The sequence below is a fragment of the Fundulus heteroclitus genome, chromosome 10 (genome assembly GCF_011125445.2).
Source record: "Fundulus heteroclitus isolate FHET01 chromosome 10, MU-UCD_Fhet_4.1, whole genome shotgun sequence".
Lineage (NCBI taxonomy): Eukaryota > Metazoa > Chordata > Actinopteri > Cyprinodontiformes > Fundulidae > Fundulus > Fundulus heteroclitus.
In genome coordinates, this window is record NC_046370.1 from 2,259,504 (window position 1) to 2,403,005 (window position 143,502).

The window sequence follows — 143,502 nt, forward strand, 5'->3', positions numbered from 1 at the left end:
GTCATAGTTTCTATTGAAAGAAATGTGATAGTATGTAAAAAGGGACATATTTATAAAAATATGCAGTTTATTTTCAGATTTTTATGTTACGTAATTAAACAAGACCGCAAAACCTGTAAACGCAAACATTATTCCCACTTTTATCCAGCTTTTTAAATATTATAATATGGAATTGTAAAACCAAAGAGACAATTATGGGCCAGCCCCGAAAGCGTTAATCTCAGCTTCCCCGATGAGCTCATTCGTCGCGTCCGCCGCTGTGATTAAAGATGACGCATGCCGCTTACGTCCCGATGACGTCACGCGGCAGGCGGAGAAATCGCGAGAGGACGCGGATGCCGCACGGTGCTCTAAATGCGGGCATCATAATAAACACAGATCGTCTGGCGAGCTGATGCGTTTCAGGCTCCGGACTGATTCCTGCTGCGCGGTGGAAAACGCGGCGGCGGCGGCAACGCGGCGGCGGCGGCGGCGGCAACGCGGCGGCGGCGGCGCGGTCTGCGGGCGGATGCTGTGATGCGGACTCCCAGCATCCTCCGCCCCGGCCGGGAGTGACCGTGGAGGAGCCGCGGCCGACAGGGAGGGGTCCTTTCATTCCGGGGCTTTTTCCTGCCGGATGGAGCCCGGCTATGCGCAGGCAGCGATGGCTGTGGGAGATGTGTCCCAGAGAGTGTGGGCTCGCAACGTAGCGGTGGAGAGGAAAAACCTCCTGACTGTCTGCAGGTCAGTCCTGGTTCTGGTTCTGGTTCTGGTTCTGGTTTTGGTCAGGGATGCTGCGTCCTGTCTGAGGTGGGACTTTAAAAGCTTAATACTCTCTACATTTTCTTGTAGAGATTATATTCTCTATTGCAACAAGGCTGGTTTCCTTATGACTTTACAACAAATATATATATATATATATATATATATATATATATATATATATATATATATATATATATATATATATATAAAAAACCAAACTTGCCTAATTAATTTAAATCTACATTATTGTAGCAGCTGTGGGCCTGGATAAAGTCTGTTTCACAACATTCTGGTAATAATGTTAAATTTCTACATCTGGTCAAGAGAAACTGTGAATGCCTTCATAATAATTTATTTTGTGAACTCTCATGCTGTGGTTGCCATGATGACAGGCTTCCTGGAGCCAGGACGGGCTGGCACCCCTAGGGACTGAGAGGAGGGGAGGCATAATGAGGCCTGCATGCACACAGTCCTTACTGGACTCCATGAGACAACATTTAGGCACCACGGATAAATGTTTGTACATTATGCATGTTTGCTGTTCTATGTCCTCTGCTGGGGCTCCGATCTGTGTTTTCATATGTTGCAACACAAGAGATAGTTGGTTGGTACAGTGTGAGGGTTGTTAAGGGGAATTGGCTGGAGGTGGGCAGGTCCAAAGTGGATTACTACTCCAACCTCATGAACATTTTAGCAGCAAATGCTATTTTATTGACTTTTTAAAAGGTCATAACGTTTGTCTTTCATTGTGTTTTTACAGAGAAGGCTATAATTACTGAGGTTAGAGGCGGTGCGCCGCCAATAATCTTCCTGGGTGAAACACGTGCCAAGAATGAAGCATGTGAGATGTTTCCGGTCAGAGTAACTGTCTAACAGAAAAGGAAGTGTTTTTAAATATATATATATATATAGATAGAAAGAAGAGGCTAGTTTACACAGCCTTACTTTTTTGTTAGGAAGTTATACTGGTTGTGTTTTTAGTGTCCAACTTTATTTATAAAGCCCTTTAAACACACAGGGACCAAAGCCTGGTACAAAAAAAACCCACAAATATAAACAGCATAAAATTCAGTGCGTGTTTCACACAGGATATTAACTGATCGCCTCCTACTTTTATTTACCATGTAAATAATGAAGGTCATCTCTGTAAATAAGGTTCAAATATAAACATGACAACATTTTCCCCACGTTAAAAATCGTTCTGAGGTTTTTCAGATTAGAGTTGGTTTAAAGTGGTTGAAGGCGACCTAGCTGTCTTGAACTAGCTGGAGGCTAGCTGTTAGCTTTAGCCTCCAGGAACAACCAAATCTGAGTTTATACTGCAGAGACACCCCTGTAAAAAAAAAAAAAAAAAAGTACTGAATTGCAGCAATGATTGCAACATCACTGTGTGCAACTTTCGTTGGGCCATATCATTTCGAGTACTTGGATGTCAGTAATATATGTGGCCCCTCCAAATGCATTGGATGCCCTCACCTGATGTATGTATCTTACCTGAGATGCTAAATCTCACAGACTGGTGGGGACATTGTGAGAAATCAAAACAATTCATTAATTCATTTTATTTGTTCTTTTCATGGTAATGTATTTAAATTCTGATTACAGAAAACAAAGTCTCAGTTGTGTAAGAACAGGAGCAGGTTGAAGAACACGCCGTATGAACCCTACACCCTTCTCGGTTCATAATAAATAAAAAATAGCACATCATGCCCTGAGCATGGGTTGGACAAATATAATAATACATTCTAGATGCTTTTACATTCCATTTCATACACTTTCATATTGTTTTTTTTTCTTAAACTTAAATTTAAATAGTGAAATGCTTGAGCAGTCTTTAAGGTCATGTTCCTGTAAGTTCCACTGTTTTACTCCAGTGACAGAAATTTGTTTTTATGTGTGGTTCTGGCAGACGGATATTTAAAATCTAATCGTCTTCTTGCTACTATCCTCATTCAAAGGAAACAGACTAACTTATAATGTTTTGCCTTATGCATAAATAAAGGAGTTTGGAATTTAACAAAATCCTTTATTTTTAAAAGTCCATACTTGGAATAACAGTTCAGAGATGTGTTCTCTTGGGCCAGCTCTATTTATAATCCTTATAGCTCTTTTTTATTAATACAATCAATGGCATTAGGTTGTTGGTATCTGAATTACCCCATACTTCTAAACAATAAAGAAAATATTGTCATGGTTGAAGGAAACAGAAACTTTACACTGGATAAACTTTACAAAAGCAGCAGCAAGAAAACAAACAAACAAACAAACAAACAAAAACTTATTATTAAATAAATAATATTATCTGTTGAGATGTTAACATTTTTAAAAGTGGCACATTTTAGAGGAGATAAATAAACCCCACAGGTGAATCTGAATCACTTTGCATGCAAGCTAATGTTAACAATGGAGCACAGCTTGCTGATACAGCAAGTTAGAAAAGTATCAGTTTTAAATGTTGCATATTTATTCATAGCGATTGTGTCATGATGCCTGTGTTCGTAGTAGGACAAAAGTGCAGACATGAGATGGGCATTATGAGGATTTCATGATAGTAATAGAAATCGTACAACTGGAACACAAGGAGAACGGGACATGAAAGCACAGGCAGTCACACGCAGGAGAACAGGGAGAGCGAGGGGAAACAATGTAAAGTCTAGCAGGAGGATCCAGTACAGAACAAAGGCCAACAGTGAACATAAATAAAAGTGTGGAGGTGTGAAGGGAGATAAATTACCGCAGAGAGAGCTGAACTAACACCCAATAAAACACTTAACCAAGAGGGAAAGACAAATATTGACTAAAGAGAAATCATATAGAATATGCAGGGAACAGAACACGAGACATAAGTAAGCAACTAAACCGAAAGCAATTAGGTAAGTATGGCAAGACCATATAGTACATAATAAACCACAGGAAAATTGTGAAAACAAAGACACAGAGGAAAACCAAAACATCCAAGGAAAACAACAATTGCTTCATAATTTGTGGAGATCATCCATCCCTCCATTCATCCATCCATCTATCCATCCATCCATCCATCCATCCATCCATCCTCTATAACCATTTAATCCTTTCCAGGGTCACATGAAAGTTCGAGCCTATACCAAGAAAAGTTTGTTTTCTGCATGCCTGGCAAGCATTTAAACTTCTTTATAACTGTTTCAAACAACAAATGTTCCCTTTAACTAGAGAAAACCATCCCTACCATGGCGTTAGGCCATAGCAATATACTATAAAGACTTCTGAAAATGGAGATGTTCGTTGGTTGCACTATTAGCTTTGTAATCAATTTTGTTTTGTCAGGTTGGGTGTAGCAAGTAATGTTTTCACTTATTAGATTTCATTTGTTAGCTCTCATTTCCTCACTTTGATTTTTTTAAATTTTATTCATAAAAAGCATTCTTAGCAGCAGTACTTGGTAGTAGAGGGACTTTGGTCCACCTAGTTTTACTAGTCACCCAGAGTGCTGTACAAGTAACAGAGGTTACAACAGGTAGACTTATGAGTGCAAAAGATTGTTTGCAGCACAAGTAGAGTAGATAATAAATTTTGTTTTCAAATGTCCTGTAATAGTCAACCAGATTGCGATCATCAGATAGTGATGTTTTCCTACTAATTTAGTATAACCATAAACATAATCCAAAAGACATACCAAACAGATTAAATCTTGTGGTGTGAAAAAACAAATGACATTAAGCTTCACAAAGACACATTTGTTCAAGCAGAAAACCTTACCCAAAGCTCTCAGTGTGGGGTCATTATCTACCTCTAAGACACTTGTGGACAAAATCCTTAATACCAGGAGAATTAAAGTTGCCTCAGCAGACATAAAAGCGAAAGGAAGGTAGATATTTCTTGATGTCACAGTGTCGTCAGAAGCTGTATGACGGTTAAGGATCTGATCTAAGAAGACATCCACACACTTTAGTGAAAAGTCCCTTTTTAGTAAAATTGTGAACTCATCTTTAGATCTCTGCTCTCAGTTAGTTTTGACAACAACCCGGTTCTGCCATGCCGGCCTGCTAATGAGAACGTGATGCCATTGTGGTCACTTTAAGGACAGTCGGCCAGTTCTGTCCAGTCCAACCTGAATGAGACATTGTTGTCTTTGGAACAATGGAGAGTGAAACTGCTTCAGTGTCTTCTGTTAAGATAAGCATTGTCTTATAGATGTGTGCAAACCATTTAAACAGGCAGACTCTGTGTTTTAAAGTCAATATATTTATGGACGAAAACAAATCAATTTTACTACAATTTATCACATCTTCAGCCGCCGCCTGTTTACCAAGACAATATCTCTCATAAGCATTAGAGATAGACCCTCTGAAATTTTTACTGCCAGAAAAAGCTTGTGGGTGGACATTTTTAGAGAAAATCTTTCTCAATCATCAACCCATAAAGGTGCCATGACATCATTTTATGAACCATTGCATGTAGTTGATATTGCTGCATATGTAAATTCTCCAAAGAATTTCATAAAAAAAATAAAAATAATGTCAATTTGTTGTTTTGTTGGGCCAAATGTCTCTCCTCAATAAAAGGGTTGTTCGCAGTAATGATATGCAGCTACTACCATATTTGGAAAACCGATCAAACGTGCCCCGCCACACTTTGTGTTGTTTGTTGGACAGGGAAGCAAGTTTTTTTTTTTTAAATCTATTTGCTCAAAAACCACGACTTGAATTCCCCCACAGGAAACGGTCTTTAGTAAAGTCCCCAGAGACAAACTTGTGAGTGTAAACTTTATGCATCTTAGACCACCCTCGGACATATCAGCTCTTTTTAGTAGTCGCTGTGAAGTTAGTTTGAGGTTGAATATGGGATATTCGCGCTCCATGGCTTCAGTGGTGACTGTCTCCTGTTCTGGCCGATACAGGGAGGCTGATCTGGGGCTCCCGTCTGATCACTGAATTACGTAGAAATACAACCTACCTAGAAAGACAACCCATTTTCTGATCCAATCGTTTTTGAGCAAAGCAACAAAGCTGACCGCCCCTGAGCAGGTGCTTTGGTATTCACTTTTGACATTAACATGGCGTCATCCGTGCATTAAGACCATTATACCCCCACGACCTCAGAAAAATTCATCTTGTTGTCATGACCCTTTTTTAAAAGCTGTGCAGATGTCATAGAAACATTTGAGTCACATCTCATCACAGCCAAAAAAGCTCTTAAGTACACCGGGTTGTCTGAGCTTCCTGAAAGTCTGCATGACCAGGTACTCTTCACAGTAAGTGGATGACATCAGGCCTCATTACAGAAAGGAAGATCCATCCACACAGCTCTAACAGTGATACTCTAAGTAATCACTGGGGTGTGTCATAACAATCTGTAGTATGATATCATTTTTTCTAAAGTCGTTGTATTAATAATAAAAAAAAAGTCCAGGCAGAGACAAATGCAGTTTCTAAATATCAAGAAGAAATTTTAAAAATTTACAGGACTGTCTCAGAAAATTTGAATATTGTGATCAAGTTCTTTATTTTCTGTAATGCAATTAAAAAACATGAAATGTCATACATTCTGGATTCATTACATATCAACTGAAATATTGCAAGCCTTTTATTGTTTTAATATCGCTGATTATGGCGTACAGCTGAAGAAAACTCAAAAATCCTATCTTAAAATATTAGAATATTTCCTCAGACCAAGTAAAAAAAAAATTATAACAGCAAAACAAAATCAAACATTTGAAAACGTCCATTAATGCACTCAGTACTTGGTTGGGAATCCTTTTGCACAGATTACTGCATGAATGCGGCGTGGCATGGAGGCAATCAGCCTGTGGCATTGCTGAGGTGTTATGGAGGCCCAGGATGCTTCAATAGCGGCCTTTAGCTCATTTGCATTGTTGGCTCTGGTGTCTTTCAGCTTCTTCTTCACAATACCCCACAAATTCTCTATGGGGTTCAGGTCAGGGGAATTGGCAGGCCAATCAAGGACAGTAATGCCATGGTCAGTACACCAGTTACTGTGAGAATCTTATGTCGTCTCTTAACCACTACCATACTTGTGATTTCTTCTGACTTTTGACTATTGAGCCGATGGGACAAGTGAATTTCTCCACTGTGAGATCAATAAAGCTTATCTTATCTTAGTTTACTGAACCAAGCTGAGTGTTTTTCAAGGCTCAGGAAACCCTGCAGTGTTTCCAGTTAATTAGACGATTCAAGTGATTAGTTGAATAGCCTACTAGTATACTTTTTCACGATACTCTAATATTTTGAGATAGGATATTTGGGTTTCTTATGCTGTAAGCCATAATCAGCGATATTAAAACAATAAAAGGCTTGCAATATTTCATTTGATTTGTATTGAATCCAGAATGTATGACATTTCATGTTTTTTAATTGCATTACAGAAAATAAAGAACTTCATCACAATATTCTAATTTTCTGAGACAGTCCTGTAGAATGTGATCTGCACCTCTTCGTTCCACCACCAAGTCTCCTTCGCTACTTTCTTTCCAGAAGAAATACCACGTACCCTCCTACCTGTCCCCCTGGTAGCCTTAGCTGTAGTTGTCCAGTCGTCTGGAAGCACCTCCTGGCCACCCAGAGCCTGTCTCAACTCTTCGCTGAAAGCCACACAACTTTCTGCCTTTCTCTTCTCAAGCACCATAGTTTACTTGAAACTTTGCCCATTCCTCCTGACAGATTCAGCCTCCTTTCTCACCCACACATTGGTAATCTTATCAATTAGTTGTCCCACATGCCAATCATTCTGACGCGCTTTCGTAACGTCAATGTGCGTGCTCGTTAGGGCTGAACGATTTTGTAAAATAATCTAATTGCAATTTTTTTCCTTAATATTGTAATTTTATACGATTTTTTTTCCAGTTTAATTTATCATGTGTTTCAAAACATATACAAACAACAAATCATTTTGTTTCCTCGTCATGTGGATTAGTTGCTAAAAGACCCACAGCATCTAAACTCAGATCAGAAATGATTGCGTTCTGCCTACAATATATTTCAATCAAAATTGCAATTTTGACTTTTCTCTGCATTAACCACAAGCAACAATAATGGCCTCTAAATAAAGATGTTTGTAAACAAGGACTATTTTAAATATGAACTTTTAATGTTTTTATTGATCAGAATATTATTCAAGAGAACAGCTTTTAATTTAATTGGACATCAATCCTTGTTGAACATAAAGTGCAACCAACAAGCAAGTCTATGTATTAAACTGATTGACCAGAACTTAATGCTATATATGATTATACAAACTCTAAAACGAGTAATAAAATTAGATTATCTCACTGCTGCAACTGTCTTCCCTTCCATGTGGAGGCAAACCCACTTTAAACATTTTACCAACACCTAATGGACGCGTCTAATTCCCTAATTGTTACATAGCCAAAAATTGCAGACCTCTGCGATTTGGAAATTACGTTATTTTAAATCACGATTATATTGAAAATGCGATTAATTGTTCAGCCCTAGTGCTCGTTCCTTGTTAGTTTCTGCTTGCTGGCTGCTGATGCGCACTTGTAGGGTTTAAGTATCTGGTTAGCTTAGCGGTTAGCTTAGCAGTTAGCTTCAGTGTTAGCCGTTCATTGTAGCTCCGCTGCTCTCACTGTATACTTTGAACATGGCTGAGAGTTGCAAGAAACAAACCGCGTACATGTTTATGAGAAGAAGAAGAAAAAGGCCTCAGTAGAAAGAGATGAGACCAGCGTGAATTTTGGAGATTTTTTTTAACGTGATTCACTCTGACGATGGGAAGAGCAGGTAAGATAGCCATCCGCATGCACAGTTATTCAAAAAGTGACTTGGGGAAACTTCTGGAAAAATCGCAGACTCTACCTTTAAGTAACTTTGTAACACATTTGACAGCATGCTTAGGGTTACCTGCTGTCCCCATTCTTCACAGTTGGCATAGTTTTCTTCTGCTTCCTGCAAATGTTACAATGGTTTAGTCTCATCAGACTGCAGAACAGCTCTTAACAAATTAAGGTGTTTTTACCCGAGTGCTTTTGCCCGCTGATATCTGGAGTATAATGCGTGTTCTTCGCTTTTATGTTGGTACAAAACCCTTTTACCGGCTTTAGGTCGCATCTTCACAAGATCTTATGGTTCTGTTCAGGCAATTGATAGATGCATCAAAAACCAAAAATACGTTTGTCTCCGGGACACAAAACCAGACTACTTTTTGGTAGCTTGATAGCTGGTATTTTCCATGGTGTTAATATTTGCAATTTGCATCTCTAGGTTGTAACCAGTGACAAACCAGACTAGTAGAAGTTCACAATTCCCTTTCTGATATCTTGGCTGATTGCTTTAGATTTTTTCCATGAAGTCCAACAGGGAAACGTTTTTTTTTTTTTTTTTTTTTTTTTTTTAATACGGTGTTTTCTTTAAATACAGACAGACAAGTGTGGCTCCATCTACCTCAGGTGTTCAGATGTTACAAAGCTATGAAACTACCCTCTGGGCTTTCACAATTGTTTAAACACTTAGTAATCTTTATTTAGGCAAACGGCTGACTCTGAAGATAGAATTACACAAATATTTCTCATCATTATATTATTCTTATTAATAATAATAATATTAACGAGTACAAATATTTTTAGGGTTAAGCAAAAACAGGCTAGTTTAGTCTGATTTAATGTCAGACAGTGAGGAAAAAGGAAACATGTTTTTTTCATGCAGTGTATGTTAAATATCTGGTTTCAGCTGGAAAGTGGTTGCAACATTTACGATTGAAAGGAAAAATAGTAGCAAGAAAATGTGAGCTGGCTGCATTTAAACATCCTTCCCCAGTACAGTACAGTCATATTTTGATCATCTGTTAAGTTTCCTGCTGGGAAATCAATTTCCACTTCAACCGTATTCTCTGTTTTGTTTTTATTTCTTCCGCCTGCAGGTTTTCCGTTAAGACCCTGTTAGAGAAATACACAGCCGAGCCCATCGACGACTCATCTGAAGAGTTCATCAATTTTGCAGCAGTCCTCGAACACATCGTTAGTCATCGTTTTAAAGGTAAGACGCCAGTGTGTCCGACCTCAACTTTAGCTTGAAGAACCAAAGTTAGACAAAATATGCGAGATACTGGCTGTCAGGATTCGGTGCCACACATCTAACTGGTTCAGGGATCTACCGTCTTAAAATAAATGTGTTTATTTTCCAGGCTCTAGTAGCTGGTTTGACGGCCAGAGGAGTTACTGGGACTATATCCGCTTGGCATGCGCTAAAGTCCCTAACAGCTGCATCAGCAGCATTGAGAGCATGGAAAACATCAACACATCTCGAGCAAAGGTGAGCCATGTCATGACAACGTAGCTGTTTTTAAATCCCACAACTTGATATTAATAAGCACTGCTGTAACTGCTTAATCTCATTGGTATGGTAACATGGGTTTGTATCTGAAAAGAATAAAATAGTTGCACAAATGATACAAAATATATGGGAGACTTTCAGATCTGCTATCAGGCATTCAGACAAACCTCCTGAGTCATAAAGTTGTTTTTTATTTGTTGTTGTTGTTTAGATACGAGGAAGGCATTAAATTTCCTTTTGACTAAATCTGCAGCGCTACGAGTCCAATTCGAGGGACCTGTAGGAAGAGTTATGTAGCTTAAAGTTCACACCCGAGCTTGGTATGTGCTCCTTTAAAATAAAGTGTTGGTAGCTTATTTACGTTTGAGGTTGCCTTTCAGGGTCGAGCCTGGATGAGAGTTGCCCTCATGGAGAAGAGGCTGTCTGAGTACATCGCCACTGCACTGCGGGACAGCAGGACAACCAGGTCAGAAACTCCACACCCGCCCCACCCTGACAACATCCTTCCTCTGTATCCTGAAATGAAATGTGTTTCTTCATAGCTGCTGCTGTTGTTGTTGTGCTTCAGGAGGTTCTATTCAGAAGGAGCCATAATGCTGAGAGAAGAGTCCACAGTGCTAACTGGGATGCTCATAGGTCTAGGAGCCATAGATTTTAGGTAAGGAGGGTCTGGTTAATCTTCAGAGAGACTGGATTTTTTTTTAAATATGTAATTTATTGTATTAATCTTGAGTGGGTTTCTTCCTGCAGTTTCTGCCTCAAAGGAGAGGCCCTGGATGGGAAATCTCCAGCCGTGATTGATTACACTCCATACTTGAAATTTACACAAAGGTAACTACGGTAACAGAGCAAATCAACCAGATTTTGACACACAGGGAATGTTTAATGTTTCTCTCTGGTACTTCATCTTTAAGATGAGAAACTCTCTCTATGCTTCAGCCCCCCCCCCCCCCCATTCCCTTTAAAACAGGAAAACACAGATAGGAAAGGTCTGCAATGTATGGATCCATCCATCCACCCATCCATCCATCTATCCATCCATTCATCCATCCATCCATTCATTGGTGTATCCATCCATCCATCCATCCATCCATCCATCCATCCATCCATCCATCCATCCATCCATTCATTGGTGTATCCATCCATCCATTCATTGGTGTTTCCATCAATCAATCCATCCATCCATCCATCCATTCATCCATTCATTCATCCATCCATTCATTGGTGTATCCATCCAACCATTCATTGGTGTTTCCATCCATCCATCCATCCATCCATCCATCCATTCATCGATCCATTCATCTATCCATCCATCCATCCATTAATTGGTGTTTCCATCCATCCATTAATTGGTGTTTCCATCCATCCATTCACCCATCCATCCATCCATTCATCCATCCATCCATTTATCCATCCATCAATCCATCTATTGGTGTTTCCATCCATCCATCCAACCATTCATTGGTGTTTCCATCCATCCATCCATTGGTGTTTTCATCCATCCATCCATCCATCCATTGGTGTTTCCATCCATCCATCCATCCATCCATCCATCCATTGGTGTTTCCATCCATCCATTCATTGGTGTTTCCATCCATCCATCAATCCATCTATTGGTGTTTCCATCTATCCATTCATTGGTGTTTCCATCCATCCATCCATCCATCCATTCATCAATCCATCTATTGGTGTTTCCATCCATCCATCCATCCATCCATCCATCCATCCATCCATCCATCCATCCATTCATTGGTGTATCCATCCATCCATTCATTGGTGTTTCCATTAATCAATCAATCCATCCATCCATCCATTCATTCATCCATTCATTCATCCATCCATTCGTGTATCCATCCAACCATTCATTGGTGTTTCCATCCATCCATCCATTCATCCATCCATCCATCCATCCATCCATTCATCTATCCATCCATCCATCCATTAATTGGTGTTTCCATCCATCCATTAATTGGTGTTTCCATCCATCCATTCACCCATCCATCCATCCATTCATCCATCCATCCATTTATCCATCCATCAATCCATCTATTGGTGTTTCCATCCATCCATCCAACCATTCATTGGTGTTTCCATCCATCCATCCATTGGTGTTTTCATCCATCCATCCATCCATTGGTGTTTCCATCCATCCATCCATCCATCCATCCATCCATTGGTGTTTCCATCCATCCATTCATTGGTGTTTCCATCCATCCATCAATCCATCTATTGGTGTTTCCATCTATCCATTCATTGGTGTTTCCATCCATCCATCCATCCATCCATCCATTCATCAATCCATCTATTGGTGTTTCCATCCATCCAACCATTCATTGGTGTTTCCATCCATCCATCCATCCATCCATCCATCCATCCATCCATCCATCCATCCATCCATCCATCCATCCATCCATCCATCCATCCATCCATCTACCAGACCACTGTTGGAATATCTCCTATGTGTTTATTTTGATTTGTTTGGGCTCAAAAGGAAAATTCATATGTAGTGTTCATGTGTTCATGTGTGTTTTCTATACTGCGGACTGTGTTTGATTTTTATTTCTGCCTCGTTGTTATTGTATTATTGTATAAGTAACCACATGTTGAGCATTGTACAACCCAGAGTCAAATTCCTCATATGGAGACACAACCCTGGCAAATAAAGCTGATTCTGAATGAGTAGGAACCTTGTGTAGAGTAATAAAATACTGTGGCTCTCTATTCAGCTATGAATACTTGAGTGATGATGATGATGATCGACGGAGTGTGGACAGCAGCACCAGCGACGACAGCGTCCCCGAACACCCGTACGTCCCCCTGGTCACCGACGAGGAGAGCTGGAGCACCAAGTGCCGCAAAATGGAGCAGCGGTTTAAGATCGTCAACGCCCAGAAGGTGTTCAGACATTTCTAAGAGTTGGATCACAAAAGAAAAATACCTTTTTAAAGTATATTGTCAAGTACTTTTTGTAAAAAAACAAAAAAAGACATTTGGAAATGCCTTTTTCAGGGGTACCTGGAGGAGCTTGTGCGCTTGCGTGAGTCTCAGCTGAAGAACGTGGAGACAGAAAACAAGAAGCTGAAGGCCCAGCTGGAGGAGGCACAGAACCAGAGCCAACAGGAAAAGAAAGAGCTGGAGGCGGTTATCCTGGAGCTCCAGGAGCAACTGTGAGTGTGTCATACATAAAGCCTTAATCAGCGTTGAATAATGTTTTTCACAGCAGAACACTTAAGTACGGAGCCCTAGAGGGGTAATCGCAAAATGTTTTGCATGTTGAGAGAATATGCGCTCGTTTTACTACATTGTGCGCACGTTTAACTAAATTGTGCACTCGTTTTACTAAATCATGTGCACAATTTACTATATCTTGCTCTCGTTTTACTATAGTGTGAGCTCATTTAAAGCACAGTAAAACGAGGGCACAATTTATTAAACGAGAGCACAATAGTGAACATGGTTATAGAACATTGTGTGCACGATCTACTTAAACATAGCCACAATATGTAAAACGTGCACTCAATATTGTCTTGACACATGTAAACATGAGCACGTTATAGTATATTCGAGATCTCGATCTACCAAAACGCACCCACCAATAATTAAAACGTGTGCTCGAATAAGTTTTATTAATTCGAGTGCTCAATTAAATGAAAACGTGCTCACAAATTATCACGACCTGAAAAAAAATATCACTTAAAGTGAGCTCTCTCAGGCTCCCAACATAAGAGCAGGTGGTGGGGAAAAGAGCTGTAGCGCCTCACGTGGTGACTGAAGAATATAGCAGCTTAATTTATTTTACATTTAAAAATAAATTTCTTTCAGATATTTCATAACGTAGCAGACTATTTTTTTTTATTTATTTTTTTGCAACTGAGAAATTAAGAAGAATCTTTCATTTTTATTAAGTTCCTCTTTTTTGGACAATCACACTTTACGTTTTCCCCCATATTGGCTTTTGCAAGGATAATAAAACTGCACATTTAGGTCATGTTTTACCCACTTGTGTTTTAGGACAAGCTTGATTCCTTGTGATTCTAACCACCTGGCCAAAAACCTGCCGATCCCCCTCATCAACCAGTGGCCGACCCTCGAGCCGTACAACATCCAGGAAGACATGAAACTGTTCCGCAGGTTTGACTCACTGCCTCGCGGTAACGCTCGACCCAAATGCAACTATGTGAATTTATTTTTGTGTCATAAGACCAAAAAAATCTTCTTCTTTTTTCCCCTCAGAGATCTGAAAACACATTAATTTTTGCACAATATAATAAAATGTGTGCAGTAAGAAATATTAGGAAACATTAAATAATACAGATGTTGTATTAGCTCTTTGAAATTACCAGAGGGTAAAATATACAATTTAGATTTACTTGGGTTAAAATACATTACGTAATCAAAAAGATTCTAATAATTACTTGCTGTGTTTTTGAGGACGACTAACTAAAGATGTCATGTTAAACTAAGTGGGCTCACCCTGACATTAATTTAAGTTGAATTTTGCATTATTATATACTCTTACAGTGCGATATGTACAATATGTGCAAAAGCTTTTAAAACAGTTTATTCCAGTGACACCTGTCTCACTTAAATATCGTATTCTCTTGTTTTTCCAATGTTGAAGAGTGGCTAACAATAACAGGGGTTTGTATTGTTTTTTTTTTTTTTTTTTTTTTTTTTTTACAGTTTTTCTGTCTTTTTCACTCTTATTTGGTAATTATTTTATTTTTTGTCATGTTAGAATGTGTTCCAGGGATACAGGAAGTCAAGGATTATAATTTAAACACTTCTTAACACTATGCTAAATAAAAAGAATAGCTAAAATAAAAAGTAAAGAGTACATTACAACAATTCTTTGGCAAAGACTTTTTCATTATAGGAATTGTTAGTGGTATCCATTAATTGGCAGTGGTATTTTTCTAAGAAAAACAATATTTTTTCACATTGTTTTTTTACCCTCACAGCTGGAGAAATGTATACTAAATAATAAAAGTACTCAAAGTAAAAGTTCGATTCTGCCGTTTGAGTTAAGGATGATTTTACAGCCTTTTACACGTCATTACCAAGGGGTGCCATTAAATGTAGACACAATCTAATAATAATAATATCCACTGGCGCACGCCGACAAAAGAAGCAGAACACAACAGGTTTATTGAGTGCTTTCAATTTGTCGGTCAATTAATTTCAAGTGAATGTGATTTCCAGGCGTGCCTGGAGGCCTGCTGCTGAATGTCATCCTCTCCTGTCTTCTTGTTGACCTGCAGGAGGAGTTTCCCCAGCACAGAGCTGCTGTCAGTGGAGGTCAGCCTGGAGTCGGACTCCCAAAGGACCCGGGGCAAACAGAACGGAGGAGCCTGGTGCTCAGGTGACGCCTCAGCCGCGTTCGCTGCACCCCAAGGGTTCGCTTTTTTTAAACTGTTGATGAATGATTAGCCTAAAGATTTAAAATCACCGTTCTTGTGTGTGTGTGTCTTGTGTCGTTCCAGAGAAGGACTACACCCCCTCCATGATGGGCCTGTGTGGGTCTCTGGCTTCTTTCCCGAGCACCAAATCTCTGGCTAGTCTCAAATCAAGCGAGTGCCTGGTCAACATCAGCACAGAGAACAGCCCCGCTCTCTCCCCCAGCTAGGGGACGCCAAAGACACACGGGGAAAAGCAGACGACTCGACTTCAAAAACAAAGCGCCTGCTCCTGACTGACGTGTGCGCTCATCAGACCCTTTACCTTCACTCTCTGAGCCTGTACCCTCTCTCAAATCAAGCTTGTGTGAAGGAGGAACCCCCCGCCTGTCCTGCACTTTCCAGGAATTGCTGCTGTACTGCCTCCGTCCTCAGCTCCCACCGTACTGCAGAGCCGCTTCCAGCTTCACGTCTCTTGCGTCGCGACGCCACACTCTGCGCAGATAAAGTCCCGTATCATCATCAGTCATCGCCGTATGTTCCTGTCCGTTGAGTCCACCGAGTCTGTGTCTTTATCAGCCCGTCTGCGTATTCTCTCTGTCGCCTAACACGGGCGGATTGGCTCAGCTGTTGTAACTTTTTTAGGATATATAAGCAGCCTTTTACCATAGCAAAATTCACTATTATAAGAGATTGGAGCGAGGTTTGAGACAAGTGGTCTGTGGCGGAAGATATAACAGAGAAAGTCTGTCATCTTCCTGTAGGAGAATAGTAAGCAAACTGTTGTAAACGACGGCAAAGTGTTTTGGGACTATGCAGGATTAATGTTAATGTGTTTTTCTACCCGCTCCATGAAATGATTCGAGTAGATGAAAAGTAGTGAATGTGCCATGTCTGTGTGTTTTTCTTTGCTTTCCCCATATAGTCGTCTTTGTTTTAATTTTCTGACTAGTTTCATGGTGAGTGGCGGCCTCCATGCTTATTGACAAGCCCTGGTAAAGATGTGTAAAAAAACTAACAAACAAAAAAAAGGTGTATAAATGCGTCTTTCACTGCAGCAGCATAGTCCATCCATCCATGGTCTCTATCCTGGACAACCATCCACACACACTCGTATATAAGGGCAGTTTAGAGAGACCAATTGTAGCATAACCGCACAGTAAAAATTAGAGAACAATCTAACTTTTAATCTGAGAACATTGATTTAATAAGGAATTCACTAAGTTTCACCTCTGCCTCTGATAATCAGTTTGAACCACTTTTTAGCTCAAGCACTTTCACCGTTTCACAAGGTTGGAGAATACGTTGAGAGAGATCCTTGACTTCTTTGCACTCCTCCAGAGTCCCGGGTCATCTCTTCTGCTCTCTTCTCATCAGCTCTCATCATAGTTTTTCTACAGGATTTAGGTCTGGGGGGGGCAGAGAAGAAGGTTCATTTTTGCTGAACCTTTTCTGTGTTCAATTGGCCGTGTGTTTTTGACCAATATCCAGCTAAAATATCCAATTATGACCCATTTTAGTGTGCTGGTGGTATTTCAAAGAGTTCCTCTTAATAAGATCTCCAGGACCTTGGGGAGAGAAACAGGCCCAGAGCATCACAGATCCGTCGTCATGCCTAAAAGTGAAAGATCCTTTCCATCGTAAAGCATAGAGGAGGATCAATGATGCTGCATATTTATCTTTTCTTTTTTTCTTATAAGATCAAGCCTACCTGGATTGTTGTTCGCTAAAAAGTACAATCTTTGACTCATCCGATCAAACTGCACCTTTCCAAGTTGCTTTTAACAAACTCCACGTGTTCATATTAGTAATAATTGGACATAAAATGATTTTTCCAGCCCGGATTTCTTTACAAACCATTTGGCATTTAAAAAGTGCCAAAGAGACTTAATGAACCCAAGGTGGCCCTTTCAGGTGCCGTTCTTTAGCAGCCACTTTTTTATCACAATTTCACGTCTTTTAATTATGTAGTGGCTAAAAGAAACTGGCATCTGTTGCATGTTATATTTGTACCCCTGGGGGGTAAAAAAGAAAAACAGAAAATTGGCCTGTTATTGGGAACTTTTCTAGAGACTCTAATCAATTTCAAAAGTAAATTATATTAGCAAAACCAAAATTTTGAAACCACTAATGTGCTACTTGTCTTCATTAAATACTGTAATGTCCTGTTTTTCTTCCTTTCAAATAATTGCACTCAAATTAAAGGTTATTTTTCTAATATTTCCAGTGTGAGATTATGCTGCTGCAATAAAAGCTGAATTTATTTTTAACTTTTTACACATCTTTAACATTACTTTCAGTAAAAATGGAGGATTCTGTTTTTTTTTTTATCAACATATTTCAATCTAATGCAGTGGGATTGAAAGCTGGAAATCATTGCATTACTCAAAACTGCAATAAAACTGCCTTTTTTTTTTTGGAAACAGTAACAGCTGTTGTGTACTTGTTATTTCTCAAAATTAGCATTGCCAAGTTCTAACGCTGTAGTATTGATTGGAGATAAGTGTCTAGCCACTGATAAAAACGAGAAGATGAACACTCAGTGCTTTGTCAGCTTTTTGAAGCTTCTTTGGTATCACCGCCCAGCCAAAGTTGTATTTTGGAGGGCAGAATTTCAATATCTGCTGAAATACCAGAAAGAAAATTTAAGGTTTCTTGATTTTGCATAAAAAAACAACAACCTCACAGCGCATTTGCGAGGTTAAACACAGATGTTGTATTAGAGGCCTAACTCACACACTGCAAAAACAGAACTAAAAACAAGTTAAATTTTCTTAAAATAAGTGTATTTGTCCTTGATTTGAGCAGGTAAATGAGACTATTTGCCAATGGAATAAGATTTTTCCTTTTAAAATAGGAACAATTCATCTCCATCATCTTATTTCAAGTGCAGGATGTCTAATTATCTTATATTAGGGGTAAAGATACTCATTCCATTGGTGGATAATCTTATTTACTGGCTCAAATCGAGGACAAATAGACTAACTTTAAGAACATTTTACTTGTTTTTAGATCCGTTTTTGCAGTGCAATCTCTAGTCTGATTCATCCTAAAAGCGTTTTATCGGGTTGCGTCAGGACGGCCATGTTCTTCCACAACACATATTGTCATGTTGGAACAGGAAGAGATCATTCCTAAACTCCTCCAACAAAGTTGCTAAGCATGAAATTATGATTTTGATGCAGTACCCGAGAAGCTGATTGATTGCAACACCTGAATGACTTGAAATGTTGAGCAAATTCATCTGGAAATATGTTGTTTAACATACAGTGTCTTTGAAAACTAGTTGAATGATGTTGTGACTGCCATAATGACTAAAAGGAGTTTTTAAATTTGCCCTGCGATAGACTGGCGACCTGTCCAGGGTGTACCCCGCCTCTCACCCATTGACAGCTGGAGATAGGCACCACACTGCAAAAACAGAACTAAAATAAGTTAAAATCTTCTTGAAATTAATGTATTTGTCCTTTATTTGAGCAGGTTAATAAGATAATCTGCCAATGGAATAAGATTTTTGCACTTAAAATGGGAAGAACTCATCTCCATCATCTTATTTCAAGTGCATTATATCTAATTATCATATTTTAGGGGTAAAATTACTATTTCCATTGGCAGATAATGTTATTTACCTGCTCAAATCAAGGACAAATGCACTAATTTCAAGATAATTTTACTTATTTTTAGGTTTGTTTTTGCAGTGCAGCACCCCTCGTGACCCCACAAGGGATAGACGTGTTAGAAAATGGATGGATGGATGAACTATTTGCAGTTTTTTTCATTCTTGGTGTGATTGTGAAGCAGTGTTGTTGTTTTTAAAAGCATTACATGAATACGTTTTACGCTGACACTCACTTACTGCAAATCTTAACTGTTTGGATGATGTCGGTCGCCGGCCTAGATTGCAAAACACACTCTGGTGTTCATTTGCATCTAGATTACAAACTGCTTTCACATTCGACTTCCTTTTCATAAAAAAAAAAAAAAAATCCACAACGTCATGTTGATTTAACAGCAGAAGAAAGTCGCACGCTGGGGATTGGTGTGAAGCCACAGCACAGAGTCTGCTAACTTCAGTGTCAGTTTACTGTAAAACACACCAAGCCCACCCCCCTCCCAGTCCCACTTTCTTTTCAAGCCATTCCTTTACAAATTAACTTCGTCTTGCATGACATTTTCTCTCTTCGAATGAGTTTGAAATAGCACATAGGAGGTCTGAGGTCAGGCTCATTTATCCATTGCCTCGGTCAAATAGACAGAGCTAAGCAAACATTAGCTGATGGTCCTTTAGTTAATGTTAGAAATGCTTTATGCAGGGCATACATTCCCGATTGACATACTGTCCAGTTAGCGCCCTGGCTGTGAACGAATGGATGCCAGTGGGTTTGTGATAAGTTTGACTTTAGTTATCGAGCTTTGTCTCAGTTTCTTTCAGGGTGTGACATCAATTCTCGGGTGCAGTTAGTGTGGAGACGGATGAACGTGCTGCTGAACACATGGCTTGGCTTCTCCATCCCTGCGTGACAAAGCACTTTGTCTCTCGTTCTGCTGTGCCAGAGCTACGTGCGCACGTGTTATCTCCGCATTAGGGGGCACGAGCCCATTTTCGTGCAGGGTACATTTTTGGATGTGTGCGGTTTTGACGAGGGGAAGCTTTGAGGCTTTTTCGCTGCTCTGGGATCGGCCTGAGAAAGCGGTGTCACGTTATCTTTTGCCCTCTTCCCCTGTCCCCACCGCTGGCACTCCCTTTCACACAGAGGCAGGACATTTATCTCACACAAAGCACGCTGTCTCACTAATACGCGCTCACACCACCCAAAGCAGCCTTGCAGTCCACCCAGATGGTGCGCACACATCACACACCCACCCAGCTGGGAGGTATTGGTCGAGAAAAGAGGAATAAATGACTAAAAATGATGAATTTTGGTTTTAATTTTAAAGTTTTATATAGACAGGCCTGTCCTGTGTTTTTTTTTGTTATACACTGCAAAAAGGGATATAAAAATAAGTAAAAAATTTCTTGAAATTAGTGTATTTTTCCTTGATTTGAGCAGGTAGATAAGACTATTTGCCAATAGAATGAGATTTTTGCAGTTAAAATAGGAACAATTCATCTCTAACATAACATAATTAGTTATCCTGCACTTGAAATAAGACAATGGAGATGAATTGTTCCTATTTTAAGTGCAAACGTCTTATTCCACTGGCAAATAGTCTTATTTGCCTGCTCTAATCAAGAAAAATTACAATGATTTAAAGACAATTTCACTTACTTTTAGTTCTGTTTTTGCAGTGTAATAAATGGCCACTCAATGAACTATCTCCATCTTGGCTGACATTTTGAACTGTGCAAAAGCACCTTGACTTGCGCGACAGTGTGAGAACCGTGGTGCTGCAGACTTTGCTCTCTGGGAATATTCTAAGGCATTAATAAATCCTGGTTCAGAATTTCTCCCGCGGCATTCAACAACTCGCCCCATAATCACAGTGGTAGATCAAAAGAGTGCCTTTAATTGTTACTCGCAAGCCGCAAGTCAGTGTGCTGTCTGTATATGTTTACGTGCACAAAGACTGCAGAGGCAGTTAGTAAAGCTGGTAATCATATTCTGGGAGCGTAACAGAATGAAGTCGGATAAACTATGTATAGCCATTGAAATTACTGTTTATGTTGAGCCTCCCTAGTCAGTGTGTTGTATGCTGGCGCAGCAATTCACTATTATTGATAAACAACATTAATAGTTTGTTTGTGGAAATAAGGCAGGCTGACCTTGCTTGCCTTTAAATATGAAATCTGGACTATGAGGATTTTTGTGAGGAGTCCTGCAAATTAGTTTTTTTTTTTTTTTTTTTTTTTACTTTTCCTTCAATGTGTTTGAAGAACCAGAAATTGCAATTGAAAATAACATAAAAGCTACAGTCGTGCCATCTTCTGGATCTCCTAACGACCAAAGTCAGTCTTTACTGGTTAAACAACTCACCCTCGTTGGCACAGGGTATCCTCAAGGTTTGGTGCTTGCTTGGCTCCTAGCTTTCCTCACTGTTAACACATGACTCTGCATCCAAACACCAGGAAATGTGATAAATAAATTTGCGGATGACGCCACGGTAGCAGGACTCATTGCTGGGATTTTTGTTGCAGTTTGGTAGAGGGCTCTGCAGAAGAGAGTGACGGGCGCTGATCAGAGACTCCTCAGGTCCCCCTCATGAACTTATTGATACGCTGCAATCAGCCAAAAGCAATACTGCAACATTAAAGGCACAACTTTTAAAATAAGCTGTTAAAATGCTAAGCTGCTGTTAAGATTGTGTTCTTTGTACTAATCAACTTTTTTACAGATGCGTTTATGTATTTTACATTTTTTTATATCTTGCTTTTTATCTATTTTATAATTTTTCATTTCACGTCATGTCATGTGGCGCTATGCTTTGGCAGATAAGGAACTGACAATAAACAAAAAAAGAAAATATGTAAAACAAAATGGAATTTCGGTGTGACAAAATGTTAAAGGAGCAGTTTACTACTGGTCAAAACTCTTTCAAAATTTGAGCCATCCTGTCCGCAGGGTTTTCTGCCTGGCGAACTTCACTTTAGATGATGGGAACAAGTAAGGCGGCTCACATTTGATTAGTCTGGCAAGAAATTTCCACCACTCATTGTGACAGAAAATTACGCTGGTAAAAACCTCCAATTATGTTTGCTGGTAACATGTTCAAGCACAACAAATAATTTTTCAGATTTCAGGTTCCATGAACCATGTGAGACGTCTGATTTAAAGCAGCACCGTGTATTTTTCGCCACTAGGGGCGCTAGACCTCTAACTTCCAGGTTTAGTGCCCCTGGAGGCCACTGGCAGCACTGCACTGTTGCAAAAGTCTCCCTCCTCGTTTTGGAATATGATAGCAGGCCACTTTGGACCAGGAGATTGAGAAATCATCGGGTTACTTATAAAGACAAGGCAACATTCACCCCCCACTAGATTAAAGGTGCATAATGTGAGTTTTGAAGTTAAATATTATTTATTTTCATTCCCATGTATGCTCTTACAATTACCCAACATGTAAAATGAGTTATCCTCTATTTGCAGCAGTTCCCCCATAGGCTGCATTGATCAGTTCATGAGAGGGATTCGGGCCACATCCTCAGGGCGGGATATTGGTGTAATTGATGCATTAGCAAGAGAACATGGGCTAACTTCAATATTTGTGGCTTTCTTACCTCAGAAGACATCCCACCTCTAAAGAAAGCACCTGTGCAGTCCCAGCAGCAGATGCTTTACCTTTTCTCCCATGCACATTCACAACACCAGTGTCATTTCAACTTGCAGCCAGAGGGAGCAGACGTCTACAAATATCCTGTAATTTAAGCTATGCTCCTTTAAATCCTACATCAGAGAAACAAAAATGTGTCTGATCAGGTACGCGTCATACCTGTTTTCTCGTTACAGCAGCCTGAACTCAGACTGACCCAACCTAGAATGGGCCGCGTGACCTAGAGCGGCGCTCAAGATTAGCATCGATAAGCTCCAAGTGCTGTGTTATCACCTGAAATCTAATTTGATATGTCTCAAATTAAGCCAATACTCAGGTCAAATTTATACGGTGCTGCTTTACTGACATACAAACTGTCAGAACATTGAATTGTTGTAGCCATATATTTTTGTTAATGAGCTAATTTAATGTGAAATCAAGGAGCTCCTTAAACACATTTTATTATACTGTACAATTACACAATGCAGTGACAATAAAGGCATTCTAGTCTATTTAATTCTAATCGTTTATTCATCTAAATTTCACAGTGTTTTAAATGCAACAGTCATGTTAGATGTGACTTTTGGAGTGGGTTTCGTGAATCAGAAGGGATTGTTGTTGTATTTTCAACCAAAACCTGTTCAAATACAACTTCTAGGTTGTGTCATTTTAAAAATGTCAATATCTATAACAAAGCATAAAAAATATGTTTACTTTACATAAAGTTAAGGGAACTCTTCTTGTTCAAAGGTCAGTACTGGTAGCCCACCAATAAAGTAGCTCTTGGTTTCGAAAAGGTTGGTGACCCCTTGAAAGTTTATTTGCATGGCAGATTTGATCTTAAGTAGCGTTTTACACAAAATACAGGAACAATGTCCATAATATGGTGCTCTGCTGATGACAAACTACATCTAAAGTGTGTTTGGTTGGTTTAATAGTTCTATAAAAGCTTTAGATTCATGCAGAAGTGATCGTTATAATCATCACACAATGTTATGGGTATAAGTAAAACTCAGAATTACCAACCTAAGGACGCTGCATTCGGGATTTATGAGTATTTTGAACGCAGTAAATCAGTTAATGTGACGTATGAGCCGGGGGCGGGGACAGCAACTTTTATTGTCTGGTGGTTTGACAGATTGATGGGGGTTCGACCAATAGGGTTCAAGAACGGGGTCCCCAGCAGCCAATCAGGAGTTAGAGCCGAGTCTCGCTTTGGCATAATTAAATCCACTCCAGCGTGGTTGTGGTGGAAGAGTGTTTAGAGTTTGCCATTAGGTCTTGAAGCGGGGCAAAGGAACCACGTCTACTTTCGCAGCTTTCAAGGCCGTCAAAGCACACCTCAGCCTGACAAAAAACATAATGAAACAGGCCACTACATGAGCTTTGAAGACGGAGGAGTTGACGTTAGAGTGACTTTCTTTTTTTTTTTTTTTTTTGGAAGCTCGAGCTGCTTCCTCGTTCGGCAGAGAGGCGAAATAGCTCAACATCCTCACAAAGAAACTTTGCTTCGCTAGGCTGCTAACTCGCAAAACGACCCAGGCAACAGCAGCAAAAAAAAGTATCACCGGCGACGGCGTTCGCACAATAAAACGTCCGCCTGTCGAGTCGAGCGGGGTAAAAAAAAAAAAAAAAAGCTTTTAATTCGCCTGAAAGTGCTCATGGCTCCGGAGAGAAGTTTGTAACGGTTCCGAGTAATCATCATCATCACCACAGGAGGAAGAGCTGCAAGCCGGGGCCCTTCCAGCTGCTGGAGCCGGGCTGCTAGTTTTTTTTTTTTTTAAGCTAGTTCGTTCAAAGTTGCCCCGGTTCGGTTGAAGGCAGACATGTCCGGCCGAAGTGGAGGTGGACATCCCCGGCCTGGCTCCCTGGGTCCGCAGCCCCTCAAGGCGACTGTTCCCTTCAGGCTGGCCAGCAAACCGCGACCCAACCGGAAGGATGGGAAGTCAGGTATGGACTCCAGCACCTGTTGGACAGGTGTCATTAAAGGGCTTCAGGCTAAATATAATCAGCAACCTGGGCTGTGAATTAGTGCTGTTATGAAAGAAAATGTCAGTCCTTAACTTTTTATAGTGAAACTTGTTGCTGTAAAAGTGATGTTTTGTGTTTTTATCCAAAATATTTTAATATTTTGTGCTTTAGGAATGATTTGGATGCAGTTTACTCCTGATTAACTGATGCTTTAAATCGTTTTCTAACCTTTTTTATATGTTCTTTTAGAAAATAATTTGATTGACCTTCTTAATTTAGCTACTTATTTAGCTCTTATCTGGACACGTACTTCAATTCTAGATCTGTTTTTATCCAAAATACTTTGTATCTTGTTTGTGATTGCACTCCCCCAGTGTAATAATAGTTTACAATTAGTGCTTTAAATCGTTTTCTAACCCTTTTTGTGTTCTTAAAAAAAAGAAAAAAAAGTAAATATAAATAAATTTAGCCACTTGAAATCTTGACATGATCTGTAATTCAGCATGTTGATGTTGGGATGGTGGAGTGGTTTAAAACCCTTTGTTTAGACTGAAAGGGGAAAAATAAGGTTGTATCAATTTACATTACACTAATGGGCTTCTAGCAGGACAATGTGAGAGAAATTAGGTATAATAACTGCTGTGATGTCACAGGTGTTCATAAACACAACTTTTTATGGTCTCTGTGATGTTTTTTTTTTTAATTTTGGGCATATAAAATAAAATAAAATATTAAGTGTGTGCATTTAGGAAGTAAACACATGTGAGTACCAAGAGTCCAGATGTCACTTTTATTAATCAACAATAGTTTATTTTTAAATACTCACTTGCCTTCTCGTATGTAAAATAAATACTTAATTTGTTCTCTAAACTGGAAACGATCTTTTTTTTTGCTCCTCAAAGTGGTCGATACCAAGGTAGAGTTAGAGTTTACTGCAGATTCACGAGACCTTTTGCTGACTTTTTAAAAGCGTGATTGTGATGTAAAAACAGGATTTCATATACATTTCGGTTTTTACCCAATATGACCAAGGCGGGGCTTAAATAGAAAACCCACACGCTTCCAATATACAATATTTACACCAAAACTTTAGAATAATAACTTGTATTTATAATAGGAAAGCAATAATTGGATATTGTATACAATAATATGCCATGTTAGTTGAAACGCTGCCTATAATGTTGATTTATGGTGGTTTTAAGAGCTTTATTGTAATATTCTGACTGTTTATAAACTGAAATTAGATGGGTAATTAGTCAGTGCATCCTCTGGTAGAAATCAGTCAGCAGCATGACTGTTTCCACTAATATCCTGCCAACTGTAATTTAACTAAAAAAAAAAAAAATGGTGTCAACTTAACATCACTGGGTGGGGTTTCTGTCGTTTGTCACACCATGACTGTCTGTTTTTATCACGACAGGCATCGTTTTTAGACATTTATAGTAGTTGTTTTTGTTTTTTTACCGAAAGATTTTTAAATTTTCTTTTTTTTTGTCCCCTCAGGGAGACAAACTAATGCAATACACTGCAAAAACACAACTAGAAATAAGAAAATTTTTCCTAAAATGAGTGTATTTGTCCTTGATTTGAGCAGGTAAATAAGATAATTTGCCAATGGAATAAGATTTTTGCACTTAAAATGGGAACAATTCATCTCAATCATCTTATTTCAAGTGCAGGATGTCTAATTATCTTATTTTAGGGGTAAAAATACTCATTCCATTGGCAGATAATCTTTACCTACTCAAATCAAGGATAAATACACTAACTTTAAGAACATTTAACTTATTTCTAGATCCATTTTTGCAGTGTAACTTTGGGTTTTTTACACCTCTGGTCCTCGGTATTCTTGCGCTTTAGGCGTCCCGCTTGCTGCCACACACCTGAATTAAATAACGGATGATTAAGAGGCCTCTGCAGCACTTGATGGCTGCAGAGCAGGTTCATGCGATCACTTCACTCAGGTGAGCTGGAACAGAGACTAGAGTCTAAAACATGCTGGACAGGGTTTCCTGGGGACTACACTGCAAAAACAAAACTAAAACTAAGTCAATTTTTCTGGAAATTAGTGTATTTGTCCTTGATTTAAGCACGTAAATAAGATGGTTTGCCAATGGAATGAGATTTTTGCGCTTAAAATAGGAACAACTCATCTCTATTATCTTATTTCAGGTGCTGTATATCTAATTATCTTAGTTTAGGGGTCAAAATACTTACTCCATTGGCAGATAATCTTATTTACCTGCTCAAATCAAAGACAAATACACTAATTTCAAGAATATTTATATATATCATTTTAGTTCCGTTTTTGCAGTCTAAACCACTGGTTTAGAAAAAAAAAAAGAGTTCTTAGCCCAAGCTGTCGTGTTTATTAAAAAGAAATTCTCAATTTGTCTGCCTTTTATTGTGTTTTTCGTAGCTGGAAAGACCAAACCGCACCAGCTGAGCTCGGGCATGAGACGGACGATGTCCCTGGACGCCATCATCGGGCCCTACTTGCAGGGCCACTGGCCGAAAGAGCCCGAAGCCCACTGCGGTCCGTCCTGCAAGGACAAATCAACCCAGGTCAGCTCCGGATGGAGAAATGTGGAAAATAACGAATGGAATGCGGCCGTTTGTCACCGTTCCATTTTTTTAAGTTTATTTGATTAATGCTCGCTGTGGAAATGTTATTGCTGGAAAGGACAGATGAGCTGAAGTCATGATGTGTATTTATTACCATGCATTTTTTTTGCAAGGCAAGAAGTTGCTCAAAGACGGTGGGTGGGTGGAAGGAAGGGGGGGGGGGGAGTGTCCGGTGTTAGCGCCGCTATTACATGGTGCGAACCACAGCCATGAGAACGGTGACTGAAGTCAGCTGATGAGGCCGTTCTGGCTGCACCCATCCTCTCTGCTCTGTGTGTGCAGGCACTTGGCTCTGCTCCTCGGTTGCCCACATCCTCCTCCCTCTCTGCTTTTTCAGTTTCTACGGCTCTTTTTTTTGCTCTTCTCGAAGTGTGACTAGAGTGTCTGTAGGTGTCAACTGTTCGAATGTGAGGTGTGGATTTGAAATAAAAGCGTGGTAATAAAGGCTAGAGGTTTTTGATGTAACGTATGATCTATTCTTGTCGTTCAAGAGCTTTATTATTATTATTATTTTTTGGCCAGAACCTAAATGTATGTGTAAATGACATGTGGTTTTGTTTCCATCGTCTGTAGACCCCAGACTCATGGGGGGAGAAGTCCCAGAGAAGGCGAGGCGGCAGCAGCGGCCACAGACGGTCAGCGTCTTGGGGCAGCACTGAGCATCTGCGAGAGGTATGGTCCTGCCTTTTATTGCTTAAAACAGTTTGCAACTGCCACATTGGGTAAACTCGGATTACTTTTTTCATTCTTGTGGCCAACCACACCGCCGCCTTCTTTACTTTACTGAGCAGTGATCTCATCTGCTGCTAGGAAACTTCCTGTTTGTCTGATTTTTCATTTATGCCTCAGATCTCGCCAAATACGAACCCCCACACACATAAATGCAAATAAAAGCTTCGTTTTTTTTTTTTAATGCATAATCAAAGTTTATTAATGCAGAAATCTGATTGCCGGTAACTTGTGTTATTTTGCAGATCACGAAACTAAAACAACAGCTGCAGCAGGGGAGCAAGCCTGCAGCGTCTGGGGCGCACGACAGAGATCGTCAGTGTTATCCTGATGGGAGCTGTAGCCTAGGAGCCACTCAGGTACTTTACCGGCATCACCAAACAAACACGGAGGCCCATAGAGGCTTCGTAATCTGCTGCTGTGGCAGTCGGCCTGCGGGGCGTGCATCGACCGGCGGCACAATGAATACGTTGGCCGTGCAACTGTTTACAGGAAGTGAATGAAATAAAACCCTAAAGCAACAGGAAGATCACTAGCATCACATGTGCTTCTGCTTCTCAAGAAGAAAAGCATAGTTCTGCTTTTTTATCGCAGCTTGTCATTTTTCTCGTGTAGTGAAGCTGCACGCTTCATTTGGTTTTTGAGGTTTGTAACCACAGTGGTTTAAAAAAAAAAAAAAAAAAACACAACAAAAAAAAGCTTCTTAGTGAAGGCCAGCAGCAAGTCTAGACTGAAATCTGAACCAGATAGCAGGTCCTTCCAAATCCATTTCCACACTCTTTATTTATTATTTTTGGGGCATACAGAGAGGAAAGCCCCAGACCCATCATATGACTACTGTCATTTAAGAGCTTAGCGCTTAGTTTATGACTGAGAAATACTATTTCTGTCTGCACAAGATTATGTGGAGCCACAAAGAAACAACGAAAGGAGCTAAATTATCAACAAATCAAATTGAAACAGAGGAAACAAGCCAACATTAGCCTAGCGCCTCAACAGACACCTTCATGTGCAAAGATCCTCAGTAGAGTTAGATGCTGGTTTACCGTATCTGCTAATCAGTTAGAAAGATTAAGTGACATGACTTTTAGGGCAAATGTAGCTTGAACTTTATAATTGCTTTCTCAAATCCAGTGCTCTTGGTGAATTTTACTTTTATCTACTTTTTTTTTTTTGTCACTAGCTCCTTTCAGATCATAGTTTTCCAATAAGCGCGCAGCAACACTAGTTACTGATCACATTTTTCTTTCTCATCATCCAAGGCAATCACGATTAAGGGTTGTGTGAGCCCTCGGTTACGTCTCTGAGATTGTGGAATCAAAAGGGTGTGGCTTAAAGCTTCAGCATTCACCTTCAGGGGATTTCCTTGGGTTTCGGGCTCTGTGTCGCGATCCTCACGCATGCTATCTAAAAACATTCACTGCTTTAAATACAAGAAAAAAAGCTGTCGTGCCCTATTTTCTGCATATTATTCATCAGATTCTGCTGATCAGCAGATTTCTCGGCGCAGAAGAACACTGGCGGGTCGTTTGACGTCTCCACCACTGAGCTATATTATACACTGGAGTGCTAATCGCCCGCTGTTAGAACGAGTCGCTGTGAAGCCACCAGCCGCCATATTGGTACTCCCTATTTTCCCCCAGTAACTAGTGAATATGTGCGCTACAGCATCGAATAACGAGGGTTTTCTCATGTTCAGGGGGGGGGGGATTAAAACTTTTAAAATGTCCAATACCATATACTTTTATGTCATGTTCTAAAACTATCAAGTACTGACAAAGTCATGTGCTGAAATATTTTGCATTTTATTCATTTAAATATATATGTATAACATTTATAAATATATAAATAACAATATACAAAAACATATATTTACATATATGTATACATATATATACATGTACAAATATTTATATATACATATATGTATATTTAATATGAATAACGTGTAAAATATTTTAGCACCTAATTTCCTAGTAGTTGATAGTGTTAGTACATCCACTGACTGTAAAATTACCTGTGAAACGTTTTCACTCAGCCAGAAAACTGCTTGTTGTTGCAACCAAATCCTATGGGATTCTGTGAGAGTAGGGAGGAGCAAGATGGCGGCCAGTGACTTCAGTTTTTCGGCAAAATCAGCACTCCAGTGTATTATATAGCTCAGTGGTGTTAGAGCTACCGCACCCTGGTGGCGGTGAAACACCCCAGTGGTCCCGGTCCGTTTTACCCTTCAGACGACCGCCACTTAACTATACTGGAGACGTAAGACTCTCGAAACAGTAAAGTATATTTCTATTATTTAATTCCCACAAGGTCAGAGAAATGGTTACAAAGTCATCAGCGCTGATGGGCTCTTGATCGGCAAGACGCGCCGACTGCTCATCACATATACATTATATAGAGATCTAGGTACACACCCACGCAAGGGCTGTACGCTTCCTGACTGTGTCATCAGTAGGGAAAATGTGTCACCACCAGGGTGCTATCTGACAGATATGTGCCAATCTTTGTGTTAGTGCTATCTAAGTGTGCCCTGTGGCTCCCAGTCAGGCTGTCTCCACCACTGATCCAAGGATATCCTTACAGACCCCCCCATGATGTGCCTAAATGACACATCATTAAGGAAGATCATCCGGACCCGGATCAGTGGTAGGACCGCCCGCAGGCTGTCCCTCTGCAAGAACAATCACATCCCCTTGTTACCCCGTAAACCTATATGTAATCAGGAGGTTCCATCCGGCTAGCACGTGGATCCCTGCCCTCCCCCCAAGGGTGGGAACGCCATTTCTCCGGTAACCTTCTGCGTAGTGTAGTGTAGTGTAGTGTAGTGAGCTAGCCCAAATCATTCTATATGTGCTTGATTAAGGAAAGAGAGAGAGAATAAACACTGCCCCTAAGCACAGCTTTAAAATCTGACTAAGCATCATGTGAATCAGTTAATGTAGACCCTAACAGTCGTCCTCTTTTCCACCTCTGTATGCTCCTTCTGTCTTCCAACCAGGCGTGGTCCTCCTCTGGAGAAGGAATGGTTATACACAGTATACAATTTGACATTCAAGCATGGCTCTAATATGGGAGGACACAAATCATTCTTTAGCCATGCCTTTCTTGCATAACACATTTAGACCTTGCGGAAATAACTTAAGTGATTTTTCTGTATATATAAATTGTTTAAAAAATCCTTCAAATTAGTGGCGTCCTTATCTCAATGTGATCAGACCAGAACCTCTTGTCTGAATGCGTTTGACCCTCTTTCTGCTCACTAATTACAGCTCTGACTTAAAATCATTAACATTTCTAGGTTTTAAAAAAATTTTGATTGGTTTTATGCTACAGAGGAGGATCCGGTTAACTCGCTTCATTTCACCTTGTGTGTCCTCCCCCATAATATTCATAATCATTTACTTCACACTGTATCTGTTCCGATTCTATTCTTAATCATGTTGACCACTGTTTAAAATAAAATAAAAAAAATCGAAGCATAAAGGATATTAGGAGAGAAGGTTTTCTCCCCTCTTAGTTCAGACATCGTTGTCTGTGGGGCTTAAAAGCCGGATCACAGTCTCCCCCTCATCGGCTCCTTTGTGCAAAGGAGCCGATGACTGAATCATCGACATCTGGTAGGCAAGAGGAGCGGCCCACCCTCTCGCAGCCTGGGCTCCCAAAGCCTTGTCCACGCACCTGAAAAACAGTGCCCGTATGCACGGCACACAACAGCAGGCACAGACAGCAAACATTGCAACAACAATGACAGAAGAAGAGAATATACTCACGAAAAAACTTCCCCACTTTCCAAACCATTTTTCCATCACCGCTGTGAATTTGTTTTCTATTCCAGAGTCAGCGTTTAGCTCCTTTGACAAAGACTGCAGGCCTCTTATTGCTTTTGTTAGGGATCCATCAGGAGCTGTGTTATTTGGGATAAAAGAACAACATGCATCGCCGATTATACTACACGCCCCTCCCACCTTTGCCAGGACCATGTCCAAAGCCAATCTATTTTGATAGGCGACTAAGGATGTGGCAGAAAGCTGTCCATGAACCGCCTCAAACCCATCTCGAGTAAGGTTCGAAAGCCTTTGTACATTATAATGTATATAATTAATTCGATCAACATTTTTGTTTGGGGTGATCCATATAAATATAGATTCAAACCCCGCTGCAACCTGATTGGCCAATTTATACTCATCGGGCACCCCACGCGGGATCCCGATTGCATCAATCCACACAGGTGAATCTTTAAACAGATCTACAGATCGTCTCCTGACATGGTTACGGGTAACATCCCCCAAGGATGCTGACCAGTCCGCTTCGGACACGACCTGGATAGGTGACAGCAGGGAAACTAAAGCACATCGGCCCCTCCAATTCACAGGCAGCCAACCCCGCAAGGTGTCACCACCGCAATACCACCACACGTCAGCCCTGTTCACCAGTAACTGTCCAGCAGTTCTAACCCCTGTCAGGTCGTAAGTAATCACACAGTATTTAGGTGACAGGCGACCAACACTAAAGTGCCCGTCTGCAGCGTTCCCATTATTAAAGCAGGTCACCTTCGTTAACATTGTCGGTTGGAAGATGGGAGGCGTAGTGTTTTGCGGGGCCACTGGAAAAATGGCATCCCATCCAGCACATCTCGAGTTCAGATTATCATTGGACATAACCTGAAGTAGGCAGTTGATATCACTTGAATTTGTCGCTGGGCTGGAACCATTGGTTGTGTATTCAAAAGCGGTTTCAGTAAGAATCAGATTTGGTCTGGCCTGTGCACATACAATGCAATTTCCCTTCTGGGCTTTGTGCGCCGCGTCCTGAATCAACAGGAGCCAGGTGTTTTTCTGGGAGTACCCTGTAGCTAATTGCAGCTGTTGTGAGTATGAAATCTTAGTGCTATCAAAAGCCCGCACACGGGCTGTCTGTACTGGGTCCTTAGCTTGATAGTTAGGGTGTTGTGAGCCCAACAGATTAAAACGTATGAGCCCTTTAGTATCTACGCCTGTGGCTTCCACCCCCAAAATAAGGTAAAACCCTTTATCCCCCTGTTTCTGACAGTTATTGAGCTGGTGTTTGCCGCAGTAATACACGTTCTTCCTAAGGTCCGTCACACTCAGTAGCAATGGATTTAACCCCATGTCTTCCCCCCCCATGGAGGTCGTGGTCAGTTGCCCCCTCATCAGGCCAATTTTCTTTTCCTGTAGTTCTTTCAAGTCACCTGATTGTGGTGCTACATACCCCCCTGGGCCAGTGTTCCAGCCCACATAACTCCATCGGGGACACCATGTGCCCCCAACAGGTGCGCCATACAGGAAGTGACACATGTAAACGTCATAACCCCTCCAAGATGTAGGGTCCTCCCCACAGTCAATGACGTCACAGAGATCGAATTGGAAAGTTACTGAGCTACCCAGAGTATAGTTTAACTCTAAGCCACCGTAATATTTGATGCAGGGATCCGACGATCTTTTCCAGACCGGCGCATCGCGCTTGGCCCTGTGCACAAACGATCTAGAATCGATCATGCGGGAGGTTGTGGTATCAAAATGAGTTTGTTCAGCATAGATTAAACCAGAAACAAAGAAAAATAAAATCAAACTAGACTGTCCTCCCCCCGATACTTTGCTGCAGCACAGCAACATTCTTACTCCTCAATGTTTTCTCCAATATCCCTCAGGTGCTTTCTGATTTCTCTGAGGTTCCTCTCTGTGGAAGGTGTGCCCTTTCTGCAGTGTGATTTGTGCCAAGATCTGCTTACCTTGGTTTCAGCTTCGTCGAGCCAAACCTTCAAACTGTAAGTGGTTGAGCTTACCACCTTAAAAGGTCCAATCCACCTGGGGTCTTTCCACGTTCTGTGGAACACTTTTCTGTATATCCACTCCCCAGGTGCAATTTGCTCCGGAGTCTCTCCCTTTGGTTCTCCAGTCAGGGCTTCCTGTGTGTTGTGAGACAAAAACTTCACAGCAGACTGCAACTGTTGGACATAATGCGTTAGCTCCTCTTGTTGTAGTTCCAAACTGGGTTCACAGCCCTGTTGGAGAGAGGAAGTGAAAGGACAGGGCATCGTCCTTCCTGTCAAAAGTTCATGGGGAGACAACCCCATGCGATCAGTGGGTGATGATCTAATTGAGAACATCACCAATGGCAGCGCAGTCAGCCATGTCATCCCAGTATCAGCACAAACTTTAGCCAACTGCTCTTTGATTGTGCGATTTGTTCTCTCCACAAGCCCCTGTGAGGCCGGATGATATGCTGACCCAAACTTCTGCTTGATCCCAAAATACTCCTCGACTTGTTTTAAGGAGTCTGAGGTGAAGTGTGTTCCGTTATCCGAACGGATGCTAAGTGGAACACCATAGCGTGGGATCAGGTCATTAATTAGCCAATTAATGACCTCTCGTGCAGATTCTGTTTTGGTGGGCGTGGCTTCAACCCACCTGGTGAAAGTATCAACACAAACAAGCAAATATCTACATCCTTTCACCCTTTTTTCTTTTCCCATGTCCACAAAATCAATAACAACCTCCTGCCAAGGTTTGCTGGGAACAGGGAATGCTCCCATTCCAACCTTCAATGTTCGTTTTGGGTTGTAATGGCAGCAAATGGAGCAAGTATTTACAAAATATTTACAAACATCTTTGATGAAAGGGTGCCACCACTTTTGGCTAATTAGCCTTAGCATTTTTTCACTGGACTGGTGGCCCCTGTGGTGCGCTTCTTCACAAAGAAGCAACAGAAGTGCAGAGGAGGCCACAAGTCTCCCATTATGTGACCTCCATACACCCGTCTGTTCATCCTGTTTTGCCCCTTTTTCAACCCATGCCTGTTTTTCCTGGGGTGCTGCAGCTTTTTGCATGTCAATGACTTCCACCAGCCCCGTGTCCCGTGCAACAACGGGGGACTGAACCATCTGTGCTTTTGCTTTTACAGTTCTTTTATAAACAGCTACTGCTTTTGCGGCCGCATCAGCAGCGTTATTCCCCATTACTATCTTTGAGGCCCCCGATTGATGACCCGCGCATTTAATGACCGCCACGCATTCAGGTTTCGTCAAGGCTTCTTTCAAGCGCAGCATGTGATCAATGTGTTTGACAGGTTTACCGGCTGTGGTTAAAAAATCAGTTCTCAACCAGTGTTTTAGGTCGACATGGACTGTTCTAACTGCGTAGGCCGAATCAGTGTAGATGTTTAATTTTTTACCTTCATGCAGTTCGCAAGCGCGGATCACAGCGATTATTTCTGCTAGCTGGGCCGACGCCGGAGGCGGGATGACCTTAGCTTCCACGGTGTGCCATGTGCCCCTTGAAAAAAGGTTGAGATCAACAGCATTGCAGATAACAGCATAGGAGGCCACGATCCCCCCTGTTGGGGTAGCGTGGCTGTGACCATCTGTAAAAACGTCAATGACACCTGGAATGGGTTCTGTTAAAACAGAAGGGAAGACATTCATTTCATCTCTCACCAGAGCTTCGCAAACGTGGGGTGAGTGGTCCGATGTGGGAGCTGCCATGTTAGATTCGGTCCCTATGTAGAAAACATTGGGTTGGAGTAGGATGTCCTGGAGCTTGCCCGTTCGCTGCCTTCCTAGTGTGAATCTGCTGCTCGAAATGTAGCTTGCTACAGTGTGATTAGTGTGAACCCTGACATCTCGTCCACGAGTGACGTAGGATGTTCCTTTTAACGCTTTAGCGATTGCACACAGAGCCCTGGTGCATGTTGGATGTCCCATCTCCACTGGTTCCAGCTTCGTACTATAGTAACACAACACTCTCCTGCCCATAGTACCAGGTTGCCACAAAACTGATGAAACAAAACCATTTTCTTCCTTCACATCTAGCTCAAACATTTTCGTTAGATCAGGGGATGCTAGTTCCGCAGCCTCATTCAGGTGTTGTTTTAAAAGAACAAGTGCCTGCTCTGCCTCACTTGTCCACACTAATGGTGCTTTCAGATGACCGTGCCCTGCCTCTGTGAGAAGTTTGCGCATGGGAGCTACAAGTGCAGTGAAGTCCGGAACATAGTTCTTGCTGTAGTTTGCTAAGCCCAAAAAGGACATCATTTCACGTACCGTGTGTGGTTTTGGGTGGGCAAGGATGCTCTGCTTGTGACTGTCTGTGATCCCCACTCCTGCTGCTGTGATAATTCTCCCCAGAAAAACGACCCTGGCACGACAGCACTGCATCTTCTCCTTGGAGACCTTGAACCCTTTAGAGTTTAACCAGGTCAAAAAATCTGCACTCAGCTGACTGATCTCTTGTTCCGTGGGGCCTGCCAAAAGGATGTCATCCATGTACTGCAGGATGCTGCACCTATCCAGCAAGGGATGGTCAAAATCCTGCATCAGCCTCTGCAACACATGATTGAAAAGCGAGGGGCTGTCCGTCAAACCCTGCGGCAGCCTGGTATAGGTATACTGCTGACCCTCAAAGGTAAAAGCAAACAGCTTCTGGCAGTCTGGATGGATCGGAACACAGAAAAAAGCGTTAGAGAGATCCATAACAGTGAACCATTTGAAGTCCCGCTCAAGGTTTGAAAGCATTGTGTAGGGGTTGGGCGTATCATAATGAGTCGATTTTAGTCCAGAGTTTATCTTCCTCAGGTCATGCACCAAGCGATAGGTTTGTTTACCATGCTTTGCAACAGGTGTGATCGGGGTGTTGTAGGGAGAGTCACAGGGAACCAAGACACCAGACGACAACAAACCGGAGATAGTACCTCTGATGCCGTCAACCTTCTCAGGCGAAAGCGGGTACTGCGGTTGGTTCACAACCTCAGCCGTGGCCATCTGTAAATGGATGGGTGAAACATCACAGCACAGGCCAACATCAAATGGTCCTCTGGACCAAACAGTGTCTGGAACAGATTTCAAAAGCTGCAATGCAATTTCAGAATCTGTGTTTTCCCTTCCGTGACTTCTGCTCCTTTTCACTCTCTCCAACTTCACACATACCTTCCCCTCATAAATGAGTTTGTAGGTGTTGCAATTTGGGCTGTATTCCATGTGAGGACTGCCCTCCACCTTCTGCCAATCTGTCGCTTCGACTGCTTTTTTCACCATGGGCCCCAGGTTTTTTGCCTGTTCCCCGTTTGCGACCTTTAAGGTGAAGTGGGGATGCATGTCTGGAGCTAGCTGATACAGCATCTGCAACTCCTCAGGTAGTTTAGCTGCAGCGGCGACCCCTTGTGGTCCTATGAAAATGTTGCACCAACTCACCCACAGCAATAATTCATCAGAGCTGTACGTGTCCTGTAGCAGCTTCATGGTCATTTCCCATGCATCCTGATATTTGTCGATGTCAAACACCTGTTCTGGGGATCTCAGATAGTTCAGCGTAACATGAAGGGGATCTGCTGGGGTAGAGTAGGGGCGGAGAGAAGTTATCCAACCGTCCCAGCGTTCTGCAACATCCGACAAAGAATTGTCAGTACAATGCAGCACATTTCCCCACCACACAAAAGCATTTTGTTCTTCAATACACGGAGTCTGGTTCATTTGATTTATGTTGGAGTTCTGAGTTCTAACAATCCTGCCATTTGGGAAAATCACATCAGTGTATGAGAAGGAGCAAACCACTGCGGCCCTTAGAGCTGCAATCAAATCACGAGCCAGCAAGTTTATAGGGCATTGTTTTTCAATCAGAAACTCATGCAAAAACACCATGTCAGAGTCATCAAAAGGGAGCACACATTCAACTGGTTTTGAAAAATAACATGTCTGGCTGTTACCGGAAAATCCCATCACTTCAGTGAATCTGCTCGAGGTTGGGAGATCAAAATTTACAGTGCTGTAACGTGCCCCAGTGTCAAGCATAAAAGGGTAACTTTCACCCTGGATAAAGATGTCAAAAATTGGGGCAGGGAACTCCTCTAAGCCTACTTCTGTAATGGAACCCCGGCACCTTCAGTACTGTGGCATCTGATCGCAATTGGGTGCCTGATGTCCATATGACTGCTGTGGGGGTGGGTTCTGAGATGTTCGCTTTTGATGTGGTGAGTGCATTGGTTTCTGCTGCCGTTGCGGGCGACCAGGGGCAGGGCACTCTCTTTCAAAATGTCCCGGCCGGCCGCAACTCCAGCACTCATCATCGTCTTGCCAATATTGGGAGCTCCTATGTGGCCTTCTTCTGTTATATCTGTACCGCTGTGTACCATTTCCAGGCATTTGTCCCCGCTGAGCCCTCTGATACATCTGATATGAGACATCTGTGAGAGAGAGATCATCCTGCTTCCCTAGAGGTCTGGAATCAGTAATCATCTGTGTTTTCCCCGCCTTAATTTCCTTCCTCTTGTCATTGTTCCTTTCTTTTTGTTCCCATAGCTGTTCACTTAGGAGCTGTTGCTGAAGTTTTTTTATCTCATTATTACCTTGCTTCTCCCCTTTATCCGCCCTCTCCAGGTGATGTATCAAGGTGGCCATCCACTGATCTAACGCCATGACTTCACCCGCAACCAGCTTCTCCATTTCTTCTTTAACAGTTCCTGTCTGGCCCTTTATCATGGCCTGCTTAAACAATTTTTGCAGCGTACTTGATAACGGATAAGATCCTGTTTGTTCTTCCCATACCTTCAGCATTCTGTCTACATATGCTTCAGCTGCCTCTCCTGTAAGACGTGTGGTGTCATTTAAGAGGTTAGAATCTGTTCTTACCGGGTAAAACGTCCTCAGCATGTCCCATAGGCGATTCGCCACCGGAGCCAACGGGGCAGCTGCTCCTAGGTTGCTGGTTTTGGCACATTCCTCGATGGTGTGTAGTTCATGTGGTTCCAAGTAAGCTGATAGACCATTTCTTGCATCCCCAATAGACAACACATGTCCGCTAAAGAGCTTCACGAACTCCATTATCCAAACATTTCCCCCTTTCCTAGGATCAGGCAGCATTGCCTTCATTTGCACGGCATCAGCACATGAGAAAGGGTTATATGTGACTGTCTGTACCTGACCTGCAGCATTATAGGTTTGGACCAATGGCATCTGAAGCTTGTGGCTTGCAGCCGATTTCGTGGGACCCGCTTCCTTACCTGAACGCAGGACGTATCTGGGACCCGATGCATCCAGTGGCTGGGAGTAGGCTGCCCTTTTCTGCAGTAGGGCGTTTGCAGGGTACATTTCATACCCCTCCCCCTTACCTTGTTCTGGTTTCTGCGTGTGGTCTCCTTCTGTGGGCACAAGTAGTTGGTCAATCAATTCTGAGCATTCCTGTATTCTACACGCCATGTTAGTCTCTTGCTCAGCTGCTTCACCAAAGTCGAGCAGTGTGTCTGATCTTATCTGCTGCGATACACTTACCTGTTCTTCCTCCTTTAACCCCCTTTTTTTTCTCCGCTGTTTGTTTTATTCGTTTGCTTTCGACATCTAGTTTTTGTAGTTGCAACTGTAGCTCCAACTTTTTTCTCTCTATTTCTATCAGCTCCTCTTGTGTTGCACTATCGCTTTTATCTGCCTTGTATGTACGTTTGCTACAGTGCGTCCCGTCAGTTTCTATGTCATCTGTGTCATCTGATACCGTGGTTTTTAGGACGTTTCTTACCGCTTGTTCTATCGTTTCCCGCAGCAGGTCCTGTTTGCGTTTATCTAACCTCTTTTCTTCATACGTCGGTTTTATATCACAGTTTAGCTGTCCCCCGCGTAGTTCTACGATAGGCATTTGCACAGTAGGGGCCGATGGAGTCACAACATGCTTAGCTTGGTACAACAATCCAGATTGCATTGTATCAACAGCACCCTTGGCAGACATGTGTGTATCAAAACAGGGAGGCTCGTGCTTACCCTTTTTCATGAAGGACGGTGGGTCCTCCACCCCCCGTAGTTGTATGCCCTGTTGTTGTTGTTGGTCGTATCCTGAAAAGCATGCGCTGAAGTAAAGTTTAGTTAGTTTTATCAAGTCTGACATTTTGATTTCCTCTTTTTGACATTTCTCTCGAGCAAAAACACTAGCACCAGCAGTTTTTTCTTGTGCCTGGACTAACCTATTTTTTAAAACATTTAAATAGTGAGTTCGCGTCGGAGCTTCTGGTGGGGGCCCCTCAAAGTCACCAAAAACCCCGTCGCCCCTCATCCTTTCGCACCACTCCTCAAATTGTTTCAGATGATGTTCAGCATCTTTGTGTGGGAAGCTTGCCACTATGCTCCCTTTTCCTGTCTCCAGCAGTGTTCTCAAAGAACACCCCTGGAGCTCATTTGCTACTGAATCCTCAGCCATTCCAGCACTCACACGTTTTGGCCAACCTGCTGGGACAGCGTCCTGTCCCCGGTCCAATGAGAGCTTATTTTTTATCCCTCAGACACCAAAACTTATTATGTTCCTATGTGCCTTATTATAGTGTTTTTACACGGCAATTTCAATGAGCCAGTGTACTCAGGATGGGCAGGTCATTTGTCACCTGAACAGGTGCACCCTTACCCTTCACTTCCACGGCTCAAAGATAGTAACGTGTCTCACACACACATACACACTCTCACACTCTCTGGCCAATCTTTTAGTTAACTCCGTACGTACCTTCGTTCTTGCTGGTTGTGTGTGTGTCCAGCTCACGGGCTTATTCCGGTCTTCCTGTTTCTAAAACAGGTCACGGTTCATAAAAAGATATCTTGAACTCACTGGCTGATTCTCTATATTCGTCTGTAATCGGGGTTTTAACAGAGCCACCCTCCGTCAAACCTCCGCATTCACACCATTGTGTATTTGCCTGGTCTTGTTCTCAATCTCATACGCGCTCGTTTTTCGAAAAGGCAGCTTTTATATTTCCGTGAAGACGAAAGATTTTATGTTAGTCCCCGCGGAAGATAAGGGGCTCTAAACCCACGTTTTCTAGGCTACACGATGTTTTAGAAGCCACGCGTAATGGCGTGTCTGTCAGAATGGCCGCTTTTATGCTAGACACAGAGGAAGACGTATTTTCCTCTGTGCCTAACAAGGGACCTCTAAACCCAATATTCTCAAGGTTCACAATATTTTCAGAAGTTTGGCCAAAACTTCCCGGACTTTCACCTCTGTGACCGCACGCAAATCCCAAATCCTTATCGATTATCGATACGTTTGCAAACAATTATCCTCAACCCTTTCTCTGCCTCTGGGAGTACAAAAGTCGGCCCTCCAGGAAGAAAAAGACACTAGGAGATGAATGAAATCTCCTTACCTTTTTTGTGCGGCCGCACGTTGTGTTTTTCTTCCGGAATGGCGTCCTGACCGAAAAAACGGAAGTTGGTACGTCGTCCTTTGGGTCCGGGTGGAAACACCAGTTTGTTAGAGCTACCGCACCCTGGTGGCGGTGAAACACCCCAGTGGTCCCGGTCCGTTTTACCCTTCAGACGACCGCCACTTAACTATACTGGAGACGTAAGACTCTCGAAACAGTAAAGTATATTTCTATTATTTAATTCCCACAAGGTCAGAGAAATGGTTACAAAGTCATCAGCGCTGATGGGCTCTTGATCGGCAAGACGCGCCGACTGCTCATCACATATACATTATATAGAGATCTAGGTACACACCCACGCAAGGGCTGTACGCTTCCTGACTGTGTCATCAGTAGGGAAAATGTGTCACCACCAGGGTGCTATCTGACAGATATGTGCCAATCTTTGTGTTAGTGCTATCTAAGTGTGCCCTGTGGCTCCCAGTCAGGCTGTCTCCACCACTGATCCAAGGATATCCTTACAGTGGTCTCCACTCTGTGCAGCTGTCTTTGTGAACAGCCTAATTCCTTCTGTAGTCCCTAGTTACGCTTTACAGGCTTCGGCTTTTATTGGTGGGTTGAAATAAATTCCCGTTCCATATTGAGACCTTTTCAGATGGAGGGAATGCTTTAAAAAAAACATGAAGATCAGAGTAATGATCTTGTTGCAGTTAAAGTTAATATTTTTGGTGGGTGAAGAAAGTTATTTAGCTTGAAAAACAATTTAGTCTGGTTTAGTGTAACATTTCTCATCAAATCTGAGTATTCATTATGCTTTAATGTCAGAAATTAGGACTTGTCACTTTGTCGGGATGACAAGTACACGCATTGAGTTTTCTTTGTTCTGGACCTTTTGACCTGCTTGGATTCGGACGTTTAAATCTGTAGTGGGAGAACTACGGTTTCAGAGCTTTTCTGGGACATGGAATAATTTATTTTAATGCTAAAGGACGCTAGCCTCGTGAGACCATCCTGATCTCGCGAGCTTTCAAGGTTTCACTCGCAGATCAGTCTGGCTACTTTCCGTTAAAGAAAATTTGGAGCCGTTCACCAAACGAACGTCCAATCAGCGTTGGCTTTGAGGCGGGTTGAGGTGTGACGCAACGAGAAGATCGACAGTTCAGTCTAAAGAACATGGCGGCTTCAGCCGATGAAACTAGCGTTAGCGTGGCTATCGAGCAAATTTTATCGGAATTACAGAGTATTTCTTCACTGAAAGAAGAGCAAAACACTGCTCTGGAGGCTTTTCTCAGAGGAAAAGATGTTTTTGCTCTTCTCCCGACTGGTTTACCTGCAGCAGCAAGAGTAGCCTAGCTTTTGGTTGTGTTTTCGTCGTCGCCGTTAGTACGTCATATGCTTCGTTGATCTGATTGGTTTATTTGGCCCGTCTATCACCAACATAGGCCAATCAGCTAACCAGTATTTTCGCCCCTTCCCAAAATTACTTCAACGGAAGGTTTCCAGATGGATATGTGGAGCAAATCCATCTGGCGGAGTCAGGTTAAAAGGATGCTGTTATTTTGGGGAACAAAAACTGGTTTCCTGCGTCGGTGCTTTACATTTTGCAGCGATTTATTTATTTTTTGTCTTTGCTGCACGGTTTCATCTCCTCGAAGTAGAGGGACGTGGGTTCGTCGTCCCGTTAATGATCCGGTTCCCCACCAAGCATCAGCTGTTGGACAGAAAGCCTCGCATTCGGTTGTAGAGAACATGTTTTAACTATTGCAGATCAGTTTAGTTTTACTTTATAGTTTTATTCCTCGCATCTTTTATGATTTCTCAAAACGTTACAGTGCATCCATTCTCCCTTTTTAGGTTTAGGATCATCAGTTGATATAAAATCTATAACCGCTAATTAAACAACAATAACTGAGTTTGCTCATACCTGTTGATGATATTCAATGGAGTAAAATTATCTTTTATTCAGTGTTTCCCCAAGAAATTCTGTCTGTCTGGCTTTCTTCCACTTAGCTTTCCAGTAATATCACAGTTTTATACAAGCAGCCATCTTCTCTCTCTTATGTTTCTGTCTCTATCGTGTAAATTTATACATGGTTATATTTTACCTGCTGTTCTCCCTTCCTCCTCCTTGATTGAATGAAAATCTTTTTAAAATCCAGATCTGCCAGAGTTTAGAATATTTCTGAGCATAACTTCATACAGTTCTAATTTTGCTACATTTGGGATCTGCTTCTGATCCATTCTGGGGTCTATCTAGCAACAAAAATGCATTTTTCCAAGAATAAAGCAGCCATCTGTTTTCAGAGATGGACTCAAGAAGGTGGATTTCTGACAGATTTTTAGTGATTTGCAACAATCAAAGCAAACTGTATTTTTGTAGGACATCTGAAAATGACCATAGAGTCGTTTACGTGTCAAGAACGTGCCGCATTGAGCGCTGATGTTTATAATAATAAAGTTTAAACAGACGTGATCGTCCTCATATCAGGCAAACGTTCTCGATATATTGACGTAATCAGGGCACCACGTGAAATAAGTCTTAGTCTGCCTTGGGAGATGTTTTTCTTGCATACAAGGATCAGCTGCACCATACCACATCTCAATATTTAATTAAAAACTCCCAGTAAAATAATAATGAATAATATTCAAGAGCAACATGAATTCATCCAGGCTTCACTTCTCCACCAATGTGCTGTTAGTGGAGTCCCTGGACTGAAATGTTCGGCTCCATCGTCATCACGCCGTCTTTGTTCATCATTTCGTTCATTCAGTTATAACTTTATACACCAACAGTAGGTTAAGGCCAAACAGGCCATAACTTTGTGTTTTCTGGTGCTCCTATAATAAACTTTACATGGCTTATTTAGCATGTTGGCGTGTTGAGATTTACAATTTTTTTTTACCTTTTTTGTATTTCTCCAAGCACTGCATCTTTTCTAAAGATTAAGCATCTGTCTTCACTCTTTTCCACTTGAATATTTTTGCTTTTTGTAGTCATGGACTTAAATTTGATTTAAAAACAACCTGATTGGCCAGATTCAGGGGCTTCCACACCTGCTGACGTCTTTCCGCCTGCTGTAGACTAGAAAACTGCCATAAATCTGGCGCAAAGCAGGCGGTCACGTCTGCTGCGTTACAAACCTTTGACCTTTTTCTGCACCTCAAGAGAACCTAAATTCAGAAGAACGTGTTTTTGTGTGCTCAGACTCAGCCGGTTCCCATCCCGCTCTCTCCCCTGTCCACCCTGGTGCCCCGACTGCGCTGCAGTGTGGAGGGCCTCAACCAGGAGCTGGAGGGCATGTTCATCAGCCCGTCTCCACCTCCGCAGCACAGGGTAGGCGCCTCCTCTGCTCCACACACACCAAACTCCAGCCCTTTTTAGAGCTGCCGTCTATTTATTTCATTTTTTTTTTTTAGACTTAGACAAACTTTATTGTCATTTTGTATGCACAGAGTGCGTACAGAATGAAATTTCGTTTGCATACAGCTTGAGAATTTCAGTGAATTGCAGTGGATTTCAGAATAAAGTAAGTTTGCAGGACATAAAGTAAAGTTTGCAGGACATAAAGTAAAGTTTGCAGGACATAAAGTAAGTTTGCAGGACATAAAGTAAGTTTGCAGGACATAAAGTAAGTTTGCAGGACATAAAGTAAGTTTGCAGGACATAAAGTAAGTTTGCAGGACATAAAGTAAGTTTGCAGGACATAAAGTAAGTTTGCAGGACATAAAGTAAGTTTGCAGGACAATAAAGTAAGTTTGCAGGATATTAAAGTAAGTTTGCAGGATAATAAAGTAAGTTTGCAGGATAATAAAGTAAAGTTTGCAGGATAATAAAGTAAAGTTTGCAGGATAATAAAGTAAGTTTGCAGGATAATAAAGTAAGTTTGCAGGATAATAAAGTAAGTTTGCAGGATAATAAAGTAAGTTTGCAGGATAATAAAGTAAGTTTGCAGGATATTAAAGTAAGTTTGCAGGATATTAAAGTAAGTTTGCAGGATATTAAAGTAAGTTTGCAGGATATTAAAGTAAGTTTGCAGGATATTAAAGTAAGTTTGCAGGATATTAAAGTAAGTTTGCAGGATAATAAAGTAAGTTTGCAGGATAATAAAGTAAGTTTGCAGGATATTAAAGTAAGTTTGCAGGATATTAAAGTAAGTTTGCTGGATAATAAAGTAAGTTTGCTGGATAATAAAGTAAGTTTGCTGGATAATAAAGTAAAGTTTGCTGGATAATAAAGTAAAGTTTGCTGGATAATAAAGTAAAGTTTGCTGGATAATAAAGTAAAGTTTGCAGGATATAAAGTAAAGTTTGCAGGATATAAAAGTAAGTTTGCAGGATAATAAAGTAAGTTTGCTGGATAATAAAGTAAAGTTTGCTGGATAATAAAGTAAAGTTTGCAGGATAATAAAGTAAGTTTGCAGGATATTAAAGTAAGTTTGCAGGATAATAAAGTAAGTTTGCAGGATAATAAAGTAAGTTTGCAGGATAATAAAGTAAGTTTGCAGGATAATAAAGTAAGTTTGCAGGATAATAAAGTAAGTTTGCAGGATAATAAAGTAAAGTTTGCAGGATAATAAAGTAAAGTTTGCAGGATAATAAAGTAAAGTTTGCAGGATAATAAAGTAAAGTTTGCAGGATAATAAAGTAAAGTTTGCAGGATAATAAAGTAAAGTTTGCAGGATAATAAAGTAAAGTTTGCAGGAAAATAAAGTAAAGTTTGCAGGATAATAAAGTAATGTTTGCAGGACATGAGTTTTCATGAGTGAAATGATTGTGAGGGCTGATATGTTCTATTTTCCGTCTCGAACAGCTACTTGAAGTCCCAGACGGTCACCGCGCTCCCGTCCCTCTGCACAGCTGCAGCAGAAATTCACAAAGCGACTGTGCCACCACACCTCTGTCCTCCTCCTCCACCTCCTCCTCTCCCTGCTCCTCCCCTCGACCCAACTCTCTAGATGCTGCTCTGGACCCTCACCAAGGCTAGTTTACTTAATGTCCTTTAGCACGTTTTTATACATTCTTCCGATGAAGCGGCGACCGACCCATAGTTTCTTTTCCGTTAAATATATCTTTCCTCTTTGTTTTCAGGCTCGGCGGAGAAACGTCCGTCGTCTCCGGTGTCCTCTCAGAGCGAGGCCGAGCTGCCTGTACCGCCACAGATGTCCTCCTCTCCGGGGCTCAACAAAAGTTTCTGCTTCCAGAGAGAGCCTCCAGAGGGCTGCGAGAAAGTCCGGGTCTGGGAGGAGTTCAGGTACGTGTTTTACTTTAATCTGCTGCTTTACCGCCTTGCTGGCAGCGTTGAGGGAGTGTACCGTACTTCTCGGACCATAATTCGCACTAAATATTCTTCCAAAGTGTGTAATATCACTCCTCCACGTCCACAGCTGTCTATCCGTCTCTGTCAGGAGGACAGAGTAGCTGGACTACGCTGCCCTGTTTCTAACATAAGGCCAAAATAAACGTAACTTTTATATTGAATTAACTTAATAGGTTTATTGTTGCTAGTGCATCAAGCTCCATGTCACATTAAAACAGTTCGATGTGAAGACGTCTTGCCTATATTTTTAGTTCTCACTCTTAAATCGAGTCTGAAAAGGTCGTTTTGTGTCCTCGGCCATCAGCTGTGGGCTCCTGCTGGTTAGGAACACTTTGATTCTCTGCAGCTTTTAGCAGAAAGGTTGAAACGGTCGGAGACGCTGAGTCAGTTTTGTAAATTGTAGTTTCCATTTTCAGGTTTATTGGGAAGTGACCGCCGTGACGTCACACGTCATTGAAGCTTATAAACAGCAATACGGACTTAGAATCGTAGCCTCATAAAGCCCCAGAAACATTGTTCTGACCCCAGGACGGCCTGCTTTCTGATTTCTCGTTGCTTTTTTCTGATGGTTCTAGTCTGGAGCCACAGAGGTGCTCGGTGGGCGGACCGTGCCGCTGTTTGGTTATTGAGAAAGTCCAATAACTGCAGCAGGATCATTGATTATATTTGTTTTCCCACCGTTCGTCTTCAGATCAAACGTAAATCACAAGCGGTTTGGTCCGAAGTTCCTAACTTATAGTCATTTAGACACACCAGTGACACCTAGTGGCAGAGGTATGGTAAGACAGAAATGGCTCCTACAGGCATAGATATTATATACGTAGACTCGTCATTGGGCGGGTTCTGCCTATGCTGCGATGCGTCAGAGCGTCCGCCATCTTAAATGTGGCAAATCTGCAGTTACTCAGTCACTTAAACAGTATCAGAGGGACTTTAATCTCTGAATGTACTTTTGTATTCGGAATATTTTTATTTTTGTAATATTACAAGTTTATTTTCGTATCCCTTTAGCTTCATTCTTCTGATTTTTATTCTCGTAAAGAATAAAAATAATTAAAATAATCTAACCTGGCCCTATTACTCCAGGAGTGAAATAATTCTGCAAACTGTGACTATTCCCTCTTAATTCTCATGACGTTTTTCTCATAACATTACCACTTTTGTGTTTTTTCTTTCTTTTTTTTTTTACTTTATTGTCCTAGGTCTTTTTTTCTCATATTATTAATTTTACCTCTTTAATACACCCCCAAAAAGTCTGTTCCTAAAGGTTCACTTGTGACACGGTTTTATGAAATAATGAAGACCACAATGTTTAGATTTAACAAATTGCAGACTCTGCGTTTTGGAAATTGTGTTTTTTTTTAAATCGCGATTATATTGAAAATGCGTTTAATTGTTCAGCCCTAGTATAAATTTGTAATTAGAAGTGAGGTTGCAGTTTCATTCCTGTTTTTCTAGATTTTAGTTTTGGTTAAGCTCTACTTCCGGTTAGAAGCGACTGCTTTTTTCAGGCCCTTTTCATGTACGTACTTTTTATTTTTTTTTATTTTGGTTTGACTGAATCTTCATTTCTGCTGCAGTATTCCACATCAACACAAGCAAGCCCTGGCCTCCTCCTGTCCGGATCCCAACAAGGTGAACTTCACCCCCCACGGAGGCTCCGCCTTCTGCCCCGTCAGCCTCCTGAAGCCCCTCCTTCCCTCCATGGACCTGTTGATCCGCGGCCTGGCCGTCTCTCCCGTCGGGAGCTGTTCCAGCCAGGGATCCGGCTCCTGCCAGGCGGCCTCCTCTGCAACCCGGGGCTCCTCTCCAGACCCGGCTGCGACCTCCGCCGTCCTGGGAGGCGGCTCGTGAGCGGGCCTCGCCGTCTTGATCGCAGCTGCAGCTCTTTTCTGTGAAAACGATGATGCAAAATGTTTATCTTGGGTGAGGAGGGGTCTTCTTGTTTCCAGTTCTAAAATAACCTGATTACACGAGTAACATTGGAGGACAGGGAGTGGAACAACACGCGGTGACACTCTACTACGGCGTGAACTGCTGGGTGTTTGTGACGAGGCCGTCAGGAATCGTTTCAAAGCTTTTTCCACTTTTTTTTTTTTTTTTTTTTTTTTTTTTAAATGTTGAAACAAAACAAAAAAAACCACAATTCTGTTTTAGGGTGAAATGTTGGAAGGTTTTAGAAACTTATTTGGGTTCTCACATATTTAACTTTATTTGTCCACTCTACTGGGAGGAAGTTGTCCAAATCAGTCAGATTGAGAACTTTTCATGTTCACAGCCCCTTTTTCTTTTTTTATAAGGCACCCCAAAGATTCCCCCTCCTAATATTTAGCGTTTTTAGCAGAAATCCTGACGGGTAGTAGAGTTTCGTTTCAACACCACAGCATAATGCTGCCAACACTATGTTTCACTGTCATTACTGTCCTCATGTGGCCCAGAGATTAATATCGTCTTCTGTGGTTTTGTGGGAGCCTGTAAGCTGGACTGGGTGTTTTTTATTTGGAGGAATTGTTTGTTGTAAACCTGATCCTCAGTATAGACATGAGGATAAACGGAGGAGAGCGTTGTCGCGCGGAGAACTTCACTCGCCAAAACTTCCTGCAGCTCCTCCGGCCTGACCGGTTTCTATTTTTGTTCCTCTGCGTTAGCTTTGGAGATATTTTCTTCAATATCGCTGTTGTCCCGTATTTCCTGATTTATTGAGGACAGCCCTCACAGTGATATAAATAATGCTTTGGAACCCACCAGGACAGCAGAAGCTTTATTTCAGGTTGCACAGATTCACAGAGCTGATGTCAGACGTGAGCTCAGGAAGAATGGAAATGTGCTTCAACGGAGCGTTTAATAGTCTGCCCACTTATTCAGCCAGACTTTGTTGCCTTTCTACATTGTTTTCACCCTCTAACAGGTGTTGTTCTTCTTTTTTAGTTCAGCTTTTTTTTTTTTTTTTTTTTTTTTTTTTAGAAAATGTTTCATTGAAAGTTGAAAAAGTTTTGAAAACCCATCAGGGTTTAATTTTGTTTTATTCTACACCACAACCTGGTATTTTAGCAGCGGTACGCACACTTTTGACATCCTAAAAGAAAGACTTTATAAGCTATAGTTTCCAAGAACTCACCACATTTAAATTTGGTTCAATCTGTTTTTTTTGTTTTGTTTTTTTTATCCAAAGAAAGTTGTGGACAAAAATCCACTGACCGCTCACTTCCTGCAAATGTTCTCCCCATTTTTGTCGTTTTTTCCCCCCAAAGAACTGATGATTTGATGCATATTTGTCGCTCTTTGTCCAAAACGTCACAAGTCTAGGTCTAGTGAAAACACCCACCTATCATTACAATGAGTTTTCATGCTTTTTTTTTTTTTTTTTTTTTTTTTTAAGTATTCAAAGATATTTAAGTGCAACTCAACGTTGCACCTGTTGCTAGTGCGTGACAAATCAGCTGGTAATCTTTGCTTGATTCAAGAGAAGACAATTAAATCACATATTTTATTATTATTATTATTATAGTAGACTGAAGGGAAATTTCCACTTGTTGGAGTTGGGCAGCGCCTCCACCCCGTAGCTTCAGTTCATGCATTCCTGCTTTAAAGTAGTTTTTGTTTTTTAACTTTTTGTATGAGTTAGTGGATAAAGACCTTATTTTTCAATGTTTCCTCAGTGTTTTCCTGATACTACGTTGATAGTTCTGAGGTTTCACGGCCTTGTTGACTACCTAACCAGTTTTAGTGGTATAGATGTATCTTTAATGTTTGCTTAGGTATGATATATTTTTTTTTTTTCTGTTCTGCCAAGCTGACAAGTCGATCAACTAGTTTTATTTCTGGTAGACACGTTTGCACAAATGGAACTGCTACCTTTTGAGTTGCAATTCTTTGTTTGTTTTTTTTTCTTTTTACATTCACATTTTTTTTTATATATATTTGATTGTAAATCCTAGAATAGTAAAGTGTATTTTGTACATCAGTTACCTGCAGCATAAGCTAAAAAAAAAAAAAAAACCTCCTGTTGTAGTTTTGTTCTGTTGCCGTTTTGTTCTTGGCAGGTTTTTCATCACCGGGTGGAGTTTTATGCACTTCCAGGAGAGGATGTTTCTTTCACCCCTTCTACACGTGTTGTTTTTGGGTATAATGTCTAACAGGTGCGTGTGTGTATAAGAGCGAGCGTGAATGAGCATGGGGATGAAGAGTTGACTAACCTCTAGTTTGTGTCTTTTATTTTATTTTTTAGAAATGCAGAAGAATAGAAGCATTTCTGAGGTGTTTTTTTCTTTTTTCTTTTTTTTTTTCATATGATACAAAATGTTTCCTCTTGTCTGTTTGGATGTGGGGAATGTGCCGTTCTCAGGTTCTCTGTTCTGTCCACATAAAAATAGTGTGACGATAAACCCTGTTCTGTGTCTTTGTGCTTTTTAAATCTCTCTTTTTGTTTCGGCTTAAAATGAAAACAAATAAATATCGCCCTCCATGTTCAATCCAGGCCCTGGTTTGCAGAGCTGGCCCCAAGGCAAACTGATTCTTTATTGCCCCCTACTGGTCAGGGGCCCGTTTAGCACTTAAATTCACAAAGGCCAGTTGAAAGCTGATTTCTAACTTCTACTTATGTCACCTGAGTGGTTTGAGTTGTCGTAATTTTAAACGACATCTTGATTTTGCTTTCATACTTATTGTCCAAATTATGGTGTAACAAACCAAAGTTTTGGCAGCACAAAGAACCAAGCGTTGAGACCTTTTTTTATGTTTAATTTGGGGAATAGAAATATAATTTTAATTTGGGGAATAGAAATATAATTTTATTGTCCCGCTGTGGGGAAATTCAGGTGTGCCAGCAGCGAAGTGAAAGGCAAGTGGAACATGCAGATACGTGCATGGGTAGAGAGTATAGAGACATACAATACTGTTAGTTTAAAAAAAGAATTAGTATAGACAGATTTATTGGCATTTTATTCTTGTTTTTATATAGATTTTTTTATTACTGTAGCACTGAGATTTTCTCTAAATGTAAAGTGTTATAAATGAAATTAATATGGAAGTTATGTAGAAAGATTTACCAAAACGTTTACGTATCTTTGCATAAAAAGGGGCCTGATTACCTTAGATGATTAAAGCTTTATTATCTTTAAAATGTAAGCATTACTAAAAGTATTTTTTCCCCCCCACCTTTACATGTTTTGACTCCATTTTTGTTAGAGTTGAAGACTAAGGGGCTACTTTACTCAGGTATTTTAGGCTGAGCTGTGGTCTCATTGTCTGCAAACTGTCCCTGTATGTAAGCGGATGAGAGTAATGGTCTTTCTTACTAGTGGTGGTTGTAATAATAACAATGAACTGACTTTACCAAGTATATAAATAATAGAGATACATCCCAGTAAAGTACAATATAACTGCAAAGTTGAATTGTCTTAGTTATTCGGTTGCACAAAGAGCTATATGTCATGTGTTTGTGTTGTCACCGATGGGTTTCTTAGAAAGTTAAAATCTTGCATAAGGCCAATTTAGAAAAAAGATTGTTTTAGTTCAAGTATAAAAGTGAAACATTGGGTATAAGGAAAAAAATTATGCACAAGTATCAGGGAGAATTTGGATGCCGAGCCTCTTTAGGGAGTTTGGGAGACTCAAAAACAGAAGGACCGGCTGGAGTCGGTGCCTTATCTTTATCATTCAGAAGAGGTGGATTTATTTATTTAAGAAATTTAAAACCATGTCTTTTTCATTTTATTTTGTAATTATCTGTTGATTTGTGATAGCAAGTGTACACTGCGGACGACACCACTCTCATGGGACTCATCTCTGATGGTGACGAGTCCGCCTACAGGTGGGAGGCTGACCATCTGGTGACCTGGTGCAGGGAGAACAACCTGGAGCTCAACGCTGTAAAAACAGTGGAGATGGTTGTGGACTTCAGGAAGAACTCAGCCCCAGCTACCCCCATCACCCTCTGTGACTCCACCATGGACACTGTGGAGTCTTTCTGCTTCCTGGGAACTGTCATCTCCCAGGACCTAAAGTGGGAGCTGAACATTAACTCCCTCACCAAGAAAGCCCAGCAGAGGATGGACTTCCTGAAGAAGGCAGCTGAAGAAATTCAACCTGCCAAGGACAATGATGGTGCAGTTCTACTCCTCCATCATTGAGTCCATCCTCACCTCCTCCATCACCATCTGGTACGCTGGTGCCACCGCTAAGGACAAGGGCAGACTGCAGCGTGTCATCAGGTCTGCAGAGAAGGTGATTGGCTGCAATCTTCCATCTCTCCAGGACCTGTACGCCTCCAGGACTCTGAGGCGTGTAGGGAAGATTGTGGCTGACCAGTCACAGACTATTTCAGTCACTTCTCTCTGGCAGGAGGCTGCGGTCCATCAGGACCACAACCTCACGCCACAAGAACATTTTTTCCCATCTGCTACCAGCCTTATGAACAAGGCCAAGAGCCGCCCGTGAAACTGGACACTGTTTCTCTCCCCCGTTCAGGACTTACAAGCTTCTGCGTTACATTAACGCACAGTTTACTGAGTGTATATAGCTTCTGTGTGTGTATATATATATATATATATATATATATATATATATATATATATATATATATATATATATATATATATATATATATGTATGTATGTATGTATATATGTATGTATATATATATATATATATATATATATATATATATATATATATATATATATATATGTATTATTTTATTTTGTCTGCACCATCAACACCAAGTCAAATTCCTTGTAAGTGCAAACCTACTTGGCAATAAACTTGATTCTGATTCTGACATCACTCTATCACATAGATATCCCTATGAAATCGTGTGGCAATAAACAGTGCTGGTTCTACACCAAATTTAGCATGGGGGGCAGTGTTTTTTCATGGTGGCACAGAACAAAAGATTGATGAAAAAAAAGAATAAATAAACAAGTCAATATTTCATCGTTTAATATATGAAGTGAGCCAAAGAGCCAATTGTGGCTCTGGAGCTGATCCTATCTCAATACGGCTTGAGCAAAACGTGAAACAGTTTAGTTTTTAAATTATCGTTACAGCAAAACTGTAAAGGTAAAAAAATACAACTGGTCCTAGGGACCAATCAGTTTTGGTATCTTTGTCGGCATTTATCACCGTAAGAAATCTATTTAATGTCTTTAATACAGGGGCGAGTTCTAGACGGGGGCCCCTGTTGGCCCCCCGTTTAGAACCACCCCTGTTAATAAGTGAAGGGTGGATGTTTTAGCAGGGCTCTCTTTCTTTAAGAGCTCCGCACAGACCGGGTAAGTGCCGGGGTTCGTGTACCCGGCTGGGATTGGCTGACAGCGGAGGAGTGGGTGTGCAGCTCCGCAGCGTGCCTTCAGGCCCGCAGACACACAGAAAGACAGAGATCCGCAGCAGCGCCGCGCGTTTGGTCCGCAGATCCTCACAGACACCCAACGACAGGCCAGAAGACCCTCCACCATGTCTTTCCTATCGGTCGTCAGGAAGCAGCTGAAGACCCACCCAGCTGTGAGTGTCCAACCGCGTAATGGTGCTTCAGTGCGCATTTTATCCTTACTTGACATTGAAACGTGTCTTTGCGAAGCGCTCAGAGGAGGAGGCGCGCTCCCTAAATTGCACGCCTATAAAAGCCTTATAATTTAGTGTAATTATGTGTATTCCACTTCAATTAAATCCCCATATTTGACAGAAAATGATTAATTGACAAAGGTCAAATGCGTCAATAAACAGAGTTGTTTTGTTATTTATTTATTTTAAAGGGTGTGATTGAAACTGGAACGCGCCTATATTGGGTTAATTTCTACTGCGTCCATTTGGAAACGCATTGTTTTTTTTTCTTTTTTTGCGCGTTTGGCTGCGCTTCACATCCAGGAGCCTCGTCTGCCAGGCTCATTTCTAGAGATCCCTGAGGGGAAAATATCCAGATGAGGATATTATTGCCGCAGCCATGAATGGAGGTCGCCAAAGCACGTATGACATCCATACAGGCCGGGCTGAAGTCTATTTTTCCAAGGACGACGGGGTGAAACAGTCCGCTTTACGGCAGAGACCATATAAATAGACCACTGATATGTTTATGTCCTCTGCTGGTCGGTGACTCACACATGTGCCATGCTGTTTTGCTGGTTGGAGCATTCTTACTGAGGAAAAGTCTACTATTATTATTATTATTATTATTATTATTATTATTATTATTATTATTATTATTGAAAACCCAAAGGAAAGTGGAAGAAATGCCAGATCTCAAACTTGAATTTCCAATTTATATCAAAAGAATACACACCTTTTGTTAAAATGCCAGATTTCTGTGACAGCAAAAAAATAAAATAAAAAAGATAAACCATGATAAATCATTTCAAAACCCTTTATCCTGACCACTCCGACTGAAAAAACAACTCTGTTTGAGGGAAAACTGTAAAAAATCAACATAAACAGCTGCTCAAGTGTCAAACGCTGATAAATATCGAGCACCTTTTGGATTTCATTTCAATATTTAGTCTTCTCGGGTACGCGCCTAGCGTCAATTACAGTGAATCTCGTTAACCCAAAATAAGACTCAGCTCTCCTAGAAGGATATTTAAAAGAAAAATAGCCATTTTTTTGCTTCCTTTAGCTAAAGACACAGCTGGCACAGAGGTTGCAAAAGATCAAAAAGATTTTATCGTACAAAGGCATCCTTCAAGAAAAGCCAAGAATGTGTTGGTTGAATGAAACAAAGCTCTTGTTTCTGTAAATGAAGCGTTAAATCATCATTGCACAAAACCACCTTATTACCTCATTATTTGTTATCTGAGACTCATGAAGGACAACTAATTCATACTAACTTTTCAATCTTTTTCATTTTTTAATCATTTGAACGCTACAATGAGGAAATAAACAACTCTGTAACTCTTGTTCATTGCCTGTTTGTTTGTCCTTTATCTGTATTTTTAGCCAGAGTGGGCAAAAATAAATTTCACCACAGTAACACGCGGTGACAATAAAGAATCTTTGAATCTTATTTTTTATTTTTTTTAGGCCATGATTCCAAATAGACTGTTTGGTATAAAAACAGCAATGAACTTCACAGTGAAACATGGTAGTGGTGGTATCATGATCTGGGATTTTATTGTTTTTGCACCACTGAGTCCAAGTGTGTATATATATATATATATATATATATATATATATATATATATATATATATATATATATATATATATATATATATATATATATATATATATATGCTTTTATGAGGAAGTTCAAATCACAAGACCGCAGACTTTTGACTGCAGTGACATTATTTTTTTATAGGTTGAATATTCGCGCCGGAGTGTTCTTTGGGTTAGTTCCTGCAGGTAGTCTGCAGCAGTGGGCAGCTCCTCTCCTTCCTATCGCACACGGTGTTTTTGATCAGGGACTGTGAACGACTTATTGAACCAAACACTATATAAATCAAACCTAACAGCTTTCAGAGTGTGTACGATGAGAGACAGCCACGGATCTGATTTAGGTTATTAAATACAGCGCGCCCCTCTGCATACAGAAAGCGGGGGAGTCCCTTTTCTTTTCCTTTGTCTCCTTCAGCCGTGGTTTATGGTTTGTAAACAGGGAAATTATATATCGGTTCTGTTCATGGTGGTCCTAAATATCAATGTCGTCGCTCTTCAGTTTAAGTTTTTCAATTCAATTCAATTCAATGTTATTTATATAGCTCCAAATCATGAAACATGTCATCTCAAGGCACTTTACAAAGTTAAGTTCTATCATTATACAGTTTGGTCAAAAATTTCCTATATAAGGAAACCATTTGATTGCATCAAAGTCCCGACAAGCAGCATTCACTCCTGGGGAAGCGTAGAGCCACAGGAAGAGTCGTCTGCATTGTACATGGCTTTGCAGCAATCCCTCATACTGAGCAAGCATGAAGCGACAGTGGAAAGAAAAACTCCCCATTAACGGGAAGGAAAACCTCCGGCAGAACCGGGCTCAGTATGAACGGTCATCTGCCTCGACCGACTGGGGTTACAGAAGACAGAACAGAGACACAACAAGAGAAACAAAAAAGCACAGAAGCACACATTGATCTAGTAATCTGTTCTACATTAGATGGTAGTAGCGGGTGAGCCGTCTTCTCTGGATGATGTCACAGTTACCAGAACGCCAGACCAGGTGTACCTACTATGAAGATAAAAGAGAGAGAACAGAAAGTTAAAGCAGAAATTACAGCACATAATGCATAATTGAAGAACAGTAGAACTCTATAGAGTGAGAAAATTAGATCCTGATATCCTCCAGCAGCCTAAGCCTATAGCAGTAAAACTATAAAGGTAGCTCAGAGTAACATGAGCCACTCTAGCTATAAGCTTTGTCAAAAAGGAAAGTTTTAAGATTAGTCTTAAAAGTTTTTCCTGGACTTCCTCTGCCAAATCCTCCTCGTCACTGAGCTTCAGCCCTACTACTTCCTGCGTAGGTACAGAAAAACCACAATGGAAATGCGTGGTGGAGCCGAGTAGGGCCAGGCGGTGCATAATAGATCTGGAGACCTTATGCAGAGTGGGCGAGTATTACCAAGTCAAGAAGACTGTTTTTTGGTCAGATTGTACCAAACTGTTTGCAATATTAAAGGTGGAAATTGTATTTTTTTTCTTATTTCCTTATACATCACTTATAATAGCATTTAACAGAGAGCCACTGTACACGTGAAAGGATGTGGATTAATGCCACAAGCTGTCACAATCTATTTACTTATGACAAATATTCATCATTTTAAGGCTCTCTCATCGTCTTAAGAGCTTGTTTTGATCAAATGAATGCTTTTGGCCTACAGCTGATCCCCCTCTTCATCTTCATCGGTGGCGGAGCAACGATGAGCATGATGTACCTGGCCAGACTGGCTCTGAAAAATCCCGACGTCTCGTAAGCATCCGTGACACAATTTACGGCCTTTTTTTTTTTTTTTTGTAAATCGGCACATTTGAACCTCTGATGCCCTCTGCGCTCTGTCGTCTTCAGGTGGGATCGCACAAACAACCCGGAGCCCTGGAACAAGCTGGAGCCCAATCAGCAGTACAAAGTAAGAGTCGTCTAAAAACACATGCAGGCTGGTTAATAGTTATTACTTCATCAGGTCAAAGCACAAGCTGTGTCGTTGCTCTTATCACACGTCAAAGTCCAGGCTGCCTTCCTCACCCTGATTCTGTGCGTTTGCCCCCTCTTTTTTTTTTTTTCCAGCTTTTCAGGGTCAACATGGATTACTCCAAACTGAAGAAGGACCGGCCAGATTTCTGAACGGGCAGCCATGCCATCCGTGTGCGGAGCTTATCCACTTCCTATCCAAACGCGGACGCCTGAGAGACTCAGTCTGGGTTGAATGTTGGTTATTTTATTATCACCAGGATAGGAGGAAGAGATCATAAACCTACAGATGATTAAATAAAAAAACAGGCTACCACCTGTTTTTTTTATTGAATTCAGTTGTTTTTTTTGTTGCTGCTTTGACGTGTTGTAAATTATTAAAACGATTAAAATGATTAGTCTAGTTAGCGTGTTTGTTGTTCCTGCAATCGAAGGGTTCGTAATCACAAATGTTCTGACACCTTTTTAACTCAACCTTAAGCTTATTAAAGCGACTGTACGGACTTTAAATTTAGATTTTCTCCAACATAGCAACATGTCATGATGGGTTTTTCTGTTTGTTTTGTGGTAAATAGTCATCTAATCAGGAGAAAAATGTACCTTCAGCAAAACAAGCTTACTTAAAACAGCTGATCAGTTATTTGGAGTGTATTGATTTGTCTTCTCCTCTTTCTTTCATTTTTCTTTTTTTTTATTACTTAAATCTTTTTAAATAAATTCTTCAGTTTAATTGTTTGCTGCAGGAATTACAGTAAAAGATGTGGAATCTGTGTTAAACGGGGGCCTCGACAGATGGTACTGGCTGGATTTCATCTTCAAAGATTTTTCAGCAATCATTTTGAGGCAAATGGTTCTAAAAACCTCATGTTCTGGTTCATATTTGTCCATCAAGACGATTTTTGAGCTATGACAGAATGCCCTGTTGAGCTGTTGCCAGCTTCAAATGAAAATCTTAAATAAAAGCTCAGTAGAATCAAGTGAAACGCGTTGGTCTGGCGTCAGCATTCAGTTTAAACATAAACTGGTCCCTGAAGCTCTTTCTTCTGCCAGTAAGTCTGCCACTGCCTCTGCTTTCACACTAATATTTACATTTCAGCAATGTACGGCACTAAAGCACCGCCACGACAGAGGGAGCTGTGGATACTTTTAATGGAAACTTTGATCTGTCACAGAGGATTACCATTTTAAAAAGATGTGGATCAGGATGATCTACAGGATCCCAGACAGAAGTTATTCGCATTTTGTTCAACAAAACGTAAGAATAGGGTTAAACAATATTTACACAAAAGAAGGTGTGCTTAGCTTTTAATGTGTCCCTGAATGTAACTTTTTTTTTTAACTATTGTATAATTGTAGATTTTATTTTACTGGAGCCTAGCGACCCATGCATGGGTCGCTAGGCTCCAACTTTTAAAGTTTTAGGCCAACTGTGCCATTGCCAGCAGTATCACCTTGGGTACTACCTGAAACAAAAGTAGATTTTTCAATACTAGAAAATTTAATTCACACATTATACAGGCACATATTAACAGTTGCCACTGTTACATCCAGAGTTATACAGATATATCAAAGAATTTAGCTAATAAGATAGGAACAGGTTTTATAGTTCCAGAGTTTAATATTATAATAATGAAGAGGATTTGTGATAATTTATCAGTATACACAGGAGAGAAGATAGCAACTTTGTTAGCGGTGCAGAGGGTGGAGGAAATAAGATCATTGAAAGTAATTATTTGTTCAGATTCAATGTCATCACTAGTTTACAGAGAAGTCAGCGGAGCAGATGCTGTGATAGAAATACAGCAAACATTATATAGAATTCAAATGATGGGGATTGCTGTAATATTTCTGTGGGTACCGGCACATGTTGAAATCAGAAGAGCATCATTAAGCAAAGGTTGAAGAAAAGGTGGAAATGGATGGTGCTTTTTACAAATTTCAAAGGAAGGAAGAGGACAGAAAATCACGACTTAGATTTGGGCACACAGGATTAAACAGCACTTTATTTAAAATGGGTAAACATAACTGTTTACCCATTACTGTTTACCCAACATTGCACTGTGGGCAACAAGAGACAATAGAACATGTTATGTTAAATTGTAAGAAGCATGGGGAAAGAAGGAGGGAAATAATACATAACATTACAAAGAATGTATTTTAATTTCATATAAATTATTATAATGAACTCAAGACATAAGTGCTATGGAATTGTTTTCGTTATCTTAGAACAATCATTATTTAGATGATCTGAGTGTTATGTTTGCTGCGTTGATTTGGTTTGTTTTAGTATGAAGTAGTCGGTTTTATCCACACTCCGTACCAGGTGGTGGCGGTAATGTGCCATTTCGTTGTTTGACACGCGCTGATAAAAAAAAAAAATCCATAAAGGGGACGAAGAAGAAGACTTCTCGCGAGGTTTCACTCAAAAAAAGAACGCGGGACAGTCGGCGAGAACGTCACCGTTGAACTAGAAAACAGTTAATGCACAACAGCTGCATTTAATGTTTTGTTTTGTTTTCTTTTTTTTAAAAAACTAAAGCGAGAATTTTTTTTTACCTCGGTCTCGTGTTTCTGTGGCCGTTGAGACGTCGCCCCGCCGGGACAGTTTGTCTGCGGCTCCAGGTCGTCGTCGTTGACGCAGGACGTTGTTTGTTTGTTTGTTAGCTAGCTAGCTAGCAGAGTTTAGCTCAGAGCTAATGGATCCCCCAGATGACCTGTCCGCTCGGGTTCTCCTCAGGCATATCCAGGACATGGAACCTCCCAGGACTCCTATCAACAGCAGGTACTGTCCTCTCTTTTAGGAAGAAAATATGTCGTATAATGCTGCTTAAATGTCTAAATGACAACCCCTTTATAACACAATGGATTAAAATAAGTCTTGTTTCAGTAAGCTGAAAAGTCCAACTTTTATTTTTACATGAACTTTACCACGCTGGTGGTATTTTCTTTTTGTCAGGCTTTTTGTCCATCTGTAAAACTTCACCAGGTCGGAGCATCTTGGTCCAGCCTTCATACAATCTCACTTCATAGGTCATCTTCTCTGATGTCTTCTCTTTAGCTGATTTACTTATTTTAAATTATTAATTTTTAAACTATCAATTTTCAACAGCACATTCTTTACATCGTTTCATTTTAATGTACAAAAAAACAAAAATCAAATACACACATACAAAAACAAACAAGCAAATGTACACAACAAAATGTAAAGATAAAGGAAAATACAAAAATCTGTTCACTTTATAGCTAACTATAACAAAATAGCAGTGATTTGGTTGTGATTAAGTTAAAAAAAGATTGTATATGTTGAAGCGTTCCTATATTTCATTTGGCTCTAGGTTTTTGAACATTGTGCTGAAAGTTAAGACCTTTTTTTGACTTGTCTGGTAGAAGCCATGGGATTTATTTTTCTACAGATTCTGCTGACTCCACTTCTTTATTCTTGATTTTACTGCAGCTTTTGTCACAGTAAAGCTTTACGTTTTAATATCACGGTTGGAGACTTCTGTTGGTTTTAAGGTTTTAAAATGGTTTAAGTCTTATTGCTGACAGGACGCGGCAGTGCAACTAAATTAAGACAAACGTGAGATGTTTCTATATCATTTTCAGCCAGATGCATCAGTTAATTCTTATGTTTTAGGCAGAAAAATCAGATTTAAAAACATTCGTATGTAATCGGAAAGATTTGCTTTGGTTGGAGATGCACCAATCAGCTTTTATTGGCCAATACCGATTACCGGTTTTCTCTGAAATCTGACCTCTCGATTCTTACTTTGGCAAATTGTAATCCATTTTATTTTCTAATCCAGCTCCCTTGGATTCATTTTCCGGAAATGCGTGTCTTGCCATTTTTATGCAGATGACATTCAGGTCTACATTCCTTTAGAATCCAACGGATTCCAGCATGAATGGAGTTGAACTTTCTTTATCTTAATGATAAAAGGACAGATGTCATTTTATCTGAAAAATCTGACCGGATGCAGCAGTGATGTTGGACCACTGGACTCTCCTGACTGTGTGCCTGTCAGGAATTGTAGCTCTAATTCCAGTCTAGCTCTTATCATCTGATGGCTTATAAGTAAAGTCAAATATTGTCTCCCTTATAATGTCCTTGAGAGGGTTATTCATGCTTTTGCTACTTCTAGATTGGACCAGTGCAACTCCATCGGCCCCATTTCTCCTGCCCCACTCGGCTTTAATCGGCACGGGTTGCATTTCAACCGGCCGAGAAATGCCTGAAGCAACAGTAACACTTTAAAGAAATGTGTGAGAATAGGTAAAGAATAAAGTAAATCTGAATAAAACAAACAGAAGCGAGACAAGACTGTCTGATCTGCTCCAATGTTTTCTTTGCAGCGTTAAAATTTAGAGCTTTAAAAAGATTGTTTTGGCCTCAGCCATGATGAGAAGGACTTTAATTGCACAAAACTGTAGATTTTTGATCCCAGTGAAATAATTTTTACATGTGGGTGAAGGGGAAGGGTGCCGATAAGTGTGCAGTGGGGTGTAGATGCTGTCGTCTGAACTGGCACTAACCTGGATTTGAACTAACAGAGAATGGGTGATTTCTACACCTGTATACCATGAAAAGTCTCAATTCTCCTGACTAATGAAACCCAATTTTAATAAAAAATGTCCTCTGTCTGGCTTTAAGTGAGGACCAGGCCCCGAGCGACAGTCCGCTGCCGAGTGGAAGTCCGCTGCAACACGGCAGGCTGCTGCGCAGCAGCAAGACGCAACGTGAAAGTCAGTTCCAATCCCCACAGAACATCGTGAGGCGCAGCCTGAGGCAAAAGATCCACCAGGTGACAAATACACTAACCGCTTAGTCAAAGCAATCTTACTCTGAACCTTTCTAAGCCTGCCCCGTTTATTTTGATTTAGAGCATAACCCGGAAATCCCTGCTTGCTACTAAACGAAGAACTCCCTCCATTGTGCTCAGAAAGCATTCTGTTTCCACTCTGAGTCCCAGGCAGTTGTTGAAGCTCATCCAGGAGACGGGTATGTGGGTTTCTCTGTCCCGTCGGTTCTCATTAAGGCTGATTCTTTTTATCGTTTATACCCATGTCATTTTGTCATGCTCCTCAGGACCCGTGATGTCCCCGCTGGTTCATGAGAGTGCGCCCCCCGCAGAGCTCCAGCCTCCTTCAGCTGACCCTAACCTTCCATCATTACAGTCTAGGTGAGCCATCCAGCTGGGTCTAATAGCATTTTCTGATTCTCAGCATCTTCATGTTGGCTGTTTTTAAATGCGTGGGCTGGATTCGGTGACATCCATCTATGTTTGTGTTTGACTTTCAGCATTGAGCTGTCAGGACTGGATCTGTCCGACCCATCCATGGAGGACGTGAGCATCCAGAAGGGGCTGAGCAGAAAGAGACCACGTCGAAGCCTTAATGTTACTGCTTTTCAAAAGCTACTTAAAGGTTTTAAAGTTGGAGCCTTTTCCAGCTTGCTCTACTTCCTTTTTCTGTAACTCTAAATCTAAAACATGTTTGTTGTTTTAAAGAGAAGGCAGCTCTACCCTGTAGTGCAACAGGAATGTTTATATGTGTGTTCTGAGGCATTTTATGCTTACAGATGCTGCCAAGAAACGAGAGAGTTCAGCTGGGGACAATTCATCACTTTCTCCTTCAAGGTAAACTTTTTAAAACAAACTTCCTTGTTACTGTATTTTATTACATATAAAATGGTTTATTCTTTAAAATGAAAATATCTAGATGCTACATACATGCTTCTTGTCCCGTTTACGTCTCAGCTCCACCTCCTTGGGTCTGCAGTCACCGTTTGACGCTGACGCAGAGAAGAGCGGCATTCAGAGGAAGGTTCCTCACCGCAGAAGAACCTCAGGGAGAAGTTTGATTAAGCAACAGATCGGAGGTGATTATATCTTTTCACTACAAGCAATAGCTGCTATTAGGGATTTTATTTGATGGACCAATGCAACAAATATTTCTAGCTTTGGGTAATTACAGAACTCTGTTTCACCTAAACATGCCAAGAGAATGGCACACCATGGCGAGACAAGGATGTTAAAGTGAAGGGTAGAACAAGTAGACGATTTATAAGTCCAGAGGTCAAGAGTAAATCTGGAGGAGCTGCAGAGAACCACTGCTCAGGTGGGAGGGGAGTGTGTCTGTGGAGGGCATTCTGTTACAAGCCCTGTAGCTGAAAAAGCAGAAGGAGCATGGTTCTGTAGTGGGATGAGAACAAACCTGAACATTTAGTGGTTGCTTTTCCTCTGGTCTGGCTTGGAAGCTGGTGGTCAGCGTTGATGGGAAGATGGAGCTAAACACGGGACACTCCTGTTGGAGGCTGAAGATCTGATACCCTGAGCTATCTCTATAGTTATGCTGCTATAGGCTTAGGCTGCTGGAGGACATCAGGGCCTGTTTCTCTCACTCTGCTGAGTTCTCCTACTGCTCTCCAATTTGCATTAGTTAATTCATCTTTTTGTTCTGTCATTTTAATTTATTTTTCTCTTCATAGCAGGTATACCTGGTCTGGCGTTCTGCTAGCTGTGACATAGAAAGTACTCCTGGGTCAATGTGAGCTTCTGTGCTTTCTGTGTCTCTGCTCTGTCTTCTCTAACATAGAAAGTACTCCTGGGTCAATGTGAGCTTCTGTGCTTTCTGTGTCTCTGCTCTGTCTTCTCTAACATAGAAAGTACTCCTGGGTCAATGTGAGCTTCTGCGCTTTCTGTGTCTCTGCTCTGTCTTCTCTAAGCCCCAGTGGGTCGAGGCAGATGAGCGTTCACACTGAGCCTGGTTCTGGTTCTGCTGGAGGTTCTCCTCCCTGTTAAAGGGGAGTTTTCCTCTCCACTGTCGCTTCATGCATGCTCAGTATGAGGGATTGCTGCAAAGCCATCAACAATGCAGACGACTGTCCACTGTGGCTCTACGCTCTTTCAGGAGGAGTGAATGCTGCTTGGAGAGACTTGATGCAACCCGCTGGGTTTCCTTAGAGAGGAAACTTTCTGCCGCTATATAAATAAAATTTAGTTGAATAGTGGCGAAGGCTCCCTGTCCATCAGGACAATAACCCTACACGTAAAACCTAAGCCACAGTAGACTGGGTTAGAACAAGGTACTTTCATGTGTCAGGCAGTTGTTGAAGCTCATCCAGGAGACGGGTATGTGGGTTTCTCTGACACGTTAGTTCTCATTCAGGCTGATTCTTTTTATCGTTCATACCCATGTCATTTTGTCATGCTCCTCAGGACCCGTGATGTCCCCGCTGGTTCATGAGAGTGCGCCCCCCGCAGAGCTCCAGCCTCCTTCAGCTGACCTTAACCTTCCATCATTACAGTCTAGGTGAGCCATCCAGCTGGGTCTAAAAGCCTTTTCTGATTCTCAGCATCTTCATTAGGCTGTTTAAATGCGTGGGCTGGATTTGGTGACATTCATCTGTGTTTATGTTTGACTTTCAGCATTGAGCTGTCAGGACTGGATCTGTCCGACCCATCCATGGTGGACGTGAGCATCCAGAAGGGGCTGAGCAGAAAGAGACCACGTCGAAGCCTTAATGTTACTGCTTTTCAAAAGCTACTTAAAGGTTTTAAAGTTGGAGCCTTTTCCAGCTTGCTCTACTTCCTTTTTCTGTAACTCTAAATCTAAAACATGTTTGTTGTTTTAAAGAGAACGCAGCTCTACCCTGTAGTGCAACGGGACTGTTTATATGTGTGTTCTGAGGCATTTTATGCTTACAGATGCTGCCAAGAAACGAGAGAGTTCAGCTGGTGACAATTCATCACTTTCTCCTTCAAGGTAAACTTTTTAAAACAAACTACCATGTTACTGTATTTTATTAAATATAAAATGGTTTATTCTTTAAAATGAAAATATCTGGGCGCTACATACATGCTTCTTGTCCCGTTTACGTCTCAGCTCCACCTCCTTGGGTCTGCAGTCACCGTCTGACGCTGACGGCGAGAAGAGCGGCATTCAGAGGAAGGTTCCTCACCACAGAAGAACCTCAGGGAGAAGTTTTAATGCTGCAATGAGCCAACAACAGATCGGAGGTGATTATATCTTTTCACAACAAGCAATAGCTGCTGTTTGTTTCAGGAATCAAGTTCCTGTTTTAAGCAAATAATTTGCAACAATTGTCTCACCTTCAATTAATCTAAATCTGCAACTTGTGGCTCTTTGGACTTTACACAGTGGCTCTTAATAACTTTGGCTACAAATTATATATTTTTGTATGGTATTAAATGTAATAATGATGATAAATGCATGTTTTAGCGGTTTCTTCTTGGAATAATTGCTTTTTATTTTCACAACAGAATGATGCTAAAAGTGCCAGTAATTAATCTTTTTTTCATTGTTGGAAACTATGATTTATTTTTTTGTCATTATCCACAAATGTCAACTTCTTGACATTTTTATTTTATTTTTTTTATTTTTTCCAAATATACATAAAAAGGTGTTTCTTTAACAGTGACATCTTTCCTACAATAGATATTTATCAAAAAGTCCAGGCAACATTTGCGGCTCTGAACGAGTTTAATTCAAGTGGACTGTAGGAAAAATGGATCTTTAGACTTTAAAGGTTGCAGGCCCCTGATCTAAATGAATATTTTGAGCTATATTTATGTTTTTAAGTGGGTTTGCTAACACTGAGTCACATATTTCTTTTTTTTTTTTTTTAAACTGGCAGGTAAGGTTGGGTGATGCAGACTTTAAATTTTATCATAATATGTTGTGGTATTATTGTGATAACGGTAAGACTATTTACAGCTTCTTACAGTCCTTTTTCAGTCACTGTATGGCTGTGACTGCGTGTCACTTTAATTATAGCCCCATAAACACAACTGCTGTGTTTAAAAATATATATTTAATAATCTAACTTATAAACACATTAAAATAAATTTCAAAATTGGCTTAATCAGCACACTAGCTACATAAAGTAGTGTGATTTTTAATAACTCCAATTCTATTGTTGAATGTAGTGATATTTATTACTGCTTTCATGTAACCAAAAGTGCAAAAAGAAATGATAAAAACTATAATACTTTCATTTTTTTGTGGTTTTTAAGACGCCACTAATTGGGATTTATTGTCATGATAAAGGCAAATTCTTATAAGAAATTTTTCATCATGATGGTAAAACGATACGATAAACTCCCAGCCCCATCAACAGGTATGTCAGTCTTTCACATTTTGTCACATTGCAGCCACAGACTTCAATGTGTTTTTATTGAGATTTTATTTGATGGACCAACGCAACAAATATTTCTAGCTTTAAGTAATTACAGAACTGTTTCACCCAAACATGGCAACACTGCAGTCCAACGTGGACTAGTCACAGTACTGACTCCTTTGTGTTGGTCTGTCAATAAAATGCATTCAGTTTAATGTGGCAAAGTATTAATTTATAATTTAGGGGGTACAATTTTCTGTTTTTTATTTCCCTTATAATGATCCTTTTCTCCACGATGTCGTCCTCCTCGTACCCAGATGTGAGCAGTCACAGGCTGTCGGCGCAAAATATCGCCGAAGACACAAACTTCGAGGGACTCACCTTGGCTCTGAGCAAACTCAGCGAGACTGATATCATGAACTGCCACACGACTCTGTACGACCCGCAAGGTGCCGTGGACTCCAGCCTTTCGGTCCTTGCGGCTCAGGATAAACCCACAGCAAGCACCTGTCAGGAGGAAACGCAGGAGGAGCGCGGTGAGATGGCGGGGGAGAAATCTGTGGAGGTTTTCTCCGGTGAAGACGGTGCGGCGACAGACGAATGCGTCCCTGGCTCTCACGGAAAAGATGATGTCAATAAAACTGAAGCTGAGGACAGTCAACCCAATGATGACCGCGCAGATGGATTTCTGACTTTTGAGATTGGTGTTAGGGATGAGTCTGAGGAAGAGGAGGCTGCTGTAGAGCCTCAGGCTGAAGAAGATGAGGCTGCAGTAGAGCCTCAGGCTGAAGATGAAGGTATGGACCCATCTCAAACTGAGGAAGAGGCTGTAGCTGACTCTCAGTCTGAGGAAGAGGGGGTTGCAGCTGGCGCTCGGACCGAGGACGAAGGTGAATCGGAGTCCCAAGCTGAAAATGTTGTAGTTCTGGAGTCCCAATGCGATGTAGAAGAGCCTCAGGCTGCGGAGGATGCGTCTGGTCTTCAGACCAACGACGAGGCGCCCCAGGAGGAAGAGTGGGAGGAGGAAGAGCTGGAGCGCGACACGAGGCACGTCGGTCACAGGGCTTATCGCTCCGAGGGCGGACTGGTTATGCCCGTCACCGAGGCGAGAGAGGATCCGACTGAGGCTGCAGGTATAGTCGCATGTTTGTTGCCGTAGTCCTTCAGATAAAAGGAGAATCAGGTTATTGTTTATTAGCTGTCACCAAAAGTGGGACGAGCTAGTCTTCCTGGGGTCCACAAGACAAAAATAAAAATCACTTAATCAAACATTATAGACATTATTGTAGATATCATCAAAATTCCTTCAAAATAAGTTATTACATTCATATCTATTACATAATTCTCACTTTCATACAGTAAATATCTTAATTCACCACTCACAAATTTGAATAGTGCATTCTCAAGTAATAATTAAAAGATACTTTACTATTCAGTACACGTACATTCAGTGGGCAATTATTCCAAAAGCTGATGGCACGATAAATAACTGTTCTCTGTAAGGCATTTGATTGGATTGATCAGGTGAGATGTGTTGCTTTACAGGGAGCTCAGAGATCGGGTCCAAAAGCCTCGGTGCTTTGGGTTCGAACACCAGTTTGGAAGCGAGTCCGTCTCAAATGGGAACACCAGAGGAGCCTGAACCGTCGCTCCAAGAAAGGCTGGAAAATGAGGCGGTGGGCAGGAAAAGCTCCTCGTTTCACCTTGTCCAGGTGAGCCATGATGCTGAAGCCTGTGAGCGGCGGAGCGATGGCGGAGACGCTCCGGCTGAGGATGCTGCAGAACAGCAGGAAGAGTGGGATGATGATGAGGATGATGATGAGGAAGACACTCATTATGAAGGTGAAGTCTTGTCTTTTATTTTAGATTTGTTTGGATAATTAGAACCGAAGAACAAATCACAACTTGTTGTTTTTTGTTTAATTATCTAGAACTTCCTGACAAGACGCCAGCGTTTGTCAAACAGAAGAGGATCTTTTTAGCCTCCAATCCTCCACCGTTAACTTTGCATGTTGAAAACGTTCAAGCAAGGCAAGTTGCATTTCTTTCTGCCCTGCTGCACTTTTTTATTCTTTTTATTTCACTTTAAGTTTTTCCCCATTAAACCTAATGGGGTAAAGGAGTTTTTTTCCCCTTCTATATTAGAGCTGTGCATAAAAATCGATACAAAGATTAATATTGATTTTTAAAAAAAAATGATTTAAAACCGATATTCTGGCTTTCAATATCGATATACCTCCCAACACCTAGGGGGCGCTATTGCAGCCTAACCTTCATCCCTAAAATCAGACGTTTGGGCACGTTTGTGGTTTCTGTGATACATTAAATGCATTCAACCAAATGCACTTTGTTTTCCTGTTAATATATCAGTGTTCAATAAATTGAACATAAATATAATATTTGGCTGGTTTTGTTGATTGAATGACTTTGAGCATTTGAAAGTAATAAATATCGATATTGGAGTCAAATCAAATCACGGTGAGCTATATTGAGAATCGTATTGTATCGTGAGCTATGTATCGAAAATCGTATCGAATCGGCTCATCCTAGATGATACCCAGCCCTATTCTATATACTGTTTGTCTGTCGTACTTGCAGCAGTTCAAGTGAAGCTTTACCTAAAGCTAAACAGAAGCAGGTGAGACGAAAGAAAACAGAAGCCGTCCTCCCCAAGACGTGCCTTATGAGTGTCTTCAAGCACTTTGCCAAAACAAAAGTCTCTGCGGATGTCTTCCCTGCGCTAAACAACGTGTGAGTAACAAACTGCTTTTTTTATGATTCAAGAAATAGGGACTTTATTCCGAAAAGCACCTCCTGCTGGGGTCTTTCGTTTCATATTGGATCCTGCAGAAGTAATCTGTGAGAAGTATAATCGATGCCTTTCATCCTTGTGACAGAATGGATAAGTTCTTGGACCGTCTGTCTCTGGACCTGGAGACGTATGCAGCCCACGCCAAGAGGAAAACTATTACAGTTGATGATGTTAAGCTTCTGTTGAGAAGGTATGTCTAATGTGTGCAGAGTCATCTGGGATTTTCCAGATAGAAAGGAAGACGAGATTAGGCGCCAATTCAACTATATTAAGACGACTGAGATGTTTCCATATCATTGAGGCGGCTCAATTTAAAACCAAATTAATCCCTATGGTAACAGGATAAACTCAGCAATTTGTCTTCAGTCTTGATTTAAATAGTCAGCCAGAGGCATTGGTTCATTTATTCTTTTCCTTATGTTTTAAACAGAAACATCAGATTTAAAAACATTCGTATGAAATCGTAAAGTTTTGGTTGGAGATGCACAGATCAGCTTTTATTGGCCGATTTCTCTGAAATCTGACCCCTTGATCTGTATTTTTTTTTGGGCAAATTTTTATCTTTTTGCCACAAACTCATGTGTAAACTTTGACTTTCACTTAACAATGAAATATCAGACTTTGACCAAATAACACCAAATGTCACATCCCCTGATGGAGGCGGTAGTTTCGAAGATGAAGAAATCAAAAGATTTTCTCTAATTGTTCATTACAGCTTCCATTTCTAAAATTCTGATTGTAACCAAACTTTAAAGTGCATCCAAGGAGATGCTGTTTGTCGTTCACACAACAATTTTTTTTTTATTTCTCTTTAATTTGCTTATTTTTTGTCTGTTTTTCACCTATGGATCAGGGGGAATTTTTTTTATTACAGTTATAGTGGTGCATTAGGAATTATAACAATTTATGTAATTTGCCAAGAAATTTCTAAATGGCCATTATCTTTAAAGTTTAGTCAGTCAACCATGTTTAAGGCATTGAACAAATATTACTTGCTCATTGCTAAGTCTAACCAGACTGTCTATTCAGGGACGTCTGTAATCTATAAAAAAGTTGATCAAATCGTACAGTGTTGGAATTTAAAGAAGACTTAAATGCTTATTGTTGTAACTTTTTTTTGTATTCCTCTTTCCACCTGTTGTACGTATGAATGAAATGTCCAGTTGATCAAAATTGGAGTTTTGGGCTCTAATGTTAATTAACTAATTGATTGATGTGCAAAAAAAGCCCCACTTGACTCTTGAAGTTCTTCTTTTGCACAGAGCAGGAAGCAGCAGGAGGTCATCAACATATAGTACCTTATATCTCTTAGAGGACTTGTAGGTTGTCTTGCCCCATCTTAGGAAAAAAAGCAACCCAACGTTTCTCAGGTGTTGTGAATTACTAAATAAATCCCTTAAAATCTAAACCAATACATTTTCATGTAGAAAACATAAGATCCATCCGGAGCAAAGGACAGTTTTGTTTTTTTGTTTGTGAAAAAGACGTTTGGCGAACATCAAGCAGTTCTTCTGGGTTCAGCCTTTAACTGAGCAAATATCCATAAAGTATCTTTATAGCTACCTGGATTTTAATATAATACTTATAGTGATAGAAAGTTGTGCGGCAAGTTTTTTTTTGTTACACAAGAACAATGAAAATTGGATTATTAATTATAGTTTAGCGTTAACAAATAAAGGAATTAGATGGGGCTGCTCAATAATGGAGAAAATATTATTTACCAATCAATCTGCACAGTATCCAAGTCTAAATATTATTTATTTTTATGAATCTGATAACTTTTAGTGTTTTATAAATGTCGTAAACTTTGAAATTCAGCTCATCTGTTTCCAACAACTGTTATCTTAAGGCACCGGTAAACCCATAACAGAATTTGGCGGAAATCCGTTTTTTATTTCCATTTATTCTGCGGATTACGTTTTTGCGATATTTCGGAATGGAAATCAAAACACAAATTTGATCACAGTTCTAATTCTAGCAGATAAAACTCCAGGTTCGTCACCCATGTGTTATTAAGCTGTAGCGGTCAGTGGCTTTAATTGAAAAATAATAAACCTAAAGCATCCATTTGATTGGCTTCTTGTTTTACGGTTCATTCTTGTTTGCTCCCAAGTAAAGGCTGAGTGTTTGACCTCATCAAGCATATAATTCTGAGATAATCCCTCAAATAAACAGTCGCTATTAAGAAGCTACATCTCTAAAGCATCATTCTTGTACAAAGTCTTGGACAGCCTGCATTACTCTTTCAATATTTAACTGATTGGTTTTATTTACATTTCTTGGACTTTGCAGACAGGGCTACATAAATGATAAGATGCCAGTGGAGGTGCTGATTGAGAAGTATCTACGCATGGAACAGCGAAGGATCCTAATCCCCATCGCAACCAGTGGAAATGTTGTGGTCCCCAAAATAAAGAAATGATCCCCCCCTTTTTTTTTTTTTTTTTAAATCGCCAGTCTGATATTTTCTTCTCAGGCTTGCATGCGAAGAAATTCTTTCTGGCATTTTATTTAGTATTATACTGTATATAAAATGTAAATGTTTTTTGTAAATGCTTTAATGTTAAGTGTTTTGTCTATTTGTTTGGCACCATGTTGTAAGTCTATCTTCATTGTATTGTCTGTGTATCATTCCAATAAAAGCTTTATTTAAGCCTCTGTCCCATTACCTCAGTTAATAACATTCATTCTAATATGAGGAAAAGTATTTCAACAAAACTTGCTTTACTTGTTCCAGGGGATTTTAGCTATTGTATCTTTTTAGATGGGCATAATCTTTATTTTTTTTCCCTGTTCTTTATTTATTTTATTCCTGCTCTTTGATTTAATGTTTATTGGATTGAGTGTTTTATTGTTGATTCTGTAAGGTGACCTTGAGTGTTGAGAAAGGTGTCTATAAATAAAATGTATTGTGTATAATTAAGTTACGAAACTATTGCAGAATAAAATGTTGAACATTTTATTCACCCTTTTGTGATTTGCATCCTTTTGTGATTTGTAAAAGGGTGTTTTCAAATTTCTCCACTGACCACTAGATGGCGCAAATCACCACAGAACCAGTTTTGATGCGCTTAAAAGTCCACCCAGGAATGCTTTCTGCTAAATCATGTGCACCAAGCTAATTTAAATTTAGGCTATGTTGAGTCCAACCTCTGCAAAATATAAAATGTATTGTTTTCTTAATATATTTTGGATAAGATTTTTTTGTTCGTTGATATTTTTTTTGTTTATGATTAATAATAAAATAGGAACAGTCAACTTTTATAAATGTGTTGTAATTATACTCCCTGGCAGCAGGGGGCGCTGTTCGTATGACATGACTACTGAGAGCTCTACTAGTGTAGAACCACTAGCTAACAAAAACATTAAATCCCGGTCGGCAAACGTTTATATTGGAGCCTACATAAAGGTAAGTTTGTCTACATCTTAACCCAAAAAGCTTAATATGAGGGCTGATGACATATAATCGCATGATGGAGGCATAAATGTCGCATTTATTTGTCTCAATTCATGGCAGAATCTTCAGCTTTTGTGTTTGACTCGGGTTAGCTGCTACAAGGAGTGAAGCTAACCAGACTAGCTCGATGGAATTAGCTGCCATGTTAACCGTTAGATTACAGTGGATTATAGAAGGGGTTCCGGTACTTTTAGCAGTGCCGGACACTGACGTTTCTGACTGGGTTTTCATTTCTAATCGTTCCTTGCGTCTTCCTGGGTCTTTTTAAATGGGGTTTACTCAAAGGAAGTCAGGTATAGGCTGTGTTAGCAGGTTAACTACCTGCTCCGCCTACAGTAACTCAAAAGTATGTGTTTCAGTTTCCAACGTCTTAAGACTGAATTAGTTTTTGTTTTGTTTTTTAGAGAGTAGATTTCAGATTGATATTTATCAGGAGTGTTGGATTTTACGTGTATTAATTGTAACCTTTTGCCCAGTTTATATTTATTTGCATAAGGGGGGGAAAAACGTTAATTGTAAACAAATAGTCCTCGTTCGTTAGCAATGCACGTCCCCACATGGGCCTTTTAAAAAGACAAAACAACATAGCAAGATATAATACATAACATCCTCAGATTGCTTTAAAACAGGCCACAATGTAACTGATTCTTTATAATGGCTTGCAATTTAGCGTTTTACTTTGAGTAATGTTTAACGAAGCTGCTCAGAAACGATCAGCTTTTATTGTTGTGGCAAAGATGCTGTGATAAAGTTCAGCATTATACTACTGACACGCTCAGGTACAGCTACCTAAATAAACCATCTTTACGTGAAATTACACGAATTTGTAGTGATTTATTATGTAGGGAAACCTACATTGTAATCCCATGGCGACCTTTTAAAATGCTGAAAGTACATCTAAAAAAAACTGTACGGTATCATGAAAAGGTTAGTTTATTTAATTTCTTTAAATTGAACTAAGGGTGTGTGTGCATATAGATTCATGACATCATTCTATATTTAAAGCATTTATTGCTGTTCTATTAGATTATGGCATACAATTTATAAAACCAAGTTCAGTCTCTTGATAAGGCCAAATTAAAAAATTAAATGTATCAATCATTTTCCGAGGCTGCTGACGCTCTCTGTCACAGAGATGTTTCAGACCCCTGCTCCACCGGTTTATTCATTAAAAAAAAAACAACTTATAGCCTTTTTTCTTTATTATTGGCGGCTTGAGGGAGCCGTGACTCACATACAGCTGCTGCTTCATCCTGGCTGTAAACCCTGTATATGAAGCTTCATACCTGCCTGCAGATGGAGAGAAAAAAAAATCAGAATCTCTATTAGCAGCAAAGTGCACTAAACTGAAGTTTTTTTTTTTAATAAAGGAGCAGAGAAGATATAAACCATAGACACGAACAGTGAAAAGGCCTGCAGCCTATCCTGAACAATAGTTTAATACGGAGTTTAGTCTCAGTGTGAGGAACCAAGGGTCGAAACTGGCTCAATTAAACAGGTTTTAAGGTATTGGAAATAACAAAGAGCTAATGGAAAATAACCTCAATGCAAAATATTGAAGTCATTGCTATATTATTGTATTTTACTTTGTTTAACAGGGTATAATCCCATCGAGTTTAAGAAAATATTTGTTATGTGAATATAGCCAGTGCATTAAATAGTCAGATTAGTACATAAATAAATTAGGTGGGTTTGAATTAATTTTTTACAATAAAGCAGTGCCAGCTCAGTGCAGCAGTAGTGCTGCAAGAGCTCCTGCTGGCATGGAGGTGGGCGAAACGCGCTGCAATAAGGAGCCAGAGGAACCTTCAGGTGCCTCGTAGGATCACAAAACACAACTGCAGGTTCTAAGGTTCTGCTTCTGGCGGCGTGGCCTGAGATGAAGCACAGACAGCGTCAGAAGCGTCTTACCTTGGACTAAATAGAAATCTTAAATAGTTAAATTCAAATGAAATAAACATCTTAAATCAAGTTTTTTTGGGATGTAAGCTCGTGTTAATAATTTTGATCCTGTCGTTACTTATGTTGATGGGAAAAATTACCTGTTTTTTACCTGCAATTACTATATTAAAAATGTAGTAATGTGATTAACCCTACCACTCTGTCACAAAGTCCTGAACTAGGCATGATCTGCTTTTATTTAATATTTGAAACCTCGTGTCTTAATGACATTTACCTCTATAGACATTTAGACAAAGGTGATCTAAAGTAATAAGTAGAAAACAGACATACTCATTTGTTTTGTGAGTTTGTCAAATATTAGGGCTTTTGACTGGAGATGTATATTCCAGATTTGAGAGTTATTGTTTTGATACATTAAAGGTTTTTCATGCTAGGCACTCAGAATGTCCTTAAGTTAATTGGTCTCTCCTAATTGCCCTGAGGTATGAGTATAGGCGGCTATGGACAAGTTTGCTCAACAAGAGCCTCACACTGGATAAAATTGTTAATACAGGACTGAAAGATGACAGTGTTATGTTTCTTTGCTTCAGCAGTGATATTACTTGGAGCGCAGCAACAACTACAACAACTACAAAATAAAATGTTGTAGTTGTTGGAGGCCGTTTTGGATTTTTGCCCTCTGTGAACCGAACAACCAGCCGTGCGTCACAGCTGAAGGGATCTCATGGTTTTTGCTGAGTTTGTCGTTCCACCTTCTACACATCACTGAGTTTAGCTGGACTCCCCTTTAGTTTGATAACCAATCTAAAAAAAAGAAAGACAATATTTGAAATTTCCAAAAAACGCCCCAAAGCCTAAAAGGAGATACAGAATTTGATTCACACATGATCATTTTTTATCAAGCCTGCACTCCATGTTTTTAGGACCCTCTTATAACTAGTATTGTTATGTGTTATCAAACTGCTTATAATATTACAGTTTGAGTGATTCTTTCAGATGTATGATTTAGAGAGCATTTTGTTGAGTTTACTGTCGGTTTTCAGTTGGTTTTGATATAATTTGGGCAGTTTTCTCACAAAACTCTGTAGGATGGAGCAGCGGTCCTCCAACCGTTTTTTTGCACCACAGACCAGTTTAATCTCACACAACATTTACTCAGACCAGCAGATAGATACAACAAAATAAAGTGCAATGATGCAACAGGCATAGAAACTGGGATTTTTCTAAATAATATAAACATTCACACATTTTAAGGTCCATGAGAAATGCAGCTCACCGTTCCACCGAATCAGTGGGAGCCCTGAGCTTCACTGCAAAAAGAAAACTAAAAGTAAGTACAATTTTCTTGAAATGAGTGTATTTTTCCTTGATTTGAACAGCTAAATAAGACTATTTGCAAATGGGATGAGTATTTTTTATCCCTAAAATAAGATAATTAGACATCCTGCACTTGAAATAAGATGATGGAGATGAATTGTTCTTATTTTAAGTGCAAAAATCTTATTCCATTGGCAAATAGTCTTATTTACCTGCTCAAATCAAGGAAAAATACACAAATTTCAAGAAAATTTTACTCACTTTGAGTTCACTTTTTGCAGGTGTTGTTTCTCTGCAACGAGACGGTTCCATCCAGCGTTTATGGGAGACGACGACGGCTGACGTGTGTTTTTACTAAAAGTTTTACTGTTTCTCATTGCAACAATCATGACGTAACTTTAAATCTGCCGTCATCGCGCAGCCTCTTTTAGAAGTTCACAGTAGCTCTATTCTCCTAGACTCTAGAGGGCAGCATTGCGCATGTAAGCGAAGCGTACTACACCCCATTACACTTAAATTTAGAGAACGCAGTTGTTTCCAACATTAAAGCTTCAGACTTTTTTCCAAGAGTGACGGCGATTACTGTCCGGGAATTGTTAACGATTTGTTGCTCACAGTGATCTTTTGGGGCCGAGTCATAAAGATGTCTGTACTACGATTGGTCGTTTCGCAGCGTTTTTGCGCGGAGCAGAAACTTTTGGCCACGCGGAGAGGCGTGGGAACCAAAATAACGTAACGATGTGTCTCGCATAAAGCAGGGTTTAGCCGTAGCGGCACGGTTAGCCACCAGGTACGACGCTAACAGCGCGCTTGTTGGTGTGACCGAGACTTGTGTCATAGACGGACGTAACGGGGAGAAACCGAGCATTTCTCTAAATTAAACATTGTTCAAACTCGGGTAATAAGTAAGATGGAAATAATGTACGATGTTTATTTTTTTATGTGCGCCCCGGTACTGGTCCGCGACCCGGGGGTTGAGAACCGTTGGGATAGAGAATTTGGACATTCAGCCGTAGTCATTGTCGTAATTTTATGTCGATTTAACAGAACATTGATGCATTCCAGGTGTTTAAGTAACACAATAGCAGCGCGTTGTGTTTCCTCTTCGGTGGTTTTAAAGTTGTGCTGCTGACACTAAGGCTAATAGTTTTTCCACCTTCTTCCTGAGCTTTCCAGCAACGCAGCAGCCTGTCGTTAGCAGGGCTGTGCCTCCTCAGCTAAACACTTTAACCCGTTAAAAACACGTCGGTATTTTGATAAACAGAGCAATGAAAAGTTTTTTTTCAGTCGTCCTTAACCTTCCCAACCTTCAATCTGATGTGGTTTGTGGGACGGTGCTTCGCTAGACGGCTAAATAAATGAGCTCACCTAAAGGTGACACCCAATAAATCAGGCTTTCTGCTTTATTATTTCTGAAAATCTAAGCTGTGCTGTAGTGCGTCAAAGGTCCCGCTCCGCTCGAACCTCTGCAGGCCATAAAGTTTGTCAGAGACGAAGAGGAATACTTTCCGTCGATAATGCTTAATGTTCCAACCCGTTAAACACAATAGGGCCACAATCCTTATGGACTAGATCAACGCAAAGGACATGATTGTAAATTAAAAAGGAACATTTTCAAAATTTCATGCAAATAAAAATCAGAAATGTGTAGCAGGCACATCTATTCGCCCCCTTTACTCCAACTTGACTAGTAAAGAGAGTCAATCTCTGTGGATTTGAATCTCAGAGCAGCGTGTTCCCGCAGAAAACTGATACCGCACATCACCCTGGATCTGCTGCACGGCGGTGGCAGCATCATGCTGAGGGAGGGGCGACCGGGACGCCGGTCAGATCTGATGAGCTAAATACCCGAGACTGTGGTGCAGCTACAGCCGAAGCTTACAGCTGAATAACAAGAAAACATTCAGAAAATAATGTTTCATTTCCCTTTTATTTCACAACTGTTTCTGTTGAGCTTGCACACGAAACCAATTTAAAGTATAATAAAGTTTTTGTTTGTAATAAGACAAAATGTGGGAGAGCTGAAGTGGGGCTGGTCGATAATTCAATAAGGATATATTAATCGTTCGATAGAAAAAGTTGGTTGAATAAAGGGTTCCTTCCTTCCTTCCTTCCTTCCTTTCTTCCTTCCTTCCTTCCTTCATTTATTTCCCTAATTTCTCCCTCCCTCCTCTAATTCCTTCCTTCCTTCCTTAATTCCTTCGTTTATTTACCTAATTTCTCCCTCCCTCCTCTAATTCCTTCCTTCGTTCCTTCGTTCCTTCCTTCCTTCCTTCTTTTGTTTATTTACCTAATTTCTCCCTCCCTCCTCTAATTCCTTCCTTCCTTCCTTCCTTCCTTCCTTCCTTCCTTCCTTCCTTCCTTCCTTCCTTTCCTCCTTAATTCCTTAATTTATTTCCCTAATTTCTCCCTCCCTCCTCTAATTCCTTCCTTCCTTAATTGCTTCGTTTATTTCCCTAATTTCTCCCTCCCTCCTCTAATTCCTTTCCTTCCTTCCTTCCTTCCTTCGTTTATTTCCCTAATTTCTCCCTCCCTCCTCTAATTCCTTCCTTCCTTCCTTCCTTCCTTTCCTCCTTAATTCCTTAATTTATTTCCCTAATTTCTCCCTCCCTCCTCTAATTCCTTCCTTCCTTCCTTCCTTCCTTAATTCCTACGTTTATTTCCCTAATTTCTCCCTCCCTTCTCTAATTCCTTCCTTCCTTCCTTCCTTCCTTAGTTTATTTACCTAATTTATCCCTCCCTCCTCTAATTCCTTCCTTTCTTCCTTCCTTCCTTCCTTAATTCCTTCGTTTATTTCCCTAATTTCTCCCTCCCTCCTCTAATTCCTTCCTTCCTTCCTTCCTTCCTTCCTTCCCTCCCTCCTCTAATTCCTTCCTTCCTTCCTTCCTTTCCTCCTTAATTCCTTTGTTTATTTCCCTAATTTCTCCCTCCCTCCTCTAATTCCTTCCTTCCTTCCTTCCTTCCTTCCTTCCTTCCTTCCTTCCTTCCTTCCTTCGTTTATTTACCTAATTTCTCCCTCCCTCCTCTAATTCCTTCCTTCCTTCCTTAATTTCTTCTTTTATTTACCTAATTCCTTCCTTCCTTCCTTCCTTCCTTCCTTCCTTCCTTCCTTCCTTCCTTCCTTCCTTCCTTCCTTCCTTCCAATCCCTTAATTCTTTCCTTAATTCCTTGTACTGTATGTCAGCGTGCTGCAGAAACAAAGCATTTATACTAAAAAAAAGTTGAATTTTAAACAAATATACATCGTTTAGATCCCAGTGTTACTCAAATCTGGGAGGAGAGATCTCGGCTGCAGAGCTTGAATCGTCCTGCAGGAGTAGTTAGCCCTGGAGGTCAGCGCGGCGAGCGGCGAGGTCCGAGCGAGGTGGCTGCTGGACACATTAGATATGCATTGGGGTCCCTCCTCCGTTTAACCTCCCTGCTGCGGTGAAAAGAGCAGCATTTCTGTTGGGAAGTACAGACGGGAGGTGAAGGCTGGCTGCTAATGCTTTTTTTTATTTTATTTTTTATTTCTGCCCTGCCAAATCCCCTGCGCTGTAATTGCGGGTCCGCACAAAGTCGAGGGTGTGGGGGGGCGGCGGACGAGAGCGAGGCGAGCCGATCGCTGTAGCAAAATCAATAGTTCATACCTTACTGAGATTGAGTTTTTTAGGGAAGGAGAAGCGGCGCGACCAAGGGCAGAATATGAAATCGCTTCCACTGAGGCCGAGCTTCGCCCGCTCCAATCGATCCCCGGCCCCTGTACCAATTACAGCTTTAAGGTTCGTCTCTTGCTTATCGCAGTCCTCAAAGACCACGGCTTTGGAAGCAGACATTGTGTTCGCTGACACTTTGACAAGGGCTGCAATTTTTTCATTTCTCTTGGAAATTGCGCTCCGAAACGCCTCCGTCCTTTCAGTCTTTAATTTAGAGCTGAGATTGATTTCTTCTTTCTTATGTGAGGGCCGGGGAAATGTCGATGAAAAGGACATAACTGCAGCTTTCTGTCCTGTGTGTTTTCAAAATTCACATTTTCTCAGTAGTTGGGGCTTTTTTTCTACCTTCAGATCAAAAGTCTTTGTTTTTTTCTCCTCCCGGCTCGGGGGGGGTTGTGCTGATAAACTAACACGTTGGTGCATAAAGGAAAAGTTCTCCAACTGGACACGAAAATTAAAACCCTGGGAAATGAAACCTGGATTTCATCAATAATCCGTCAACTTTACTGCTGCTTACAGCTGTTTGATGCAAAGCTGTGTAAAAATATATATTTTTGGGTTCCACGGTTCTGTTCATTTCATAAACATCCACTGCAGATTTTGTGAGACTCAGTTGATAAATTAACACCTGTGACGTAGACAGGTAAACTGTTATTATTTACATTTCTTGTTTTTTTGTTAATATCCAGCAGCTCATTTGTGATTATTTGATGTCATTAGCAAAAATAACACTTCTATTTCATTACCGTAACTCCCTTTATCTCAGAATCAGCCAGTCCTCACTTGTTCGTCTATAGCTGGTGCAAAAAGCTCATTGAAGGGAGAACATTACTGTATTTTTTGGACTATAAGGCGCATTTAAAATCCTTAGATTTTCTTGAAAATTGATGGTGCACCTTATATGATTAAAGTTAAGCTTACTGGCTGATTTTATGTGGCACAATGCGCTCAAAAACCTGTCAAAATGAGTAAGTACGACTTTAAAAACTTACTTTTAATCACTGGCCTTCAAACCACCTGAGATTTGGTTTTACTTAATTCTTACTGGTGTGTTTTCTTTTTCTGTGTTTGCTATGTTTTTGTTTCTTTAATTTATTATTGTGGGCTTAGTTTTTCCTTTTTATTCCCTTGGCATCATTTTATTGTTTTTAGTGTTTAGCACTTTGTGTCACTTTGGCTGGTGGTAAAGCGCTTCATAAATAAAGTTGATGGTGATCCTTATTTACATTTTACACTCTTTGAATTGCAGCTGCTCGTCAAATAGGAAAGGTTTTAGTTGCAAAGGTCATGTTGGCAAAACATGGAAACTAAATAAATAGACCCGGTTATTGCTTCGTGTGAAATTAATTGCTTTTATACCACTGATTGCTGCTCACCACTTTAACATTGTTTGGCTATCTTACAGTAAAAGTAAGGCCACATGCCCTTTCCCACTTATGTTTAATCTGAAAATACAGATGTAAGCAAAACCTAAAAAGTTTTATGATCTTTAAAAATTTAACAACTTTATTCTTGTACTTAAAAAAAGTATTACAGCCATTATAGCTGATTAAAGAAAATATATTACTAACCACAGAGGACTCATTTTATAGTAATAGCCATCTGTACATATATTCATAGTACATATTCACCTGTAAACTCTGTTATAATAACAACCATCTGTATATTATGCTATTGTACATATCTGTAAAAACTCTATTTATAGTAATATCCACCTGTATATTATATCTGGTACATATCCAGCTGTAAATTTAGTTCACAATACTAGTTATCTATATATTATATTAATAGGACAAATCTATCAGTAAAATTCTGTTTATAATAGTATCCATCTCTATATTTATTCAGTAAAAATCCATGTGCTGTACTTATGGAACCATTGTTTATCCTGCACTTGCTGCTATTGCACTTCTGGTTAGACCTAAACTGCATTTCGTTGCCTTGTACCTGTACCTGTGTAATGACAATAAAGTTGAATCTAATCTAATCTAATCTAATCTAAATTTCCACAAAAAAAAAACTAAAAAATGTGAGATTAATTTCACATATTTGACAGAAAATAATTGGATGTTTCCTGACGTCAAATAGTCGTAAATTTTCCACGATTAAAGGCATAAATTTGCTATATGAAAGAATCTCTGACATGGTAAAGTCAGAAATTTGCATCACTGATGTAGATCACACGTGTCAAACTCGAGGCCCGGGGGCCGAATGTGGCCAGTCAGGTCAATTTATCCGGCCCTCAAGAGCCAAAAAAGCCATATCATGTCATAAAGTAGAGGCATATATCATTTTAATTTGTATAAAGTGGCTATAACTGTGCCTCCTGTAGTGAATGTTGGATTTTTTTAACTGTAGTAACAGCATCCTGCCACTAGGTGTCAGTTTTCAACCACTGAGCTATATAATACACTGGAGTGCTGATTTTGCCGAAAAACTGAAGTCACTGGCCGCCATCTTGCTACTCCCTACTCTCACAGAATCCCACAGGATTTGGTTGCAACAACAAGCAGTTTTCTGGCTGTGTGAAAACGTTTCACAGGTAATTCTACAGTCAGTGGATGTACTAACACTATCAACTACTAGGAAATTAGGTGCTGAAATATTTTACATGTTATTCATATTAAATATATATATATGTATATATAAGTATGTGTATATGTATATATGTATATATATGTATACACATATGTAAATATATGTTTTTTTATATTGTTATTTATATATTTATAAATGTTAAACATATATATTTAAATGAATAAAATGCAAAATATTTCAGCACATGACTTTCTCAGTACTTGATATTTTTAGAAAATAACATAAAACTATATGGCATTTGACATCTAAAAAGTCTTAAGTCCCCCCTGAACATGAGAAAATCCTCGTTATTTGATGCTGTAGCGCACATATTCCCTAGTTACTAGAGGAAAATAGGGAGTACCAATATGGCGGCTGGTGGCTTCAAAGCGACTCGTTCAAACAGACGGTGATTAGCACTCCAGTGTATTATATAGCTCAGTGTTTTCAACCCAGAAACGTCCAAAAAGTAAAAGTGATGCAAAGTGTAACTCACCCCCAATATAATTGTTTTTTTGCAGATAAACTGTATAAAGGGAGCCTTAGTGTGCTACTTTTATGTTACTGTGCATTTTTCTTTTAAATATTTCTATTTCTTTTACCTTGAGAAATCGACCAATATGCGGCGGGTAGGTAATAGTTAGTTTACATTGAGGCGGGTTGGGACAAAACGGCAGCGCTGGTCACTAAATGGGATGAAAGTTCGGTGAGGAGGCCCACCGAGTCGCTCTGGCTGTATTCTGCTTTCAGACGTCAGCTACGCCGCAGTGATTTAACACAAGTCACATAAACGAGTCTCCATCGGAGCCTCGTCCAGAGAGAGCGCCTCATTTTGATCGTCGTGTATGAGGCAAATCAATACTCGTGTAATTAACTTTCTATATTTAAGCGTGCCGTGTATGGAGAAGCTGCAAACGTTTAAGAGTCTAACATTTTCACGTTCCAATCTGCTTTCCATGCCAGTTTGAAGCGTTAATTGTGCTCATATTGCCTTTTAGCCTCTGTTGTCTACCTGTAAGCCTGAAGTTTAAATGCCGAGCACATCCTCGCCCCAGTCAGCTGTCTCCAGATCTGTATTTGATTTCTCTTTCATACCTTTCTTTGCTTTTCTTTTGGTCTCTAACCTCTTTTTGTATCAATTTATCTCGGTGAATGGCTGCACAGATGGCGCTCCATCCTTCATCCGCCTCTAGATTTTTCATTTGGCTCCTCTATCACTTTACCTTTAATCTTCTTCCCCTGCGCTTTCTCCCCCGCTCATCTTCACTCTCCATCTTACCTGGCGAGGCCGGCGGAGAATCAAGAAAACTGACAGCAGATATGTATTAAGGAAGGACGGCGCTGCTGATGTAATTAGTTTATTTTGGACTGACTCTCATGATTGCTGCAGCAGAATTTCACTAGTTTGGCATCAGGTGAAGAAATCTGGATTTAGCTCAATTTGTTCCTGAAATGTTTCTCAGTTATTAATCGGAAACTATGGGCCTCAATTTCTTCTCACCAATGGCGGCTGATTTAAACTTTTGGTCTAAATACTGAGTATGTATTTATGTAGTTGGTCTTTTTTAGCTGTTTTCTATGTTGCTTTGTTTTTCAGAAGCAGTCAAGTTGACTCCAGTTTTCTCTTTTTTATATTTCTTTAACACTTTTTAAGTATTTTTTTTTTCTTTTTAGAAACCTGAGTGTAGAATGTTTTAGAGAAGTTCAAAATAAGATTGCTTTTCTGTCGATCTAAGCTGTGGATCTCTTAATAAACTCTATAAGTGATCATTTAATTAAGGAAAAAAGGGGAAACAAATCTTTTTATAATTAAAGCGCTGTTTTTTTTATTTTTATTTTTTATTATACAGCGCTGTTTTGTTGCAGCTCCCTGGCTTGGACCCAGGTTCTTTCTGCATGTTTGCATGTTCTCCACACTCAGGCCTGCTGCTTCTCATAAAATATGATGAATTATGACCTTAGATTAAGAAGAAAAAAAATCTAATAATTAAATTAAAATTAATGTTGTTACAATATTGGTTGTAAATAATGCAATAATGTACATTTCCCTTATGATTGACATGAAAATGAGAATATGGAAGAATTTTAGTTCCTTCCTTCTTTCTTTTTCTCCCTCCCTCCTGTAATTCCTTCCTTCCTTCTTTCTTTTTCTCCCTCCCTCCTGTAATTCCTTCCTTCCTTCCTTCCTTCCTTCCTTCCTTCCTTCCTTCCTTCCTTCCTTCCTTCATTTCCCTAATTTCTCCCTCCCTCCTGTAATTCCTTCCTTCCTTCCTTCCTTCCTTCCTTCCTTCCTTCCTTCCTTCCTTCCTTCCTTCCCTTCCCTTCCTTCCCTTCCTTCCTTTCCTTCCTTCTTCTTCCACTTCCCTCCTTCCCTTCCTTCCTTCCTTCCTTCCCTTCCTTCCTTCCTTCCTTCCTTCCTCCTTCTTCCTCCCCTTCCCCTCCTCCCTCCTTCCCTCCTTCCTTCCTTCCTTTTCCGCCCCTTCCTCCCCTCCTTCCCTTCCTTCCTTCCTTCCTTCCTTCCTTCCTTCCTTCCTTCCTTCCTTCCTTCATTTCCCTAATTTCTCCCTCCCTTCCTTCCTTCCTTCCTTCCTTCCTTCCTTCCTTCCTTCCTTCCTTCCTTCCTTCCAATCCCTTAATTCTTTCCTTAATTCCTTCCTCTCCCTGATCGTTAATCCCTTTCTCACTCTTTTCTTCCTTCTCTTAATTTGAGTAACTAATTAATTTGCCTGTTTTAAAACTAGAACACAGACATTAAAGCACATCTGGTGATAAAACAGAATCTCCCAGTCTGTGCATTTTCTCACTCCTTATTAGCAGTTGAACCCTGACATATAATTGGTGCTATTGATCTGTGAAACGCCACGCGGTCGTTGATCAGCTGTTCTCCCGTGAAGCAGAGACTGTTTATCTAACTCTAGAACATGAACTGGAACAACATGGCGTCTGGTGCGTTCTGCTAAAGCTTGATTTGTGTCTGTTTGAAGGGGGGCAACCTGCTGCCGTCTGCTGATGCAGATGGACGTCTGGACCGAGCACTGACTCCTGGGAAGTGTTACATTCCAGCTCCTCTTCTTCACCCTCTTTGTCCCGCATCACCCTCCGTCACGCTGGCAATGTCAAGGGTCCCGAGTCCCCCTCCCCCGGCGGAAATGTCCAGCGGGCCGGTGGCCGAGAGCTGGTGCTACACGCAGGTAACGGGTGAATTCAGGGGTCAGAATCGCCGCCGCCTTTTGGCTTTGTGAGCCGCATCGAGCCTTTGCTGCGTCGTCTCTCTGTGACAGATCAAAGTGGTGAAGTTTTCCTACATGTGGACCATCAACAACTTCAGCTTCTGTCGTGAGGAGATGGGCGAGGTCATCAAGAGCTCCACCTTCTCTTCGGGGGCCAACGACAAACTCAAATGGTGCGTCACGGCGAGCTCTGATATGTTTACCGCAGGGAATAACCTGTTTAGCCACGTCTGTGCTGTTGTGTTTAGCTCCTCTGGCTCAATTCTTTAAAAAAAAAAAAAACATCTATTGCTGCAAATCTGCAAATCTTTAGGGGAATGTCTTAACCAACTTTAGACAAAGCTTCATCTAAAAAAAGCAGTTTTCAAGTCTTGCAACAGATTGTCAATTGAATTTAGGTTTAGACTTTGACTAGGCCATTCTAGCACATGAATATGCTTTGATCTAAAGCCCCTTTAACCCCTAGCTGTATATTTAGGTCTGTTTCTCTATATTTAGCAGTTTCTCCCTGTATTCAATTCAATTCAATTCAATTTATTTATATAGCGCCAAATCATGAAACATGTCATCTCGAGGCACTTTACAAAGTCAAGTTCAATCATATTATACAGATTGGTCAAAAATGTCCTATATAAGGAAACCAGTTGATTGCATCAAAGTCCCGACAAGCAGCATTCACTCCTGGGGAACCGTAGAGCCACAGGAAGAGTCGTCTGCATTGTACATGGCTTTGCTACAATCCCTCATACTGAGCAAGCATGAAGCGACAGTGGGAAGAAAAACTCCCCGTTAACGGGAAGGAAAACCTCCAGCAGAACCGGGCTCAGTATGAACGGTCATCTGCCTCAACCGACTGGGGTTACAGAAGACAGAGCAGAGACACAACAAGAGAGACAAAAAAGCACAGAAGCACACATTGATCCAGCAATCTGTTCTACATTAGATGGTAATAGCGAGTGAGCCGTCTTCTCTGGATGATGTCACAGTTAACAGAACGCCAGACCAGGTGTACCTACTATGAAGAAAAAAGAGAGAGAACAGAAAGTTAAAGCAGAAATGACAACTCATAATGCATAATTGAAGAACAGTAGAACTCTATAGAGTGAGAAAATTAGACCCTGATGTCCTCCAGTAGCCTAAGCCTATAGCAGTAAAACTATAAAGGTAGCTCAGAGTAACACGAGCCACTCTAACTATAAGTTTTGTCAAAAAGGAAGGTTTTAAGATTAGTAATAAAAGTAGACGGGGTGTCTGCCTCACGGACCAAAACTGGGAGTTGGTTCCACAGGAGAGGAGCCTGATAGCTAAAGGATCTGCCTCCCATTCTACTTTTAGAGACTCCCTTTATCTCCTCACCAACCAGGAGAAACTTCCCTGTCAGCACCATGTCGCAGCACCATGGGGACGGAGTGATTGTATTAGGTTTTCACCACGTTTAGCATTTTGCATGACCGGCAGACCTTCCACGTGTTTGTCGTGTCCCAAAATGATGAAAAATCCCAGGACTATGAAGGCTTTTGTACATCACAACACAAAAAGAATGATTTAAAAGCACTAAAACTGTTGATTTTATTGACGTCAGGTGTTTGCGAGTGAATCCCAAAGGCCTGGATGAGGAAAGCAAAGATTACCTTTCTCTGTACCTGCTGCTGGTCAGCTGTCCGAAAGCAGAGGTGCGTGCAAAGTTCAAGTTCTCCATCCTCAACGCCAAGGGAGAGGAGACCAAAGCCATGGGTGAGCAAAAACCTTTTCACGTTGTTCTTTTATTGTAGAGCTGCCACTTTTAGACCTCATTTCATTTACGTTTTGTGTTTTTTCTCTGTCTTACCTCCTGGTCCCTGTGTTTGGTCTGTCTGCAGAAAGCCAGAGAGCGTACCGCTTCGTCCAGGGGAAAGACTGGGGCTTTAAAAAGTTCATCCGGAGAGATTTCCTCCTCGATGAGGCCAACGGTCTTCTACCCGACGATAAGCTAACGCTCTTTTGTGAGGTACGCCGTTCCCCCCCGGTGTTAAACTGCTCAGATCTTTCTCCCCTTTTTTCACCAGCGTGCGGATTCGCTGGGTTGTAATTTCAGCGGCTTTGTCTCTTCCAGGTGAGCGTCGTTCAGGACTCGGTCAACATATCCGGTCAGAACACTATGAACATGGTGAAGGTGCCCGACTGCCGGCTAGCCGACGAGCTGGGGGGCCTGTGGGAGAACTCGCGCTTCACAGATTGCTCGCTGTGTGTGGCAGGACAGGAGTTTCAGGCCCACAAAGCCATCCTTGCAGGTAAAGTGACTCATAATATGCAGGTATATTTCTACTAGTGTTTCACCGAGGCCATTTTTTGGCCCCGATACCTGGCTGTGCAGTATTGGCTGATACCATCTGTTTGAAATTGATGTGTGTGTATATATGAAGAACTGCATACTACTTCGGGTAGTACAACTTTTTATTGCCTACCTGGAATGGATGACAATAGTTGAATAAACTTTTGGCTCTCAAAGGCCAAAATAGTGCAACATTCGTGAAATTATAACATGTATCATAGTAGTGCAACAGTAAGACAGTAAAGTTACATTAATAATTCAATAATCTCTTTTAAACCCTGAGTTTTGGCTCTCAAATGCCAAAATAGTGCAACTTTCATGAAGTTATATAACATGTGTAATACTAGTTGGGAGAGAGAAGGCTGCGTTCAAGTGACATACAAACATTAAAATGGTATCAGTGCCTATTTGTTGGTACTCGCCGATACCGATACCACCAATTTAGTGCTGGATCGGAGCCCCGCCCCATACTGGTATTGGTACAACACTAATATATACAGTCAAAAATTAGTTTCAGTAAATCAGTTCAAAAAGGGAAACTGATGCATTCTTTACACATATAACACACTGCAAAAACAGAACTAAAAATAAGTAATATTTTCTTAAAATGAGTGTATGTGTCCTTAATTTGAGCAGGTAAATAAGATGATCTGCCAATGAAATAAGATTTTTGCACTTAAAATAGAAACAACTCATCTCCAACGTCTTATTTCAAGTGCAAGATGTCTAATTATCTTATTTAAGGGGTCAAAATACTCATTCCATTGGCAAATAATTGTATTTACATGCTCAAATCTAGGACAAAAACACAAATTTTAAGAACATTTTACCAATTTTTAGATCCGTTTTTGCAGTGCAGTGTTTCCCATACATAGACTCTACTCGGCCCGGGTAAATTGAGACCCGCCCAGGAACATAAATCCTCCCTCTCCCAAAAAAACACAAACAAACAAACAAACAAACAAAAAACACACCCAGCGATCAGCATCAGCGGTATATTTCATGCACCTACAGCCAGAGTTCTATCAGCGATCAATAAAGTAGCTAGCTGCTGGAGCTCATAAAAACACGGACCGAATCGCATAATTTACAGCTAAACTCCGACTCTACCAAACGAACAGCGCTGTGGGTCAGAAATACCAGCGCCAGCATAGAGCTGATCACTTTTTTGAACAAACAAGCGTGCCTAACTTAAGGCTCTCTCCCTCATACTTATTGAGATGAGTCCAGTTATGCAAAGCTCTGGTTCACTGCAAAAAGGGAACTAAAAGTAAGCAAATTATCCCTAAATTAGTGTATTTGTCCTTGATTTGAACAGCTACACTGCAAAAACGGAACTAGAAGTAAGTAATATGTTCTTAAAATTTGTGTGTTTATCCTTGATTTGAGCAGGTAAATAAGATGATTTGCCAATGGAACAAGAATTTTGCACTTAAAATAGGAACAATTCATCTCAATCATCTTATTTCAAGTGCAGGATGTCTAATTATCTTATTTTATGGGTAAAAATGCTCATTCCATTGGCAGATAAGCTTATTTACCTGCTCAAATCAAGGACAAACGCACTAAATTTAAGAATATTTTACTTATTTTTAGATCCGTTTTTGCAGTGTAAATAAGATTATCTGTCAATGGAATGAATATTTTGACTCATAAAATAAGATAATTAGATATAATGCACTAGAAATAAGATGATGGAGATGAGTAATTCCTATTTTATGTGCAAAAATCTTAGTGGTGAGGCTTCCTAAGCTCTGACACCAACTGCAGCCCACAGCTCATGAATCTTCCCCAAACACTTTTTCCTTCCACTCAACTTTTCATTAATATGCTTCAATGGCCTTTTGTGGCTTATTCTCCTCATTGACGGTGTCTGTTAGACAACTGTCAAGTCAGCAGGTTTCCACCTAGTGGTGCAGGCTCCAGGCTCTAAAAATAGGCATAACATGAGATTTCTGTTTTAAATTTTTTTTTTTTTATTTCTGCTTTGTGATTTATGACTTATCAGAGAAATTAATCTTGGGTTTTTATTCGCTGTATATCATCAAATCATCAAAATTACCAGGAAAAAAATCCTCCTAAAATACAACCCTCTGTGAGTAAGCTTACTGTTTTAAATTAAATTACTGAATTAAATGACCTCAGTGCTGTTTTGATTCATTGAGATGCACCTGTTCAAGAGTAAGTTACCATTTCACTCGTGACTTTTGCTAAAAAAACACATTTATTTACTTATCGACGTATTTTCCCTCCGTTTCAGCACGCTCGCCTGTGTTCAGCGCCATGTTTGAGCACGAGATGGAGGAGAGCAAAAAGGTGAGTCCGATCCTCCCCCCCCCCAGATGCAATCTGCAGAAATAAATCAGTTTTGTCCCTTTTTATAGCTGTAATTTTCAGATTTTTTGTTCAAGTAAGTGAGGGATGGCGTGCCATCGAACAGCTGCAACATAAAGGTGTTTGCTGCAACTGGATCATATTGGAAACCAAATTTAATCGGGGGGTCAGGACTCATCCCTCACTGTCAGAGCTGCAGAAACACACGATTGCTTTTTCTCCCCCTGTAAGAAATGAAATTACAGCCAGTTTATATATTTTAATCATTAACTTTTCAAAAAATAAAAGTATTTAACTCAATAATCAAGATGGTTTTGGCTTCCTTAATATATTCTTTCCAAAATGGGCTAAAAATGATAAAAAAGACAATAATAAAATTACATTTAATGGTCAGAAATTTCCCATTATTATTGCCTTAACCACTTATATTATTCTTATGAACATAAACTCTCCGGATGTCAACAAATAATTGTTTAATTGAATAGATTTGTTATCTAAGCTCATAAGCTGAGGCGGTATAAAGGCATTGTTACAGTCAGGAAAAGTCTAATATTTGCTTTTATCATTTTCTTAATCTGGATAAATATGAAAAACAAATAATTACAATTAAATACCTTTTACATTGGATTTGACTAAAATTTCTTCCTTTGATAATTTTATTTTTACAAATGTATTAAAGATGTCAGCTTCATCTTAATCTCTTTGTTTAAGGCGTAGGAAAGATTTGTCAACAGATTTTGAAATAAAGTAGTTTTAAATCAGTCCGAATACAAGAAAAAGCGACTAAAAGAAAGAAAAGAAACTGAAATAACCCTTTTCCGCTCTTTCTTTAGTGTAGTGTGGTTTCATGCTTGTTAAACACATACATGATAAAATCTAATTTGGTAAATGTTTTGCTGTCATATGTCCAGAATGTTGTTAAAACTGATGAGAAAATGGAAATTTAAAATCTGGAAAAGTATAAAACTGAACAGGAAAATGTACAGGAAGCCTTGATGCACAGTGTTATGTTAACAAGACCAAAAAGAGATTTTAAACATGATTTTAAGTGGATGTTTCAATGATCTGTTATCAGTGTAGACTAATAAAAGTCAAGGTTCTTTAAGTAAGAACCTCATCTAGTTTCCCAGATCACAGATTGTGTTGGAATAAATCTCTGCTCATTGTAAAACAGTCCTTTAATCAAGCCTCTGCTGCCTCCGTCCGTCAGAACCGTGTGGAGATCAACGATGTGGAGCCAGAAGTTTTCAAGGAGATGATGTGCTTCATTTACACAGACAAGGCACCCAACCTGGACAAGATGGCCGACGACCTGCTAGCAGCAGCCGATAAGGTAATTTAGGATCACAGACACTCTGTTAAAGGTTTAAAGCCACATATGCTTAAAAAGACCAAAAACTGTTTGATCATGATAAAATAGTATATATTCTATATTATATACACCAAGCCTCCTTCCTGATAATGTTTTATGGTCCTTTTTGTGGATAAATAGCCCCAGAGCCGGGCGCGATTAGCAGATATAAACAGATGTGGAGCCATCTAGCGGCAATATCGTAGAACTATCATAATACCAGTTTGCTTAATTAATAAATCAGTATTAAATAATGCTGGACCGAGCCTGATCGATCTACAGAAACTTTAAGAGCTTCATATCAGAACATTTATTCACGTCAGTCAACTCTGCGTCACATCTGAGCCTCGGCAGGTTTAGCGTCTGCTTCAGTGAAAACCAACGTTCAGACTGGATTCCTAGAGACATTCCCGGCTTTTCCCTCTGGGAATCTTTTATTTATTTATTTATTTTATTTCACTGGCCTTTGGACCTTTGTTCATTGTTTCACCTGGAGATACTAATAGCCGTTAGCCGCTTCCTTGTTTTAACCCCTGCTGCGCATGTGCAGTACGTACTTCCGTTAAAATCGCAAATAAACACATAGGTTTTATTTACTAACAAACTGAGCAAAAACTAAACATAAAACACCAAAATAACAACTAATACGCCAGCAGGATAATGCTAATCTTAAAACTTTTATGCAACTAGAGTTACAGACGTATAAATAGATAAAAAATGTCAAATAAAGTGGCTATGCACCTTTAATGTCTTAATCATTTATTAGAAGACGTTACAGCCATGCTGTCCTTTTTTAGTTAAGCAGCTAGAAATCATGACTGACAGCGAGTTCAGCTGCTAACATGTTAATACAGTCATCAAATATAGAGGAGTTATACACTGCAAAAAGGGAACTAAAATTAAGTAAAATTTTCTGGAAATCAGAGTATTTTGCCTTGATTAGAGCTGGTAAATAAGACTATTTGCCAATGGAATACGATTTTTGCACTTAAAATAGGAACAATTCATCTCCATCATCTTATTGCAAGTACAGGATATCTAATTATCTTATTTTACGGGTAAAAATGCTCATTTCATTGGCAAATAGTCTTATTTAGCTCCTCAAATGAAGGAAAAATACACTAATTTCAAGAAATTTTTGCTTGCTTTTAGTTCCCTTTTTGCAGTGTAAGTACACTATATTGACAAAAGTATTTGCTCACCCATGCTGAAATTGGGACTTGGATGCTCCAGTCACTTACATGGCTACACGTGTATAAAATCCAGCATCTGCCAATCCATCTGCCAATCTGATGGATGAGTCTGGGTTTGGAGGTTGCCAGGAGAACTTTTCTAGTCTAACTGTGTTGTGTCAAGTTTGGTGGAGCTGAGCTTTGGACCCGCAGCTCCAGTGAAAGGATCTCTGATTGCTTCAGCAGAGATTTTGGACATCTCCATGCCCCTTTGTGGGAACAGTTTGGAGACTGTTCCTTCCTCTTCTGACATGACTGCAGGCCAATCAAGGTCATCCACACCAAACTCTCTCCTCCAGGTCTTTATGGTGCTCTGGTGCTCAGATTCCTGACCTAAACCTGACAGGAAACCTTTGGGATGAATTAGAGCCGCAGACTGAGAGCCAGGCCTTCTCGTCCCACATCAGTGTCTGACCTCACTAATGCATTTATGGAAGAATGGTCAAAAACTCCCATAAACACTCCAGAACCCGTTGGACCATTTTCCCAGAAGAGCTGAAGCTGTTATTGCTGCAAAGGGATGACCACCGTCCTGTTAAACCCTGTGGATTAAGGATGGGGTGTCTCTACACGCGTCTAGGCAGGGGAGCGAATACTTTGGGCGTTTTAGGGTATTTCCAGTTTTCAAGTGTGATTCAGCTCACGTTTACCCATTAATGCAGTTCAAGATGCTGCTGCTTTTCTCCAGTGACTGACAAGTTGAATTTGAATGCAGGACCTCTGATTATCTGACTCATTTCCAAGTGTTTCCATACCAGAGCTGCACAATATATTAAGTCGGCAATCGTCATCACAATATCAACATGTGCAATAACTTAAACTTTTGCTTTAATGTAATAATTGGCAGCTTATTCTTTTTCTAGTGCCATGCATGCAAAATCTGCGTGGCAGTAATCGTCCTGCAACCTTTATAGGTGTTCCTGGTCCAACACCTGAGTCAAATAATCAGGTCATTAGCAGGAGTCTGGAGAACTTGACTGCATTTTAAGGAGGTAATTCAGCCTTTTGATTCAGGTGTGAGCTGCAGGACTCCAGCTGTCGAGGACTGGAGTTTGACACCCCAGACAGACTAATTTTGTTTATTTTTAGCAGCCTCAATGCTAAAGCTCACAGAGAGAGGTGGGACGCCATAATGACACGAAAGACAGAAGCTAGTCGGGAAAATGCAAGTTAATCGTAATCAACGTCACGATCACAACAGTAACAATATCACACTTTCATGCTTTCTTCATATTGTGCAGTTTTAGATGAACATATAACCGTAAGATGACGCTCTGTTCTTCTAAAGGAAGGGGTTCAGATTTAAAAATCAACATCTATGTTAATTTCTGGTACAGTTAATCTGAATGTCATGAGTGTTTTTTAAAAGAAAGACTGCATGCTTTTATATTTTCAGGAGATGAATTAGACCCTTATGCTCTGTTAGGAACACTGGTGGAAATACATGCAAACCACCTAAAGTTGAAACTAAGGCTGCATTTAATATTAGACAGACTTACACTGCAAAAAGGGAACTAAAAGTAAGTCAAATTTTCTTGAAATTAGTGTATTTTTCCTTGATTTAAGCAGGTAAATAAAACTATTTGCCAATGGAATAAGATTTTTGCACTTAAAATGGGAACAATTCATCTCTATCGTCTTATTTCAAGGGCAGGATGTCTAATTATCTTATTGTAGGGGTAAAAATACTCACTCAATTGGCAAATAGTCTTATTTACCTGCTTAAATCAAGGAAAAATACACTAATTTCAAGAAAATTTTACTTACTTTTACATCCCTTTTTGTAGTGTAGACAAACTTTATTGTCATTTTGTATGTACAGAGTGCATACAAAACGAAATTTCGTTGCATACAGTTTACGACAATGTAATGAGACTGCAGTTGGAATAAGATGACATTACAATATAGAGTGCAGCAGTGATCAGAATGTAGCAATGCAGGAGAAAAAAAACAGTTTTATAAGAAAAAAGTGTGCAGAAGAATGCTCCAACATGTTTATGGTGCAAACATAATGGTGCAAAAAGGCATTAATATGAAAAAGTTCAGTGCAATGCACAATAATATGGTGCAAAAATGCAGCAAATGTTGATTTTTGTACTATTTAAATGCATTATAAAAGTTCAGCAGCGGGGAAAAAGCTGCTGCGGAACCTGCAATATTAAATTTATAAATTTAAATTACCAGGTCTTTGCCAGCTGAACAATCACTAAAGCTTTTTGTCCGTCTCCTCTTTCAGTACGCTCTGGAGAGACTTAAGGTCATGTGTGAAGACGCTCTGTGCACCAGTCTGTCCGTGGAGAACGCCGCCGAGATCCTCATCCTGGCCGACCTGCACAGCGCCGACCAGCTCAAAACGCAGGCGGTCGACTTCATCAACTAGTGAGTTCACACACAGGGAAGGAGCTCTTCGCCACGTGTAATTGGGCGTCCGGCACCTCGCCGGGGACTCGCAGGTCCACCGTGTCCACCGCACGCTTTTACCGCCTCGTTTTCTTCCTCGCTCGTCGTTACCTCACCTCTGCAGCTCGTCTCTGTGCGAGTCGCTGATTTGGTTTGTTATGTGTCTGAATGAAGTGGTGCGCTTCATGTTATCGAAGCACGCCGGATGTTCCCGGAGGATCGGGGCATCCTGACTCCTCACCGGGCCCGTCGACGCCTCCCGTCTCGCCTCAAGACGGACGTGTGATAATGACTCCGATCACGTGTCTTCACAGCTCACACAGGCTTTGTGTTGCAGCGGAGGATGGCTCAGAAAATGTTAGATTTGTCTGACAGGGTGCTTGCGCAAGTCTTGAAAGTCTTAATAAGTATGGAATTTTGAAACACTGTTTTCCAGACCTTGAAAAGTCTTGAATTTTGTGTGAAAGTCTTAATAAAGTATGGGGGAAAAAAATGTATGGTAGAATTTTACAGTATGCTCAAAGGCATTGTGAAATGAGAAATAGGAAGGTAGGCTATAAAACTATAATTTTACTAACTGGTCACGTACTGTATTAGACCAATGGAATCAAACACTTGTTTGATGTGAAATTCATGTGCTTGTGATTTTCATGCTTTTAAACGTTTTCATCAGTAAAAGCATAATTTACTGTGAATAATGCATTTGTTCATTGAATACTAGCCTATAAAAATTAACATTTCTAATAAACAGTTTGTACAATCTCAACCAATGAAGTAAGAAGTAGGCACACAAGTATACAAGTACATAAAGTTAAGGTCTTGGGAAAAAAAATATCAGTTTTAAAAAAGTCTGGAATTTTAATTTGGAAAAAGAGCAAGCACCCTGTCTGAGTGATTCGAATGTGTGATTGCGAAACATGTCGGAAGCAAATGGACAAAAGCCGGAGGTTTGTACCGGTTCATCACGGGGAATAATACATTCAGGATCATTTTTTTGTCCGTAGCGGCTGATGTTTGTAGCTTTTTTAACATCGGTCCGACGAGTAAAACTGAGCCGATATTAACAGATAATGTTTATTTCCATGTTGTTAACCATTAACTGAAGCAGAGCAGCAATGCTAGCGGCGCAGTCGTTATTTCAGCGTCCAAAGGGTGAGAAAACATCTAAGATATCAGTTATCGACCATTAAAACAATGTCAATATCGACCCAGACTTCTATTATATTATATTACTTATTATATTCTTTGGTGGCTTCAAAAGTTTTTCAACACTGCAAAAAGGGAACTAAAAGTAAGTAAAATTTTCTTGAAATTTGTGAATTTTTCCTTGTTTTGAAAAGGTAAATAAGACTAATTGCCAATGGAATAAGATTTTTGCACTTAAACTAAGAACAACTCATCTCCATCATCTTATTTCAAGTTGAGGATGTCTAATTATCTTATTCTAATGGTAAAAATGCTTATTCCATTGGCAAATAGTCTTATTTAGCAGCTCAAATTAAGGAAAAACACACTAATTTCAAGAAGATTTTACTTACTTTAAGTTCCCTTTTTGCAGTGAAGGTGTCATGATTATGCAATATTCTTGAAGAAATAATGAATGTGACATAGAGGTTTAAAATGAACAGGATCAACAAACATTCAAATGTAAAAATGAACACATAAAGTTGTTCACCTTGACTTCTAGTCAGTTAATTTCTGCGTCGGCGTCTGACCGGTCTTCTTGGTGCAACACGGAAAGTTTGACCAAATGTCCGAGCTGAGACCGAAAACTTTCACTTTTTAGTCAGTTTCAAGCTGCTTTACTTAACTTCGTTTATCTGACTTTTGGTTACAGCCTTTGGTCCTGATGCCGATGTCACACCCTCTAACACCCAGGATCCTCAATGTTGTCGTACAGAGCTAAATATCAGTAATCTGGATCCTGGATCAATGTGAGCTTCTGTGCTTTCTGTGTCTCTGCTCTGTCTTCTCTAAGCCCCAGTGGGTGGAGGCAGATGAGCGTTCACACTGAGCCTGGTTCTGGTTCTGCTGGAGGTTCTCCTCCCTGTTAAAGGGGAGTTTTCCTCTCCACTGTCGCTTCATGCATGCTCAGTATGAGGGATTGCTGCAAAGCCATCAACAATGCAGACGACTGTCCACTGTGGCTCTACGCTCTTCCAGGAGGAGTGAATGCTGCTTGGAGAGACTCTGTCTGGAGGATTTGATTGAATTTGACTTTGTAAAGAGCCTTGAGATGATATGTCTTGTGAATTGGAGCTATATGAATAAAATTAAATTGAATTGAATTAATCATGATCACTAAAAGAAGCGAGTTGAGTTCAGCGCTGAGTCACAGTGGTAGTTTTTATGCTTTTAAATGCCTGCATGTTTAATGCAGGGTCAGTTGGAGAAAAGGGAACAGAAATACTGAACTGCAGTGATTCTCGTAGCATCAGCGTGTTAAATGTTACTACAATCACAAAGGACAGCGTGAGTGAAATATTAGAAGGATTATTATAGCTTAACTGACATGTTTTGTCACTGTGTACATACAATTATAAAATAGACATATTTTAGTCAACCAGTTACTAAGGAGCAGAGAGAAGAATTTGGAATATAATGATGGTGGAAAAGAAGTATTTACTAATAAAATCACATTTTTAACATCATGGAGCCCTAGAGAAGATACAAGGAATAATCTTTTATCTTTACTTTCAAGACACAAGATTATTTGCAGCACTTTGCATTGTCTTGTTATATAAATGTGCTGTAAAAATAAAGTTACCTTTTATAGCTGTCAAGCTGAGGAAATGCCACATGCAAGGTTTTGTAATAAAAAGCAGTTTCTTATCCCCAAAGTAGATAATTTTGCTTGTTTCTCACTTGCTGTATAAATATCCTTTAAAGCTACAGAGGTTAATGCAGGTTTATATACACAGTTGCTTTCAAAATACCAGCAATCCAACATCACTAACCAGATAAATCCCTGTTACGTTTCTACAATGCAAATAATTTACCAGTAGACATAATAGAGTAATGAAAACCAACAAAGCCAACAAGCTCGCTGCTGTTTCTGTGTAACTAAAGTAATATTGAATGTAAGGTGTGTGTGCTCAGGTTAACAGTAGTGTGTATTTTAATCAGTGAGGTCATTATTCTGCCGTCATTTAGGTTGTCTTTGTTTTAGGCCTGAAGGTAGCGCTTGTTGGACAGGCTGGTTATAGACCATTTCTCGCCGATTATGAATAAAATGGGTCTTTCCAGACATTGTTCTAGGATAATTTGATTAAACAAATTGAGCAGAGAGGGTAAATTGTACAAAAAAGTGCAGGAAATTATCTTAGATGCTTCAAAATCTAAACCAATGCCAGAAATATGAAGAAGAAAATGGAAAAATACCATTAAAATGAAGACAAGAAGGAATTTACTGCAATTATTTATAATCAGGGTCAAATTTTAGATCAAAAACATTGGAAGGAAGGAAGAGCAGAAGGAAGAAGGGAAGGAATGAAAGAGAGAAGGGAGGAAAGTAGGAAGGAGGAACAGGGGAAGGAAGGAAGGAAGGAAGGAAGGATGAAGGGAAGGAATGAAAGAGAGAAGGGAGGAAAGAAGGAAGGAGGAACAGGGGAAGGAAGGAAGGAAGGAAGGAAGGAAGAAGAAGGAAAGGAAAAGAAACGAGAAAAGACCGGAGGACAAGAAGAAGGAGGGAAGACAGGAAGGGAGACAGGGGAAGGAAGGAAGGAAGGAAGGAAGGAAGGAAGGAAGGAAGGAAGGAAGGATGAAGGGAAGGAATGAAAGAGAGAAGGGAGGAAATAAGGAAGAAGGAACAGGGGAAGGAAGGAAGGAAGGAAGGAAGAAGGGAAGGAAAAAGGGAAGGAATGAAAGAGAGAAGGGAGGAAAGAAGGAAGGAGGAACAGGGGAAGGAAGGAAGGAAGGAATGGGATGAAGGAAGGAATGAAAGAGAGAAGGGAGGAAAATAGGGAAGAAGGAACAGGCGGGTAGGAAATTAAGAAGGAAAGTGCGGAAAGGAAAAAGAGGGGAAGGAAGGAAGGAAGGATGAAGGGAAGGAATGAAAGAGAGAAGGGAGGAAAGAAGGAAGGAGGAACAGGGGAAGGAAGGAAGGAAGGATGAAGGGAAGGAATGAAAGAGAGAAGGGAGGAAAGAAGGAAGGAGGAACAGAGGAAGGAAGGAAGGAATGACAGAGAGAAGGGGGGAAAGAAGGAAGGAGGAACAGGGGAAGGACGGAAGGAAGGAAGAAGGGAAGGAATGAAAGAGAGAAGGGAGGAAAGAAGGAAGGAGGAACAGGGGAAGGAAGGAAGGATATAGGAAAGGAATGAAAGAGAGAAGGGAGGAAAGAAAGAAGGAGGAACAGGGGAAGGAAGGAAGGAAGGAAGGAAGGAAGGAAGGAAGGAAGGAAGGAAGGAAGGAGGAAGGAAGGAAGGAAGGAAGGAAGGAAGGAAGGAAGAAGGGAAGGAATGACAGAGAGAAGGGAGGAAAGAAGGACGGAGGAACAGGGGAAGGATGGAAGGAAGGAGGGAAGGAAGAAGGGAAGGAATGAAAGAGAGAAGGGAGTAAAGAAGGAAGGAGGAATAGGGGAAGGAAGGAAGGATGAAGGGAAGGAATGAAAGAGAGAAAGGAGGAAAGAAGGAAGGAGGAACAGGGGAAGGAAGAAAGGAAGGAATAAAGGGAAAGAAGGAAGGAGAGAAGGGAGGAAGGAGGAGCAAGAGAAGGAAGGAAGAAGAAAAGAAAGGACTCAGTGATCATCTCCAGATTGATGGAAGAAAGTTTTGATTTTCCAGATATCGCTGTAACAGAAGAGATGTTAATGAAGCCAGACCAGTGGCAGGAAAAAAGTGAAAAAACAACCCGGGTCGAACTGGTTCTATCTGATCCGACCTAAAGAGAAACAGAACGTTTCCTGGACCGATGAAAGTGTTGAGCTGAAGAAAAAACGTTCATTAATAAAATACAAGACGGCTGTTTTTGAGTCTAGAGCAGGGATCGTTGACTCCCCGATGGCCCGTGTCCAGGAACCTTTAGGTGTGTCTCTGCTTCATCACATATACACTGCAACAACAGAACTAAAAGTAAGTGAAATTTTCTTGAAATCATTGTAATTTTCCTTGATTAGAGCAGGTAAATAAGTCTTTTGCACTTAAAATAGGAACAATTCATCTCCATTGTCTTATTTCAAGTGCAGGATGTCTAATTGTGTTATTTTAGAAATGAATTGTTCCTATTTTAAGTGCTAAAATCTCATTCTATTGGCAAATAGTCTTATCTACCTGCTCAAATCAAGGAAAAACACACTCATTTTAAGAAATTTGTACTTATTTTTAGTTCCATTTTTGCAGTGTAAGTAATCAGGCCTTTAGCTGGACTCTGGAGAGACTGATCATCCATTTGATCCAGGTGTGTTGATCAGGGACACATTTAAAAAGGACACCAGCCATCGAGGACTGAAGCTGACGATTCCTGATCTATGCTGTACCGGAGGTCGTGGATCAGTTTGAACATATCCAAATATTTGGCTTTTACCAAACACCAAGAACTGAGCAGCTTTTTCTGTGTTTAATCACTTTTTAAAGACCTTATTTTGACAGGAAGAACTGAACGTTCAGCTGTAAAAAACCACTTTGAGGCTGTGATTGTAGTTTATTTCAGCAGATTAGACCATTGAACAGGTATTTTTAACACGCCTCCATGTTTATCTGGCTTCAGAGCTGATTTCCCACGGCATTACCGACAAATTAAACGGGGGACTAACATGTTTGGTTGTCTCCCTGTCTCTCCTCCCCGCTCCAGCCACGCAGCGGAGGTGATGGAAACGGCCGGCTGGAAGTCCATGGTGGCGTCCCATCCACACCTGGTGGCCGAGGCTTACCGCTCCCTGGCGTCGGCCCAGTGCCCTTTCCTCGGACCCCCACGCAAGCGGCTCAAACAGTCCTAACGTCCGAAGGGGCATCAGAACCCACTCACGCTCGCACACATACACACACAGAAGCAGTAACCCCCCCTCCCCAGGTCTGCACCTGTTCCCCTCGCTGTTACCCACAACACTACCTAGAGCCTCCCCCGACCCGTCCTGCCCCACCCAGAACCTGCTGTATCTAGTCTTTTTAAAGATGAAGAGAAGAAGAAGAAGAAGAAGGAGGAGGACGAGAGGGGGAAAAAGCTGGGATTGTAAAAGTCGATCTTTGCTGTTTACAATAAAACTCCGCCGCACCCCCGTCTCCTTTCTCCTGGGCTTGGTGAGTTCTGTCGTCGTTCTTCCCGCACGTCCTTGGAAATGTACGACGTCTGTTTTCCAAGGAAGAGCTGAACACGCAAACCTCGCCAAGTTCGGAGGTTTGGAGGACGGCGGCAGATTTTAAGTGTCCGTTTTATCATAGAGCGAATCGAGCGATCCGGTGCCCCCCCCCACCCACCCCCTGCCCCCAAACTCAAGGACACGAGGGCCTGGGATTGAGAGGGCTGTGGTCACAAACTAGAAGCCCCCACCCCCAAGAAAGACAACCAAGGGCTAGTCAAAAAGTAAAGATGGGGAGGGATCAACAAAAAAAAAAAAAAAATTTTCCCCAGTGAAACTTGGGGAAAAAGTTGCACTAACGTCACAGATCAGCCCTTGCCAACCCTTAACCAGCAGGAACGTAGAAATTCTGTAGGCAAGCACACAAAGAAGCAAGCTTCATGGACCTGAGACCCAGCCGGACCGCCACCAACAAGTTCCCTTTAAACAAAAAAAACATCTGCAAGTGACAAAAACAACACGTGTACTCTGTCCGAGCTTCACCTGCGTCCATTTTTCGGTCGGTCTCCAAAGGGGGATGGGGGGGGGGGGGATTCTAGCGTGTCTAAAAAATAAAATAAAAAATGTCTGAAGACGACCAGGAGACGACAAAACGTCGAGAAATGGTTACAAATATTTAAAAGGGTTTCGGTCAGACATGTTGATGTTCTCTTGTGACAGATTTCTTTTATTTCTTTTCCCGCAGAGCTGTTTTATTTTTTGCTTCCATAGGAAATTGTACAGACACTTTTCAACAGTCAAACTGAAAGAAGAGACCAGATTTTTTTTTTCTTTTTTCTTTGCAGCATAATGCAGCATAAAATGAAATTGCAATGAACACGTTTTAATGTTCAGAATATATCAATTGTAGACAAAAAAACTAACTCCTGAACCACAAACAAATACAGTCATTGTGTAAAAAAAAAAAAAAGAAAGTGCACCCTCTGTCAGTTCTTGGGTTTGAATGACCTGCCGTTTAGCAGGTTCTGATTATTTAATCCAAAACACACACCCTCAGATTACGTCGCTATTTATTAAACAATGATGCCAAAATGAAGAAGTGTTGGCCAAAATTTACGTACACCCCCAAAAAACCCGAAATATCTACAGCATACGTAAAACCCTAGAACCTCAGCGGTGGTACTTTTCTTTCCTTCAGTTCTGAACCGTGACTGTACATTTGAAGTTATCATTTCAACCAGCTGGTAAATGGTAATGATAGAAGGAACCGTTGTTTCTTTTTTTTTTCCTGTAGATATCTCTGATTTTTGAGAAGTGACACTTAGCTGTTGCCATTTTTTTTTTCTGTTCCCAGAAAAATAAACCACAACTATTTTGTATTGAAAGCGGTTCTGACGTCGTCTGAGTATTTTTATATGAAATAAAATTTCCACTTTCTGTTCTGAGTCTTATGAAAGCATCCACACATGCACAGCCTATTCTTGTTGAGCCATTAATGTTCTTTGGTTTTTAGTAACGAGGGTGAAAAGGAGCTTATAATCTGAAATGCATCTCCTCGTATGTTTATTAGCACCCGTGGTATAGAAGTGGGACGTTTTCCTAATTAAATTAATCTCTTTGCAGAAGCTTAATCTCAGAGGATTGAGGAGAAACCATTATTTAATTTTGCAGGTACCACAGGTAACGGCACCATTGCTGTTAATATCTTCTACAGCCCTGCTGCAGAGCTATAGGTCTGCTGAGGAGCAGCATCAGACCCAACGACTTAAAAAAGATCAACAAGCTGATCATGAAGGCTGGTTCTGTTCAGGGGACTCCTCTGGAACCTCTGGAGGTGAAGGTTTGTTAATGCGATGAAGGATAACCCTGAGCATCCTCTTCATCAGACTCTCATCCAACTACAGAGTGTCTTCAGTCAGAGGCGTCTTCAGAGCCGCTTTTAGGCAGACCTCTACAGGACGCCCCAATCTTTTTAATCCCAATTTCCTATTGGGATTAAATAAGTATTTTTGAATTTGAATTAGCCAACAGCGCAGTTCTGCAATAGTGAACCGCAGTGCAAAAAAGGAACTAAAAGTAAGTAAAATTCTCTTGAAATCAGTGTATTTTTTCTTGATTTGAGCAGCTAGATAAGACTATTTGCCAATGGAATGAGTATTCTTACCCCTAAAATAAGGTTATTAGCTGTTCTGCACTTGAAATAAGATGGTGGAGATGAATTGTTATTATTTTAAGTGCAAAAATCTTATTCCACTGGCAAATAGTCTTATTTAGCTGCTCAAATCAAGGAAAAATGCACTAATTTCAAGAAAATGTTACCTATTTTTAGTTCCCTTTTTGCAGTGCGTTACTGGGTTCTGCTTTGGATAATTTTCCTGCCAAAAGACCCAATGATGGTCAGTTTTCTCATTTCTGGCACCAATGTCTGTAAGAGATTGTCAGAGAGCTGCTGTCTTAGCCTAAAAAGTTTCTACCAAGGAGTCTTAGTTTAAGAGTGATTAAGTACATTTATCTTAGTGAGGAGGTGTGTTGACCCCATTGCTGGGTGTGACGTTGTCTTCTAAGAGCTGTAATTGGTTGTGGGTAAAAGAAGAAAATAAAACGCCAAATGTGCGGCTAGTGATCAAAGGAGAGAAAAAATTAGACTGGACTGAGAAATGTGTGACATGATGACGAAACGTACAAAAATCTATTGATAACGCACCTTATTTGCATCCTCACCAGTCATTTTACTACTTTTTCTATTTGGTATTAATTCACACTCACCTGTCAGCGTTTTACTGGGATCGGTAGAAAAACCCAGAACAACGAGGCATCTGTCCACACAGCTCTGGGAGTGTCGTAAGCTAAATTGGTCCCTGAACAACGGTGTAAATGCACAATGCATCTTGTTCTCTTGGTGCTTTTACACGGCAGCCTCACAAGTGAACTATTTAGGCTGCTGACATTATCACACAATGCAGAAAATACTTTATCTCCTCTTTTATATGTATTTTGCAAATTTCTCCACTTTTTATTCATGATTATCCAACATTTTTCCTATTATTATTATTATTATAAATTACGTTACTAGACCTGCGCCTTTAACCCGTCATGCCGCTGATACTAATTAATTTCCACATATGGGGATGATAAGGTTTATCTTGTCTACATATTAATAATTGTATGGTTGTTGTAGAAGTTTATGTCCTCATTTCCTTCACTATTTAATGTCTCTGTTTCCATCATCTTCTCTGCTTAAGAGACACTTAGGCTAGCTAAAAGTCCTCCTCACTTCTCCTAACATTTTGTCACATTAAGACCTAAGATGCTTTTATCTTACTGAGGTAAAATTCTAAGATTTGTCCTGAAATGATGTCATTAAGAGCTACTTTTAGTCTTTAGTATTTTGGTCAAACCTTTGTGAATACAGGCACAGGTTTCTATTGAAACTCTGTTATTTCAAAATGCCTTTTAAAAGACAAAATGGCCCACAGCATCACAGCTTAACAGTGTGGATCTGGTGCTTTTCCACATCTTCAGCATTTGTTTTTTACCAATCTTTGTGCCTCTCATTCTCCTCTGAAATTATTGCATAGTTCCATTTGTGTTCATGGCGCTCCAAACATTTTGTTTAATTTACCTGGTTTTCCACCCTGCTCACTGTGGATGACGGCTAGATAAAGATGGGTTTGGCTCCTGTTTAGCGTGTCGTGGCTCAGAGGAATGGGCCTCTGTCATATTTATATTATTTACACCAGAGAAACAAAGTCATGGATTACAGATGAGAGGTTCCTAGTCACAAATTACTGGAGCCAACAAGTGTGGAGGAATAGTTATTGTTGTCTCATTCAAATAGATTTCTACCCTAGTTTATGTTAAAAATCCATTGTTCCAAACTCTAAAAGTAGAAAGGATGCTTAAAGTTATTTTTTCAAATTATTTTCTTTTTTTTCTCTCTTCAAAAATCTGAAACAAAAAATGAAATTTCCTAAATATGTAATCATTTGGTGAAATATTTGTTGTTGTTGTTTTTTAACAGCAACAACTAAAGTCAGATTCTCGTTTTATTGCCCGTGGCACAATATAATTGTTAGTCACATTTTTCATTATTTTTGTGAAGTTAATTTTACATGAATTCATAAAAATCTAATCTGAACTAGTCTGCAGGATTAGTTTATACAAGTATTGACTTAAAATTTGTGGGTTCTTTTACTGATGGATCCTTCCTTCCTTCCTTCCTTCCTGAGTCCTTTCCTTCCTTCCTTCATTCCTTCCCTCCTTTCCTTCCTATCTTCTTTCATTCCTTAAGTAATTTCTTTGCTTCCTTCCTATTGTCTTTCTTTGAGTCCTTCCTTCCTTCCTTCCTTGGGTCCTTTCCTTCCTTCATACCTTCCTACCTTCCTCTCTTCCTTGAGTCCTTATTTTCCTTCCTATCTTCTTTCATTCCTTAAGTCATTTATTTGCTTCCTTCCTATTGTCTTTCTTAGAGTCCTTCCTATCTTTCCTATCGACCTTATGTAGTTCCTTCCTTCTTTCCTTCCTTCCTTCTTTCCTTCTTCATTTGAGTCCTTCCTTCATTTTTTGAGTCCTTCCTTCCTATCTTTCTTCTTTCTTTGAGTCCTTCCTTTCCTTCCTTCTTTACTTTTTCATTTGAGTCCTTCATTCATTGAGTCCTTCCTTCCTATCTTCCTTCTTTCTTTGAGTCCTTCCTTTTTTGAGTCCTTCATTTCCTTCCTTCTTTGATTCATTCTTTCTTTCTCTTCCTCTCTCTCTTTTCCAGGTTCCATGTTTAAATCCTGTCAATTCCCATTCAATTCCAGTTTTTTAATTTTAAAACGAACCTCACGGACAGAAAACCCTGGAAAGAGGAACATATGACACTTTTATATAACAATATGCAGGACTCCTGCAAATTAACATAAGAAAAAAAGAACAACTTGCTTCTAAATACAGGGATAGTTGAACCAATTCCAATGAAGTTGGGACGTTGTGTATTATGGACAGTGGATAATTTTATCATCCACTGTCCATAATATCAGAATATTCATAGAATCTGGAGAAATCTCTAAACATGAGCAGCAAGGCTGAAAACCAACACTAGATGCCAGTGACCCTGAATCAGGTGAGCTGGAACCTGCAGGACAGCGGTCCCTGAGGGTTGGGAACCCGTGCTGTTAAGGATGTTACCCCGTTTGCTCAGGAGCACTTCAGAAAACCATCGTGAGTTAACACAGGTTGTCCGTACAGCTACAAAGGCAAATTAAAACCCAATCATGCTAAGTGAAAGCCTTTAGAGGGAATATTTTCTAAGAAAAAGACCAAGATCTTGTGTTTCTGCTTACCTTTGACGGATATTTATTTAAAAAAAAGATAATACCATAAGTATTTATTGTACAGTAAGTAAATGCTTTATACATCATTTATGTGACATCTGCTCACTCAACAGAAAGTTAGAAACATTTCAAAAGTTTTATGTTAACCATCTTTAAATGAGCCAAAAATAGTCTCAGATGAAAAGCAACCAATAGGTTCCACTTAGACATTTTGCATCTAAACAAAAATAAGCCTAAATCTTAAAGCAGTGCGTGTAAAAAGTGGCTTCTTTGGAGAAGATGCGTAGCAGCTTAGTTGCTGCTCTTCAGATACATTTAATTAAATAATCATCAGCGAGAGGGAGCTACTCCATAAAGGTTTTGTAGTCTTAAGCAGAGTCCAGTTGGAAAATGTCTCCCATATTTAAGAGGGTGGCCCAGAGAAAGACAAATTAAATTAAGTGTTGTTGAGATTCCCCCAAACAAGCTTCAGGACGATCAAGCTCAAGGAATCTCCTTCGTGCCAAAGAAAGTGAGGATGTTAGGCTATAATGCATAGTGAGAAAATTAGCACAATCCTCTGATGCTGAAGCCCAAAGCACGGTAATGTTGAGGTGATGGTTCGGATGTTATTATCCGATGCACAACCTTGAACTTATCTCCGTAACAAAGTCTTCTACAATCAAACATGAGGTCATTTTACGAGTCATTATTTAATAGGGTGTGTTTATTTTCTCCCCACACAGCTTCTGCTAGCGCAAAAAAAACATTGAATGAGCAGAAGTGAAATAACATAAAGAACCTTACTTAGGCAGTTTACTGGGTTAACTCATGCGGGGGGGAAATCATGCGGAAATGTGTTCATCTTGCAGGTTCTCGGCGTGAAATGTGTCGGCTTTGCAGCCCTGACTGTTTCCCCACATCCCCTGCAGCCCTGCAGGTTCAGAGGCTGGACCAGGTGCAGGCAGCTCTGTCTTATTTTTTCCTTCTGAAAAACATCCGAATGAACACCAGAGCAGGAACATAGGGACGTCGAGGTGGTAAATGGAGGATTTCCATTGAGCAGGGAGGAGAAGTCATTATATTTGTTGCTTCGCACATTTCTGCTTGTCTATTTATCTTCTTTCTCGCTGATACGGTGTGAATGTTGTCCGATGTAAAGCAACCGGAGGTGTTTTTTTTAAGTAAAAACAACCCTTTTAGACAAGCTTTTAGTCGGGTCTAATTAAAATGAACACCACATATATAATATAAAGATGTCCTCTGAATAAATAAAAAGTGATTTTTTTTTCTAAATGTAACCCATTATCTTGGGACTGTTAAAAAAAAAAACAAGTAAATTTGTTTTCGCCATTTCATACGCCAACGTCGGCACCTGTAAACAAAACGTTTGTGCCAGTATTAATCATTGCGTATTTACATAGGTATTCTATTTAATTATTGTGAGGAACTGTTGGTTTAAAATGAACATTCTATTCTTAAATCTCACACATAATGTAATTTTACTGCATATTATTTTTCTGTAGATTATATAAAGTGCTGGGGGAAAAAAGGCTCTTACATGTTCTGATTTTGCTGTTTTTGGTCACACTTAATAATTTCATGTCTTCAAACAAACTTTAATATTAGACAACAATAACTGGAGAAATCTGAAAAAGCATTTTTTGTAAATGTGAGTCAATTTCTTAAAGGAACCGAGCGTTTACCGAACCAACCTGAACCAGTTTGAAAAGTAACTGCTCACCTTGTTAAATCATGAATTAAAGGATAAAGAACCCTCTTCAGATTAATTTCACTTAGCTACATGAGGATTTTAGTTTGAGACCAACAGATCTATAATAATAATGCAGACCTTACCTACCTTGGTTAAGGTCAAAGTTCAAAGTGGGGCTTATTTAAAGGTGTGCATCTGGTGTCATCTGGAGTAAAACTAATCCACCATTTCAGAAACAGGACATCACGCCAAGGAACTGGATGGCTAGCCATCATTTATGGAACCGTGATTGCTGCTCTTCCACCAGGAAATCCTTAAGAAGAGTGCATAACCTTTGACCCCAGTTCTAATTGGCTATCCAGCGGGTCAGTGATCCAAAGCACCATCCCTGAATGCCTCAAAAACCAAAATTAACTTTGTTGTAATGTGGTACAGTCAAAGTTTGAACCAATTATCCAATTACGATCCTTTGGCAAAACCTCAAGATAGTTGTTTGTGTCTGAAAATCCTTCAATGTGGCTGGAATGAAATCAAATCTGCAAAGTAGAGTGGAGCAAAATTCCTTAGTTGTTGCTACTAAGCTTAGCACAAGCAGTTACCATGTGCTAATAACTTATTTTTACATAAGACCTTGTTGGTTTAAAAGCTTTTATCCCTTAATAAAAATAAAAACTGCTTTTTGCTTTTACTCAGCTATTTTTATTTATTGCAATTGTTGGTTTTGAATTAACATTTTGAGTGGAAAAGTAAAACTGGAAGAAACATTCTTGATTTTTGGTTCCTGTTTGGGTCCGACTAAATGAAACATATAAGCCCTGATAAAACTAAAGTAACTCTGAATGATCTACTGATTGCATGTATGATTCAAGGGAATTAAATAACCACATTTTCCTGCGGTACACTAGGAGCAGATGATATAAAGCTATTTTAAAAGCATGTTCAAAATGTTACAAAAACATCGGAAACCAGACGACCAAAACCAGGAAGAGTGTGAAGCAGTGATGTGGCGACAGAACAAAACCTGGAATAAAGGGGGTTATTCTATGAAGGTTTTGATTTTCCAGCTTTGTAAAATGTTGTAATTCCAGTCAGTCCATTACCTAATCGTCAGATTGGTCACCTTTTTTTTTTATACACATTACCTAAAAATAATATCAGCTACAATCCTTTAGTTATCTACAGGCAACATCATCTAAACATGTATTTCACAATGTTTGCTCAAACAGATTGTAGGAGAAAGTTTCGAATCCCTTTTAAAGTCCAACTGCATTCCTCTGTGGATTAATGAAGCTGTCGTGCTTCGTCGTCCTCACCTGAACCCGTGTTTACCCGGCGGGCAGGTAGGCGGGGCTCTGGGAGCTGTAGTCCGGACAGACTTTCTGGACCAGCCTGTAGTCCGTGCTGTAGAAGGACATGTAGACGCAGATGACCTGGAAAGGTTTGGAGCACATCCAGGTGATGTGGCTCTGGGTTTGCTCTTGGTCGCACGTCTTCGACGGATCGTAGTTGCACAACATCACCTTCTTGGTGCGTTCGGTCTTCTCGTAGTCCACCCTGCAGTTGAACGTCTTCGACTCCTTGGGATGGACCACGCTCTGGCGCTCCAGGTCGAACTCCACCTCTTTCATTGGTGGGACGAGGCTGACGGACACGTTGCCAACGCCCGTGGAGTTGTGACGGAAGTAGACGCCCAGAGAGCCGTTGCCGTGGTCCACGATCTTCCCCATTATCAGCAAATTCAGCTTGACTGTTTTGATGTTAGAATAAAAATCTCCCCAGCTGAACAACCTCGACAATTTCGATAATCCTTGAACCTTCATGATGGGCTGAAGCTTTATCTTCACAGACGGGTTGGCGTTAGCTGCAAGGATTTTCCAAAGTCCCTGCTGCAATAGAGGAACGGAGGCGTTATTGAGTCCTTTGGAGTTCTGGATCAGAGTTCTGGTCTGAAGGCCCCAGATCGCCTGTCGATACTCCCGTCGGTCTCTTTGGAGTTGCGGCAATGCCAAGTTGCTGAAGGTGAAGTTGCTCTGAGTCTCATGTTGACAAAGAACCAACTGGACAGACAACGAGAAAATACACAAAATGAGCTTCTAAAGAAGGTTAAAAGAGCAGAAAGCAGAACATTTTAAAACACTTTATTGTTGCATTGCTGAAAAGGCAAGTTCCAGACATCTACTCATTGATTTGTGGCAGAGCGGCACAATTTATTGAATCACAATGTCAATATTTTCTTCTAACCGGTCCCAAAGCACTGGTTGTTTGCAATATTTCATTGTATATAATAGTTTAAATGGCACGGCATGAATTTACAGTCTGGAGGACAATTTAACTACCTTTGCTGCTCACAGAAGATGTATATTTTAGTGGCTGAGATGCTAATCTTCACACAAATGGTTAGAAAATAGTTGTGATGCAAAGGAGTCTGAGAAAAGTCATCACCAGAGGTGGGACCAAGTCACTGTTTTGCAAGTCCCAAGGCTTTATCTTCAAGTCAGAGTCAAGTCTCAGTTGTCTTTAATAATGTCGAAATACATGTTAAATGTAAATAATAGATCATCATTTATCTCAAAACATGATTAAATCAGTGCAACTGACCTTACAAAACAGTAAAATTAAACTTTGCTTCAGGAGCACTCTTCCTTTGAACTATATTTTTTTCAGAATATTCAGTGAAAAATGCAACAGCAGACCTTTTAGACGCCAAACAAAATTACTCTTGGGAGCATTTTTGTCTGTAGCTTTGTTTTTCTTCCTTTTTTACAAAACCTGGTTAATTTGATTGGCTGTGCTGCAGCTCACGCAGGCATACCTACAGAGAGGGGAAAGAGAGAGACGGTCTGCGCTTGTAGGTACTGACTGAGTGAAATTAATTAATGGTGCACACTTTTTAAATGACAGATGTCTTAAGCTTTAGACTTTTCAAGCAAACAGGTTCAAGTCCAATTCAAGTTCCGAGTCATTGTCTTTAAAGTCCAAGTCAAGTCACAAGTCTCTGAACACTTGTTCAGGTCAATTCATAAAATCAATTACTCAAGTCTGACTCTGGTCATCACAATAGTCAGTATCACTATTAGATGTTTTCTTATATTATGAATTTGTAGTGAATTTGAAAAATTCAAGGTAGACCTCCTTCATTATTCCATCCACTTTGTGCCACTGGCAGTCCAAAAGCCCCACAGCATCCTGCTACCACTGCTCTGCTTCACAGTGGGAACATTCCTCACAGGTCTTTATTTTTTAGAAATTACATAGATTTTTCTACTCTTCTGAAGTTTGTGGTTACATATCGCTACCTTTGTCTCCTCTGACCATAAATCTTTTTTGATTGGCAAGGTGAAAGTTTTCAGGCAAGCTTAAAGGAGTAGACTTTGTACCCAGAACCAGAACCAAACATGGAGAAGCAGCATTTAGTTCCTATGCTCCATAAATCTGGAACAAACTTCCAGAAAACTGCGAAACTACTGAAGTCGAAACACTGAGTTCCTTTAAATCAAGACTGGAAACCTGCCTGTTTACAGCTGCTTTCAGCCATAATAACAGGAACACTGACCAACATATTTGATGTTTTCACCTGATACAATTTAATGCTTATTACTGGTCTTACAACCAGTCACCGTTTCAAAGTGTTTATCATGCTTTTTATGTTTTCACGATGTAAAACACTTTGAACCACGTTGCTGCTGAAATGTGCTACACAAATAAACTTGACTTTGTTGCCGGGGTTTATGCCTTGCTTGGCTTGGCGCCCTCTCTGTCCAGGGTGGTCTAAACGAACTTTGATGTGGACAGTGCCACAGCGGTCGTGGCATTTCCGTTGTTGGTCTCCAATAATCTGACCAGTTTTCTTTCATCGGAGGCTGGCAGTTTGGGTCAGATAGTTGTAACTTGGACGCAGTTGGGATTGCAAACAGGACACCGATCTCAAACACAGGTAAATTACATTTTCTGAGTTTGGCTGAAATTGTGGTTAAAACATTTGCTCCAGAAAGAATCATCTCATAAACATTTTAATTTCTAGGAAGCTAGGACTAATTGGTCTCGCTGCAGCCTCCGAAGGGCACGCTTTTATTTCAGCCTGCATGTATAGTTTTAAATCTTTGTGAATGAGAGACAATAAATACAAACTCTTGCACCTAAGAAGAAGCAATCTTTGTCATGCAATTGTACATTCCAACAAAAAACATTTAGCTCATCCCTTGGGGAGCAGTGGGCAGTTTACAGCGTCTGTTGAGCAATCTGCGGGGTTTCAACCAGGTTCATGCAGCCTTCTCAGGATGCAAGCACGCTGCTCTAACCACTAGGCCACCACTCCCCTCCTAGTTGTTTTTATTGAATTTTATCAATGCTGTTGTTGTATTATGAGTCCACCAGAGGAAATAATAAATAAAAACAAAGGTATAATTAAAAGCCCCAAATTAATCATGCCAGTGGTGAGTGTATGTTAACTTCTGACTACCACTGTATACGGTTTAATGAAAACACAGATAAAAAGAACCTCAGATCCTCAAAAACTGTTCAATTTATATTAAAAATACTTTGCATAGTAATAATACTGTTAAACATAAATAAATATGATTTTTTTACACTTCTTTAAAGGCATTTTAAGTGTTTCAACTTTAAAATGATTAGAAACTCCTTCATTCTTGTATTTTATTCAGTAACAAATGTTTGTTATTGCATTTTATCACCTATATGTATCTGTTATCCAATCAAATTTAAATTAATGAGTTGCAGAAGCCTCTGACTTCCCACCACTGCAGTTGAAACAGTTTAAATAGATGTTACTCACCAGATAACAGCTTCCACTCAGGAGAATCCAGGCAACGCAGCGGCAGGAGAACCTCTCCATAGTTCCACGTGTGACCCACCTTTATTTGAGGTTCATTCAGGACGAGGGGCCTTTTGGTGAGGCGTTCATAACACCATAAACTCAGAAAGCCTCCTGTGTGCCGCTGCCTCCACTCACGGCTCCCAGACTGAGAGGTTCTCTCACTTCTGGAGGTTTTTATCTTACTGTATTGCTCCGTCTTGCTCACCTCCCCTTTTCCTCTTTCGCACACTGACATCTGTTCTTTAAATCCTGACGGTACCAAACAGTTTTTAAATATTGGTCTCGCTCTCTGATTCATCTTTTAAACTTTGGGCAGTGTTCTGGTAATGAATATGTAGTTAATTCATTAAAATCTGAATTTACTTACATTTAAAAACGAGGAGGAGGCCCCCAGATTTAATAAAAGTCTGCCATCTTGTGGCCGCAGGAAAAGATGCAGTCTGCGCGCAGATTGCACAGCTGAATGGGGGTTTAGAGCGCAGCTTGGACCATTTCCATTCAGCTCCCAAAATACAACATGTTTTGGGATATACCCTGGACAGGTTAGCAGGCCATCACAGGGCAACACAGAGTGACACTGAACAAACAACACATACCTAAAGGTGATTTAGACAGACCATCTAACCGAACAGTAAGGTTTTAGGACTGTGGGACACGGCCGGTTCCAGACAAGGGCCGACAGGGGCCAACGCCCCTGTAGAGCTTGTCCTGGTCCCTGTACTGAAAACATAAAACTAACTCAGTTTCTTATGATGATATGCGCTGGCACACAAATCGTAACAGATTGGTCAGGTGGAGCAATTACATTTTTAACCTTTTACAGTTTTACTTAAACAATGATTTAAAAATTAAGGTGTTGCAATGGGCAGGATCACAGTTTTCATCTGCTCGATCAGGGGTTTGCAACCTGCAGTTCCAGAGCCACAGACAATGTAATATTGCTGTTTTTTTTCCCCATTTGCTTTTTTAATTTTGTTCTGCTCGCCCATGAAAAAACACTGGCATCCCTGGTAAATCTGGTTTAGGTCCGCCACTGCTGTGCGAGGAAGCCGGAGTACCCAGTGAGAACTCATGCATTTGTGGAGAAGACATGCAAACTCCATGCAGAAAGACTCCAGGCTGGGATTCGAAAACAGGACATGCTTAATTCAAGGCAACTTAACCGCCTACAAAATAAACAGCTTTAAGTAGATTATTAGGAATCAAGGTTTTATTAATGAAGTTGATTCTCTGTTATCCACAAGGACATACTGACCACAACTGCTGTCCCTCAAGCAACAAAAGCTGAAGAACTTGACTTAGCCCTCGACTTAGGGTCGAGGGCTAAGTCAAAAAAGGTTTTCTTTTGATTTCTTTTGCACCTGACATAAACTTTGTATGATGAGATCCTTGATTGTTTTAGCTAAACGACCAGGCCAGGGCTGGGCTGGGACAAAAAAGCCCAAAAGCATTTTGAGCCCACACATGCCCACCAGATATTGATGGAATGACATTGAAGCCTATAAATGGAAACAAACTTTGTTGTCACAGTGCTTGCACACTGACCTGTTGGTGTATATTTACTTGTTTAATACACTTAAACTTACACCATCCTCCCAGTCCAATTATTGTATAAAGGACAGAAATCAAAAGGCTGCTTTGGTCTTGTTAACCTCCTGAACAATATGCAGCATATAATAGAATCCTGAAATTTGGACAGAGAGCAATAGAGGTGAGGCATAATGGCAGAATTCCCACCACCCTCATATACAACTACAACACTGAGACTTCCCGGTTCGTGCACAGCTGCTGCACTTACTGCAAATTGTTTCAAGTTAAAAAGAAAGGAGGTTCAGTTTATCAATGTTGGTAATTAAACATTGTCCCGCATTAGAAAAAAATCCAAGTTGGCTTTGTTGTTTTGAAGATTACCTGGAATATGACTCCATTACTTGGTCAAATGAGCCAACATCCAGGTTTTACCTGGAAAAGCTCCTTCCAGCTCACTCACCCTTATCTTGTGGTTCAAATTAAACTAGATGCTTTGTTGTGAAATAGAAAACGTTTGTGGGGGAAAAAAAACTTTTTTTTTAACATTTAAGTTTGTACAAAACTTGCTATTCTTTCTACAATCACATCAACAATGTTACCAACATAATCACTTTTGCTGTGATATTGCCTTAATTCTTTCCAGCATATATTCAACAAGGTATATATGCTATATACGTGTTTGTGATTTGATCATCTCTTGCATACATGTTTGACTGGTTCCTAAAGTTCCTTAGAAGTTTCTTGGTAAATGATCTTATGCCAATTTTCTCTAGTGCTGTCATTTTAGTTCAATCTTTGAAGGTAGATTATTTAGGGGATTTGTTTATTGTTAGATCTGTTCTGTTTCTCTTGTTTCTGTTCATTTCACTCCTCACCTCAGCTCTTCAGTTCTCATTAGTTTCAGCTGTTTATCATTCAACCAATTGCTCCCTTTTCACTCAGTCCCAGCTGTTTCTCTTCCCTCTTGATAAGTTATTTTTCTGCTTGCTTTTGTGTGTGCAAGTTCAAACCACACTCCCAAGTTCTTTACCTTCTCCCTACATTTTACAACATAGTCATCAATATTCAAGGTGAAATTTTGGATCAAGTAGTGAACCTTTTCAGGTCCGACGACCATTAAATATGTCTTGCCAGCATTAAGAAGCAGGAAATTATTAGATAACCAGCCCCTAATGGCAGAGAAGCACGTTTTCGACAAGTTAGCCAAGTTACCAGTGGTTAAATGCACATAAAGCTGCAAATCATCACACAACAATGACAAGTTACATTAAAAGGTTGTAAAAGAAGACCAAGCGCCAGGAAAAAATAGCAATAGGCCAAGCACAGATCCTTGTTGTGTCCTTGGACAAGACAGGGGGGTCAGAGGGCCCGGTGACACCAATGCATAGCAGCCTCGCTTATGTCAGTCCGCCCCAGGGCAGCTGGGCCTGCAAACATAGCTCACCACCGTCAGGGTGTGACTGTGTGCGTGAATGACTGTAGCTTAAACTGCTTTGGGGTTGTCAGGCTTGATAATTTACCATTTACCTTAATAGACAGGACTGGAGGCTCTCTGCGGGCATACTCTACCCGCCGATGTCTTTTGAATTCCATGGGGCGCTCCTGAGGACCTTCTCTGATTCTGTGGAGGCATCAACCATCTTCAACGGTGTGGTATGTTGGAGCAGCAGCTTATCTGTAACTGAGAGGAAGTGGCTAGATACGCTTTTTAGGAGGACCAACTGAGTATTGGGATGCCCAGTGCAGGTAGTGGGGTCAAAAAAGGACTAAGAAAAAGAAAATAATTAATAGCTATTGTCTCCCATCCCCATGCATGGAGCTGTTGCAGAGCGGACAAGCTCTTTCAGTGACAGTCTGCTGCATCGTAGATACTCAAAGGAGCACTTCCACAGGTCCTTCATCCCAGCTGCTGTTAGATTTCATAACCTCTGCTGCTCCGAACAAACTCATTAAGTGTTTACAAACGTGATAATAGTTCGACTGGTTCTTGATCTGATCAAGAATCATTTACACTGTCACTCAGACGCTTATGGTCATTTGCACACATTTTAGCTACTCTGAGGTGCTTGCTTGTACAATCATTCATATTGCCTGTTTTTGTAAATCAGCTGCTGTATATCTTCTATTTAACTTTAATTATTGCATTTTTACTTTAATATGTAATATTAACGCCTCTTGCCCAGTGAAGGCTAGAGATAGGCACCAGCAACCCCCGCGACTCCATGAGGGATTGAGCGGGTTAGAAAATGGATGGGTGGATGGATGGATGTAATATTAACAGTTAATACACAATATTTTCTTTTTTCCCTTTCTGAAATAAAGGTAATTGTTTTTTGCTCTAGAACTCAACTTTAAATTAGCTCTTTATTCATATGACCTAAACCAGTGTGTAGTTGTGTTTTTACCACTGTCACATATGAATTTCTATGTTGTGGTACGATAAATGTATTTCTATACTATGCCACATTGTAAATTTCATTCTTAGTGCTCAGTTTGAACTTCTGCAAGTTGCCTTCATTACACCTCATTCCCTTAATAATTTTAGCTGGTGCAATTTGACTGACTGATACCCTCCCCATGTTAACAAGGACATGAATAACTGTAGGTGTATCTGTTGTTGAAAATTATGTAGCTGCCCTAGATTTGGGTTTCATTCCAATTAATCTGATTGTCAGGTCATGGTTTTGGAACTCATCCATCAACATTTTCAACCCTTAGTATCACTGTTGCAAATGCTACTGACACAAACAAAGTAGAGGAAATATACAAGATCAACTGAGTTAGTCATACATATGATATTTGGGTTAATGACTGCTTTAGTTGACTCATAACCCTCGATTAAGCACACATGCGTAGTGAAACAAAAGAAAAACCATCCTTTTAATAAGGTAATTATCTTAAATTCAGTTGCACGCACAATGAAGGTGCAGCAGTGATTTTTCAGCATATTTTGACCCCCTAGGATTTTTGCACTTTGTAGTCATAAACTCCTTTGTATGGGAACATGTTGAAAAAATGAATTTACTGTCAGCTATTGTAAAACCAAGACTTGTCTTGGTTAAGTCACCAAAAAGATAATGTTACAGAGGCAACAGGAAATCCACATTAGATTAAGAAGGATGAAGGTTGGAGGTGTTTGCAATACCTCAAACCAGCTAAAACTTCAGCAACAGCACGGTTTCATTGCAAACACACAGGCACATCTATAAAGTACACAATATATACAAAATGTCAAACCTACATAGAAAAGTTCTGTATTCTTCAAATTACAGAAGCGAAAAAGCTGAAAGGATTGGGTTGTATAAGTTTACACACCCTTAAATGTTGTTAAATCCTGTCTTATTATATGAACTTCTGAACCAGCCACCCATTCCTCTTAAGCAAAGTGCAAATATGCTTAAAGACTGATCTGCCATTGCATCTTTTTTGCACTGATTACAATATTCCACATCTTATCTCCTATTCTTTAATTTTGTCACAGTGGAGACATTTTAATTTAAACAAAAACAAATTCAAACATCTTCCTTTAATCACTGTCAGCATAGATAGAAATTGTTATAACAAACTCCTTACCATTAAAATAACTAACTATTTCTACTTTGTTATGTGCTTTTCTATCAGAGAAGGAAACTCTGACATTAGCATAATTGTCACGCCTTAATCCTTATTCAGTCCTAGTGTTTGAGGCATCCATGATCCAATTATTTTGTTTTTACCTCTGCACTGCTCCACCTGGGCAATTAATTAGGAATGTTAAATTTCACGTTGAAACACAGCACACCTTAAATACGTTTCATTGACGAGGAAGATTTAGGTCAGGTGTGGTTGATGAAAGGTATGCCTATTAATTACTGAAGTTCTGAAGTGAAAAAGATTAATTATTAAAGAAATAAAAGAAGACTACTGTGATAGACTGGTGACCTGTCCAGAGTGTACCCCACCTCTCGCCCATTGACAGCTGGAGATAGGCACCAACAACCCTCGTGACCCCACAAGGGATAGATGTGTTAGAAAATGGATGGATGGAAGAAGACTAGGTTAAAGACTTGAACCTGGTAGCTTAATATACCCCACTTTTCTATAGCATCAGAAATATATTCTGTATGAATATAAAATTATATTGATAATTTGAAACATTTAAATTATTTTCTGCTTTTGCACCTTTATGTGAACTATTTATGGTAAGAAAAGCAAAACATTTCTTTTGTGAGTGTGGAATTGTGTATTTATAATGATAAGCCCTGCTTTACTCCAACACATTCTTTTTTTCCTGCTCTTAAAGCCACAAGTTGAAGTTGTAAAGGACCAAGGTACCATCCAGAGGAGATCAGTGTTTTGCAAACATGCAAAACACTGATCTTGCTTTTTACTGATTTGGCTTTTCATTTCAGCATCTTGTCACAAAAGCAGGTGTTTCACCAGCAATGCCCAAAGTGCCTTTTGCGGGACATTTGTATGATTTTGCGTTGCCCCTTCAGGTCAAGTCACAATTGTACAATTAAGACCAACACCACACTTAGCCAACACCACACTTCTTCATGCAGCAACAGGGGAGCCAGCACACTATTAGTCAGGTTGTCATAATATTATGCTTAATCTGTGCTTAGTTTTTAGCTGCAAACTCTAAAATACTTTAAAATGTAAATTACAAAACCAGAAGCTTGAGCTTATTACCACAGTGATGGTTGAAATCTCCTAAAATTGCTGCAATCATAAAGAAAAAGGGTGCAGAGGAAGCACAGAATGTACAGTACAAAGGGCTAAAACCCGAGGAAAAGTTGTAATACGTGAAGACCCCAGTGGTGATCGGAAAATTCTAACTGGGACGTCGGCTTCAGCTTTCAACCTTAGAGATCTCTGTCCAGAAGAGTGCAGCAGGCGCCACATGGGATGACGATGTGGGATATGAGGGGTTCAATGGGTGTTGTAGCCCATCCAACCTGGACAGGATTTCATCCTCTCACAGAGCTAAAACTAACATAAACTCTACTTTGACAAATCTGCCGTCAAAGAAGCAAAAAGAAAAAGAAAGAAAAAAAGTAAATATGAATCAGACTGTAGATATTAATACCGGCCTGCTCCTGCTTATCTCTGAAGGCCCGTCTTACCCCGGTTTAAGATTTGGCAGTAAAGAAGAAACAATGATCAGAGGCAAACATTTAAATTATGCATATTTAATTCATTTGGAACTCAGAACTTACATTACCATTTCACTGTATTCAGTACATAACCTGGCATCCTGCCTCATGGTGATGCAAGTGATTCTGTCTGCTTTTCACTACTCTGAAGACCTCATTTAAAAGGCTGAAACTAAGCAGGCCCCTCCTGCTTAGTTTTGGGGTGTGTGGGGACAGACACAGCGGGCCCAAACTGTGATCAACTCTCAAGGTTCCCATGCAGTACGGCAAATTTATTATTGAAACTGTCTTATCAGGGGTAAGCCAAATGACCTCTCCACCATAAATCCATTCTCAACACTTTGACCTGAAGGGGAGACACAGTCTTGAGGCCTGATGAGTTGCTTTTATTATTCTCCATACAACTGTCTGATAAAAAAAAACAACTAAGATATTTTCCTCAACAAGACACCATCAATATTAATGTTCTTACCTGGGACCTATGAGGTGAAAATGATCATGCTAAAATATGAGGAAGCAGCATTGTGTTTAATGTTCAAAGAGAGAATGCTGGATTTGTGCCAGCTGTCACAGTATAAAGCCTTGTTGCAGCCCTGTACTGTCATTCGAGGTGTTGACGCAGCACAGGCACATAGAAAAGGTAAAAAAAAATGTTTACAGTTTAATGTCTTTGTAGGAGTAAATTGCATTTAGAAATGTTTTATTTTATATACGTGTGCATGTCTGGATCAATATACCCTAAAAGTCTTATTTCTTTTTACAAAGTCTTTTAAGCAGGTTGGACTTTTAACTTTTGAAGAATGGCAGGTCAAATCATAATCCCTGTACTGCTTCTGTTGGCTACAGGTAAGCAGCCACACAACTTGTTCTTAAATGATTTCTAATGAAAAAATTAAATACAGTGTTTAATAATGTATATCCACTCGTTAGACCTTGGTGGTAATGAGTGAAGAAATATGTTTGCCGACCTTCCTAACATTTTAACAGCACAACGTTTGCTGTAGACTCCAGCAGTTTTTAAACTACTGAGGGTGTGTTTTAAACTTTCTGCTTTACTTTAAAAAGGATGTTTGTGGCATAGACTTGAAAATATATACCTGAATTATTTTGACATCAACAACTGTAAATGTTCTTTCTTCAGGCAGCCACTCAGGCAAGTGAGAGTATTATAATGATGGTTCATTTCAGAAAATAAACAAAATCTGCAAAAACATCCATAAGAGAGAAAAAATGTGTAATGGGCTTGTGACCTGTCCAGGACGTAAACTACCTAGTCCATTGATTGATTGTTGTCACCAGCCTCCGATGACCTGCATGACTAAGTGGGTATAGATCAAATAGAAATGGGTGGTTTTTCTTTCCACTGTCGCTTCATGCTTAGTATGAGGGATTGCTGCAAAGCCATGGACAATGAAGACGACTCTCCCTGTAGCTCTACGCTTCTCCAGGAGTGAATGCTGCTTGTTGGGACTTTGAAACAATCAACTGGTTCCCTTATATAGGAAATTTTTGACCAATCTGTATAATATGATTGAATTTGACTTTGTAAAGTGCCTCGAGATGACATGTTTCATGAATTGGCACTATATAAATAAAATGTAATTGAATTGAATTGAAAATCTATTCAATAAAAGTATATTAATGGAAAAAGTAGTCATATTAAATAAATAAATGTTAAAGTTATCTTATCCTGACCTCGCCCGCAAGCTGAATTCTCGCGGTATTTGTGCATTCACAAACACCACTCCTGCTTCAACAGTTTGTGACCGAACCAAAGACGGTTTGGGTAAATCACGTTGCAGTATTATGGGTTTAAGGTGGGAATTACTGCTTTAATGAAAGCGATAGCTGGCAGCTGCCCCCGTAACCTGTGGTTTCTCATGGCGCCTGCTGCTTACGTTTTAATTCGATACCATGATTGGCTAAAACCAGCCTTTGGTAGGTGGGCACTTCACCCCCTTCAGGTCAGAAAGCTCTGCTAAACGTCCTGATTGATAATGTGCAAGGTTAATCATATCATGAAACTCATTAAAGGTAATGCATTCCATGAAATAAAACTAGCATACATATTACTAAACAGCTGTTTTTATTGTCTTTGTTTTATTAAGTATTTTATTGTTATTTATATTACGTTTATTAATTTAAATATAGTAAGACAATATTTAAATAGTAAGAGAATGGTTAGTAAGACAATCCAATATAAGCTAAGATCCTAACATTGCCACAAAAATCAAATGGGTCTTTTGTTTCCATGATATCTATGTGTTTTTATAAGTGGACTGACAACCCATGATGATGAGGATTAATATAATATAATTATTAACAACAACAATGCTGCTACTACTACTACTACTACTACTACTACTACTACTACAATTACTACTACTACCACCACTACTACCACTAATAATAATAATAATAATAATAATAATAATAATAATAATGCATTTATTAATTATATTTAAGTATACCTGTACATTGAATTGGAAAAAGTTAGTAACACAAATAAGCAATTGTCTAAATCTAGTTATACTGATTTTTATATTTATTGATATCTGTGTTTTATAGGTGGAGTGACAATTCAGGCCCAAGGTAAGCTGAGTGTTAAAGTTATCCATCTATTTGTCTGTCTGATACATATGACAGGGGGGTTGGGTGCCTTTTGCACCGCACTGTAACCTCTAATGTTAATTCTGGATAAAGGCCCATAAGGAATGCTTCTAAAATGCTGCTGTATTCCAGAATTACAGTCCAATTTAATCAGGTAATGTCTTGTACTTTGTAGGACCACTTTACCCCTTCCAAAATGTTGGAACAACGAGCCCCCGAGACGATGATGGAAGCTCCCCTCGAATTACACTTCAAGAGAGCTTTAACTTTTTTGGCCAGAATTACTCTCAGATTTTTGTATGTTTCCCTAATTTCTTATACTTCAAGTCACTTTTTTACTGTATAGAGAAAAAAACAAAAACAAATGTCAGTTAATATCATTAACCAGTTTGATTGTTTGTTTGTTTTTTCAGTTGAACAACAACGGTGATCTGACCTTTGATGCACCATGGTCTAGCTACATTCCTGAACAATTTCCAAGGCATGGAGGCAGAGACATCATCGCTCCATTCTGGGTCGATTTAGATAACACACTCAATGGCGACATCCGCTATATTCAGCACTCAAGTGGCCCAGTTCTGCAGCAAGTTTCGGATGACATCAATGCATACTTCCCAGCCCTTTCCTTTCATGCCAACTGGGTCTTTATTGCAACATGGCACGAGGTTCCATATATTGGCGAGTCTGGAACAGTAAGTGATATATCTATAGATGCTGAAATCAATTTGATATGTGATCTGAAATAAAAAAAACAAAAAAAAAAAACTGTGTTCCGATAATTGCTTCTTTCACAGGAAACAACCTTTCAGGTCGTCTTGACCACCGATGGGCAATTCTCATTTGTGCTGATGAATTATGGGTCCATAGCACCTACATCAAGGCCTGTACAGGTTAGAGCGATACAAATGAATCATGTGTTCAACCGAGTGCACATCTCTGTGAAATACAAAAGGAAATGCATTTAACCATGCACATGTAATTTTTAGGCTGGATATGACACAGCCGATTCCTCTCACCACTTCAGCATCCCTGGATCAATGACTAATAATGCAGTCGGAAGCAACTCCTTTTTCAGCCTTCATAGTAACGTCAATGTACCTGGACGCTGGGTCTTCCGTGTAGATCAAGGTTCAACAGGCTACACTTTCAATGGTAAGAGCTGTGTTAAATGGAAGGTACTTCTTTTTAATAAGTAATGTCTTGGGGGAAAACGGGACAACCCAAGCCCAATTTTTTTCCCGGAGAAATTGTGAATAATTCTCACAATGCATGGCTCTGTTCTCCTTACCTGACTCCGCCAGATAGATTTGCTCCGCATATCCATCTGGAAACCTTCCGTTGAAGTAATTTTGGGAAGGGGCGAAAATACTGGTTAGCTGATTGGCCTATGTTGGTGATAGACGGGCCAAATAAACCAATCAGATTCGTCGTCGCTCTGTTACGAGCGACGAGGAAAACACAACCACAAGCCAAGCTACTCTTGCTGCTGCAGGTAAAGGCTCGTTAGCTCAGCAAAGAAATACTCTGTAATTCCGATAAAACTTGCTCGATAGCCACGCTAACGCTAGTTTCGTCGGCTGAAGCCGCCATGTTCTTTAGACTGAACTGACGCGCTTCTCGTTGCGTCACACCTCAACCCGCCTCAAAGCCAACGCTGATTGGACGTTCGTTTGGTGAACGGCTCCAAATTTTCTTTAACGGAGAGTATCCAGACTGATCTGCGAGTGAAACCTTGAAAGCTCGCGAGATCAGGATGGTCTCACGAGGCTACTGTTCTCCACCGTTAACTCTGTTCTAAGCACTCTTTCATCTTTATGTGTTGAGAAAAATTCTGACACCTGTGAAAAGTTCCAGCAGTTTGTGACAACCTGCTTGGTGCATAGAGCTGGCTGCACCGTTTTCCTCTCTCCCTCTAACCTCCTGTCATCTGACAGCCCGACACGCCCTGGCCACGCCCTGGCCACGCCCTGGCCACGCCCTGGCCACGCCCCTTACCACAAGCACTCACCTGATTTGTCCGCAGTTCAAGCTGGCTCCCGACTCCAGTTTAAAAAATGTCAGTGTCTCAGCAGACAAGAGACAGAGACAACCGCGACCATTTCATTTAAAATCAAGTCAGACAGAGGCTAAAAAAATTCATCCGAGGCTGTTTTACCCCTCAGGCTGTGTTTTTTGACACAATAAAAAATACATCCACTTCTGTGTTCTGTGAAACAAGGACATTTTTTTTTGTGGGGAAGAGATTTGTGTTTATTTTTTAATGGACATTTAAAAAAAAAAAAAAAAAACTGTGGAACAAACATTTCTGTTGTTGGTCTTATCTGTAAAACAATTTTTTTTCATTCATTGTACTTAAGGGTCTACACCTTGAATTGCATGGTCCTTGTGTGACTGGTATAAAAACAAACAAAACTTAAAATCCTTTTTGTCAGAAGGAATACCTGGCTGGCACCCCTATAGGTATAAAGACCTACAAACCAAGAAAAATAAATCAAAACTATCACAAGTTTATTAATAAAATACATATTCCTAAACTAATTCCTCTGCCTCCACATTAACCTTCTACCTTTATTCCAAGTTCTGCTGTGTTTCAACAGTTCGAACTTGAGGACTTTAATCAGTTGGAGAAAATAGTTAATAAGACAAAGACTTCTTCCTGCCCTCCTGATGTTATTCCAACTCACTTTTTAAAGAACATTATTTGGGTCTGACATTTTAGAGGTTTTTAGTAGCAGTCTCAACTGAGGTGTTGTTCCAGTTGGTTTTAAACATGGAGTTGTGCCACCGTTGTTGAAGAAACCCAGTCTTGATACTTCTGTTCTTTCAGGCCCAATTTTTATTCAGCTCAAGATTTTGGTTTTTATTCAGCATCAGTCTTTTTCAAATAACACACAGCATCCTTGAGAATGTTCAATCAGGCTTTAAAACCCTTCATTGCACTGAAACGGCACTTTAAAAAATATTTAACAATGTTTTACTAGCTACAGATTCAGGGACACAGTTATTCTCCTCCTTTTAGATCTGAAAGCTGCCTTTGATACCGCTACGCATCCTCTTCTGATCTCAGTAGCTTCGAGCAGTTTGTAAAATCTCATGTGAAAGATCTTTGAGTAATTCTTTACTCAAATTGTTCTTCTTTTGAACCTGTGATTCACAATTTTATTAGCTCCCAATTTCATTATTGCAATTCTTTGTATGTTGGTATAAGCCAGGCCATCCTCTCACAACTGCAGTTGGTTCAGAACGCTGCAGCTCGCCTCCTAACATGAACAAAAACCAGGAGCACAGTAAACCAGTGCTTGTTTGTCTTCACTGGCTTCTTGCTCATTTTACAATAGATTTTAAAGTTTGATTGTTGACCTATAAGGCCCAAATGGGCTGGCACTGTAATAATCGGAGGCGGAGGACCCAGAATTCAGCCAGACCAGCAGAGGTTTCTTAAAAAGAAGCTTTTTAATAACAAAATAAAAAAAACAGGGGAAAAAGCCAAAAAGACCGTCAAACAAAAAGACGGCACAAAAATAAACAGACTAACGGGACAGGCAAGGCAGGAACAGACAGAACAGGATGGCTCAGGTTACTGGAGACAAGGGGTCAAAAATCCAAAAGCAAACCATAACAGAAACTTGCAAGATGAGACTCACCCATACTCAACAAGACGACCTGGCACTGATGTCTGGTCTCAAGAGTTTATATGGAGGAGGAAGCAGGTGAAACCGGTGAGAGGTGATTGCAGGAGGGGTGGAGTTAGGCAGGTGTGCAGAGTAAGTAATTAGACCAGACATCAGTGCTGAGGCTCAAAACAGGAACAGGGGTCCGTTCTTCGTACGTTGCTTAAAACATCCGAGATCAAATGAGACATCCAAGATGATTTCATCCGGCTAATCATGATCCGGCTAATTGGGTTCTTCGAACACAGCTGTTGTTTACGATTAGTATGGCTGGATTGAGTTATCTGAGACAACTGCGCGTTCATGCGTTTGTTTAAAAGGGGAAATGTATCGATAGTAGAAACATTGATCAGCAACGCTGCTATTGGCTGTTCAGCATGGCCAAAGAACGCCCACAGTTTTTCTCCCAGCAGAACAAGAGCTTTTAATGGAAGGTTATGCCGAATTTGAGTCATTAATTAAAACGACGGTGAACACCTCAAAGTCTGCTAAAGCCAGAAGAGAGGGCTGGCAATGAGTAACAGACAAATTAATGCACAAATACTGTCCATGGTAGATGTTTCTATCACTTTCTACAGTATTAATTTTTGCATTTTAATAATTTGGTATTTACTTTGTTCTTTTCTATCAGAGCCTCCACGGGACCCGCTAGAACATGGGGACAAGTAAAAGTGAAATACTAGAATATTCTACAAAATGGTAGCCTTAAATTTTTATACTTTATTTTAAAAAGGCACTTGTTATGTCAAGAGATTCAAATTTCGGTGACATTCCTTAGACACTGAAAGTAAAGGACACGTGCAAACTGGGAATTTTTAACAAAAAATTATCTATAAAAAAATGAAGTTCTTCCTTTTCCAAGTCATACAGTTTACACTGTAAAACTGTATAGCTCCGTATCTAGATAATCCATCCATAGTTTTTTTTCTAATACAATATACGGCTCGACAGGAAGCAAGCCTTTCAAAGTAAAACTAAACTTCACAATAAAATGGCCTGAACAAATCTTACCGAATATGATAAAAATAAAAAGCAAACCATCATACAAATAACTTAAATATTTTCTATTTATGGCTCTAACACCACCTTTTCCTCTTTAAAAGCCACTGTTAAATGATGTGCTTGTCTGTTTATAACAGTCACCAAGAAAAATCTCTCTACAATTACATTGTCGTGCTGCGCTAAAGGATCCTGTCTATTGCGCAATACGCGGTTAATTCGAAAAGCTGTAAAAATTATTCTTGCACCTTCCGCAACAGGTTGCAGTCGTAAAAATGGACATGACTACGACAGACTTCCCTATCTCCTCCGCTTCTAAAGCCGTGATCTAATCTTGTTTACATTAAATAAGCCTGCTCTCGAGCAGGTTTAAGCTGGCGCACATGTTGCTATAACAAGTGCAGGATGTCTTTCGAAGAACCAAACGATCCAAGATCATGCCAAATCGTCAACAATCAAATCCAGCTAACTGAGTAAGCGACGTACGAAGAACGAACCCCAGATCAGAAACCAAACTTAAAATAATAACTGTAAAAGAAACCTCAAAACTCACACTAAGACACAAACCAAAACTAAGACAGAACTCCAACTATGACAGAACCTAAAACACAAATAAACCAAAAAGCAGGGAAAAGCTAACTTTAACCAAATCATAAACAGGAACCAAGACAGAATATTACAGGCACCTGCATATTTATCTGATCTCCTGCAGCCTTATGTGCCCTCAAGATCCCTTAGATCTAATACCCATTTGTGTTTAGTTGTCCCAAGGTCCAGGCTGGTCCACAAAGGTGTTTGGGCTTTTTCTGTTGTCTGTTCAAAAATCAGGCAGGTTTTTTATTTTCAGATCAGTTTTATTAATTTCATATTTAATGAAATCTTTGTGTTCAAAGAGCCGACAACAACTCCAACTACAGGTAACCTTAAAGTGAAGTCTATCTATCCAATAATATATAAAAAAAAACTGATTTTTTTTGTATTGACATCAGTTTTTTTTCTTCATTTTATATGTAATAACATCTTTGTGTTTAAAGAACCGACAACAACTCCAGCTCCAGGAAAATAGAAATCAATAAATCTATTGATAGCAAAATCAATTACTTTTTTTGTATTGACATCAGTTAAATTTAGGTTATATTTATTGACATCTTGATTTATTAATGATACTAATTCTAGGGTAAACGTTTTTTATTCTCTCTCTCTCTCTCTCTCTCTCTCTCTCTCTTGCTCTCTCGCTATATATATATATATATATATATATATATATATATATATATATATATATATATATATATATATATATATATATATATATATATATATATATATGTGCGCTTCTATCTGCTCCTAAACATACCAGATTTGTGCTCTACTTATTTTAGTTTCATTCAATGGTCTACAAAACCAACCTTTAAATTGGTCATGTGTAACGTTCATGCTTTCACGTTATCTGTAATATTTTAGATTTTGTTTTTTTAATCTAACACAGATCCCTGTGAAGAGCTGCACTGTACAGAGTATGAGCGGTGTGGGGAGAGAGATGGAGTGTACGGCTGTTTCTGTGATGAGGACCACCATAGACCCAACAATGAGAGCTACGGTAAGGTTAAAAACATTAAAAAAAGTGATATTAACATTTCAGGTGAGTAGAATTTGGTTTAACTCTCATGGATAAAGATACACTTGTGCATCTTTTTATATAAGAGAGATTTGCTGTCCGAAGGTTAGTTCTCTAATTATTCCCTTTTCAAGAATCAAAATCAAGAGTTTTATTTTTCAGTGTCACCATAATGAAATTTTGTTGAGACCTCGGCTCAGAATCCACCTATATTATAATGACAGTGGTCAATTAGATTTTAAAATGTAAAATCATTATGTAATAGACCCTGACTTTTCAGCATTGTTATTTAAATTGAAAGCCAAAGCACTGGCATATAAGGGGGGTTTGGTTACCATATAAAATACATTAAGTCTGTTTTTCATTTAAAAACAAGAAATTTCAGCCTAAACACTTTTTGACAACAGTAATGCAAACCAGTAGAGAATGGAGAGCTTTACTGCAACCTGCTTCAGAGACAAGTAGATCTGTAGATCATCTGCGTATCAGTGGAAGGATAACTGGTGCTGAGTTATAATGGCTCCACTGAACCTCTTAATCTTTCTGTCTCTGGTGAACAGACTCAAACATCACATGCAGCAGCAGTTCAGGCATCATGTCCATCTCTCGCTGCCAGCTGTTTGAAGCGGGCTTTCACTCCAGTGCTCTCCACCTCCAAGATGAATCTTGCAACGGGACGATCCAGGACGGACGACTCGTGTTCCACTTTGACAACGACAACCATCTGTGTGGGACAACTCTGAGGGTATAGTTAGCAAATTAAAACATCTTGTTTCAGGCTTATTCTGTTGCAACAGTCAACTGATACATTGTATTTTATTTTGCTGTTTAGAGCAATGGAACTCACTTCCTGTATGAGAACACCATTCATGGGGATGTGGACACTCATGGAGTTCTGATCAGCCGTCAGAGGACCATTAATCTGCGTTTCTGCTGTGTTTACCCTCTGGAACAAGCCCTGTCAATGTCTGTGGGCATCAGTCCAATGGAGAGGTGACAATCCTATTTTCTCCGTTTGCTTTATTTAACAGCTGTTCTATTTTATCCAGTTCTACATCTGTCTACTCCAGTCATTAATTATTTATTCCAATACAATAGAGAAGCTTAGTCAACCACTCAAATGCATACATCTATGTGGTCACATTGAATGTTTATTTTGCAGCATTGTGGACAAGAAACTTCCTTTTGGCACCGGATCATATCGTTTGAAAATGACCCCCTATGAAGATGAAGACTTCCTCACGTCCTTCAGCACTAACGCAATCATAGGCCTTGAAATTAATAAAGTGCTTTTCGTGGAGGTGAAAACAGAGGGAGTGGATGAGGACCAGCTTTCCACAATTCTGGAATCTTGTTGGGCCACGCCAGTCAATGATGCAGACCACCCCGTCCGCTGGGATCTCATCGATTCACAGTAAACGAGAACATCTGTCATCTTTATAACTCTTGTTACTTTACTGCCTGCTTCAAATTTTAACTCCTGCATGGTTTCTGCTTCACAGGTGCCCCAATCCAGCAGATGGAACCGTAGAGGTGATTAAGAACGGTGTCTCCACTGCGGCACGTTTCTCCTTCAAGATGTTCACTTTTACCAACCACACAGAGATCTACCTGCACTGCAATGTTCACTTGTGTCTTTTGGAAAACAACAACTGCACAGCTGTAAGTACCATTGTGGGCCGGGTTCGGTTAAGTCATGTACAATGAAGTTATACACCTTCAGAAGCCTCTAATGTTTTTCTTTTTTTACAGGATTGCTCTCCTGGACACCAAAACCGCCGCCGGAGAGACGTATCTTACCATGACTCAGGAAGTCTGTCCCTTGGACCACTAGTTCTTGGGGAACAACAGACGAATGGTACATTTCTGTCACTTTCATTGCTTTATAAACATAAAGATCATATTGCAATTGGTTAACAAATTTTATATATTGTCTTTTTACAGGTGAACTGATCTACAGAAATGGTGCTTCAGACCATCTGACATCAATTGTTACCTTGATTGTCAGTTTGCTGATGACCAGAATTTGGGCAAATTGAGATCAAAGAAGGTTCATGACCAAAAATCTAAAAAAGATTTATGTTGCTTAGATGTTAAATTTTGGTATTTTCTTGTAATTAGGTGAAGATAAAAACAATTGTGCTCCACATCTGTAGCATATATAACATTTCGTTTTTGTTCCGTTATTACTCTTATATTATTATTATTAGTTGTCGATAATATTAGCGGACGGGAAATGTGAATTGTTATGCGTGTGTTAAGGTTAGATATAGAGCTAATTAATGTTCACAGGAATTATCAAACTGAATCAAATTTTTCTTAATGTCTAAACTGTGTTTAAGGATGTTTTGCTTGTGGGAAATGTATGCGATCAATTATAAAAGGGAATAAAATAGGAATTTGAATTCATCTGTCTCTTTTCATCCTGTTTGCTGTTGCTAAATGACTCAATAAACTGTATAAAGTATGTATAACAAGTTTTTTTTATTATATTTTCCCCAGGTAAGGATCTAAAAAGTTTTGTAAGGAACAGCTTTTAACTTCAGAAGTTAAAGGGTTTCTTAAACATGTATGAATAAAATCCTTTGAAAACCAACTTTGACAAACTTTGAAGGACAGGTGGTCAGGGATTGTGAGATGGCAGATAACTCATTCCCTCTTAGTTTCCCAAATACATGGAACATGAGTTGCTCTTAATTGGGCCCTGTTGTCCCACCTTGGAGTGGGCATTGAGGGGGAAACACAGCCTGCTGCATTTAGTTTGCTCTGTCCTGGGCTGTTGAAGCGGTGATTTCAATGCCGGCTGGCCTGTGTTCCCCCCAATATATGCCATCCTGGTAGACAGATGTTCTGTTGGCTGTAGAGAGAATTTGTGGTTTCTGCTGTGGTGGTGTGAGCTGGGACAGGAAGAGTCTGATCGGGAAGCAGATGCAGCTTTCGTTGCACGGCTGTGCCATGTGGGGGTGAAATGACCAGCTGGTCTTAGCACACAGCTCTGGTTGCTCTGGACGGCTGGTTCATTCAACTTGAGTTGGCCCCGTTTCTGGATCAATGGATTCGGGAGTTGTCGAGGCATGGATTGGGATATGGAGCAGGTTTGCCCAGATTGGGGCGGTGCTCGTCACTGGTCTTGGCTTATTGCTAGAGCGGTCAACTCTCCTCCATCCTGGTGATGGTCCTGAGAGTATAGAATGTATGCGTGTGGGGCTCTCTTCTGCTCTTCCCTGGGATGGAGGATGAAGCTATCCTAGTGTGTCCTTCTTGGGCTCCCACACTCAAACGTCTGGGGTTCTGGCCTCGTCCTGGTGTGGCAGGTCTTTGGCCTTTCACAACCACTGTTGACCATTTTCCTTATATACCAACCTTACATATGCAAGTGCAGTCTCACAAACACCCACAGATGTTAGGATCCAGGAGCTTACAAATGCACTTCTATACAGATTCAATTAAATTTTATTTATATAATGCCAATTCATGAAACATGTCAACTCAAGGCACTTTACAAAGTCAAATTCAATAATATTATACAGATTGGTCAAAAATGTCCTATATAAGGGAACCAGTCGATTGCTTCAAAGTCCCAACAAGCAGCATTCACTCCTGGAGAAGCATAGAGCCACAGGGAGAGTCGTCTGCATTGTACATGGCTTTGCTGCAATCCCTCATACTGAGCATGCATGAAGCGACAGTGGAAAGAAAAACTCCACATTAACGGGAAGGAAAACCTCCAGCAGAACCGGGCTCAGTATGAACGGTCATCTGCCTCGACCGACTGGGGATTACAGAAGACAGAACAGAGACACAACAAGAGAGACAAAAAAGCACAGAAGCACACATTGATTCAGTAATCTGTTCTACATTAGATGGTAGTAGCAGGTGAGCCGTCTTCTCTGGATGATGTCACAGTTAACAGAACTTCAGACCAGGTGTACCTACAATGAAGAAAAAAGAGAGAGAACAAAAAGTTAGAAGCTGAAGTGACAACAGTCATTACAATGTAATGAAATGCAAAACTGGAGAACAGTAGAAATCAGTAGAGAGAGAGAGAAATAGGCCCTGATGTCCTCCAGTAGCCTAAGCCTATAGCAGCATAACTATAGAGGTAGCTCAGGGTAACATGAGCCACTCTAACTATAAGCACCTTATTAATATGGGATTAAAATGACATGTCTTGGTCAAAAAATAACACCAAGATTTTTTACTTTATTACCAGAGGCCAAATTAATCCCATCCAGATTAAGTGATTGATTAAGAAGTTTATGTTTTGAGGACTCTGGTCCAAAGATTACAACTTCTGTCTTGTCAGAATTTAAGTGCAGGAAATTTAAAGTCATCCAGCTTTTGATGACATCAAGACATGACTGCAGTCGAAGTAACTGATTGGATTCATCAGGATTTATGGATAAATATAGCTGAGTGTCACCAGCATAACAGTGGAAATTAATCCCATGCTGTCTGATAATTTTACCAATTGGACGCATATATAGTAAATAGAATTGGTCCAAGGCCTGAACCCTGTGGTACTCCACAATAGAGGCTAGTTGTGAAAGCTGAGCAGAGTCTAGATCAGAGCCGGGCAGGATACCTTTAGAGCGTAACGCGGAGGACGGAGATGAAAGGGCGGCCAGACGGGAGCTTCTTCGAGCAGGAGGATTTGGAGAAGGGTTGATTTCTTCTTGATTAAGGAACAGGGATCCAGCAGGGTCATCTGATTTGAAATCTGAGATGATGCGATGCTGTTGCTTGCTGGTTAGCAGGCTGAGACATGGATTTGAAGTTGCTTTTAAGATGAGCGCGGGATGCTGATTGGGCTTCATGGAGGTGCGGTCCGGAGCTGATTGGCTCACATCAGAGACGGATCGGCCTCTGATTGGACAGAGACAGGCAATTTCAGTTCAATTCAATTTTATTTATATAGCGCCAAATCATGAAACATGTCATCTCAAGGCACTTTACAAAGTCAAGTTCAATCATATTATACAGATTGGGTCAGATTATACAGATTGGTCAAAAATGTCCTATATAAGGAAACCAGTTGATTGCATCAAAGTCCCGACAAGCAGCATTCATTCCTGGGGAAGCGTAGAGCCACAGGAAGAGTCATCTGCATTGTACATGGCTTTGCTGCAATCCCTCATACTGAGCAAGCATGAAGCGACAGTGGGAAGAAAAACCACCCATTAACGGGAAGGAAAAACCTCCGGCAGAACCGGGCTCAGTATGAACGGTCATCTGCCTCGACCGACTGGGGTTACAGAAGACAGAACAGAGACACAACAAGAGAAACAAAAAAGCACAGAAGCACACATTGATCTAGTAATCTGTTCTACGTTAGATGGAAGTAGCGGGTGAGCCGTCTTCTCTGGATGATGTCACAGTTAACAGAACGCCAGACCAGGTGTACCTACTATGAAGAAAATGAGAGAGAGCAAAAAGTTAAAAGCTGAAATGACGACAGTCATTTCAATGTAATACAATGCAAAACTGGAGAACAGTAGACTGAAGAACAGTAGAAATCAGTAGAGTGAGAAAATTAGACCCTGATGTCCTCCAGCAGCCTAGGCCTATCACAGCACAACTATAGAGATAGCTCAGGGTATGAGCCACTCTAACTATAAGCTTTGTCAAAAAGGAAAGTTTTAACATTAGTCTTAAAAATAGATAGGGTGTCTGCCTCACGGACCAAAACTGGGAGTTGGTTCCACAGGAGAGGAGCCTGATAGCTAAAGGATCTGCCTCCCATTCTACTTTTAGAGACTCTAGGAACCACCAGCAGACCTGCAGTCTGAGAGCGAAGTGCTCTGTTAGGAACATACGGGGTAATCAGAGCTCTGATATATGATGGAGCTTGATTATTAAGGGCTTTATACGTTAGAAAGAGAATTTTGAATTCTATTCTTGATTTAACAGGAAGCCAATGAAGGGAAGCTAAAATTGGAGACATATGATCCCTCTTGTTGATTTTCATCAGAACTCTTGCCGCAGCATTTTGAATCAGCTGAAGACTTCGAACTGCATTTTGTGGACTTCCTGATAGTAAAGAATTACAATAGTCCAGCCTTGAAGTAACAAATGCATGGACTAGTTTTTCAGCATAACTCCTGGACAGAATGTTTCTAATTTTGGCGATATTCCGGAGGTGAAAAAAGGAAACTCTGGAAACCTGTTTAATATGGGATTTAAATGACATGTCTTGGTCGAAAACAACACCAAGATTTTTAACTTTATTACCAGAGGCCAAGTTAATGCCATCCAGATTAAGGGATTGATTAAGAACTTTATTTTTTGAAGACTCTGGCCCAAAGATTACAACTTCTGTCTTGTCAGAATTTAAATGCAGGAAATTTAAAGTCATCCAGCTTTTGATGTCATCAAGACATGACTGCAGTCGAAGTAACTGATTGGATTCATCAGGATTTATGGATAAATATAGCTGAGTGTCATCAGCATAACAGTGGAAATTAATCCCATGCTGTCTGATAATTTTGCCAATCGGAAGCATATATATAGTAAATAGAATTGGTCCAAGGACTGAACCCTGTGGTACTCCACAAGTGACCCTAGAGTTTGAGGAAGATTTATTATTAACATGAACAAACTGGAATCTGTCCGACAGATAAGATTTAAACCAGCCTAATGCTTTTCCCTTAATCCCTACAGTATGCTCAAGTCTTTGTAGGAGAATATTGTGATCAACTGTATCAAATGCAGCACTGAGATCTAACAGGACAAGTATAGACACAAGTCCATTATCTGAGGCCATGAGAATATCATTGGTGACCTTCACCAGAGCTGTTTCAGTGCTATGATGAGCTCTGAAGCCTGACTGAAACTCCTCAAGTAGGTCATTACTTTGTAAATGTTCACATAGTTGATTAGCAACTACTTTCTCAAGAATTTTAGATAAGAAAAGAAGATTAGATATAGGTCTGTAATTTACTAACTCATCTTGATCAAGAGATGGTTTCTTAAGTAAAGGTTTAATAACAGCTACTTTAAAAGCCTGTGGTACATATCCATTTACCAAGGATAGATTAATCATGTCTAAAATAGGACCACTGATCAGAGGGAATACCTCCTTAAACAACTTGGTTGGGATTGGGTCTAACATACAGGTAGAAGGTTTAGATGAAGCTAAAATTTTAGATAGCTCAGAAAGCTCTACTGCTTTTAAACAGTTCAGACACTGCGCAGGTTCTAAGGATTCCTCCAATGCTGCCTCACTTACTGAGGATGAGGTAATCATGTTTGGGAGGATGCCAATTATTTTATTTTTAATGGAATCAATTTTATTTATGAAGAATCCCATAAAATCATTACTGCTAAGAGCTAGGGGAATGGATGGATCAACAGAGCTGTGGCTCTGGGTAAGTTTGGCAACTGTACTGAAGAGAAATCTAGGATTATTCTTATTCTCCTCAATTAATGATGAAAAATATGCTGCTCTAACTCTGCGAAGGGTCCTGTTATACAACAATAGACTGTTCTTCCAGATTAAGTAGGATTCCTCTTGGTGTGTAGAGCGCCATTTTCTCTCCAATTTCCTAACATTGTGCTTCAAGGAACGCAGCTCTGAATTAAACCAAGGAGCCAGCTTCCTGTGAATAATCACCTTCTTTTTCAAAGGAGCTACATTGTCTAATGCAGAACGCAATGACGAAGTCATACCGTTTACAAAGACATCTATTTGTGAATTGGAAGAAACAACATTGCTGCCATCTACAGGGCATTTCTGCAATACGGAGGATATTAAAAAGGGGACAGACTCTTTAAGTTTTGATACAGCATTATCCGATAAAGATCTACTATAATGGAACCCTCTTTTGGGGGTGGAGAACTCAGTTAGATTAAACTCAAATGTTATTAAAAAATGATCAGATAGGACAGGGTTGTGAGGAAATACTGTTAATTCTTCACAATCAATGCCATATGTCAGCACAAGGTCTAAAGTATGGAGCCAAGAGTGCGTCGGTTTATGCACATTTTGAGCAAAACCAATTGAATCTAGGATAGTTTTAAAGGCTACACTAAGGTTATCACATTCTGTGTCAACATGGATGTTAAAATCACCCACTATAATAGCCTTATCAGTATTTAACACCAAATCAGATAAGAAATCTGACAACTCATCCAAAAACTGAGTGCAAGGGCCTGGTGGACGATACAAAACAACAAACAGAAGAGGTTTTATTGCTTTGCAGTTTGGATGAGGGAAACTGAGGGTTAAATGTTCAAAAGAACTGTAGTTATTAATTGGCCTGGGACTAATTAATAAATCAGACTGAAAGATGGTTGCCACTCCTCCTCCTCTTCCCACAGATCTGGGAATGTGGAAATTTGAATAATTGGAGGGAGTTGACTCATTTATACTAACGTAGTCCTCTTGTAGCCAGGTTTCTGTGAGACAAAACAAATCAATCTGTTTATCAGAAATCAATTCGTTAACTAACAAAGTCTTTGGAGGGAGAGACCTTACATTTAATAGACCACATTTAATTGTTTTATTTTTAGGTTCAAGGTGAACCGTATTGATTTTTATTAGGTTTTTATGATTTGTTCCTTTTAGATAAGTTTTTGATCTGTTAAGTTTTGGCCGTGGGAAAGACACCGTCTCAATAGGATAATGGATGGGTAACAGTACAGAAGCTGCAGAGAGGTGTGTTAAACTACGGCTCTGCTTCCTGGTCTGGACCCTGGGTTGTCAGCATTTAGGAGGACTAATAAATCCGGCCAGATTTCTAGAAAGAAGAGCTGCACCATCCAAAGTAGGATGGATGCCGTCTCTCCGGATCAGACCAGCTTTTCCCCAGAAAGTTCTCCAGTTATCAATGTAGCCCACGTCGTTTTCAGGACACCACCTAGACAACCAGCGGTTGAATGATGACATGCGGCTAAACATGTCATCACTGGTCAAATCAGTAGGGCTGTGCATAAAAATCGATATAAAGATTAATATCGATATTTTTAAAAACGATTTAATATCGATATTCTGGCTTTCAATATCGATATACCTCCCAACCTCTAGGGGGCGTTTTTTTTTTTTTTTTTTTTTTTTTTTTTTTTTTTCCAGTGTCCTGTCCAGCAATATGGCAATAGGAATTGATGTCTCAATGCCAGATAGAGCTCGACAGATTTTGCTTTTACAAGTGGAGCAAACGGCTTTCGCCATAGTGCTCCACTTGATTTATGCTTGTAAATAGCTTTATTATGATTCCTGCAAGGAGAATTTCAAATTATATGGACATGACAATGGGAGAGTAAAGGAAGAACAAAAAGTGAAAGAAAAGAAAAAAAAGAGTAGAGGTGAAAGAAAGAGGAGATAAAAGGGAGAGAATGATAAAACCTTCTTTGTCTGCTCCATCACCTGGAAAGAGACACAAAAAGAACAGCACAACCAACAGACATAAAGCAACAGATACACTCGAATAACACCTAGATGCCATTGCTAAATCATATATATTATTATGTAAGCTGACATGTGTAATGTGATATTTGAAAAAAGAAAGTGAAAGAACATAAATAAATAAATAAATAAATAAATTACAAGATTACTGTATATAAGTGAACACTTAATACCTGGGACCCAGCACCTGTGGGAGATGTGAAAGTGCACTAGTTTAGGTGAACATTATCCAGAAATAGCTTGATAGTGATTGTGGAGAACCGAAGACCCTAGGGGGCGTTATTACAGCGCAACCATTACAGTTCACAGCGAAGGAGAGCGAGTGAGACGAATTTGTGGAACGGCCGACAGGATTTTAGAAGCTCCTTTGACCCTAAAATCAGATGTTTGGGCACATTTTTGGTTTCTGTGACACGTTAAATGCATTGAAGCAAATGCACTTTATTGTCCTGTTAATGTCTGTGATCAATAAATAGAACATAAACATAATATTTGGCTGATTTTGGTGATTGAATCACTGAGCATTAATTCAAAGTAATAAATATCGATATTGGAATCAAATCAAGCTGAGCTATGTATCGAGAATCGTATCGTATCGTGAGCTGTGTATCGAGAATCGTATCGAATCGGCTCATCCTAGATGATACCCAGCCCTACAAATCAGGCAGGGGACCAGAGAAAATTACGGAGTCCGACATTGCTTTAGCAAACTCACACACCGAAGCAACACCAACTTTAGTGACCTCCGATCGGCGTGATCGGGTGTCATTACCGCCAGCGTGAATAACAATCTTACTGTATTTACGCTTATCCTTAGCCAGCAGTTTTAGGTAAGATTCTATGTCGCCCGTTCTGGCCCCTGGCAGGCATTTAACTATGGTCCCTGGTGTCTCTAGTGCCACGTTTCTGACTATTGAGCTCCCAATAACCAGGATCGGCTTCTCAGCGGGTGTGTCGCTGAGTGGGGAAAATTTGTTTGAAACGCAGACGGGTTGGTGGTGAACTGGGGGCTGAAATCTAGAGCTATGCTTCCTACGAACTGTCACCCAGCCGGCCTGCTTACCCGGCTGCTCGGGTGCTTCTGGAGGACCACTAAGTGAACTAACGCTATGTCTATGTGGCTCCGCGCTAGCAGAGGGGCGGCTATCAGCTGGTCTTTCCATAGCACGGAGCCGGGACTCTAATTCTGACACCCTCGCCTCCAAAGCTACAAAAACACTACATTTATTACAAGTACCATTATCACTAAAGGAGGCAGAGGAATAGCTAAACATCTGACACAGAGAGCAGGAGATAAGGGGAGAATTAGTCAGAGACGGAGAAGCTGAAGTAATAGTAGGAGAGGAAGCCATTGTGGAGCTAAAGCTAGGCTAGGCTAAAGCTAGGCTAGCGCCCTTCTACCACGCCAAGAGAGCAAACCGTGAAACATGAGGAGTTCCCAAGCGTGATGTGCAGCAACAGAAAATGTTTTAAAAGTGCTTATGTGTTAGAAACAGATGTTACAGCAAAGAGATTAAAGATAAAAGCGAGAGAATCTGGAGCAACAAACCGTTGCTCACGCAGTAAAAACAGGAAGTGATACAATACGCCTTACCGCAAACAGGAAGTGACGTCAGCTCACAGTTTACTTCATACATGTGACAGGATACACTTTCCCCAAATTCTTCTTCCCTTCCTTGCAATGATTTTCTTTAATTGAACTTCCGCTTTAGCTTCATTAAGCGTGTTAGAGAAAGAGACCTGCTGTATCACCAGGGGCTCATGAAGAGGGTCGGATGGTTGTTCATGAGTTTTCTCAGTGATCTCCTGTCTTTCACAGTGACAAACATTTCCAGGTTGTTTTCCAAAGACCTTTGTCAAGTCTTTTTTTTAAAAACAGAAAATACCTTGTAATGAGCCTGCTGACATCTCAGATACACTAGATGGCCCCTGCTGCTTCAAAATAGCAGAAGGTAATCCGACTTCTTGCAGAACCCGTTTAAGGATCAGAGTTCTGCCAGGCATCATCTTCTTCCTTCTTGTGTAATAATTCTGGGTTTTCGGGAGGAGCCAACTGTAGGAAAATCAAGAAGGGGTGGCAGGCAGGTTGACAACTAATGCAGCAAAACTTTAACTGAAGCAAACACTTTCAGATTATGACAAGTCCAACAAACACAGCAGTAAATGGAACTGTAGACAAAACACAAACATAAACTATGAACATAATTAGAGAAACTTACAGGCGGTGAACCAGTTACCTGAATACTGGGGTGGAATGGATGCCAGCAGGGTGAGGATATTAAGCGGGCTGCTGTTGTGGAGAAAACAGCTGGAGCTGGAGAAAACTGGAGGAAAGCTATAGAATATAATGACTAATAAACACAGACAGGAAACACAAGGAGGCAGTGACTGAACTCGTGACAGTGACAAATAAATGAAGGTTTTACAGTGAAAACAGGAAGTAAATAGGATACTGTTAGCAGACTGTCAAAATAAAAACAGAAACCACTGTTAAAACAGAGGATCATGGTATTTTATACACACTCTTGATAATAGTGATACAGATCTGTAGGTTATTCAGATGTGAATTCAAATTTGAGCAATAAAATTACTCTGGGATGGGAAGTGAAAATCTTTTTTTATAGTACATTTGATAATACAGATTTGATAGTAAAGCTCAACTAGACAGACTACGGTACGTTCACTGAAGAACTCCAATTAATTTGTATAAGAAAAGCATTGAATGTTTATCACTCTGGTAGAATTCAGCAGCTGCTGGATTTTCACATTCTAATTGCCAAAGACTCTGTGTACTTTGGCTCCCTTAGCTGACCTTTTTTTTTTTTAATTTAGATAAATTAAGCCCTAAATTTAACTGTTGAATGTATGTCAAAATTTGGAGTGTGAAACTGCTTTCATCCTCTTAAATGTGTATTAAAAACTATAAATGTACATTCACATGAGCAAACAATGGTTATATATATATATATATATATATATATATATATATTTATATATATATATATATATATATACATATGTCCACTCTTGACTGGTCCACTCCTCATCTGTTTGTTCATTTCAGAGTTTGAGGTCAAAAAAAAAACAATAAGGTTTGCATCCAAGACAGAATATGACCCAACCAAGCCCAGAACCTGGGTGGGTTTTGTACACTATACTCGTACACTAAACTCATCAGATCTACTATTGAGTACAATGGAGTACTATTGGGGATGGGTCGTGGCCGAGTGGTTAGAGCAGTGTGCTTGCACTCAGAGAAGGATGCAAGTACCCGGTTCGATCCCCAGTGCCTGCACTCTGGGTCCCTGAGCAAGACTCTTAACCCCAATTGCTCCCCAGGCGCCGCACAGTGGCAGCCCACTGCTCACCATGGAGATGGGTTAAGATGCAGAAGTGAATTTCTCCATTGTGAGATCAATAAAGTTCAATTGTTGTTATTAGTGAACTTTGCTCGACTTTATTTCTTCTGCTTGGGTTTTTCACAAAATGTCAATTTCTTTTCTCAGTTTTTCTATCTGAATCCCTCTTCTCAGATCAGAAACCGGCCTTAAATGTTAGAAATAACATCTAATCTTCCTTTAGATGACTGACAAACAGAAACCTTTTAACATTCTTACATAAAAAAGACCTTCCATTCCACTCAAACTACACCTCATTTTCATTGACCTGCAGGAATTTTTGACCCAATCTTCTTTGCAGAGATGTTTTCATCCGAGCAGAGGATTTCCAAACGTGAACGGCTTGTTTAATGAAACAAATCTCATTGGGTTTTAGTGCAGTGATGGACTAGACCACTCCAAGTCATTTTCTTTATTAGGAGGTGGAGTATCTGACGTGCTTTGGGTCCTTTTTTCCTCTAGCATAAAACTGAAATCCTCCATCAGGATTTTCTGGTATGTACCAATCATCCACTAATTACAGCAAACCATCCAAGTAATGAGATGAGCCTTTAAATGTTGCAAGTTCTTGTTCTGCCATCTTGGCTCAGTCATAAAGACACCACTGAATGTCAGTGGACTCTTGGGAAGGTTCTTCTATGTTCCATGTTTTCTCCATTTGGAGATAATGTCTCTCACTGTGATTAACTGAAGTCCTAGAGACATCAAAGTGGCTTTGCAAACCCTTCCAGGTCTTCTTTTCTTAAGTCTGGGGCAAGATGTGTTGCTTTATTTAAATATTTTACCCTACTTGATGTTGATAGACTTGAGGTGTATTTTGCATTGGTTTTCCCGCTTATTGTTTGATTTTGGTTATTAGTTAGTATGGTTTGCTGTGTTTTATTTTTATTAGTAATAGTCAATACATGTTAACAAAGCTAATATTTCCTCTCATAATCTTTACTAAGCTGGTAGAATAAATTTCCTTTATCACATCCTTTTTGAAACTACAACTCAATGGGAAGGTTAAGATCTTGTCTTCAGCCAGCAGATGGCAGTGGAGCGCTGCTGACGCGACAGAAAGGGTAATACAAAGGTCAGCAACCTATTGAATTCAGAGCCGCTTTTTGTTCTGCTATGACAAACTAACAACAAGAAGGAAAAAATATCAATAAATACAAATACTTTTCATGAATATACATTAAATAAACAAAAATGCATTTTATATTTTGATTTTGCAGAATGAAGCCAGCAGAGTCCTTTCCATGAATATGGCAAATGAAGGAAAACTTTTTTACTCCACTTAAAAATATAAAGAAGTAGATGTTTCTAAATCACTTTTAAATGTTTTTTTTTTTTTTTTTTTTTTTTTTTTTTTTTTTTACAGTTTCTGTGCTTCTGTTGTAGATATTCTGTACAAATATAGCATAAAAATACACAAGAACAGTGTTACATAATTGTCCACAAAGTTCTGTGAGTTTAGGGGGTGTTGTTTTGCTGACTACTCCAGAAAAACTATTCCTCAAGTGCACAAAATACACAATTTCAGCCCCAAATGAAAAAGAAAGGATACAAACCATATGGATCCTTCACTTAACAACTCTTAATGGAAATAATGTTATGTTATGTGTTATATTTGTCATTTCATTATATATCAGGCATCCTACACTAACTTCTTTCAATTTGTGTTGGAGCCTATGCTTAATGTTTTAAACACAAACAACATTTGTATTAATTATTGCATTCAAATTTAGAATCTGATATGAGGTGA

General features: G+C 40.1%; 7 protein-coding genes and 1 long non-coding RNA gene across 8 annotated transcripts; 7 read left to right on the plus strand and 1 right to left on the minus strand.

Moving 5' to 3' along the window:
• The first annotated feature begins 297 nt into the window (after window positions 1-297).
• Window positions 298-17,850, plus strand: rundc3ab (RUN domain containing 3Ab). The gene is made up of 11 exons (XM_036141788.1): window positions 298-723; window positions 9,616-9,731; window positions 9,880-10,007; window positions 10,409-10,494; window positions 10,597-10,686; window positions 10,779-10,859; window positions 12,755-12,923; window positions 13,038-13,195; window positions 14,040-14,159; window positions 15,290-15,390; window positions 15,512-17,850. Exons 1-11 carry the CDS (start codon window positions 617-619, stop codon window positions 15,652-15,654), a joined length of 1,299 nt encoding a protein of 432 aa, XP_035997681.1. The 5' UTR covers window positions 298-616; the 3' UTR covers window positions 15,655-17,850.
• A 6,056-nt stretch (window positions 17,851-23,906) lies between these two features.
• LOC105916111 (protein FAM117A) lies at window positions 23,907-48,558 on the plus strand. The gene is made up of 8 exons (XM_012850430.3): window positions 23,907-24,619; window positions 27,060-27,205; window positions 27,839-27,937; window positions 28,240-28,353; window positions 44,331-44,459; window positions 45,936-46,104; window positions 46,214-46,376; window positions 48,023-48,558. Exons 1-8 carry the CDS (start codon window positions 24,496-24,498, stop codon window positions 48,294-48,296), a joined length of 1,218 nt encoding a protein of 405 aa, XP_012705884.2. The 5' UTR covers window positions 23,907-24,495; the 3' UTR covers window positions 48,297-48,558.
• Window positions 48,559-53,722: 5,164 nt separating this feature from the next.
• LOC105916112 (cytochrome c oxidase subunit NDUFA4) lies at window positions 53,723-57,957 on the plus strand. The gene is made up of 4 exons (XM_012850431.3): window positions 53,723-53,942; window positions 57,247-57,335; window positions 57,432-57,492; window positions 57,651-57,957. Exons 1-4 carry the CDS (start codon window positions 53,895-53,897, stop codon window positions 57,705-57,707), a joined length of 255 nt encoding a protein of 84 aa, XP_012705885.1. The 5' UTR covers window positions 53,723-53,894; the 3' UTR covers window positions 57,708-57,957.
• Window positions 57,958-59,974: 2,017 nt separating this feature from the next.
• On the plus strand, window positions 59,975-72,467 carry cenpt (centromere protein T). The gene is made up of 13 exons (XM_021309466.2): window positions 59,975-60,336; window positions 62,206-62,356; window positions 62,436-62,553; window positions 62,641-62,734; window positions 62,854-62,978; window positions 63,133-63,190; window positions 63,311-63,432; window positions 67,011-67,826; window positions 68,239-68,535; window positions 68,625-68,724; window positions 69,292-69,444; window positions 69,591-69,695; window positions 71,798-72,467. The coding sequence occupies exons 1-13, from the start codon at window positions 60,251-60,253 to the stop codon at window positions 71,925-71,927; spliced, it is 2,355 nt and encodes a 784-aa protein (XP_021165141.2). The 5' UTR covers window positions 59,975-60,250; the 3' UTR covers window positions 71,928-72,467.
• On the plus strand, window positions 64,579-65,006 carry LOC118564327. The gene is made up of 3 exons (XR_004931767.1): window positions 64,579-64,684; window positions 64,772-64,865; window positions 64,982-65,006. It is a non-coding gene; the product is annotated as an uncharacterized LOC118564327 (long non-coding RNA).
• Window positions 72,468-72,810: 343 nt separating the features above from the next.
• LOC105916090 (speckle type BTB/POZ protein) lies at window positions 72,811-102,933 on the plus strand. Its single transcript, XM_036141789.1, has 10 exons — window positions 72,811-72,914; window positions 85,438-85,644; window positions 85,735-85,856; window positions 87,266-87,417; window positions 87,543-87,670; window positions 87,776-87,953; window positions 90,255-90,310; window positions 91,539-91,661; window positions 95,148-95,290; window positions 101,099-102,933. Exons 1-10 carry the CDS (start codon window positions 72,822-72,824, stop codon window positions 101,241-101,243), a joined length of 1,347 nt encoding a protein of 448 aa, XP_035997682.1. The 5' UTR covers window positions 72,811-72,821; the 3' UTR covers window positions 101,244-102,933.
• Window positions 102,934-109,620: 6,687 nt separating this feature from the next.
• LOC105916092 (neurexophilin-1) lies at window positions 109,621-113,517 on the minus strand. The gene is made up of 2 exons (XM_021309469.2): window positions 113,344-113,517; window positions 109,621-110,608 (listed from the first exon to the last, which is right to left on the minus strand). Exons 1-2 carry the CDS (start codon window positions 113,401-113,403, stop codon window positions 109,877-109,879), a joined length of 792 nt encoding a protein of 263 aa, XP_021165144.2. The 5' UTR covers window positions 113,404-113,517; the 3' UTR covers window positions 109,621-109,876.
• A 7,148-nt stretch (window positions 113,518-120,665) lies between these two features.
• LOC105923178 (alpha-tectorin) lies at window positions 120,666-131,360 on the plus strand. Its single transcript, XM_036141792.1, has 14 exons — window positions 120,666-120,693; window positions 120,819-120,899; window positions 122,622-122,645; window positions 122,839-122,960; window positions 123,077-123,355; window positions 123,458-123,553; window positions 123,650-123,815; window positions 128,823-128,933; window positions 129,512-129,696; window positions 129,784-129,944; window positions 130,114-130,365; window positions 130,454-130,613; window positions 130,704-130,809; window positions 130,896-131,360. The coding sequence occupies exons 2-14, from the start codon at window positions 120,854-120,856 to the stop codon at window positions 130,988-130,990; spliced, it is 1,803 nt and encodes a 600-aa protein (XP_035997685.1). The 5' UTR covers window positions 120,666-120,693; window positions 120,819-120,853; the 3' UTR covers window positions 130,991-131,360.
• Window positions 131,361-143,502: the final 12,142 nt, after the last annotated feature.

Bases quoted from the DNA above. Each gene is read 5' to 3' on its own strand.
- rundc3ab (XM_036141788.1), top strand. From the start codon at position 617: ATGGAGCCCGGCTATGCGCAGGCAGCGATGGCTGTGGGAGATGTGTCC. The intron at 12,924-13,037 runs GTGTTCAGACAT...TGCCTTTTTCAG, and splicing joins AGATCGTCAACGCCCAGAAG to GGGTACCTGGAGGAGCTTGT. The intron at 14,160-15,289 runs GTTTGACTCACT...GTTGACCTGCAG, and splicing joins GACATGAAACTGTTCCGCAG to GAGGAGTTTCCCCAGCACAG.
- LOC105916111 (XM_012850430.3), top strand. From the start codon at position 24,496: ATGTCCGGCCGAAGTGGAGGTGGACATCCCCGGCCTGGCTCCCTGGGT. The intron at 44,460-45,935 runs GTAGGCGCCTCC...CGTCTCGAACAG, and splicing joins CTCCACCTCCGCAGCACAGG to CTACTTGAAGTCCCAGACGG. The intron at 46,105-46,213 runs GCTAGTTTACTT...CTTTGTTTTCAG, and splicing joins TGCTCTGGACCCTCACCAAG to GCTCGGCGGAGAAACGTCCG.
- LOC105916112 (XM_012850431.3), top strand. From the start codon at position 53,895: ATGTCTTTCCTATCGGTCGTCAGGAAGCAGCTGAAGACCCACCCAGCT. The intron at 53,943-57,246 runs GTGAGTGTCCAA...TTTGGCCTACAG, and splicing joins AGCTGAAGACCCACCCAGCT to CTGATCCCCCTCTTCATCTT. The intron at 57,336-57,431 runs GTAAGCATCCGT...TGTCGTCTTCAG, and splicing joins CTGAAAAATCCCGACGTCTC to GTGGGATCGCACAAACAACC.
- cenpt (XM_021309466.2), top strand. From the start codon at position 60,251: ATGGATCCCCCAGATGACCTGTCCGCTCGGGTTCTCCTCAGGCATATC. The intron at 60,337-62,205 runs GTACTGTCCTCT...TCTGGCTTTAAG, and splicing joins AGGACTCCTATCAACAGCAG to TGAGGACCAGGCCCCGAGCG. The intron at 62,735-62,853 runs GTGAGCCATCCA...TTTGACTTTCAG, and splicing joins CTTCCATCATTACAGTCTAG to CATTGAGCTGTCAGGACTGG.
- LOC105916090 (XM_036141789.1), top strand. From the start codon at position 72,822: ATGACTACTGAGAGCTCTACTAGTGTAGAACCACTAGCTAACAAAAAC. The intron at 72,915-85,437 runs GTAAGTTTGTCT...GTCTGTTTGAAG, and splicing joins ATATTGGAGCCTACATAAAG to GGGGGCAACCTGCTGCCGTC. The intron at 85,645-85,734 runs GTAACGGGTGAA...TCTCTGTGACAG, and splicing joins AGAGCTGGTGCTACACGCAG to ATCAAAGTGGTGAAGTTTTC.
- LOC105916092 (XM_021309469.2), bottom strand. From the start codon at position 113,403: ATGGAGAGGTTCTCCTGCCGCTGCGTTGCCTGGATTCTCCTGAGTGGA. The intron at 110,609-113,343 runs GTGAGTAACATC...TTGTCTGTCCAG, and splicing joins TGAGTGGAAGCTGTTATCTG to TTGGTTCTTTGTCAACATGA.
- LOC105923178 (XM_036141792.1), top strand. From the start codon at position 120,854: ATGGCAGGTCAAATCATAATCCCTGTACTGCTTCTGTTGGCTACAG. The intron at 123,816-128,822 runs GTAAGAGCTGTG...AATCTAACACAG, and splicing joins AACAGGCTACACTTTCAATG to ATCCCTGTGAAGAGCTGCAC. The intron at 130,614-130,703 runs GTAAGTACCATT...CTTTTTTTACAG, and splicing joins AAAACAACAACTGCACAGCT to GATTGCTCTCCTGGACACCA.